The sequence below is a fragment of the Odontesthes bonariensis genome, chromosome 2 (assembly GCF_027942865.1).
Source record: "Odontesthes bonariensis isolate fOdoBon6 chromosome 2, fOdoBon6.hap1, whole genome shotgun sequence".
Lineage (NCBI taxonomy): Eukaryota > Metazoa > Chordata > Actinopteri > Atheriniformes > Atherinopsidae > Odontesthes > Odontesthes bonariensis.
In genome coordinates, this window is record NC_134507.1 from 6,335,864 (window position 1) to 6,471,333 (window position 135,470).

Below are 135,470 nucleotides of genomic sequence, written 5' to 3' on the forward strand. Positions count from 1 at the left end.
TTGTAGGTCTATCCAATTGAGCAAAGAGGCATTTTTTCTCCTGGTTCGGCTGAAACACGCCCCATACTCAAAACTCTATCCAGCGGTATCAGACTCACATTCTGACTAGAATCGTGAGTATGATGTAGTCAGGCTACTTGTTCACAAGAGGGGACAGAAGAAAGTAGGACATTGACAGACAGATTGAAGCAGTGTCAGCAATAATGCAGACTAAGGACCTGCAGGAGCAGTCGGCCTTCGCCAGGTTGTCTACGTCTCTAGCGCCACTGGGTCGCTCTCAGGGTGTCTCAGAGTGTCTCAGAGTTATGTTGCTTTGGATACTTACCTGCGTTTCCCTGTGCCTCTTAGTTCTCCCCTTTGATTCCTGAAAGCGACAATCCGTCCCGTGTTTCTGGTCCACCAGTCTCGTTCAGATCTGCAAACGACATTGAGTGGGATCCTCACCTCAGTTCCATACCTGCCTGCTCACTCTCCTATGGCTCAAGCACCTTCACCCAGTGCCTCCCCTCTAAAATCCCATCGGACCCCTGCTACAGTAAGAAGAAACATTTTTAATTCAATTCAACCTCTGGATTACTCTGTGGAAATTCCTCTAATCATAAATCAGGAAATAACCAACCTCTCTCCTCTCCCAGAGACTCTTACTTCCCGTTTGGACACATCCTCGGATTTTCAGACCACTTTCTCATCACCTGTTCAAATAAACCATTTTTCAAAAATTCTGCTAAGAGTCCGCTTTACTTTGGCTCAGCGAGGCATGACACAGATACAAGAGGAGAAAACAAGCTTCCTCTGAACGGTCGCTGAGCTCACCATTAGGGCTGGGTTGAGGTTAATCGTCCTAAAGGGGCTCAGTGCATTGATTTGCTGCTCCTCTGCATTCAGGGAGCCAGCTGAGGTAGACTGGGCATCTGGTCAGGTTGGGAAAGTGTTTTTGGATAAGTCCCACCAGCAGGAGGCCTCAGGGCTGACCAAGGGCCCGCTGGTGAAATGTCTTAGTTGGCTTGGACATGACTCAGTATCTCCTTAGAATAGGAGGCCGGGGAGGTCTAAAGATCTCTGCTTAGACTGTTGTACCCGTGACCTGTCACCAAATAAGTGGCATGAACGCATGCAGCGTGACTTTCACAGTTATGGGAAAAAGTAACATCAGTTTTTGTGTGTCTATCCAAGGGGACGGGAAGAGGCAGATAGTAATCCGAGTAAGCATTCTCTGCAGAGAGAGATGTTTTTTTAAGTTGATGAGTGTTCTTAATCGCAAGATAAGATTAGCTAGAATCACTCTTCGCGATAACTTCTCTTCACAGGAATTGCTTCTTCCAGGAAAAGAAGATAAGTCCAGACAGAAGACAGAAGCTTTTCTATCATGGAGAGTCTCTGTAAAACTATATAGAAAATAAAATTGTATTTTTTTGTGGTGGTTAATATAGACTGAATGTATAAAGACAGAGCTTATTAGCATCTCAAGTAAAGTAGCTTCAGCATAGCGTGGCAACACAGTGTCTCCTCTGCTCTGTGTTCACATACTTAATGTTTCTGTTGTAATATTACGAAACAACATTCAAACAGAGAATGAATATTAGTAAGTAAGTAATTTTTATTTATAGAGCACGTTTAAAACAGTTTCCACTGACCAAAGTGCTGTACATATGATATGGCTAAAAAAATAAATAAATAAAAAAAATAGAAAAATAAAAGCAAATCAGAACAAGCAAACACAAAGAGAGTAAGAAAGACAAATACAGAAATACAATTGACAAATAGACAGCACTAACAAATAAATAGCAACAGAACAGAAGACACTTGAATATAAAGAGAGGAGAGAGATGGAAAGCTAGGAAGCAGGGAAGGTCAGGGAGTATAGGTGGGTCTTGAGCCTTGATTTAAAGGTGGTCACAGAGGGAGACAGTCTAACATCTGGGGGAAGACAATTCCACAGACGTGGGGCTGCTACTGCAAAAGCTCTATCGCCTTTTTGCTTGAGGCGGGTGCGGGCCACAGAGAGAAGACCCTTGTCGGCAGATCTAAGGGACCTAGATGCTGAGAGGGGATGGAGGAGGTCTGAGATATATGAGGGACCCAACCCATGCAGTGCCTTATATACAATCAGCAGGACTTTAAAGTGGATCCTAAAGCTAATGGGGAGCCAGTGTAAGGAGGCCAATACAGGGGTGATGTATTGATATTTTTTGGTGCCAGTTAGCAGCCTTGCAGCTGCATTCTGTACCAATTGCAGACGAGAAAGTTGGGACTGGGGGAGACCAAGATAGAGGGAGTTGCAATAATCTAACCGGGATGTAACAAATGCATGAATTACTGTTTCTAAGTCCTTGGGAGACAGGGAGGGTTTGAGATGGGAAATAATTCTCAGCTGATGGAAGCTACTCTTGATAACAGAGCTAATCTGCCTTTTAAAACAGAGCTCTGAGTCAATGGTGACACCTAGATTTTTGGCATGTGGCTTGACAAAAGGGGAGAGGTGGGCTAATTGTCCTTCGATCAGGGGCCTAGCTTTAGGAGGGCCAAAAATGATGACCTCTGTCTTACCATCATTTAGCTGAAGGAAGTTACTACTCATCCAGCGCTTAATATCCTGGAGACAATCCAGAAGAGGCTGAATGGAGTTATCAGATTTTAGGGGCAGGTATAGCTGGGTGTCATCGGCATAAAAGTGAAAAGAGATGTCATAACGCCGGATGATGTCGCCAAGGGGGAGCATGTATAAACAAAACAGCAAAGGGCCCAAAATGGAGCCTTGCGGGACCCCATAAGAAACAGGAGCTGAGGAGGAAGAGGAGCAACCAAGGGATACAGAGAGGGTTCTGTGTCTGAGGTAGGAGCTGAACCAGAGTAATGCTGTCCCCTTTATGCCTACCCAGTCCTCAAGACGGGATAGGAGGGTGTTGTGGTCCACAGTATCAAACGCTGCACTGAGGTCCAAAAGAACCAGGATCGCATTTTGACCTGAATCTAAAGTGAGAAGCAGATCATTGGTGACTTTTAGCGGAGCCGATTCAGTACTGTGGAGTGTTCTAAAACCTGACTGGAAGGGCTCAAGGATGTTATGCTCAGTCAGGAAGGGAAGCAACTGGGCCAGCACTACTTTCTCCAGTACCTTGGAAAGGAAAGGAAGTTTAGAGATGGGACGGTAATTATTTAAAGAATTTGCATCCAGGTTGGGCTTTTTAAGCAGGGGTTGGACCACTGCATGCTTAAAGCAGGCAGGGACAGCGCCAGATGTCAGACAGGAGTTGACAACTAACTGTATGGAAGGGCCCAGCACATCAAAAGCATCTTTAAAAATAAAAGAGGGGACAACATCACCAGGGGAAGATGTGGGTTTCATACAGAGGACTATGTCCTTGAGATCTGCCAGCGATACATCAGCAAAGTGACTAAAAGTAAATAAAGGGCCTGAAGACACCTTAACTGCGGGGGAAGGCAGAGGAGGGGGAGAGAACAGTGCTCTGATGTTTTCAATTTTATCAATGAAAAATGTCTTAAATTTCTCACAAGCATCAGCATTTGTGAAGGGAGCTGGTGAGAGTGGAGGGTTGGTGATTTGATTAATAGTGTGACTAGCAACAACAATAATAGAGCAACAATATTATCTGGGCTGGATGAGACAGAAGAGGCTGAGGACATGGTAGTAGCAATGGACTCTTTGACAAAAAAGTCAGAGAACTGAGCTATTGACTGAGAATTTATACAGCGAGAGTAGCGGCCAGTAGCTTTAGCCGCCTGCACAGGGTTAGAGATGACAAAGTTAAATAAAACAGGTAGATGGTCAGAGAAGGACGTTTCCTCAACCATAATATTGTCTACAGAAAAACCATAAGATAAAACAAGATCAAGGGTATGACCTAATATGTGGGTGGCTTGATCAATATGTTGACTAAGACCAAATGCATTCATAGCATCACAGAACTCTTTTACCATTGGCTTATCTGGGCAGCATACATGAATATTAAAATCACCCAGTACTAGTAACCGGTCATGCAATGACACAAAATGAGAGAGGAAACCTGAAAATTCAGCAATAAAATCTTTATCTGGTTTAGGAGGTCTATAAATCAACACACACACCAGCGAGTGCGTTTTAGATTCCACTGTCATGCATTGAAGTTCGAAGGTACTGTAAATCTCTGTTGGAAGCGACCGGATTTTCACGGCATTTTTGTATACAAGAGCTACGCCACCACCTCTTCCAACACGTCTAGGGGTACTAACAAATGAATAGTTTGTGGGACACAGTTCACCGAAGGCAGCAGACTCACCAACTCTGGCAACAATCCAGGTCTCCGAATATTGGCCCATTAGGGATCGATCCATTAAGATCGGTCCTTTGCAAGACCTCTAATTCAAGCTTCAAGATCCTGATTTTTTTTCAAGCAAAACCATAATTTAACAAAACCACTATTAGCTTAAGTTGAAGAAAATGTCTGTGCTGTGATTATAAGTCAGAAATGACAGAATGCGTCTGCTGCTTCACTTCCTCCTCTCTGTGGTGCTGGTGGCACCGTAGCTGTTAGCTGGAGCCTGTCTGCTACCTCTCTCTAATTCGAATGCAAGGTCTCAACAAGGGCTCAGCAGACAACAACATTCTGACTTCCCGAGGGGAACGTTGCCAACACTCTTGTCAATGAAGTGGCCAAGATTTGTCCTAAGTGTCACTGGAGATGGTCTCAGCAGTACCAATAATCCTTTCAACAGCGCACACAAGAGTGCTTTCCAGGGTGCTCCAAAGAGTGCTTTCAGTTAATGTGGTCCAGATCTCTGCAATAAACTACCTGCTGATCTGAGGCACATTACAACTGCGTCTAAATTCAGAACTAACCTCCTCTTCTCACTACTCAAGACTACAATTAATAACGATGTGTGTGTGTGAGAGAGAGAGTGGATGGCAACCTGAGTAATTTTGTTATGTGTGCAGTTCTCTCACAGCTTTTGTTCACAACTTTGGGTTTACATGTAATAAAATGGGCTATATAAATAATACTGGCACTGTCTTTGTCAAAGTTAGTTCGTGTTACACCTTCTTACTTGGTAGAAGTAGTAGTTTTGAGGAGGAACTGCCTGTGAACATCTATGTGTAAAGCCAGACAGAACAGTGACTTTTATAATGTGCAAAACAATAAATGCTCAAACTTTACTGAGGAATCAGTCAAGCCAAGCCCTTCCATACATCAGAGCATTGCCCGGGCACCTGTAGTTTATCTTACAGATAAACATTATTTTAGCCGAGCCTAACTGAAATGTAGGTGGAGGCGGGGAACAGCTGTCTATGGGCAGGAAACACACATCCTAAATGTGCGTTCACACCGAATGGACTAACTTTAGTTGACAAGGAGCAGTAAAACAGCGCAAGAAGAACTGCAATCAAACAACAAAAAAAAGTTTTATAGTATGCATTGTGAATAAAGTTACAAAAACCCGATTGTGCAGTTTGATTAGTCTTGTGCCAAGAGTTACACGAGACAATAAAGAGTCCTCACAGTATGCATCACAATACCGCTTGCTATCAGCTAAATGTTTTGAGCAATGTTGGAATTGTTAACTTGTTAACTCACTCAACCATTAGCTATACACTGTCCGCTACATAATTAACTCATAAGGGAAAACTGACAGTTTCCAAATCTACAAAATCTGTGGAAAGAGCTGAAGACTGCTGTTCACAGACGCTCTCCATCCAACCTCACTGAGCTCGAGCTGTTTTGCAAGTCAGAATGGGCAAGAATTTTAGTCTCTCGATGTGCAAAACTGATAGAGACAGACCCCAAGCGACTTGCAGCTGTAATTGCAACAAAAGGCGGCGCTACAAAGTATTAACACAAGGGGGCCGAATAATATTGCACGCCCCACTTTTCAATTTTTTATTTGTTAAAAAAGTTTGACACATCCAATAAATTTCATTCCACTTCACGATTGTGTCCCACTTGTTGTTGATTCTTCACAAACAATTAAAATGTTATATCTTTATGTTTGAAGCCTGAAATGTGGCAAAATGTTGAAAAGTTCAAGGGGGCCGAATACTTTCGCAAAGCACTGTATTGCTCCCAAGCAGCAGGAAAACACACTAAGATGTGAACGTGCGTTTGCAGGCGCTGTGGTGGATACCTCTGTATAACTGAACCTAAGTTAGCTCAAAGTTTCAAGATGTTGATGTTGCGGGACAGAATAACACCTGTGAAAGCAAAGGTTTGCAAATGTTGGACAGTAAGTCGCTCAACGGTAAGAGACAGAAACACGTTTCCATATGAGCACAAGTGAATGTTCATGACCAAAAGGCTGCATATTCTCATACATTGTTCAAGCAAAACTGAGCAGTGGAAACAAGAAGCCATTCAATTAGTTTTTTCAACAGTTTCACTATTCTGGTTGTATTTTATGAATAATACTTATGGCCATATGGCATAGCAGTACATATACATAAAATAATGATATAAATGTTACAGTGTAAGAGCCAGAGTGAGCAGTTTTCATTCTAAAACATGTGAAAGAGTATTTGTAGCGTGTTTTAGTACTTTTGCTTCAGTAACACCTCCATAAAATACATCTTCCATCTCTGCAAAATTCTGAATTTGGAACTTAAAATTCTTTTAATGAGATTAACCTGCTGACTGATACTACCATTTCTAGCACAGACCTCCTGTAGAGCCTGTGGATTCTGCCCTTGCAACTAAAGCAAAATGTCTTTGTCATCGCTCAGAGAATGATTATAAATTCTTGATGATTCAAGGATGGCCTCCTTCAAGTTAACGTTCGCTGACAGCGAGGATGCTGCTTAAATATGGCGGTTATCACTGTAATCTCTCATCTGGAATGAACTCGCATAACTTTACAAAACAAGTGTCAGTCGACGGGACATGGATGCACAAGGATGTGCAAAACTGAATCTGAAAGGGGATGCAGTGATTGTGTTTTTGTGATTGCTTAACTGACATTTTGCTCCATGTTTGCAAAGATCACACCAACTGAAAGTAGACTGAGTAATGGAGCACAAAAAAATGTGGTGACTGAAATCATTTTCATTTTTGGACAGTGTTTGAACATCTTCTTCTTGCCACATTGTCACACCTTCACTAAACATAGCCACATAGTTCAAACCTCACCAAAATGAAGTACCTGAAAAACTACCTCTCCCTCTTCTCTTGCACATTCAGGAGGCCCTTAAAACCCTATGCGATGCCAATATTTACCCCAAGAGAACTCCATTCAGATTGAAAGTGGAGACAGAGCTGATTGGGTTTAGCTTTATTCTTTATCTCGCAAATTATTCCAAATGCTATTTCCTGGTCCTTTGCCCTCTTTCCCCTGGTTTCAGCTGCCCCATCTGTATAATAAATCTGCTGCGCAGTGAAGGGTGCTCTCTCTGACCTACTTACATACATACAGTGCAAATAAAGGTCAATCAGCATCCCCCTGCTGGTTAATGGTAATATTCGTAATGTTTAAGCAGTTTAGAAGTGAGTTTCAAAGCTGCTCTCAGAGGGCTGTTAGAGCCCATTCGTGAGCTATATGTGTGTGTGATACAGTATGTGTGTGTTAAGTCAAGTCACCTTGTCAAAGGGAGAAAAGACAAAAAAGTAAGTCAGAGACAGAAAGCAGTTTTTTTCTGAGAATTTGGGAACAAGGAAAGCCTCATCCGGCAAATTATTCTGAATGTCATCAGATAAAAAAATGAGCTGTCCAAGCATCATGAGCTGAAACAATTATTTTTGAAATGTTAGCGATAATCTGCCTTTTATTCGGAACCGTGCAGTGCTGTGTTGTCGCACGCATTTCAGACCTTCACGTAACATCGAGGTCGGCTCTAAAGCTTCCTCTTTCAGGTATGAACAGACTGCAGCTCGAGGTTCCCTGTGTGGCTTCGGAAAGGATGCTAAAATAGTGGCCGTGATACGGTCCACGCTGCAACGTTACAACGAGGACGTGTTGGACGTTAGGAGTGTCTGCTCATGTGGTCCTCTGTTGGTCATGCAGGTTTTATTTCAGTCAGGATGTCAGCTAATGGGTGGAAGTTGGTTCCAGTGTATAAAAATGTTTCAGCTGATGTTGAAACAGAAAGCTGCCTCATCACAAACACAGAGGGATGTTTTTGATTCACAACATTTTGGTTGAATCAGAATCAGAATGTGAAAAGAAAAAATTGATTTTAGAACAAAAGCAGGAGGGTGTGGGAAAAGTATTCTGATGCTAGGTCTTTACATCACTCTACCTCTACTCTGAGCCCAATTAGTTCATTTGATAAGATTTATGTAATGAGACGTATGCTCCTCTCGACGTGCTGGGCAGTTTGTTACATCCAACACATACTTTGTACATCCTGTTCCATTGTTGGGTGTTTTTGTGTAGTTGTGAACCTTTTTCTCAGACAGCCTAACATGCGGGGGTAGAATGTTATGCTTTAATTTAGCACCTCTCAAAAGCAGCTAAAGTAAAGTCCACACCACGAGATTTTAGGCCCAATTTTCACGTTGCAGGTAAAGGTCACAAACAAATGGGCTGGATCTCTATTCGGCGGTTATTTGCACATCGTTATGTGTGAATACTACACAGAGGCTTGCAGACCTAACCCAGTCCACAGCCGAATATGCGATGCGCATGATATTTTGGGGTTAGTCGAGGAAAGGGGAGCTTGCGGGCGAAGACCTGCAGCCACGAAACGTAAGGTCGGGGCAAAAAGCTGGAAAAAGAAAAAAACAACAAACGCACAACACTCACGACGGAGAGCATGGCGAGGGAAATATGCTTTGCTCAGGAAACTCTCTTTGAAAAAAAATCCAGGGAGTTTCTACTTTAAAATAAGCCGTTGTTGGCGGTAGCTGCAAAATTGCAAACTGTGTATATTTGAAAGCTGTAATAATCCGCTTCATTTACTCCAGGCACAAACGCAAATATGATTATTTCTTCAAGCCTCAATCTACTCACACTGTGACCTCTCCCCTAAGTGGCTTACACGCTCGCAGCTTTGTAAGAATAGAGCATCAAAGTCGTAGCGATGACTTCTTCCACTGTCTCTTCTAAATTTAGGCTAACTTAATTGGAGCACAGTAAATTACATTTATTGTGGCAACCTTTAAACATGTTTTTTTTTTCCTCAAAAAGGGTGCGTTTACCAGGGAGCAACATTGACTAAATCTACATGTGTTGGATAACCGTCCGATGAAGGCATTCTCTAAATGAACATTTGTCAGCACAATCATATTCATCCACAGCCCCATTTTCATGAAAGGATAAATTTAGCTTCTCTCAGCGGAAGTCGATAAAAGAGGGACCCAGTTGTTAACACACTGACACAGTTCGGCACACCGTGCAGAAAGGAGTGCCCTCAGTTTGTACGGTTGATATTTGAAGCTTTTTCTCGACAGTTGTTTTAAGTGATATTTGAAGATAACAGAGCAGGTGTTGTTTTGGTATTAAACAGCTTAAGTTAATCAACACTAAAGAACACGAGAAAACACGGAAATAACAGAAATTCCCTCACACCTGAGAGATGAAACTGCATCCGTACACTTGAAATAAATCAAAAAAATCATTGAAGCATTTATTTAAGGTGTAGAGGGCTTACAGTATATCAAGGGATGATTAAGTTTGGAAGGCCATAAAGAACGCAGTTGAAGGCTGATGGTGTGAGAGCAGCCTTGTATTGAACCTTATCTTCCTCTGAGGCAGTGAGGAGCGCTTGATCTGCAGAGAAAGTTGGAATTTAACATGTGAGACTTCATATATATTTAATTGTGCTTGTTATACACACGTTCTGTATTAGCTGGGTGGAGTCATAAAAAAAGGGTCAAACCAATAGTTTTCTACGTAAAGATATATAGGTGTAATACATGCGAATTGATTCCATTTACAAGCAGAAATGATATTTTGAGGCTGAGTACAAAGTACCATCTGATGCTGTGACCGCGGGATGCTGCATCTCTGAGCTGCCACCTGTTCTCAGGGCATGGACTGCCTGGCCACAGGTCTCTCTGACCCTTAGTATACCTGCAACGAATGATGACACACACACACACACACACACACACTGATTGTGCAATAAAACAAACAAACAAACAAACAAACAAAAAATTGAAGTGGAGATGCTGTAAAATAAAAATGCAAACAAAAAGCAATAATTATAAAAAGTTATACTACTTGCAAGCTGCAGAGTTTAGATAAAGACAACATATCAAATACTTCAACCGTTGGTCATGAAACTTCTGGCAGCATTCCTCTGTTGTCCTAAATGCAAATTAGTTTTTTCCATGATGGCTTTTATATTTCTGACACCTCTTCAGCCGTGCAAACTGTTTCTCTTACAAATGTGTCAGCTGATCTGCGTATTTCATAAGGAGAACCACCGAACCCATTTAATGTGTGAGAACCTGAAGAGGACAGCCCGAGTTATCACAGTAACATAACCATCGTTGTAGTACACATTATCACTGTGTAGAGCCAAATAACACGAGGAAAGGCTCGCTGTGTTCTCGCTTTGTTGCCAAACATGTCAAATGTTGTCAGAACGGCAGCTTCAAAAGCCCAATATATCGTGAAGCAACTACTTTACCTTTATAGATGTGTAAATGACTGACTTTTCCAATGTTTTTTCTATGCTTGGGAGAGTCAGAACTTGTGTCTCACTGCAGCTTTATTCATCACACGAATGCATTTAATCCAGTTCTGCCTGAGAATGTGACAACCACAGCAGGTACATATATAATCTTTTATTATTGTCCTGTGTCCCATCTCTGGGGATTTTTGGAATCTTTAACGCAACATGTCTATGTTTATGCATTCGGCCAACGCTTTAATCCACCCACATGAAAGGCGGCAACCTTACCACTACGCCATCCAGCCACATCACATGACATGTGCTGTAGATGACGCAGTCTTCAGAATTCAGTGCAATAACACGTTCAGACGCGTTCTTTTCTCGTGCAGTCTTTCACAGAGGGGTGAAACCCATCATCGTATTTGTCCCTGATGGTCTCTCTTCTCTCTTTTTTTGTTAAATCACCAAATATTGTCACTGACCTGCTGCAAATGAAACCTAATTAATGGGGAGCAGTTCTGCAATTCAGTCTCTTTTCTAGGGCTTTCCAATCAGTGTTATTGGAATCAAATTCAAAATGAGCCCATATTTTTTAAAGCACAGAAGAATTTCTTTGTCTGAACTTTTGATATGTTGTCTTTGTACTAAAATAAGACCTAAATACACAAATGATCACTTTTCCCGGCTTTGAACACAGGGCTGTGTTGTTCTAACCGCAGATAAATACCCTCAGGCATGTCGTAAGTTTCAGAATGCTTAATGACAACAGGTTGATGGTAACAGATTGTATAGATAGAAACAGAATTATTGCTTCAAGTGTTATGTTGAAAACCTACTGTCCAGCGCAGTGGTCAGATTCTGTGCATTCTGTTGAAGGCTGTTGTGCCACTGGTTGAGGACAACACATCCAACACCACCCAAACTCAGCAACAGAGCAGTCTCCGAGGGTTTCTCCAGCTCAAGTTGTTCCTCACTGGAGAGGAGAGAGACTGTGAGGTCATTGAAGACAGAAAGAGGGGAAGTCCTGTTTCTGTGAACTATCACATGAAACACTTTAATACTGGAAAAATAAAACACATTTCAGTAGTGTAAGTAAGCCCAGCAAAGCACTTTAAGTGGACAGAAAGTAGAAAATTTAGCGTCATTCAGTCCAGCTGCTTTGTTTACCTCTTTGACGTTTGGAGGTTTGACTGACGGAGAACGCTGGCTTTGTTCTGAACCCGGTCAAACAGCAGAACCATGCGGCACTCTGAGGAAAGCAAACGCAGCTCTCGTTATCTCACAAAAGAACAATTCCTGTTCTCCTAAACCCAATAAAGCAACCTTTTTCATGCTTTATTATAAAGCATTATTGATCTCATGTGTTCAAAGTCCCACTTTGGTAGTTATAAATTATCTAAAAACTCATCTGTGCATCTCCAAATGATAAACTTTTCAGTTTTGCCAGAAGTAAATCTTCTCTCATGCCTTTTGAAATTGCTCGAATATGACTTTATATCTTTTGCCTCTGTGATGGTCACACCTGCAGCCACACAGTTGCTTTGACTGGGCTGAAACGAAGCACTCCACTCCAATCCCAGATTGATTGGGTGATACTAACTAGAGGGGGGAAGACTATGGAGTCTTTTAATTTCTGCATTAGTTCTTTTTGCTTTTGTGATTTGTTAATTTTGTTAACTTGGTTTAGTTATTAGGCATTTAAGTTGATTCTTGAGCTAACTGTGTTTATTTACTTTTGTTAGTTAAATTTGTGTTGATGTTTCCCTTCCCTCTTCCTCAGTGTGTCATGGTCTGATCAGCCAACATTTAAGTCCCCTTTGTCTGTTGTGTGTGAGGTCAGTTATGTTTGTTTTTGAACTGTTAGCTTAAAGTTATGTTAAAATCTTGATTTTTGTCTTTGAATTTAGTTTCCTTATTTGACCTCTTTTAAGGGCCCTGTAACTATTGTTTAAAGTTTTGTTATTTTTTGGGAATAAACCCATTCTTTCTTGAAAATCATTTCTGTGTCCTCATGTTTGACCGGCTCGGTCCCTCACAGCCTCATTCGGTGAACTGGGATCTATGAATATGTTAAACTGGGCACTGTTGTAGGCATTAACAAAGATCCGGCCCCTAAAGTGGAATATTGAGAAATATTGGGACTCATGCAAGAATCGTTCGTACGCACAGATTTGTTCTTAAATCGTCCGTACGAGTGATTTAAGAGAATTTGCGCATTCACCAATCTTTTCGTACTTTACGTTTTCCTTCAGGTACGAACAGAATTTACGAGTGATCCAGAGCTGTCGTAGGAGTTTCGTAAAATAGTCTGCTGTTATTCAAATCAAGTTTGCTTGACTAATGGATTGTATATTTAATTACTTTGAAGAAAACATAAATAAATATACATTATACCCCATAATTATGCTGACATTATTCTGTTTGACGTAAATTGTGCACTAATTGAAGGTTCGTTTGAATCTGTAACGGGAAGCGCAGCGGCTGACTTTCTACTTTTGGATGCCTAAGTGCGTCAGGCTCTTGGAAGAGACTGTGTGGAGACAGATGAATGGCTGACATCGCAATTAAGATTGCCAAGGACTGTGCTGCTGCAAATATGCAGCTTGCTAGAGCCACAAATCCAGAGAGAACCACGCCGATCAAACCCAAGTCCACCACAGATCCAGGTCCTCAGCACCCTTGGATTTTTGGCCACTGGAATCTTTCAGAGTGAGACTGGAGACAGATCGGGGGTGTCTCAGTCCTCTGTTATATGCATCCAAACACACGTGCTGTCGGGAGCGCACTGAGCTGAAGGCCAGGTGGGTGGGTGTGTCTCGATACCTCGTTCATGGCGCAATATTGCCATGAACGAGGGTCTCCACCTGAACCAGCCCAGGCAGACAAGAAGGCGCGGTGCCAGAAGACCCCCCTCATGGACTACCCCATCAAAGTGCCATCATGATGGGGCAACAACTGATTGCATGGCTTTAGATGCAGTCATCGGGCGCCTACCAAGGGGGAGACTTTTTTTTTTAAGCCATTTTCATATCAAACCATTTATTTCTTTATTTCGGTGACATTACCAACTACAGGTGACACGGTATTAACAGCACTCGTAATTGCTTCCTATTTCTTCGCTTTAGCAGGTCCCGTAATTCCACTGCTGACACTGCTAAAAATGACAGATTTTCCTTTTTGGATCTCTGAAAGCAGGACTTCAGTCTCAGAGCCCATAAAGTTGTTCTTTTTGCACCTTGATGCTTTTCTCATGACTCAACACTCAACACTTCCAGGCACAGGAGCGAGGAAGCATAGCTCCTTATATGGTATAATTTTGGGCGTGGAGTATGCAAATCTACTATCCTCGTGCACGTGAACTTAGATACGCACAGGTGTGATTCATCATTTACGCAGGTCGTTTACACACTTTTCCCGAAGTTAAGAGCGTTTGTTGAATCTGACGTGGCGTGTTCGTACGAGACCTTCTTACGAAAAAAGTAAGAGAAATTTAGAATAAAAATACGAAAATGTTCTTGCATGAGGCCCATTGTTCTTATTCAACAGAAAGATGCAGGTTGACATAATTCTCAGTAAATATATGAGTGCAGGTGGTGCTGCCTGCACTGTGTGACACATGAATCTGCCATCACCTAATCATTTCCTGACGGCCAAATAAGCAGGAATGATCCTGTTTCCTGTGGGGAAAAAAAAACAGCTGGAATTCAGAGCATGGTGCCAGTCATACTATAGTTAGCAGCACTAAGAGCAGACTACCATGTGGCACATATGTCTGGCCTGGGGCAGCCCCAGGCTGACCTCACACTGCCAATCACATTGGATTAAGGGGCTCTGATTTACAGACTACCTTCTTTTGCTGCTGAGGGAATTTAAAGTCGCCATTAAGACGAGCTACATTTATTTAATTTTGTCTTTATGTCTCTTAAAGCGGATTTTTTTTCTTTTGGGGTGGAGGGGTATACAATTCATTCAAAGGGTGCTAAAGAAGCAAAAAGGCCTTCTAAAATAACTGAAAACAGAGCTAAAGTGTGGAGTCCTCCTCTAACTGTGAGGGAATTACAGCAGCAAGGAGGGCTCAAAAGAAAATATCTAAAAACGAGTTCATTTAGCAAAAAAAACCCCAGATGTTCTTGAACCTTTAATCGATGTACAACACCTTTTCTAATCAATACTTAAAATTAGAATCATTAAATCACATTACGTTTGCAGGCACTTAAAGTCCCCTTCTGCTAAAAACCTTGTTTGTATTTTCACATGGTGGTTTTTGTGTGTTGCAAGACATCTCACAAGCGAAATCAGCCATCAACACAATGGCTGAATCTGCAGAGCACCACTACTTGCATCCATAACCTTGCAGCGTGAGCCTGTGCTAGCTGGTTGGGACTCGGGCAAGTTAGAAGAGACAGCAGTACCAGCCATGTAGAGAAGTGAGTCGGTGTGTCTTCCTCTGGTTGCTATAATAGCTGACGTGACGTGTTTAGTTTCTGACTGTGACAGCATGAAATCAGATTCGGTAAGCCTTCGTGTCTTTAAGACATCAGGGTGTCCCGTCAAAAAAATACTAGAGGAGACACGGATCTGTGGTTTTCATTGTTCAGAAAGCTGTTTCAACAGTTTGAGCCAGAAGCAGCTCAGGTATGTCAATTCTGCCAGCCCTCTGACAGCCAATGTTCCATGCTGCACGCTCCCCTTCTGGCCGACTGGTGCAAAGAAAAGCAATGCGCTGAGAGAGCTCTCTCACATGGGGAGTGACTCCTCACTCCACCTCTATCAAATTTGACCCAAAAAAGTTAGGCCAATAAAATTGTTATGAAGACTGATGTCATTCCAGCCATTTATCTGGGTGACATTAGGGTAAGAGAGGGCATGTCTGTAAAAAAAAAACAGAGGGTTTTCTCTCTTTCCCACTCTCATGCACAATTCATCCCACCAGGGGAATAACCACAAGTAACACCGGCATCGGCCTGGCTTCAGGCCGGCTGTATTTCTCGGCTGTCTGCCGTTTCGTTGGGAAAACACACTGTGTCTGTGACACATGGTTTCCAAAGCCTATGGGGAGGCAGCTGCACACCGTGTTAGACTTCACACATGAGCACCTTAAGAGTGATGGGACTCTCTTTCCTGGGCCGACAAAACCCGTCTAACTGCATCAGGCTGTCTTTCTGCGTCTTATGTGGAGAGCCAAAGGTTCTGTTGCTCAGTGAGTGAGAGTCTGCACCCCTGATCATTAGCTCATCAGCATATTCATAGATCCCCACTCACAGAATGAGGAAGAAGTTGGAGTCATGACCCATGAGGATATTAAGCCACGAGAGGCTTTCTCTTTCTCGATCTATTTATTTTTTTAGTAAAACACATAGGGGATCAGGAGCTTCTGGAGTGGAACTTTAATAAAGTTGTGGAAATGTTATGGCAGGAATTCAATTGTGAAACCCCACTGATTGCTCACTGCAGCACAAAGAAAGTTCTATTTGCTCCTGTTAACGGAACAAAAGATCGATCTGTTTTGAAGAGATTCAAGCCTTCTGTCTCATTTAGTGATTACATGATTACCAAACTGCTCTGCTGCTAATTTAATCTATTTCTTCAGTGGAGACATCAGATGCTTTAAAGATCTGACCGATCCATCATTCTCCTCATTAAAACTTTTATTATATGATTTGTTTTTCCAATTCTTACTTTTGCTGACATCCATACGCAGTGATATTCATAGGGAGAGTTGCAAATACTGGCAACTTTTAATGCTGACGTCTCACAATTAATGAATTCTCATAGAAATGGCCTTACTTAAAATGGTCATACTAAAATGCTTGGAGGAGAACATTAGATGTGTAGTTGTACAGTACCAGACAGATTGAGGGCTGCTAGTTTGGCAGGCGGAATGTTGGCCATGAAGTGGTCCATCCCCAGGTAGATAAAGCCGCTGCATCGGCTCAGCACCTGCGCCACCTCAGACAGACTGCACGGATGAGGTGATATGTTAGCAGAACAGAAGTGACTGATGTGTTCCAATACAGTTTGTCAGAGTTTGCTATGCAAGAGACACAAACCTGGGTGTTTCTTTATTGCCCAGATGGGCAAAATGTTGGCTGTGGGTTTCCAAAGCTTCCTTCATTGCAATACTCAGACTGGTATCTCCTATACCATAAAGAGACGATGACAAACAGTCATATGAAAGAGACATTACGCCCCTATGAGGACATTTATAAAAAAAAAAAATCGTCTGGTCCTTTCCAGGTCTTGAAATTAGGTAAATGCAACCTGAAATGAACAACAACACATGACAAATTACTCTGTCACTGTGTACTTGATGATTAATGGATCATCAGCAAGTGTGAGCGCCTCTATAACAGCAGACGTTTTGACAGTTTGCTGAGGTGTGTGCAAGAGAAGCAGTTGTTGCTATCTATCAATCTGGCAGAGAGGTGGTGGGGGTGAAGATTTGAGCTTGTTCTGCAGCCACAGGACCTGGGCACCTTGCAGTCATCGAGTCCACCATGAATTCTGTATTCTGTATACCCAAGTATTCTAGAGTCATGTCGAGGCCATCTGTCCGGCAGCTGAAGCTTGGCTGAAATTTGGTTCATGAAACTGGACAATGATCCCAAACACAGCAGCAAATTTATAACAGAATGGCTGAAAAAGAAAAGAATCGAGGTGTTGCAATGGTCCAGTCTAAGTCCAGACCTGACTGAAATGCTGTGGTGGGACCTTAAGAGAGTTGTGCATAAACGAATGCCCGCAACTCAACTAAGGCAACATTGTAAAGAGGAGTGGGCCAAAATTCCTTCACAGGTTTTTGTTTTCATTATTACATCTTGACACATAAGTGCTTCGAAATGAAACCGTCTTTATTTTTTTTTACTGTAAACTTTGCATTTTTTTGTTTAAAGTCAGGGGACTGTAAAAAAGGACATAAAGAAAGTAGAGCGACTTGTTGTACAGTAGCAATTCTTGGCTGTGATACTGCAGAGAGAGAACATTAATCACAGCCGAGCTCGGCATCTTGAGGTTTAAAACTCCCAGCACGCCCCTTGGAGTTCACAGCACCCATACAGAATGTCAAATAAAACAGCCAGAACTCTACTTTCATTGAGATAAGTAAGCAATGTCATCGGTCCAAATCTGACAAATACACAAATGAGTGTATTCAGCGGAAAGATATCAGTGTAAAGATTTCATTGGTATAAATCGGTTCCATTTACTTACCAAAATGCCCTTCGTTGTAAGGGTCGACAATATCTTTCGAGGATGAGTTAAGAGTCGTGATTTATGAGAAGAGGTCGAACTGTATTCCCTGACCTTGCGGGCACCTCTGAGCCAACACAAAGTCATAGCATTCCACAGCTATTTGAAAGGAACAATGTGAGAAAAAAAAAAAGATACATCTGAACCTGTGCGTCCACTGGGAAAGTGTAAGAAGGCAGCACGTGATTGGCAGGTATCTGTGGAAACAATAAAGTTGGTATTATTGCATCTTAAAAGAAGAAAAACCCAGCTACAAATGTGAAATATATAAGGAGGAAGCAAATAACTTATATGAACACACACAAACACACACACACACACACATATATGTGCATGTTCTCTTTAGTATTATGCAGATACAGTGTAAGACTGAGGTGACAGTGAAGGAATTCCAAGCAAAACTGATTTGCTTGAAAAAAACAGAAGTGGTGCATGAGGATAAATGCTAAGCAGCTGGAAACAGGATCTTTATGAAAACACATTATGTAATTGATTGAAAAGCCACACTTAAAAGCGAGGCAGGAGCAACTGAAATAACTGCCAGTGCTGACGGCAGGTAAAAGTAATATTGCCGTCTGTATCTGGGAAGTCCAGATTAATTAAATGAACTCACCGCTTTGATGGCTTGGCTTTGATCTCCCTTCCCCTTAGTTCCCTTGCCACCTTTAGTCTCCTTTTTGTTGTCACTTTCAACTGCCGCAAACAGGAAGCAGAATTAATACACATACTTTTCTGCACTGTAGATCACATAACATTTGGACTCGTTAAAAAAAAAAAAAAAAACCTTCTCAGCATTTGCAAAGTCAGTGACATTTATCGGCGACTGCGGAACCCAAAACTTTGCTCCTGGCTGCGACCCAAGTCTTCTTCTGTGAATTAAATCATCATTTGGCGATTGGAAAATGCTCGTCAGTCTAATTATCACACGTTATTTGATTCAGGTCCTGGCTTTTATCAGCATCAAATGAAAGACCCTTCAAATGTATTCATTCATGAGACTCTTTTGTCTTTTAAGGGAGGCAAGCTGTAACAAGTCAATAAGTTGGGTGACTACCAGGGGGCCCTCAAGCAGGTCGTCATGAGAGGGAATTTTCCTGATGATAATGACCCTTATTTAAAAAAAAATAATAATTAAAGTTGGTATAAAGTACTTAGAAGCAAATCTTCCACCATCTACAAAAAACTTAAAAAATGTCATAGCTGATTCTCCAAGCTGAGAGCACTCTGACCGCCGTCTACTGAAAGTAAGACACAGACTACTCTTAAGAATCACACACAACCCTACTTTGATTCAACCAAGCTATCCCTTTAACATCTTTTTAAACCACTGTTAGGCTGCACTACAGATCCCACAGCATCCCTGACCACATATCTCTGTGTCATCCTTCCGTGTCTTTTCCTGACACAAGACATAAGGCTCCACTGTTCAGTGGGTCCCACTAATTCTGCAAGTTAAAACTTTCTTATATGAAGTGTGCAGATGGTCCAGCAGATATCAAATGTCATTTTCTTTGCACTACAACAGTCGAATGATAAGATGAGCTAGTGCAACTCTCAAAATTCGAGCAAAATTCAGAAGATCTTACTTGTTCTGTAAATACTTTTCAAATGGCGTTTTTAGGCACAATATCTCTGTGCAGATGTCATAACTGATGGCCCGCAAAAACAAACATACAACTTTGCCACGACCATGGCGAATTCATACGTTCACAGAAAGTACGTCACCTCCTCAGAGATGTTATGGACGTCCAGGTAACCCCAAGTACTCTGTTTTCAACAGACTACATCAGATAAGATTGACATGCGCAGGTGATGATGGGATGTTGCGTCAGTGGCACTTTCAGCGCACAGTGAGCGCAGCAGCAAAAGGAAGAGGAACAGCCCGTGGCTGGACAAACTGATCAGATGTGTTTCTGCCCTGCAGTGTGAATAGAGCAGGAGTCTGAGGTGGAGGTAGAGAGAAGAGAGCAATCTCTCAGAGGAGCAATTTTAGTAGGGGACTGAACTGTTCCACAGACAGCCCTCAGATTGCAGATTCCCACCATGCGGGGGAGGACTGCAGGGGTGGGGGAGAGGCGGCAGGGACAACACCAGCAATAAACTAATAATCTATCTATCTATCTATCTATCTATCTATCTATCTATCTATCTATCTATCTATCTATCTTCTGTCATATCTTTAGTTTTTGTCATTTTTTCCTCAGTTTCTTCTGCCCTGCTATCAGCTTCATCCACGTCAGATCCTTTGCCAGATCCTCACCGTCACTCATGCTATGTTTCAGGTTGGTTCTTGTTGTCTTGTCCATGTCAGATTTTTGTTTTGTCAAGTTTTTTTCATAGTCACATTTTAGGGTTTTTGTTAGTTTTTGTTTGTCTGGATTTAAATAAATCAAGTTTTTTTTGTTTTTTTTTTCCATTTGGAATATCTGCATTCAGGTGCTCCTACACCACCACGACGCACGTGGTGACACACGCGTGACAGTTTCATATTTCAAGTTCAGGGCTTTTGATAACATTTCAGGCATAAATGTCACTAATTAGCACCACTCTTATAAAGCCAGTGAATGCTCATTTTTAGAATATCTGAGTTAGTTTTGCCTTAACTTCTGTATTAACCAATGACTTTTGTTTAAACTTCCATGCATTTAATTACATTTCTAACCATTTCAGAAATGCTTTTTTAATTTTTTTAATTTTTTTTTTTATATTAAGTGAAACACTGTAGACATTTCAGTAAAATTGCTGCACTTTCAGTAGGCCAGAACAGAATCAGAGAGCCTCAATACTCTACTTGACTTCATGTTGAGTCAGTTTTGGTTACAGTTCTCGCTTTTAACTTTCAGTGCCACGCTTTGTCTTTTTTTTTTTAAATCTGTGTGAATGAGATGTCTCATTCCATAACAACAGTAATACTTTTCAGCAGCTGTAATGGTAGGATCCAGAGAAATGGCTACAAATCTCTCATCAGTGCTTGCCAATGTTTTAACATGGATTCATGTTTGTCTCTGGTACCTTTCTGTGGATCTTCTTTTTTTATCCGGCTGTAGAAAATCTGCAGGGAAAAGTCTCGTGATACAGAACTCAGCCCCTCTCTCTGCAGGATGGCCAAAGATTCCAGTGGCAACTCCAGCAAGCTCCTGTCTGCCAGAATCACCAGAAACTCCCCTGGTGCAACTGGGAAAGATCAGTTTTACATGGATTATGTACTTCATGACAGCACAAATAGTTTTCACCGTAAAATCTTTCAAATTCTTTGGACAACTTTCTTTTCTATTTATTTATCTTCTTTTTTATTTTATTTTTTTCCCTTTGGTTTATACTGGGGACATAACACTATCCATCTGTAAGACATACTGATCCATCATATGTGTGGACGCTAAAGGTTAAAGGAGAAGTTAGTTTTTTGTTTTTTTAAACCTGGACCTTATTTCTGGCAAAAAATACGTTCATCTACTCACCGATAACAGTTTGGTGAAAGTCGGTGTCCTTTGGAATATAGATTATTCAAGATCCACGTATATCCATATAACGGGAGAGAACAGGACATAGACAATACAGCCTCTAAATAAGGCATTATCTGTCTTTATTTCACCAATATTTTAAGACGAATGAATGAATGAATGCGTACTTTTGCACTGTTAGCTCAGAGCTGCCATGTTGTTGTTATCCGGGGCTATCAGGGGGCTCTCTACACACGCATCGACTTCATCGACGCGCGTTGATGCCAGAAATAAGGTCCAGGTTTAAAAAGAAAATAAAAAAATACAAAACAAAAAAACTTGCCCTTTAACTTTGTCAAGGTAAAAAGAAAAAAAAAGGTACAGCCCTTTGTCAAGTTTTTATGTATCGAGACATAAAAAAAAACCCTAATGAGGTCTGTACTAGGTTTTGAAATGAGGTAAATACACATGTTAAATTGGTAAATATATCCAAACACGACTGAATGATCATATCATACCGTCCAAACCCACTCTTACTGCTTCAAGAGGAATTAGGAGGCATTTACCATTAAAGTGCTGCTAATCAAACACACTTTAACAGGTTTTTCATTATGTCTTGATACGTTAAAATCTTAGATGTGAAAGAGGATGTACTGTGTTTTTCACATGAGTGTATCAAACCACATGAACAGCAACAACACTGGCCTGAGGGGAATGAGCTGTAGCCTGTTTGAAAAGAAACCTGCAGATTAGCTGCCAGATCACAGAGGATGCGGGTTTCACAACAGACTTCGGAATAGTAAATTCATGCGATATACTGCAAAGATAGCAACAACTCCCTCGGGGTATCAATGACACAAGTGACCTGACATCAAACACTCCAACTTTACCTGGGCTACCTTTTTCTTCTTTATCTTTGCTTTTGGTCATATCAGAGGTTGACAGAGATGCAGCCTGTGGCCTAATGGAAGGAGATGAGGACAGGCGAGGATCAATAAGACAGCATTATCTTGCTGTATGCTTGGAGCAAAACATCATCTACACACGCACAAAAAAAGAAAACATGGAGAACCTGCTTTGTACGGTGCCACTATAAAGCTTTCAGACTCCTTTAAGTTCTCTATATTGTGTTTTTTTTTTCAATCATGATTTTTTTTTCCTGGGCTGCACGGTGGTGTGGTGGTTAGCACCATCACCTCATAGCAAGAGGGTTCCAAGTTCAATTCCCAGCTGTGGCCTTTCTGTGTGGAGTTTTCAATGTGTATGAGTGGGTTCTGTCCAGATACTCTGGCTTCCTCCCACTGTCCAAAAGCATGCATGTTAGGTTAATTGGTGTCACTAAAAATTGTGTTTAGGAGTGAATGTGGTTTATTTGTCTGTGTGTGGCCCTGTGATGTATTGATGTACCCTGCCTCTCGCCCAAAGATGGCTGGGATGGGCTCCAACCCCCACCGCAACCCTACAGTTGGATTAAGCGAGTATAGAAAATGGATGGATTTTTTTCCCTTATCAGTTTCACCTTATCTGTGGTGACTGAAGTCCTTGCAAAGACATATTAGTGGAGCTACCAACAGGTGTCAAGGTAGATAAATGGGATCGTTCATGTTTCCAAAAGCACACAACATCATTCTGTGGGAATGTTTTCCTGTCACAGGAGTTGAGAGAAGGGGAAATGGATGCAGAACAATGTGGAGCGATCCTGTGTAAAAAACCTTTTCAAGAGGATTCAGTATGTCAGGCTGAGGAGAGGAACAGAAGAAGCTTCTACAGGAATGGTGTGGCCATCTTTTAGGATTATCACCACGACTTGAGGCAAAGTGAATGCTTTTATAGTTATGTAAATGTATTTGTTTTCCCTAACAAATTAACACAACTGTTTGTGCTTTGTAATTGTGGACAGCTGTGCATAGATGGATCGAAAACTGTTAAAACAAAAAAGTATTTAAATGTGAAAGGGTCTGAAAACTTTCCATTGGCACTATATGAGAACAAGGATGAAAAAAAACCCAACAACTTAAATTTGAGTAAATCCGTTGACTTGTAATTCACCTGATGCAAGAGAAGTCAAACTGCACGAGAAGTGGATTCAAATAGTCTTCCATATCACGTACTATTTCTCTGAAGCGAAGTGCTAATTTAGCCTTTCCTGTGGCGCTCTGTAACAGGGAACAAGAAAGAAAGCAAAGGCATTTTTGACCTGCTCTTTTCTAGTGCTCATTATTTCAGGCCACTGACTACTTTCCTAAATGCATTTTTTTTTTTTTTTTTTTACAGCTACACATAGCCTGGATGTGCAAATCAGCTGTCCCTTTTTAAATGAGATGATAATTGCACAGCAGTGAGCTCATTTATGAGGGCTGCAGTGCATACTGTTGGATTAACATAAAAGACCAGAGCAGAAACCTGATGCTCCACGGAGGCCTTCAGCCGGCCTTCCGCACTGTGCCCAGAGTCTTCCATGAGGAGAGAATATCTAGTCTCCTCGCCAAAGGCCAGAATCTGCTCCCTGAGTGCCAGAAGCGCCTGTGGATAGACTGGAACCTTGGCTACCCTTGAGCATGTCAGAGTACCTGCATCGAAAGAGCATACATACAATCAGACATGCATGTAAACAGCTTCAGGCTTCTTTTCAGAGATCTCCTTCTCTCTTTGTCCGTCTTATTTTTGTTCCTTACTGAGTTTGCTGTTTAATGAGCTTCTCTTCATTCTCAGGCCACGAGTTTTGATGCCGGTATACAGTATATGCCCTTTTTCTACTACTTCTGCAACTTATTATATCATGCATGTCCCAGAAAAGGTCAGGGAAACAGAGAACACCATTTGCTAGTGTAGTGGCTAACAAAGAAGTCAAAAAGGACTTCAGTTTTTCCTCCTGTTTGAGACTAAATGTTATAAAAAAAACAAAAAACAAAGTTATATAATAATTGTGTGGCCGTCCGAAAAGTCTGGCTTTTCCTTGTGTTGTCAACATTAATAAGGCCAGTGTGCTAGTACTTAATCTGTACCTTGAGTAGTCTTTACTTTTTGATTTTCTGGAGCTTTAGTTGTTTCATAAAAGCCCCCATAGAGTTCTGACCTAAACAAACATAAAACAGACGAAAAAAAAAACAATATTTAGAAGGATTTTTTAAATCCATTAACAGTATACTGTATGCACTACATGACATTATCTAAATTACATCCAGGCAAAATAGCAGCAGCCCCTTCTCTATTCATAAGAAATGATACAGCAGTTTCAGCCCTCCAGAGGCAGGTTCGCCACACAATAAGCTCCTCCTGCTTCATAAATGACTGCAGCCTAAATCGAATGTGACTGGTGGGACCTGCAGTGTTTTAGTCATGTACCGCGGCTCTGTGAGAGCCAGACAGAGGACACAATTAACCGCACAGCAAAGAATGGGGAATGAGGAGAGAATATGGTAGTTACCCGTCTTCAGAGTGCTGAAGCAGCAAGATCTTCAGTTTTGGCGGGAGTGCTGACAGGATGCTCAGGTGATTGGGACTGACGGTCAAGTGGCCGAAGGCCTGCAATTCAGACAGGTATTTAAAGATCACAAATAAAGCGATACGCTCTAAAAAAAAAAAAAAAAGAAAAAAAAAAAGAATCTGCTTTCATCTGAATAAAGGACATTTCTAAGGCATTAAAAGTAGGAGCTTGGTCACAGATGTTTGATTCCATAATAATACAAAATGGAATCTTCATACTAGTGGAGCAGAAGAACACTTTAAACATACTTTCAGGTAACGTGAAAATTCGAACAGGTTTCTGAGGTAATAAACTAAAACAATCAGCCTTTGAGACTACAGCTCGCGTGTAATTTGTTGAGATGTCATCTTTAAAAGGCTGCAGCTTCTGCTTTGATAAATCCCAAACCAGCTACTGGAAACAGTAGAATGACATGGAAATCTTTATGATTAAATATGTTTGCAGCTCCATTACTCTGTGCAATTTTAGAATCTTCTGTGCATTCGGAGCAAAGGCCATAACAGCACCAATATTATGCCACCCGTGACGGAAAATTTACTGGGCTGCCCATGACAGCATCCATAAATCACGACTTGGACTGTTTGGTGACCCCGTACTTTGGAGAGGCTACTGAGGGAGTCCTCCACTCCCTTCAGCATGCTGCTGGGTCTCTCCTCCCGAGAGAGGTGCAGATTCCTGCGGATGCAGAGGAGAGCCGAGAGCTGGGACTCTTTGGTGTCAGCGCAGGCAAAACTCAGGACCTCAGCCGCCATAGAAACAGTGCAGCAGCTCTGGGAATAAAGCAGAATATGGAAAATGGGTAATAGCTGCTGTTAATGGCAGGATTTACTCTAGGTAACAATATGATGTGTGAGGTCTAAGATTTAAGGGAATGCGTCGTGCTTGTAAATGCCATGCTTTCTGCAGACATTGCAGACTCAATTAATAACCACACAATGTCTACATACTGTATTCAAGTGGTGTAGTAAAGGATAAGCACACGTGACCTCATGCACCTCTGTACCTGAAACAGAGCGAGACATTGACCGGCCACTGCAGGGTCCGACTGGCCGTGACTCTCCAACATATTTAGCGAGGCATCAGCCAGGATAGAGGAGGACAAGCTGTGCTGGAGACACAGGCTGACGGCCTCAGAGAGTGCTTGACTGGCCTCGGCCAGCAGTTGCTGGGCTCTACGCCCGTTCTGTTACATAAAGAGACGGACACAAACAAAACTGTATGACTACAAAACATGACAACTTTTCCAACATCAACCACGCCTTTTAAGGCAAAACTGCAGCAAGTAAGAATGTGTAAATGAGGCGTATAGAAAGCCAAACATATGAGAGCTTGAAAGCCATAGCTCACATATAACCTCTGCATACAAGCACACCCAAAAATCAGAAGTAATTCCGTTGCCTCGTGCATTCTACAATTCGACTATACTATGGAATGCATGTACTGCCCCACAGCTTATATAGGAATGTAATTTAAAAAGGACCTGCTGGTATTCAAAGTAAATGTAGACAAGTGGAGCAAATACAAACTCTTTGTGATCTGATATTCCTTTACTGGGCTCTGGCTGCTATACTGTATATCATATGTATGGTGTATACTGTATATATATGACAGCAGGATTTTCACATACATTTATATTTGTTTATTATATTATATTTGATTAGATGAAATACTTATTTAGCATAGACTTTACAAGTATTTTAATCATCCATATCCTTAAATGTGAGCCATACAGTAGGTATGAGAGTATGTACTTTACTGCACATTATTCATTTGTCACAGCTAAAAGTAGTTCAAGTTAATTTCCTCTGTTACATTATCTGCTCCTGGGCTGGCACAAGTATGGAAAACACTGAATCTGTAATCATGTCTCCTCTAAAATGTTTTATTACAGCTTAGTCGCACTTTCAGAGAGCGACTAAATGATCAAGGGGAATAATAAAGGAATACTAAAAGCAGCAGTGTGTCTCCGAAATCATCTTGTTCTGTTGGGATTATCTCCGGTTGCTGGTTGTCTTTTCAATAGAGAAAGTGACTCTAATTATGTAATATGTTGTACTCCAATATAAAAGAATATCCTGTAGATCCCAGGACAAAAAAAAAAAAGCAGAATAACGGGATTGAAAAAATAAAAATAAACATAACAGAGAAATGAATGAATAAAGGCGCAATGCAACATATTCATATGATGGCCACTGTATGGTTTGGAAAACAAATGTTTCGGCTTCTGTAATCTAAAATAAATGTCGTAACGCAGCTCAAGAATTTCAAGAATAGTAGCCAACGTGTTAGCCACATTTACAGTGGAGCCAACATGTGGGCTATGCTATGGTTGGTTGTCAGTGGAGTCTGTAACTGCTTTAATTTATATGTTGAAGAAGATTCTCAGTCATCCAGGTCATGTTAATCATAAGAGCTGGAATTAAAAACTAGATGGTATCAGCTTATATACAGAGAGGGTCGTTACAGTCGCATGTGTCACTGAACCCCCTGATCAATGTTCGCATTAAGCTCCCACTTTACCTACTAAACTCACATAAAAACATGCCTTCCCTTAGGGAACATAATGACAAATATTATTACTACCGAAACAAGGGACAGTGAGAAATACATTGCCAGCTTGATTATATCCAGCGTATTTTACTTTTGAGGTTAAATATATCTGTGGTTATATTTCAGGATTAATTTCCTGCTTTCTTATCTTATACCACTATCACATCTAGCTAGCAGCTGCATGCTAACGTTAGATGATGTAAAAAAAAATTGGTTAGAATTTATCAGCTTTTAATTTATCAGGTTCATTCATGGTAACACATGCATATCCTCTGAAATTTGAACAGAATGAAGGACTTCAGGTTCTCAAATAATCCAGATGGGCTTGAATGCAGTCCTCCCAAAAGCTCACAGCAATGAGCCATCTGAGAAGGTGCTATGTCGCCTGCGAATACTGACTGGATGAAAGTTAGCCCGAGCAAGACCGGGGGACTATCACAAAAGATTTATTCACACAGATGACAAAGCAATAAAATCAATAAAGTATGAGGGAACATGGGTGCGAAGCTCAGACAAGAGCATCTGCACAGAGCTGCCATTTTCAATACTTTGGTTTCACTACTCCTGTTGCTCAGAGAATAGACTTTAAAACAGCTCTGCTTGTGTACAAGTCTCTTCATGGTTCAGCGCCAAAGTACATCTCTGACATGTTAGAGCCATATGAACCAACTGGGACTCTGAGAACCTCAGGGAGGGGTCTCCTGCTGGTGCCCAGAGTCAGGACTAAACAAGGTGAGGCTGCGTTTCAGTTTTATGCTCTTAAAATCTGGAACAGCCTTCCAGAAGATGTGAGACAGGCCTCAACTCTGACAATGTTTAAATCCAGACTGAAAACAGTTCTATTTAGCTGTGCATATGACACCTGAAAGTATTCGTCACTTTTAAATTAATGAATTAATGATTATTATTTATTTATTTATTTATTTTCTTTTTTTTAATGATTTTATTGCCTTCTTGTGATTTTATGTAGCTGTAAAGCACTTTGAATTACCTTGTGTACGAATTGTGCTCTATAAATAAAATTGCCTTGCCTACACCACAAAGCAGAACTTTGTTCACTCACACTTTCATCATTATTTAGCAGGGCTAAGCTAAAACACCGACAACTGACCGATACAAGCAAAGGTAGCCTATGCTTCAGACTGTTCCTTGCATTTTGTGTAGCAAGTGCACCTTTGTTCGTTTGGCATCAACGCAGAGCATACGTGCCGGCATGAAGAGGACTTCAGTCTGAACACGATGTCAGATTAAACTGAGCGATCAGACACAGGTTGTTGGAGAGACCCAGAGTGTCACAAGGGATGTTGTCTGAACATTACAACAAAATTAAAAAAATAATTCTTTGAGGCTCTAGGTCATAAGGAGCTGATAAAATAACTGAATTCATTTTGGGCTGAGTGGCAACTCAAGCGACCAATGGTTGAGCCCCACAACATCCAGAAAAAAGCAGCTTAAAGACTTTTCAGAAGACTATACAGTCTGCCATGTAGCACCAGACTCTAAGGTGCTGTTTACACATACCCGGGTATTTTGATAAACGAAGACCTTTCCCTTCGTTTGTGCCTTTCGTTTATACACAAACTGAGTTTTTTCCTCCGAAAACGAAGCTAAAAAAAAACTCCGGCAAAAGTGGAGATTTTTTAAAAACTCAGTTTAGCGTTTGTGTGTAAACTGGTTGAAAGAGACAAACACAGAGTTTTGGGAATGGAATGAGGCTTGGCATCAGGCTTGGCGTAATTTAACAGCTCTTGATAGCGTATTTATGCGGATCAATGTAGACGTGGTTTTTTAAAAAAACGGGGCTGTGTGCACCTAGTTTTTTTTGCAAACGAAGGTTAGAAAATATGCGTTTATCAAAATACCCGGGTATGTGTAAACAGCACCTAAATTAGATGGTAGCAGTAGTGTGACGTAACTGTTGACGACCTCCATGCAACCGAAGCACTGAGATGAACAATCGAGCCACAACACAAGACTTTTAAGACTGTTGAGTTCTCGGTCAACTCAACAACCACTCTGCCCCAGCATTCTTTCTTCAAGAAGAGGGTTTACGACAGTTTGTTCAGCAAGTTAATTTGCTCATAGGAGGGTAGCTGCCCACGAAATCCAATCCAATCTATTACAGCTACCAAAAAAAAAAGCAACTAAATATTTTCAGGCACACCTGAAAAATGTAAAATCAAACATTTCTTCTATGCTTGAAAGTCCCAGTGCAGTTTTCCCGCAGCAGTATAAAACATTTTCAAAAATGACATTACTCTTTCATAGCTCTAACCTCTTTCCGGGGTTCTGCATCTTTTAAGTAAGTCAGTAAAATTTATTTATATAGCACTTTTCTCAGACAGCAGTCACAAAGTGCTTCACAGGAAGGGCATCATTTAAAAATACATTACAGCAACATACAGACAGTATCAGTCCTGGCAGCCCTTGGGCTGGAATGCTATAAAAAAGAATGTCTTAAGTTGGTCCTTAAAAGCATCGACAGAGTCAAGTGATCGCACGAAAAGTGGTAATTCATTCCACATCCTTGGTCCAATGGCTTGTCTCCTCGGGTCCTAAAGCGAGTGCGAAGGACCATCAATGGATGTTGCTCAGAGGATCTCAAGCTATGAGCTGAAGTATGAGGCCGGATCAAATCACAGATGCAGGGAGGAGCCTGTCCATGCAATGCTCTGAATGTCAAAACCAAAATGTTATAGTTTATGTGGTAAAATACGGGGAGCCAGAGAAGAGATTTTAAAACGGGGGTAATGTGGGCTCGTCTGTCAATGCGCGTCAGGATCCTCGCAGCAGAGTTTTGTACATGCTGCAAACGAGTTAAATCCTTCTTTCTTAGACAGGTGAACAGGCTGTTACAGTAGCCTAGATGTGATGAAATAAATGCATATCAACATCTCAAGACTATTTCTAGAGGCGATACTTCTTAGTTCGGAGATGTTACGCAGCTGGAAAAAGCAGGTCTTTAGTAACTGTTTTGTGTGATGTTCTAGAGACCTGGCTTTGTCAAAAATGACTCCTAATGTCTGGCTGAGGCTGCCTAAGTGTTGTTTGATGGCAGGAATAGCACTATCTGGGGCAATAATGAGGGTCTCAGTTTTGTTTGAGTTTAACTATAGACAGTTATCACTCAACCATTGTGTTTTGTGATAAACAGTTGGTCAGGGAGCTCAATTTATGGGTCTCGGAGGTCTTCAAAGAACAATATAATTGGATGTCGTCCGCAAACAGATGATAAGAGACGTCAGCAAAGTTTACGGTCTAAGTGCACCTTTCCTGGCCACAGCACGCTGCATGAAGGATCTGTCAGCATTACTGTGAGGCCAACAGCCATGTTTACAGTTCCATCCCTCCATTTTCTATAGGCGGGTTATTACAGCTGTTTTGAAATTGGTCGAAAGGAATTCTTCAGAAAAAAAAAATGTCTGGCAGTTTTTCAAAGACAAAAGTGCAGTGGATGAGCTGATTGAAGCTGCCTGTAAAGGTGGTGATTTAATTCTGATAAAATTCCAACAGCTCTACGGTATTGGCAATCACACATAACTATAATTAATCTCGATGGAGACGTCCATGTCAAAATTCAATCTTATAACACTGCTTTATGTGTCAAAAGGCTGAAGCGTAAATTATACATTGCCCCCATTCTACTCCGCACCAAGTTTGATGTGGACAGATCTCTCTGCGCTCACTTTCAATAGGAATTATGCATAACGTCCATTTGTTTTTTTTTTTCTATCTGAGGGATTTGATGTGAGGAAAACTGCAGCATGTGGACCCAAGATAAGAGACACGCCAGGGGCGATGGGGTCACTTGTCAGGAGGTATGTACCTGCAGCTCAGCACTCCCAGCAGAGGTCATTCCCAGTTCTGTTCTGCCTACATCGCTGTCTTTTACAGAATACCCCTCCTCTGCGGGAACACCTTTAGGATCAGACCAGGCTTCTTTCTGCACAAAGTTATTTGAGGATAAAAACACTGATTTTGTAAGAATAAGATTCCACTGTGATCAAAGCATATGTGAATATTAGTGTCTACCTGCTTGTGTCTGTCCCAGACACCCCTCAGATACAGGGGCTCCTCGTGCACAGCCATCAGTCTCAGGTACTTTCCCCTCAGGCCCAGGCAGCGAGCTCTGATCTCCATATTGTCCAAGGTGTGAGAGCTCACTGCAGCCAGCTGGCTCACAGCCATCTGCCCCAAGGTTCTGCCCACAGTCATCCATTCCTGGACATGACACGAGTCAATTAAGGCCATGAGGAGATAGGTCATAACCGAAGCAATTATTGAGCTGAGGGCTTACAAGCGCGCATTTGTATACAAAAGCTTTTTCCACATTTGATGGATGGATTGGATGCAATCTTGGGGGTTTGGATGGCGATAAATTCCCGTTGGAAGCAAAGTGCTAACAAAGGTTTCATCCATTGTGGCAAGATTCCCTTTTTCTTGGAAATGCATTTGTAAAAGAACTACATTCAGAATGTATCACATAGTTTTGCACTGTAATCGTCAGGTCATTGGAGTTTTAGGGCAGTATAACATACATATCTGGAAATCAAAAGCTTGTTGCATATTGTGAGGTTTTGTTACACGGCACTTGTGCGTTAAGTGTAGTGTATTAAGTCAGAGTAATAACTTCATGCCATTTAGCTCTGTTTTATCGTGAGTACAGAAGAGTAATTGTATGCTACCTCTTGGCGGCTGGTCAAAAAATCTTATGCACACAAATGAATCAAACTGTCTCCAGGCAAAGCACTCAAGTGAGAAACTGTACATAAATATTCTAAACGAGGGGAAAACTCAGAAGGGGCTTCTTTGGGGGTGTTGGTAAGAACATAGAATGGTGTGTATATAAAGATGCATAGCCACAAGGCTACTAACTTCAGGCATGATACTTATTTCATATGATAGAGATAACTAACTATTAACTTGAACTAAAAGAAGTAGGAATGAGATACTAGGTCTTTGAAATAGGAGGTACCTGGTGCAAAGAAGAAAGGTAATCATTTATCAATATATTCATCAAGAAAAAAAGATTTTGTTTGATTTGTGATATACATATACATACATGACATTACTATATGTGAACCCCGAGTATCACTGATTTAACACGTAGCCAACCTCTGCTCAGACATCATCCAAGAGTAAGCTTGGTAGAGGTGCAGTATGCTAACTGTGCAGAGCTAGATAGAAACCTTAGTTGTTATCCGTCCTGTTCCCACAACACCGGGGACCACGAGGAATTGAAATTCCACATTGTTCCAGTCGTTGCTTCTTCATGATCCAGTTACTGTTATCTGGGATTGCAATATCTGTCACAACTCTCCATTTCTGCTTCTCGTCAACCACCATTTTGCCCAGTTGGCTGGGTAGCACCTTGCAGGTCTGGAACTTGAAGCCCCGCAGGGTTTTACCTCTTAAATCTTATTTGCTGTGAATGTTATGTCAGGATTTGAGGATCTCCAACCTTTCCTCCTCACAGAAGTTCCACAGACGTTTTACATAATGCAGCCAAGAGACAAAAGCGCTTCATAGGCTGTCTTTGCACAGCTTAGACCTTGAGTCCTATCTGCCTTGGTAGACCCATGCGTTTATGGATCCTGTTCTTGTGCTGCCATGATTAGAGCCTCTTTGATTTCCTTCCCATCAAACTTTTCTCGCCACTGGTAAGATTTCTCGGGGTAATCTTGTGGCTGTAATCATGGATTCTTCTTGTTTGATCCAGGATAGTTCTTCTCTGACACCCCTTTCTATAACAGTTGCGTCAGACCTCCACACTCTCTTGTAACGACATGAAGGCACCCATAGAGGATCTGTTTGTTTTGCTGTTGCATTACACAGCAACGCTCTTTTTTTTTTTTCCAGAAATGGCTCGCTCAATTTAAAAATAATTTGACATAGTCTGTTAATCTATTGAAATAACAGGGGCAATTAAAGAGGCAATACTAGTTTATGTCTTTATTATACCAAGAACGTGTGACCACATCTGAACAGACACATTTGTTCCGAGGTTTAAGAGTTTGCTCGCTGTCTTACCTCCTCTGTAGAGTCGGGCTCAGGTGTGCTGCGTGTGAACTCCTCCAGTGCTATTTCAGCAGAGGTTTTCTCTGTACGGACCAAAGCTTGACACATCTCTGCAGCACAGTGCTCCTCCAGAACAGCCAGACAAAAATCCGCCAGAGTTAGCCGCAGGCGCAGCAGCTTCCTCTCGGCTGCCAGCGACAGTTCATGACTCTGGTAAGAGCATCAGTGCAAAATGCTAAATTGAATATCAAGAAAAAGCTGACAAAACAAACTGTACTGCTGGTATTAAAGGTAACTATAACATCTTATGTCTGCAGTTAAAATGAATTTAAGGAACTTAAACAATACCAAAGCAGTTACTTTCCTCCGCCAACCACTTCCTCTTCATTCTAATGTAAATAATGACTCCCATTGTGAGGGTAATTGGAAATCATTCTCAAAAGGCTGGTTAGAGCACAAGAGCGAGCTTTGATGAGAGCGACCAAACAAAAACAATCCATACCAGACATTCATGCAGCGCAATGTGTACAATGCTAATTTGATAGTCGATAGAGGAGTCAAAGTAAAACAAGATCACATAGCAGAGTAAACTAGCCTGACTTCAGTGATTGCAGCTGATGTCTTTTGTGAAACCAGTGGGTATTTTGGCAGGTTGGATGCCAGAGCATGTACTGTGCTTGGCTGCAGCACCATCTGCTGAAAGTAAAGGGCAACAGGACTGGCTTCTTGCCTCCATGTCTCAGTCAAAGATCCACAAAGCGTCTAATCACAAACCCAATTGAACAAAGCTTTGCAGCCGCTGTGAGTATTGCTCGATCAATCTTTCTTTCATGATGCCATTAACATGTAAATTGAAGCTTCAGCCAGCGTTGTGCCGGCCCATCTCTGCAACAGAGGGCCCTCAGATAGACGCATGTCTGTGAGATCGTGTTTGGTGCCCGGATCAATTGGTGATCCCAACACCCATCTGTTGTTGACATGTAACGGTAATGGATGCGTTACAATGCTATGTGTCAGTCGTAAATAATAAAAAAAGGGATGAATTCAGTAACACACTCACACACATACAAAAACATTTAGCTACCATTTGATACGACCCAGAATTGAGTGACAGCGAATCGACAGCAGCAGCTTAATTGTGACGCTGTTAATTAAACTAATCTATTTTAAACGCAGGGAGCACAATCAAAGCCCGTCTTTCTATCATTTAGCCTTACAGGATTTTTCACAGGGGACAAACATGCTCAGAGGCTTCTCAAAATAGAATGATTATTTTTGCCATCTGCACATTTCCTTAATCAGCCAGCAATCCTCTCACTTTTCACTGACAGCGTAAGAGCCAAGCGAATGGACTTTCACAGCTGTTCAAAGCAAGTTCCTTGGGTGCATTTTATGCTGATGGAGTTCTCAAAAGTTAGCAGCGGTGACTGTTGCCAGCCACTGTTGCTTACATGCTTTCTGAGCCTACGAGCACGAGCTTGTCTATCCTGGAGACAACGACTGTGGTGGGAACTACAAACATGGCTGTTGGCAGAATTAATTTGAATGAATATGAATAGAATGAAGTATGTTGGCAGAGTTTAAATGTCTTTTAATCCCATCATGAAACTTTTTGTTGAGATTAAAATGGGTCTGAATATGGGTGTCCGACCGATGGGAACGAGAGCTCCGCGTGCTGAAGGGTGATGCGGTCTGATCCCATGCACGCAAAGTTTCTCAGAACATTTAAGAGATGGAGTGCCCGCCAGGGTTTCAGAGAGAGAGAGAACATCATCGCAGTGAAGGATGGATTTTTCAAGGAACACGCTTAATTTACCTCCTGGGGAGTAAGCAGGCTCCGAGCGTTCAGCATCACATGTTCCTGCAGTGTGACAGCAAGCTGCATTTGGGAAAGACTTTCAAGCAGGAATCGCTGCTTCTTTTCTCTGTCAGCGCTGTGAGTGGCGAGGAGTCTGCAGAGGAGTGAATGTGCAGGATAAGACATCACGAAGAATAAAGAAAAAAAAGGAGTGTGACACAGCATTTAAGCTTGAATGAGATAAGTATACAGGAGAACAGAGTAGACAATCAACAAAGACTCGCACGGTTGAGTTGAGCTTTGGTCACAGCTAGACTTTGCCAGTTAACTGAACAATCGTCCTTGTACCAGGATACATTTACAGGAGGAAAATAAATCAAGTTATAAACCAAAGTACAGTATGTCTAATGCTACAAAGCTGTGGACCCTGAGAACATGTTCAAAACGTTCTGCTGTTTCTACCTTTCTCTGTGGGAGATCATCGTAAATGTAAGTGTTGCCGACGTTTTCTTTAAGCTACTACAGTGGTAACTTTGTCAGATGAAGCTGTGGTTGTAAAATCAGGATTTTTTTTTGGAGCGGTGCAACAGTCTTAATAGACACTTTTCAGTCACAACTTCTTAAGCGTTTAGCCTAAAAATGATGTAAATGATAGCAGCTTCACTGAGAATTCGGCTGCATCCAAAAATACTGTTTTTACAAAAGAGCGAACTTTGAGACATGTGCAAAGCAGTCTAGTTGGGGATATTCATACAGGAGAAGTTTGACCATCAACTGCATGATCTGGGTGTGTTGGTCCGGTTTTGAAAAGCTTGACTAACATCTTCACATGGATTCTTAAATTCTGACTAACACAATAATTACTTTTTCTCTAGTGTGATGTAAACATGCTGAGCATGCAAGTCTGATGTATGCATTACTGTGGTATGAATTCATTCTGAAGTTTAATGCTCAAACTCATTTGCAGGCCGCAGTGCATTAAAAAGTTTACAAATACATTACATCTGGGATGGTTTTCCATATTTCCTCTTCTCATTCACTTAAAATTCTGGCGCTGTATAACAGCTGACTGACTGACCTCAGTCCGCGGGCGCACTCTGCATGTGTCTCTGCAGCCCGTTCTCTACAGCTGAGTTTGGTGAAACCACTTGCGCACTCTTTTAGTGTATCACAGGCAGCTTTCAGCCTCTGGAAAACCTCCGCGCTGAGCGTTTCTCCACGTTTAACACCAACAATGGCGTGAATACATTCCTCAGCACCTCTGAAACACAGAACAACAAATTAAATCGCATCAAATCAAATTCACGTGATCTAAATAAAGCGTATAACTCCTTATCGCAGTTTGTTTGGTTAAAGTTTTAACTATGACATTCAACAGATACACTATATTGCCAAAAGCATTCACTCTCCCATCCAAATAATTAAATTCAGGTGTTCCAATCACTTCCATGGCCACATGTGTATAAATTCAAGCACCTCGGCATGCAGACTGCTTCCACAAACATTTGTGAAAGGATGGGTCGCTCTCAGGAGCTCAGTGGATTCCAGCGTGGTACCGTGATAGGATGCCACCTTTGCAACAAGCCAGTGGTGAAATTTCCTCGCTACTAAATATTCCACAGTCAACCGTCAGTGGTATTATAACAAAGTGGAGGCGATTCGGAACGACAGCAAATCGGCCACAAAGTGGTGGGCCACGTAAAATGACAGCGGATGCCCCGCTCTTTCTGCAGAGTCAATCGCTACAGACCTCCAAACTTCATGTGGCCTTCAGATTAGCTCAAGAGTGTGTAGAGAGATTCAGGGAATGGGTTTCCATGGCAGAGCAGCTGCATCCAAGCCATACATCACCAAGTGCAATGCAAAGCGTCAGATGTAGTGGTGTAAAGCACGTCGCCACTGGACTGTAGAGCAGTGGAGATGCGTTCTCTGGAGTGACCAATTCAATTCAATTCAATTCAATTCATTTTTATTTATATAGCGCCAAATACAACAAATGTCATCTCAAGGCACTTAGATAGTAAGTCCAATTCAAGCCAATTGGAATTCAATTAATTAATAATAATCATAATTCATAAAATAATCCAATTCGTTCATATAGAGCCAATTCAAAAACAATTTCCTAGCTAAGAAAACCAACAGATTGCACTGAAAACTTTTTGTTTTTCGGTCCAATCTCCCGGCCTGAGCGGCGTGCCTGAGGCGACTGTGGAGAGAAACGACTCCCTTTTAACAGGAAGAAACCTCTGGCAGAACCAGACTCAGGAAGGGTGGCCATCCGCCTCGACCAGCTGGGGTTTGAGAAGACAGAAAAAGGGGGGGGGGAAGGGGGGGGAAAGGGGGGGGGGGAAGGGGGGGGGAAGGGGGGATGGGGAGGGGGGCAGGGGGCCACCGCGACGGCGGCACTGTAACACCATTCAAAGGATATCTGTTGGAACAGGGAAACACGAGTTAATGACCACAATAATATCACATATACATAAAGAGAGTAAAGTGAGGAAAGGTGTGTCAGATGAGGCCCCCCAGCAGTCTAGGCCTATAGCAGCTTAACTATGGGATGTTTCAGGATCACATGAGCCATCCCTATTCAAGGTAAACACAAGAAACTTGTGCTAACGAAAAAATAAATAATAAAATAAAGTAAAGGACCAGACTCAGTGAGTAATTCCCTATACTCCCTATATAGATCTGCTCCTCACACCACAACAACCATCTTTTTACAGCCACAAGCTACCTCAGCCTCTCACCAACTGCACACCAGTCACAGCGGGGTGGGGATGCAAACCCTGGTTCGGGTAGGGGGAGAAATAAAAGAGGTAAGAGAAGCGGGAATGGGATTCAAACCCTGGTTCGGGTAGGGGGTAATGAAAGTATAGAGGGTGCCAGAGGTGGAGGCAGAACAAGACACACTAGCAGACATACTATCAGATTCAACAGACCTAACTATAAGCTTTATAAAAAAGGAAAGTTTTAAGCCTGGTCTTAAAAGTGGAAAGGGTGTCTGCTTCCCGGACATTTACTGGCAGCTTATTCCACAATTGAGGGGCCTGATAACTGAAGGCTCTGCCTCCCATTCTACTTTTAGAAACTCTGGGAACCTCAAGTAAACCTGCAGTTTGGGAACGAAGTGCTCTGTTAGGAAAATATCTTACAATGAGATCTTTAAGATATGATGGAGCTCGGTCATTAAGAGTTTTATATGTAAGGAGAAGAATCTTAAAATCTATTCTGAATTTAACAGGGAGCCAATGAAGAGAAGCTAAAACTGGAGAAATATGATCTCTCCTGTTAGTTCTCGTCAAAACTCTGGCTGCAGCATTTTGGATCAACTGAAGGCTTTTCAGAGAATATGTAGGACAGCCCAATAATAAAGAATTACAGTAGTCCAATCTTGAAGTAACAAATGCATGAATTAGTTTTTCTGCATCACTCTGAGACAAGATGTTCCTGATTTTAACAATATTACGAAGGTGAAAGAAGGCAGTCCTAGAAACCTGTTTTATATGCGAGTCAAATGATAAGTTCTGGTCAAAAATAACTCCAAGGTTCCTCACTGTAGAACTAGAAGCCAAGGAAATACCATCTAGAGTAACTATATAGCTAGACAATTTCTCCCTGAAACGCTCAGGTCCAAAGATAACGACTTCAGTTTTGTCTGAATTTAGCAGCAGACAGTTCTGAGTCATCCAGGTCTTTATGTCTTTAAGACATGCTTGTAGTCTGACCAACCTATTGGTTTCATCTGGTTTTATAGATAAGTACAGCTGAGTATCATCAGCATAGCAATGGAAATTTATACCATGCTGTCTAATAATGTTACCTAATGGAAGCATGTATAAAGTAAAAAGAATCGGTCCAAGCACAGAACCCTGGGGAACTCCATGACTTACTCTGGTGTGTGAGGAAGATTCTTCATTTACAAGAACAAACTGAAATCTATCAGATAAATATGATTTAAACCAGCCTAATGCAGTTCCTTTAATCCCAATAACATGTTCAAGTCTGTGTAATAAGATACTGTGATCGACCGTATCAAATGCAGCACTGAGATCCAACAGGACAAGCACAGACACAAGTCCGCTATCAGAGGCTAAGAGGAGATCATTGGTAACTTTCAGCAGTGCTGTTTCTGTGCTATGATGCACTCTGAATCCTGACTGAAACTCTTCAAACAAATTATTTCTGTGTAAATGATCACAAAGCTGAGCTGCAACTATTTTTTCAAGAACTTTAGACATAAAAGGGAGATTGGATATAGGTCTATAATGAGCCAACACTTCTGAATCAAGAGTAGGTTTTTTAAGTAAAGGTTTAATTACAGCAACCTTAAAAGTCTGAGGTACATATCCTGTCAACAAAGACAGATTGATCAAATCCAATATGGAAGTGTCAATTAATGGGAAAACCTCCTTGAACAGTCTGGTTGGGATTGGGTCTAAAACACAAGTTGATGGTTTAGAAGAGACTATTGCTGTTGTTAGTTCAGAGAGATCAACTGGGCAGAAGCCGTCTAAATACAAATCAGGTTCTAAAGATACTTCTAAAGCTGCTGTACTTGATGATACATCACTAATAATAGTGGGAAGGACTCCATCAATCTTCTCTCTGATAGAAACAATTTTATTAATAAAGAAGCTCATGAAATCATCACTGCTGAGAGTTAAAGGAATAACTGGCTCAGCAGAGCTCGGACTCTTAGTCAGACTGGCTACAGTGCTGAAAAGAAACCTGGGATTGTTCTTATTCTCTTCTATCAATGATGAATAATAAGCAGTTCTAGCTTTACGAAGGGCTTTCTTATACATTGTTAAACTATCTTTCCAGACTAACTGAGACTCTTCTAAATTAGAGGAACGCCACTGTCTCTCCAGCTTTCTTGCAGTCTGCTTTAAAGCACGCAGCTGTGAATTATACCAAGGAGCCAACCTCTTCTGACTGATTACCTTCCTTTTCAGAGGGGCAACATTGTCCAGTGCTGTACGCATTGAAACTATAGTGCTGTCAACAAGAGAGTCAAGTGCTGCTGGAGTAAAGTTTATGTAGTCGTCCTCTGTCATATCTGCACATGGCAGTGAAGAAAAGGATGATGGAATTAATTCTTTAAATCTGGTTACAGCATCCTCTGATAGACACCTTCTATATGTAAATTTCTTCTCAGAAACTGTATAGTCAAGTAATGTAAACTCAAAGGTTATCAGAAAATGGTCAGATAAGACAGGGTTATGAGGGAACACTGTTAACTGTTCACTCTCAATGCCATAAGTCAGAACAAGATCAAGGGTGTGATTAAGGCAGTGAGTCGGTCCGTGAACACTCTGAGAAAATCCAATAGAGTCTAATATAGAATTAAAGTTCATATTCAGGCAGTCATTTTCAACATCTACATGAATATTAAAGTCACCCACTACAATGACTTTATCTGTACTCAGCACTAACTGGGATAAAAACTCTGAGAATTCAGACAGAAACTCAGAATAAGGGCCAGGTGGACGATACACAACAACAAACACAAGAGGTTTCTGTGATTTCCACTTTGCGTGGGAAAAACTGAGAATCAGATATTCAAAAGAGCTCAAACTAATCTTGGGTCTGGGACTGATGAGTAACCCTGATCTGAAAATAGCTGCCACTCCTCCTCCTCTGCCTGTGGTTCGAGGAACGTGAACATTTAAACAGTCAGAGGGAGTTGCTTCATTAATGCTAACATGATCCTCCTGCTGCAGCCAGGTTTCTGTAAGACTAAATATATCAATATGATGATCACAAATCAACTCATTCACTAACAGAGACTTCGAAAGGAGAGATCTGATATTCAGCAAACCACATTTAATAGTTTGATGTTTTTGTTCAGTTAAAGTTTTTGTTTTAATAATTTCTTTTTGCACAAGAGGATTTGCTCCTTTTGTGTTAATCGATTGGGTGGGTAGCAGCAGGTGGGAAGCTGCAGAGAAGTGTGTAAGACTACAACTCTGCATCCTGGTCTGAGCCCTGGGTTGTCATGTTTTAGGGTGGCAAATAAATTTGTCCATATTTCTAGAAATGAGAGTTGCTCCTTCCAAAGTGGGATGGATGCCATCTCTCCTCATCAGACCAGGTTTTCTCCAGAAAGATTGCCAATTATCTATGTAGCCCACGTTGTTTGCTGGACACCATCTAGACAACCAGCGATTGTAGGACGACATGCGGCTAAACATGTCATCACTGGTCAGATTTGGCAGGGGTCCAGAGAAAACTACGGAGTCCGACAATGTTTTGGCAAAATCACACACCGATGCAACATTAATTTTAGTGACCTCCGATTGGCGTAACCGGGTGTCATTAACGCCGACGTGAATAACTATTTTACCATATTTACGTTTATCCTTAGCCAGCAGTTTTAAATAGGATTCTATGTCGCCCGCTCTGGCCCCTGGAATGCATTTGACTATGGCCGCTGGTGTCTCTAATGCCACGTTTCTGACTATAGAGCTGCCAATTACCAGGGTTTTGTCCTCAGCGGGTGTGTCGCTGAGTGGGGAAAATCTGTTAGAAGCGTGGACAGGTCGATGGTGAACAACGGGCTTGACTTTAGAGCTATGCCTCTTCCTGACAGTCACCCAGCCACGATTTAATCCCGGCTGCTCGGGTTCTGCCTGGGGGCGGCTAATGGAGCTAGCTACGCTAGGTGGCTCCACACTGGCAAAAGGGGCCTGGCTCGCTATCGGTTGATTTTCAACAGTGCAGAGCCGAGCTTCCAATTCAGATAACCTCGCCTCCAAAACTACAAAAAGACTACATTTGTTACATGTACCATTATCGCTAAAGGAGGCAGAGGAGTAACTAAACATCTGACACACGGAGCAGGTGAAAGCAGGAGAAGGAGGAAGAGAACCGGTAGCCATGCTACGCTAGAGAACCAGACACACCGCTAAAAAGTGAGAATGAAGATTAAAGATCTGTAGGAGTGTGTTAGAACAGAACGGTAAGCTATAGAGTTTAACTATGCAAAATTGTGTAAGTTATAGATCGAATTAAAGTGATTATCAGTACTCCAAGCGGAGCAAGAAATTCCACAGTGCACAAGCAAGGTAACAGGAAGTGATGCAACACGTCTTACCGCAAAGCGTCAATCCGTGATCCAATCACGTCATCCAAAGCCAATCACGCTTCTCCATCTGGCAATCTGATGGACGAGTCTGGGTTTGGCGGTTGCCAGGGGAACGGTACTTGTTTGACTGCATTGTGCCAAGTGCAAAGTTTGGTGGAGGGGGGATTATGGTGTGGGGTTGTTTCTCAGGAGCTGAGCTTGGCTCCTTAGTTCCAGTGAAAGGAACTCTGAATGCTTCAGCATACCAAGAGATTTTGGACAATTTCATGCTCCCAACTTTGTGGAAACACTTTGGGGATGGCCCCTTCCTCTTCCAACATGACTGCGCACCAGTGCGCAAAGCAACGTCCATGAAGACATGGATGAAAGAGTTTGATGTGAAAGAACTCGACTGGCCTGCACAGAGTCCTGACCTCAACCCGATAAAACACCTTTGGGATGAATTAGAGCTGAGACAGAGCCAGGCCTTCTGGTCCAACATCAGTGTCTGACCTTAGAGATGCGCTTCTGGAAGAATGTTCACAAATTCCCATAAACACACTCCTAAACCTTGTGGAAAGCTTACCCAACAGAGTTGAAGCTGTTATAGCTGCAAAGGGTGGGCCGACGTCATATTAAACCTTATGGGTTAAGAACGGGATGCCACTTCACTTCATATGCGTGTAAAGGCAGATGAGCAAATACTTTTGGCAATACAGTGTAATTCATGCACAACTTGTGATGCAAAGCATGTATCGTAAGTAGAATGGGCCTCATGCAAGAACCGTTCGTACGCACAGATTTGTTCTTAAGTCGTGCGTACGAGTGATTTAAAAGAATTTGCGCATTCACCAATCTTTTCGTATTTTACGTTTTCTTTCAGGTACGAACAGAATATACGAGTGATCCAGACCTGTCGTAGGAGTTTCGTAAAATAGTCCGCTGTTATTATTCAAATCAAGTTTGCTTGACTAATGGATTGTATATTTAATTACTTTGAAAAAAACATAAATAAATATACATTATACCCCATAATTATGCTAACACTATTCTGTTTGACTGAAATTATGCACTAATTGAAGGTTAATTTGACTCTGTATATAACAAGGTCAATGGGAAGCGTAACCAGCGGCTGTCTTGCTATTTTTGGATGCCTTAGTGCGTCAGGCTCTTGGAAGAGACCGTGTGGAGACAGACGAATGGCTGACATCGCGATTAAGATTCCCAAGGACTGTTCTGCTGCAAATATGCAGCTTGCTGGAGCCACGACTCCAGAGAGAACCACGCCGATCAAACCCAGTTTCATCATACGTCCAGGTCCTCACCACCAGGGGCGTCTGTAGCGTGAACAAACATTCGGGGCTGTAGCCCAGACATGAAAATAATTTTTAACGGGGGTCCGGGGGTTTGTCCCCCAGGAAAAAAAAATTAAAAAAGGGGGTGTTAACTTAAAATGAAAATTTAACACACTTCATGACCAGCTGCTACACAATTAAGAGTTATCCTTGTCTCTACTAGGTATTTTATGTAGTGTCAGGCTGGACATTTCAGACGTGTGTTAGGCGAGTTTCTTTTAGCTATAGCCCTTATCCATCAGATTCTAAAGCGAATTAGCTTTGTTTTGTAGCGAAGTAAGGTGCGCCTTGTTGGGGTTTAATCAACAGGACGATTATAGCTAAATATTCTTTTACATTCATCATGACATATCAAATTGCTTTCTTTCTCCTTTTAAATTGGCATTAGGAAAACAAAACAACTTACCCTTAAATATATGTATATATATATATATATATATATATATATCGGCATAAAATAAAAGACTCAATACACACAAGTTCCAAAATATCACACCATTAACAACCTCAGTTCACTCTCATAGACTTTTATATCACCACAACTTTCTTTAGCACACCGAGAAACAACAGAAAAATAGCCTCAGAGCAGCTAAAAAGACAAGTTTCTCACTGTTGCTCTCTGTATTTCAAAGTACGCCGATATCGGAGCTTGCAGCGGCTCTACAGATGACAGGTGAGTGGTTAGCCTGTTAGCCACAGAGCTTGCAGCGGCTCTACAGGTAACAGGTGACAGGTGACGGGTGAGTGTTAGCCTGTTAGACACAGAGCTAGCATTAGCATGGACGACGCTAAGCGTTAACAAGCCTTTATTTTGATAACTGACTCGTCTTACCGACGTACTTGTCTCCGGACTTCCAATCGGTATGTGCTCTGACTTTCTTTCAGTGTAACTCGGGATTTTTCTCCTTTTTCTGTCCTTTTCACAAGTAGCTTCGCTTTGCTTCTCTGGTTAAGGTCAGAAAATAACGGAAAAATGGCGCGCCTGCAGTTCACCTCCGAGCTGAAAGGCTGAACGTGGCCTGCGTAGCCCCTGATTGGCTGTTGAGGCACACGAACTGTGCGGTGCATTCAAATGCAACAGGAACATTAAACTTTGCCGATGCAAACATAAAATAAATACTCGTTTTTTAAGACGTTTTTTTTTAAGCCATTTTCATATCAAACCATTTCTTTTTTATTTCGGTGACATTGCGAACTACTGGTGACACGGAATTAACAGCACTCGTAATTGCTTCCCATTTCTTCGCTTCAGCAGGTCCCGTAATTCCACTGCTGACACTGCTAAAAATGACAGATTTTCCTTTCTGGATCTCTGAAAGCAGAACTTCAGTCTCAGAGCCCCTAAAGTTGTTCTTTTTGCGCCTTGATGCCGTTTTCATTACTCAACACTCAACACTTCCTGGCACAGGAGCGAGGAAACACAGCCTTATATGGTATAATTTTGGGCGTGGAGTATGCAAATCTACTATCCTCGTGCACGTGCACTTAAATACGCACGGGTGGGATTCATAATTTACGCAGGTCGTTTACACACTTTTTCCGAAGTAAAGAGCGTTAGTTGAATCTGACGTGGCGTGTTCGTACGAGACCTTCTTACGAAAAAAGTAAGAGAAATTTAGAATAAAAATACGAAAATGTTCTTGCATGAGGCCCAATGTTGTTATCTCATGTATGTGCATGTTGCACAAGAAATGACTAATGATATATAAATAAAAGTCAGCTTAACTGACACACAAACATATTGGGAGTTACCTCTTCTCTAATGAGGTGATCATGAATGTGAGCTCTGGGCCTCTGTTCACTCGCTGCCTCAGAGCCAGCTGCAGAGCTTCATGGCCTTCTTTAATAATCTGATCAACCTGGAAAAGACAAAAAAAAAGAAGCTATTATGGGAAACATACTCTCTGCAAAGGTAGGTAATTACACTCCAGATGCTGTTTTTTTTTATCACCTTGGTTTGTGAATCTTGACCTCTCAGGCCTACGACAGCTGTGACCTTGGTCAGAGTGAAGTGGTACCAGAACTCATCCTCCCCACCCACGGTTTGAGCTCCGTCCAATAGGATCAAAGCCTGAGCGTAGTTCTGCTCCTCACAAGCCAGAGTGGCCAGACGGAGTAAACTTCTCGATATAGCTCTCTCATCTCCAAGCTCCTAAACAGATGGAATTTGAAAAACACGGTCATGATTATGTAATGGTCAAAAATGGTTGTCAAACGGGATGCTGGGGTATAAAACTGTGGCCTAAGACAATGAAATAATCCTGATGTTATTATTTTTTCTTTATATTTAATTCAGATGTGTCAACCGAGATTCTTTTTGTCCTGTACGTGACATATACTTGCTGTCTCTCATTATCCCTTAATGGGAGCATCGAATCGGATGATATAGAGGAGCTGCAGTGGTTTTAGTCGGGAATATTTGTGTTGTGGGTTTCACAAAAATGAGATTCACAAAAAAATAGCTTCTGAAATCCACATCTGTGTTCATATACTTATTAGCCATGAGCTAGTTACCATACATCGAGCCACTGTCACAGTTTTTCATTACACTAAGTTGTATCAACATTCTTTTTATCCAGACCCTAAGTTTTACCCTGCTCCCAAATGTTAGAACGTTTTGTGATATAGTTCCACGTTTCAGCTTCTTTACATCTATTTCCACGTGAGGACTGAAAACCAACATAATAACAGCTGGATGGAGACGGAGCAGCTGTTGTTTCGACTCACCGCAGCAACCATGCGAGCCTCTGCTAGGAGCCGTCTGGCCGACTGATGAAGCCCCATGCTGAGGCAAACATCGGCTTTGTCCAGCCAAATATCCTGAGCACTCACATTCTTATGCTGTCGCCAAGACGCAGCCTGTTCACCCCTCACAACTCTCTGAAAAATGAAAAATCAATAGAGCAGTAAAGCAGCGATTCAGCAATCAGCAGTTACTCACTGCGATATTATAAAAGGTGTCATGTCTGTGGGTTTTTTGCCACGTTTCTGTTTAAGATCTTAGTTTTGCCATGTTTTAGTTTTTCATCTCTTAGTTTAGTTAAGTTTTAGGTTCAGATCTTGTTTTTAGTTTTGCCATGCTATGCCACCTTTTTCCTCAGTCTTTCTACTGCTCTGCCATCAGCTTCACTTCCTTCCCCTGTGTTTTCCCCATCAGCTGCACTCACTCACCAATCACCCTCCTCAGTATTTAGGCTACGTGCCCACGACAACGGTAACGACAGATAAACGCAGAACATTTCGACAGATGTGCCTATCTTGCACACGGCGACGGCGTTTTTAGGAGTTCAAAACGGAGAAAACGCAAACGCCCTCCAGAGTGGAGATCTTGAAAACGATCCAACCTCTCGTCGCCGTAGGAACCGTTCAAAACGCAGAAGTGGGTTTTTTGCACACGTTAAGTGGGTAGTTCTCCATGAACGACTCCCATATCTCACTATATTTATTTTGGACACTCTCCCAATCCACATTATCCACTGCCTTCCTGGCTTTGTAGTTCAGTGATGTGTTCAGGAGCAACTGGACCTCATCATCTGTCCAAACAAAGTTTGAAGGCGTACTGTTGTTGCTGCCGCGCTTCGCCATTTTCTTCTAACTGACGCGGAGGAAGTAGCCACAAAACAGGCATTTCTCATATTTATTAATATGAGACAATATAAGTCATATAACAATACCAAAGGTATTGTTGCTACTGCCACCTATGTCCGGGGCGTGCATACTACATCGGCAAACTGCGAGTGTTATGAGTTTTATACGTTTTCCCTGTTCCCATGGATAGACAGATATCCACCCCCAAGCGCTCGTGAGAACGCAGATAAATTGTGGAGGGAAAAAACGGACATCTGCGTTTATACTTCAGAGCGTTGTCGTGGGCACATAGCCTTAGTTTCCAGATTTCCCCATGCAGTTGCTCAGATCCTTGCACCTTCACGACGCCAAGCCCAGTAAAGTTAAGTCCTCTCATGCAATACCAAGTCATGTTCTTTGTTTTGTTTTTTCTTAGCAATGTTTTCTTCACCACAGTCTAGTTTTGTCTTCCGGCTCAGCCGCGCTTTTTGTTAACCTTGTTTTTTTTTTTTTTTAAATAAATCATTTTGCGTTTACTTCTGAAGTCCGCATCCGTGTCCTTCTACGCCTCGCACCCACCCTCCTTGACAAAAGGATTCACAGCAACACGCTGTGAATTTGATCTATATTGTTAGACATGAGGCACTTCAAACCTGTTACAGCACTTATGCATGCGCCAAACAAACAAACAAACAAACAAACAAACAAATAGAAAAACAGAAAACTAATTTCTTTAGCGAGGAGCAGCTGACCTGGTTGTAATCTTTGTGAGGGCCTCTCCTCTCCTGAGAAAGAGCCATGGCTTCGTGGCACCTGCGGTCATGAAAACAATATCAAAGGTTACAAAAGATGTGCAGAACATGAAATTTCCACGACTGAGTTTCACGTACCCCATTTGCTCCGTTTCTCGGATTTCACTCAGACTCAGAAGCTTCTCCTGATATGGTGAATGGGACTCCAAGCCCAGTTGAGCACAGGTCTTCACTATTCTAATGAGGTGAGAAAAGGAGAGACAAGAACATAAAGTTAAATTAACGAATTCCTCAGACTAATGCTCATCTCTAATGTAGAAAAAAAAAGAAAAGACCTTTCTGCATCCCAGTGCTGTGAATCTGCCTACTAAATATTTAAAGAGTACGCCTCTGATTTATCACTTGTGGTAGAAGTGGTTAATGTTGCCTTGAGGCTCTAGCTTCAAGCGGAGAAGAGGCCACAGAGGCCCCTCTAAGTTCACCTTTAACTCCACACACTGGAGTTTTATAGTTGTACATTTTTAACCCAACCAGAAAGCAAGTCTAGAATCCCCGCTTGAGGCAAATGATCAGTTCCCACAGCTTCTCCCGGAGAGACAAAAACCCTAAAAACGTTTTTCACAGGCTCCAGCCAGGCTTTCATTCACTGGTGAGGGGATCTTTCGAGAAGCCCACCGAAAGGAAACGTGAATCGGATAGGCTGGGAAGGGTCACCAGAGGGTGGCGATGCTAGTGGTTGGAATTCAGGAGAAGTAGTTGCCCTGACTGGAAAGGACCGCAGTGGATATCCATGAGGGTTCTTCAGGAATCACTTTTATCTCTGGGAATATCTGGGACTGATGTAGCTCCTTTCAACTTGTGTTTTTACCTGAGCCTATAAAGGTCGGAGAGACTCCTCCTGTCGAGAAGGTCGTGAGCAATGGTCTCAGCCAGGTGCAGCACAGGCAGAGTCAGGTGGTCAAGCGAGAGGGAGTGTAGTTCTTTTTCCAGCAGGGTTAGAAAAAACAGGCTTTGAGTCTAAGGACACACAAACACGAAAAAAGAAGGACTCAAAAAAAATCCAAGTCTTCCAAAACAACCATTTTCTACCATCTAATGTTTGGTCCCTTTTCTAATGAATTGAATCCAATCTGGTCCTACTTCCATCACACTGCAGATGTAGTTCCTTAACTTGATGACAGCACATATCTAATACAGAATACTGGCATTTCATTTCTTCCCACATTCTTAATTCAATCTCCAAAGATCAATGGGCCTCATGCAAGAAGCGTTCGTACGCACAGATTTGTTCTTAAATCGTCCGTACGAGTGATTTAAGAGAATTTGCGCATTCAGCAATCTTTTCGTATTTTACGTTTTCTTTCAGGTACGAACAGAATTTACGAGTGATCCAGACCTGTCGTAGGAGTTTCGTAAAATAGTCCGCTGTTATTCAAATCAAGTTTGCTTGACTAATGGATTGTATATTTAATTACTTTGAAGAAAACATAAATAAATATATACATTATACCCAACAATGATGCTGACATTATTCTGTTTGACTTAAAGAATGCACTAATCGAAGGTTAATTTGAATCTGTATATAACGGGAAGCGTAACCAGCGGCTGACTTGCTACTTTTGGATGCCTTAGTGCGTCAGGCTCTTGGAAGAGACCGTGTGGAGACAGACTAATGGCTGAGATCGCGATTAAGATTCCCAAGGACTGTGCTGCTGCTAATATGCAGCTTGCTAGAGCCACAATTCCAGAGAAAAACACGCCGATCAAACCCAATTCCACCACACGTAAGGTCCTCACCACCCTTTGATTTTTGGCCCCTTGAAGCTTTCAGAGGGAGATTGGAGACAGATCGGGGGTGTCCCATTCCTCTGTGAGTCAGGGCGCTCCTCTTGGTCATCAAAGCGCTCATCAGTTTATCACCCATGGTACATCAAATACCCATACACCGCTGTCCAACAAGTACAAATTAAGAGGGACTTTCATCCCGTGGCTGGACTGCCAATCATAATTGGAGCACGAGACACATATACGCATCAAAACATCCGTGCCGTTGTGGAGCGCAATGCTGAAGGCCAGGTGAGTATGTCTCAATACAGCGGGGGGCAAATAGCCCAGAGAAGGCATGCCAGATTTGCGCAATATTGCCATGAACGAGGGTCTCCCACTACCTGAACCAGCCCAGGCAGACCAGAAGGCGTGATGCCAGAGGACCCCCCTCATAGACCACCCTATCAAAGTGCCATCATGATGAGGCAACAGCTGATTGCACGGCTTTAGTTGCAGTCATCGATCGCCTGCCCAGGGCGAGACGTTTTTTTTAAGCCATTTTCATATGAAACCATTTATTTTTTTATTTCGCTGACATGGTATTAACAGCACTCGTAATTGCTTCCCATTTCTTCACTTTAGCAGGTCCCGTAATTCCACTGCTGACACTGCTAAAAATGACAGATTTTCCTTTTTGGATCTCTGAAAGCAGAACTTTAATCTCAGAGCCCATATTCTCAGCACTCAACACTTCCTGGCCCAGCAGCGAGGAAGCACAGCCTTATATGGTATCATTTAGGGCGTGGAGTATGCAAATCTACTATCCTCGTGCACGTGAACTTAAGATACGCAGGAGTGTGATTCATCATTTACGCAGGTCGTTTACACACTTTTTCCGAAGTTAAGAGCGCTTGTTGAATCTGACGTGGCGTGTTCGTACGAGACCTTCTTACGAAAAAAGTGAGAGAAATTTAGAATAAAAATACGAAAATGTTCTTGCATGAGGCCCAATAAGTGCACTTATCTCTTGAACAACAAAAGGCAGCTTCTCAGAGCAACACTAACAACAGAATTGTTGCTGTTCCCGGCTAAGTCTTTGATTCTACATAGCCAGCAGACACAGCAATAAACAAATGAATAAATAAATACACTGAAAAAGAAAAAGAGACTGAGAAATGTGGGAGTGGGGTATACACACGTGCCTGCTTTGTAATGCTGCGTGTGTTGATACAGTGGGGGCTGCTGTTGGTTCTGAATATCTGCCTGGCCTGGTCAGGACAGACGTAAGCAGCCCAGTCCCTCGAGGTGGAAGGAGGTGTCTCATCCAACACAACTGGTTTATGTCTTTCCTCAGCAGGAGATGGCTGGTCAGACAGATGAGACACAGACAACTTGTCTTATTAGTACTGCGAAGTTAGCATATAAAAAAACACCAGTTACATTTTACATCTTTTAATCACTAGAAAACGAGTAGTGGTTGACAGCTGCTTGCTGTAAGTTGCACACGCTCGCTCCTGTGTGAGCCGTACGACTCACATCTTTCACTTTCTTGCCTTTGCCCTTGTCTTTGCCTTTTTTGGATCCAGCAGAGGGAGGAGACTGGGGTGGGTGACTCTTTCCCATCTCACTTGAAATCTCACAAGCCACTGCCATAGAAACCTGCAGTGAAAGATGGAGCAATTGTACAGCACATTCCTGGCTCAGCTGGAAAATAATTATCATGTGAGGTTTATTCCTCTCCCTCAAAGTTGGGTAGCAGTGGTGGCCGTGCAGTACCTGCCATGTTTGGAGTACAAAGGTGTACACTCGGAGCAGGTGGAGCTGATACTCGTGTGAGCTCTTGTCTGTCATGACGGCAAGTAGAATGTGCGCTTGTATCAAGTAGTCAAGGCGACGCACCTCCTTGAGACTGGACAGATTTCCTACCGAGGAGTTCCTCTCAGACTCGTGCTCTAAAAGAAAAAAAATCAGAAGAAAATATTCAAGAGGTTTTACTGAAGTGTGAATGTTGTCATTCACAGAATATTTACAAGGGCTCAACAACATCTGTGAGATGATTGTGGCAAAGCAACAAAGTAAAAAAACAAAATAAATCTGCACCCTATTCCCATAATGCCTTACCCGTCCCACATAATAACTAAAAAAGCTGGTTTGGTGAAGCCTTACCTGCTTGTTCGGGTCCCGGCTGTAGGAGGATGTCTATGGCCGACTGAACCTGGACTCGGGCATCTGCTTTGGGAAAGTTATTGCAGTACAGCCACTCAGCAAATTCGAGCAGAAGGCTGACTTTTTGCCACCGAGTCTCAGCGCTCTGTTGACAGCAATCAGTAAAAACACAGAAGCCATTAAAAATGTTTGTCTTTGGTTGTTTAACAAAACGCATCTACTTTAAACCGCTACAAGCTTCACGTATTCCCAGCTGACTAAAGGCCTTCTTTGGGTTACTACTCATGTAACTGTATCCACAGGCACTGAATTTGTAATGACATGCCGTCTCCACACGATGGTGCTAGAGCCCTTTCTAGAAATATTTCCCCATCTAAGAGCAACCACTTCAAGATAAGATCTTCTAATATGATTGAAAATAATAAAATGAACTATATCCATTCATTTTACGATGAACGGCTTTCAGTGAAGATGTTGAAATGATGCCAGAGTGGAGAGATTACCATAAGAGAGGCGATGGCTCTCTGATAGTAGGTTAGCTGCTGGTTTGGAGTGTCATTATACAGTGCCGCCTGGTGCCACATCAATGAGCAGCACTGCCCTCCTTCATCTTGTAATTTCTGCATGTCCAACATGATGCTTTCACCCAGGCGTGCTTTCAGCAGTATGCGATATTTGAGCAGAGGTCTGAGAAAACACCAGAAATAATTAAATCGGTCTTCTGTTTATGTGTCTCTCTAGTCCCCTCTCACATCTTCCCTCCTCAGTCTTCTGAATTTTATTAATTTTTTTTTACTCACAGCCGATGTCCGGTGCAAGGCATATCTTTTATAGCTTCATCCAGCAGCTGCAGAGCACTACCAAAGTCTGCTTTATCAATGTGGATGTGGAGCAACAAACCGTAAATGGCTGCTCTCAAGGTTAAGTTCTCTTCATCTTCTAGAAGAGGCACATACACAGACGTGTTATTATCATCTTATCACTACAGATAACGAATGAATTAGGCAAGTAGACCATGGAAATGTAAATGCAATGATATACTGTTTCCAGAAGGAGCAAATACGACCACGCAGCCATTGGTCACATTAAATATTTCACAGTTGAATGATATTCAGGTTTTTTTTAGCACTTACTTTTGGCTCCATGTGTAGAATTCCCACGAGGCAACGCCCTTAAGGTTAGTATTTTTTTCTCTTTGTCCTGTTTCTGACATAAATAGGAAAAGGATTAACACTTAAATGCCAACAGGAGTGAAAGTAGAGTGTTGGTAGTGTTGTAGGTGGGCGGCCACAGTGAAAGCTGGGCTCATACCGGCATCAGATATCAGCTGAGGATTGTTTGAGGTTCCGAATTGAGCAAAATTTCACATCAAACCCATTGTAAGAAAAGGCTCAAATGTACCGATTTGTGTCCTAAAAATAATTTAAGCTGTTTTTTGTTGTTTTTATTATGCTGTTTTTCTAAAAAAAAAAAAAAAAAGATTTCAGTGCATTATAACGAGGACTTTGAATTGCCTTTGTACACAAAATGTGTCATCCCAGTAAATCAAGTGCCAACAGTTGGAGCTTATGTCCGCAGCACTTCATGAACACTGTCAAATGCTGCTGAAAAGTGCAGCACAGATGAACATCATTCTGAATCCTCACATAAGCTGCCTTTAATTAGAAATTTCAAGTTATTTTGCGGCTGAATGACTATTTATCCCCCCGGCAGGGGAGATGTTTTTACATAATTGAACACACCCCCAAGTTCCCCTTGAAGCATACCGAGGAACATTTTTCAGCTATTTTAAACATTAATTAGTAAGTTTAGAAACTTTGACACCATTTTCTCAGCCAGCATAAACTTTATAAATAAAAGGTAAAACAAAGACTTGAAATGACGACTGAGAAAGATTTGGTTGGAAAGTAACTCGGATGCTTCCCACTGTACTGTTGGGGCTGTTGAGTTCTGGCTTCTTTCTTTTTTGTTGCTGTGCTGCTTAAGTGTAAAGTTTCAGCACGAACATAGCCAACTTTTGAAACCCAGGGTGGTAGTCGTGTGCAAATCGAAGCCCAGATATGTATTTGGGCAGAAACGGATCTGGTCAAACAAAGGAGTATCGCCATCTATCAAAGTTTGCAAAATGTACATGGGAAACGGTTTTGAAATATTCAAATGAGGCTTCATACATTTTCATGTTTGGTGGTGTGAACAAGGGCATTGAGGATCTTCTCCAGGTGCTCTTTGAGCTTCCCTCTTTCCTCTGGGCTCTGTGTCAGAGGCAGACAAGCATTCCAGTAATGCCCGGCAGCGGTGACACATAATTTTTGATTGCCAGCTTTCTCTGCAAAGCTGTGGACAAAAGAAGGAAGAAGTCAGATAAAAAGCTTAGCCTAAGGCATGAGTCAATAGATCAATATATTCTATAGAGTACCTGACACCCGACCGCAGGACCTTCAAAGCCTCTCTGTAAGCATCTAAATCTCCACTGGACCCATCGACTAAACTCAAACCCCTTAAACAGGCTGCACTGCTTAGCATCTCATTCACTGCTGCAGGGCCGTACCTTCACACACAAGAAAAATAATGAGCTGCAATCTAAGCAAACCGGGCAATTAAGAAAACAAAGACAACAAAACTTATTCAAACTGAGTGCAGTTCTCCTCAATATGCACAAGATGTCACCTTCTCCACAGAGGCACTCCTGTTATCCATCTACAGTGCTTTCCTTTACAAAGCACACACATTCTTATGTGTGAATATATTTGAGAAAAGAAATAAAAACAGAGATCCACTAAGGTATTTCCATAGTTATCTTCCTGTATAGACTCATTGTGACTGCACATACAGAACGCAGGGCGTGGTGTTGAGACTCTTCGCTGCTGCTTCTTCCAGCTGCAGAGCACTCTGAGTGCAGTGCAACACCAAGCTGTGGTCCTTGACATGGTGGCAGAAGGCAGCCAGCTGGCACCACACCTGCAACTCCACCACAGCGTCGGACCAGCTGCATTCAGACGCCATGCTCACCAGCTTCAGATGAGGAGAGAAAAGGGGGCAGGGAAGGAAAAGGGAGGCGTTGGGAGGGAAACAAGGGAGACAAGCAGGGAAGGGTGGAGATCAAGAATGGGGGACGGGTAGAGAAGGGGTTAAGTAGTGCAAGGGTAAAAGAGGAGAAAGGAAAAACACAAAGATGGTGACAATGGAGCAGAAAGAAGAAGAAAGAGATATGAGATTTAATTTTTTTCAAAAAGGGGTAGGGAGACGAGTAGAGTAAAAGCAGGGCATTGGAGGAACATGCAGGAAATGACAGTTTATAGGATAAAGCAGGAGGTAGAGCAAGGAGGCCAAGGAATGAAAAAGAAGGAAGCATGCAGAAAATGAAAGGCAAATTACAGAAAGAACAGGACAAATAAGGGGTAGGAGTGAGGTAGAGAGATGAGTGTGGGAGGGAAGGGAAAGAGGGTGAAAGGGGGTGACCCAGGGGAGACAGAAAGATGAGAGAGCATAGGGTGGTGGGAAAAAAACACCGAGTTAAACTGTGAGAGAGAGCAATTCTCCACGGACAAAAGTGCACAGCAAATTTCATGTAAAAGAAATGATGATCAAGGCAGTAACAGCATTTCTTCGTATATTGACACATGATGCAATGTAGACTCAATGCAATGGAGGCTCAGAGGGCTCAAAGGTCATCGTGGCATCTGTTGCTGCCAACTGAGCATCAGCTACAGTCGTAAACATCCACAGAGAGGAACATACTGCTGAGGGACTGGGGACAGAAAACTCCATATGGCCTGGGTTCCTGTTGGACTGGAGCATCTCTACTCCAACAAGCACGCGCATCATGGCAGACGCTTCTTCATTCTCATCCTGTAAACGAGAAAGAGAAGAATTCATGTGGGGAACATCAGTCCAGTCCTTTGGCTGAATACACAATAAAGTTTGACATCCAGTATTACAACCCAAATTCCAAAAATGCCAGGATACTGTGTAACATGTAGATAAAGAAAGAATGTGATTCACAAATCAGAGATGTTTTTTCCATTTCATGAAAAAGAATTGCTAATCTTGAATTTGATGGCAGCCACACCTCTAAAAAAGGTTGGATTGGGGGCAACAAAAGGCTGGAAAAGTGAGTAGTATTCAAAAGAAACAGCTGGAGGAACATGGCTGGTCATTTTAAATAAGCACCTTGAAGAGGCAGAGTCTCTGCAATCTCATCTACAAATTGTGGAGCAGTTTCACTTTAGAATGCTATTCCTCACAGTAAAATTGCCTTTAAATATTCAGTCGCCTACAGTACAGAATATCATTAAAAGAGTCAAAGAACGGGGTGAAAAAGTGAAGAAAGACCCAGGACTGTTGAGCAGATAGAGCAGATAGAATTCTAAACTCCTCCGGCAACTGGTCGCCTCAGGTCACAGACGTTTGCAGACTGTTGTTAAGAGAAGAGGGGATGCTAAACAAAGGTAAACATGGCCCTGTCCCAACCTTTTCCAGATGTGTTGCTGCCATCAAATACACAGTCAATATTCAGCATCACACAGCTTCTTTGGGAATTGGGGTTCCATGTGCCTGTAAATTAAGGATTAAGGACGCGAAGGCCATCGTGGTTCGTCCAAAACACTGCTAAGTTGGCCTCGTCGAACTTCAAACTGCATCTAAAAAACAAAATCACGACTGACTGAATGCGCCCGTTTTTATCAACGCTACATTGCTTAATTTCCCTGGCGAGAAACAAAACCACCTACGGTCGTGACTCAAAGCACATCAGGCCGAGGGCGCTAATGAAAGGCTGGAAAATCTTGGCTGACAAATAGTTGTAGGATTACTGTTTTTATTAAAAAAAAAATAATAATAAATTGTATCGGTGCTTTCAAGCCATATCTGTCCCACTGTAAAGCTGCACAAGCAGGAAATCCGGAGACGATCAAACACCACTGGATGAAATCCTGTAATTTGGACGGGGCTGACGTAACACCTACAGCGGCAGAAATATTGATACTAATGTCAGCAATCATGAGCCTACAGTATCATAAGCACATTAAAGAGGAACTACAAGAGGACCATAATCTGGGATACGTTTTAAATGACATGATTATGTTATTCCCCCTTTTTCAATTCACATATTTTGTTGAATAATAAAAAGCCTCTCAATTAGCTGCTTTTGTCTTCGTATGAATGTGAAAAGGCATGACAGCCCCTCGAAATGATGGAAGTAATTGCATAAGAGGGTTTGAGAGTAGCTTAACTGTACCTTCTATTCATCATTTCCACATCAGAAAAAAAAAGAAATGACTGAACACTGACGGTTTATACAGTTGGAGGTTGTTTTTTTTATCCACCTCTGCCAACTCAATCCCTTAACAGAAAATCCAATGTTACAGTCATCACAACTTCAAAGGCGTTCACCTAACTTCATAATATATTTACTCCTCACGCAATTCTTCAAGGCGGTATGCTGCGTCTTAGAAATGAAGTGAAACAACGGATGCTCAGCTCAGTGGACACTCTGGATACGTGGTGTTCCTCTTACTCAAGGAGGCAGACGGAATGCTAGGATGTGCGAATGTAAGGTGGGAATCATCTATGGAGCACTAACAAATTTTGTTACCATGTTGAATCATATTTTGTTATTGTAACGGAGGAGGGGATTGCTCTTATGACTGTTTGTGCACATTTACTACATGACTCTACTGAATATATAACTGCTGCATGCACGTGGGCTCAACCGCAACACACCGCTTGAAAGCCCCGGAATGTTGAGATTCATCTGACGCAAAACATTTAAAGATACAAACACCACAGCAAGTGCAATTAATATCGTCATCCTTCAAACGAGGCATCTAAATTTGAGTGTGAAGCCTCTAAAGCCCCTATCAGACAGGCACTGCCTTCCTTTGCTGCAGCAGCATGGTGCATTTCATGACTGTAGGAGGAGCCAAAGAAGCAAAACTTTGCCAAACTGTGACTTTTAATTTTAAGATTAAGATCAGATTTATTGTCATGTACAGACCAATACACGGAATTACTCCTCCGCATTTAACCCATCCAGGTTGCTACCTGTTGAACAGATACTCATGGTGCCATATACACTGGAGCGGTGGGCAGCCATTCCCAGCGCCTGGGGGGCATGGGGGGTACGGTGCCTTGCTCAAGGGCACCTCGGCCATGGCAAGGTGCACTGCCACCCCTCAAGCTGTCAGTTCACCAATCTTTTGAGTGGTGAGAGTGGGAATCGAAACAGTTATTGGACGACCCACTGAGCCCCGATAATGTATCATATGATAATGTATGAGCAATCAATGACAATGTATCAGGTTGCACGGCAACGGTTTGCTATTTAGATCGTTTTCTTCTTTATTTTTTTCCCTATGACAGTTCACTGCAGCACCTCACCGTCTACAGCGTCTGAGCCACATGAACCAGGAAAAAAAACTGCTTCAGGGTGTTTGAGCCGTAACTGACTATGTGGCATTATTTTCCACAGCTCCCATCCACGGACGTTTTTCTGCACAATGCGCATTACTGTGAGGCTTATATATGAAGTTTTTGTGGGAAAGTGACACGTTGTGAGAAGAAAAATTGAGCTATATGAAAACTTACAGAACTCTAGCTGAGCTGCAGCTTCACACGCAGCAGTGAATGTGGAGATAATGTCTTCAGGTTAAAGTACGCTGCTGCAGTCATGCAATTAAACCCTCCAGAGTAGGACACCAATCAGAGATTTTTGAATTTCTTTTTTTTTTACAAGACTGACTATTCAAAAAGTTTAAAAGCTGCACTTATGTTTTACGTTATCACAGAACTGGCAATATGACGTGAGGACAGTGTGACTATAAGCGTTTCTGAAGTGTACCTTATGTGATGGACAAAGTTTTGCTCAAATTAGCTGCAGCTAACATAAACATCACTGTTTTTCAGCAGGGTCTGAAAAGAGCCTCAAAGTCGGCACATCTAGTTGGTGACACTGTGATCAAACGGGGATTCCACTGAGCATGATCATGTATTGATTTGATGTTAAAGAGGGATGGAGCTGATGCAACATAAGTGAAAGAGAGAAAGGGGTGGGGGGGGCTGAGCTAAAGCGCTGCAGGTGGCCAACATTTGTGTGGAAACGTCTAAATGTATCGATCACGAAAGTGCAAGAAATAGTCGACACTTTGCTTTAAAATGTTAACTGCCGGTAGGCCAAGAAAAGTTTTAGTCGGCAGCATCCCCGTGAGGAATATCAACATTGATGTGATCAGTGTCCGAATGACTAAATGCAGTCAATTCAAAATGGTAATAAAACTATTAATATTAGGGTATCTCATATCTGAGTCCTACTTTCTCATGTCCAGTCCAAAAAAACAATATTCCGTCTGTTATTTCATAATAACAGTTGTGCCTTAGCTTCCATACCTACATTGTTATTACTTGGGAACCTGCTAATACTTGGATCAGCAACCTGATCTTCTGATTGACATCCAGTGTCCTTCATCATGTTTGGGACTTTGTCCCATTTTTCTTTGAGTTTTCCCACCTGCTCCTCAGTGTGCAATTTTAAATCAAACACTTCAGAGATTTAAGTGTACGTTCCAGACTTTAATTTAAAGTAATGTTCATATATTTCAGTTCCACCATGTAGCACACCTTCAATTCCTGCTTGGCCCTTAAAGTTTCTACTTCAACATATAGAAGGGACGCTCCGTTGGATTGAAATCAGGTGACTGGCTTGGCCATTCAAGAATTTTCCATTTTTTAGCTTTGAGAAACTCTCAAGTTGCCTTATCAGTATGTTTGAAGTGCCGCTCAACAAGTAAGCAGGCGTTTACTCTACTTTAAGATGTTTCTATACACCTCAGACTTCAATGATCATCAATCATCTATGAAGATAATTGTGCCAGTACCTGTGGCGGCCATACAAGCCAAAGCCAAAGCTTCCTTGACTTTCACTGGAACAGTTTCTGTCCTCGAGTTGAACAACAGCAACTGCAGACTCCAAATTGTAGAAGTAAGCCTAATTATCTTATCCCCACACTCATAAAGTAATGAAATACAGCTGAGTAATCACAAACAACTGGAAAGCCAATTGTCCGAAACATTACTGAGCCATGAAACGAGGGGCACTTTGTGTAGAAGGTGTTATAATTTCTACGTGGTGGAACTGAAAGGTATGAAAATTACTTTAAATCAAAGTCTTGAATGTACACTTTAATCGTGTGTGACTTGTTTGATTTAGAATTTTATACTGAGGAGCAGAGGGGTAACTCAAAGAAAAATGTGGCACTGCATGCCAGTAGGAGCTTCTATGTCTTTACAGCCAGCGTTAGTCTGCACTGAAAGTGCCTGCTCCTCTTCTTTCATGTAGACTGAGCCGGTTGCAGAGGATCTCACATACGACCGATGCACCAAATAGACATTTATGTTCTTATAAGAACAGCACGATATTTCTGTTTGAATAAAACCTTGTGTTCTTTACCGTGTAACCACTGTGAAATACTAACCAAGACGTTTTGCGTTTCTAATAAAGAAAAACGCGACTTAGTGAACCAGTATTCTTAAATTAATAGTAAAGAAGAACGTGAGATAAACCTGCAATGCAATTTATTATGACTGATTACATGGATGAGAAACCGGGGGGGTAACATATGACCCAAAAGAATAATACCTCATCTTTTAACGTGTCCATCTTTGAGCCAATCTGCTGTTGCAAAAGCCTCTTGATTTGCACCCACGTGGTTAACACTCGTTTCTTTACTGCGAGCGGGACAGGCTCCCCAGTGGTGTTGCAACTGGATATGCTGAGGGCGTAGTCACACAGCTGCCGAGACACAGTCGAGAACAATAAAGAGAGTTCCATCAGTGAGGTCTTCCAGCACAAACAGTCTGAGAAGCAAACATACTGAACACTAAATGACATAGACGTGGTCAGACATAAGCCTAAGAAACCATATACATAAAAATAACGTGTGACTCAACTTGTATATCACATAGAGCGCGATGTGACCCGTGACTTTCTCTGGCCAGAGGCCAGTTTCCAGCCACAGAGGATTCAGCACAGCTTTGTCTAAGTCACACTGTATCTGACCCTATGTTAGTTCTTACTTTTTCCGTCAAAAAGGAAGCGGACACCGATGAAATTGAGTTAATAATTCAATGATAAAGTCTCTTTCATCTTAAGTTAGAGCTGATATTCATGGTGGATCCTTGGAATAAAAAAGGAGAAAGGAAACAGGGTTTAATTGGCACAGAAGAAAGGAGGAGTCAGACTTCAGCAGCACGAGTCATGAAAGCTTCATGTGATCGTGTTTTCATGTATGGACGAGACGCAGGAAGCAGGATACAACATAATGTTTCCTAGGAGCGTTGTGATGCTTCGATTTCTGTCAAGATATCCTCCCGAATGAGCACCGATGCTTCCTGAAAGAGTTTGTCCTAAACACAGATCCACATACATGTGTTTAGACTGATAAGCCACAACATACATGCATTTGCTTACTTATTGTGCTTGTGTGCAGTTGGATAAAAAATCTCTCTGTCCTGCGTTAAACTGGGATTTGGAAAGTGAAATGTTGGCTTTGAAAGTCTAAAGTCAGGGTTTCGCATTCAGTGTTTGTTGTGTAATACGAGCACCAAAGATTAAAATGTCCTTATTCTGAACAGACCGCATTACGGGATCGTGCAAGCACTTCTACAACCGCTCCTTTCAACTCTTCAGAGGTTCCAAACAGTTCTTAAGCGCTCAGATCTGAGAGTTTAGATGCTGTTCTCAGAGCAGGAAGATCAGAAAGAAGAAGCTCAGAACACCACAGGGTCTGACAGGGAAGAGGCGGCCGGCCTGCTGTGTGCTCTCCCACAAAATCCATCCAAAAAACAACCCACATCTGCAAAGATTTCAAGTCAAACGTTAGTTTAATTATTCATGTGTCACGCATGTTGGCCCAGGTCGGGTTGTCCTGAATACATGTTACATCATGCATCATACATTGTGTTTCCAAACACAAAGGAGAGGATTCGACCTTCTTCTCTGAACTGTATCCACTGGTTTTGATTAAGAGAGGCTCTTATCCAGCTTTGGTCACCATTGTACAAAATAAACTGAGCAACTTTATTCAAAGATATTTCTAAATAATTGACAGATTTGAGCAACTTACAAAACAACATTACAAACTATTATTTGGAACTTTCTTATCATGTATATAGATATATATATTTTCGCACTATACAGACATTAACATAAACAAAGTGACGTACCTCTAATGCCTTGCGGGCATCCTGCAGGGCAGCAGGGTCTAACTGTACCCTGTGGGTGCTGGCTGCCTTCTCAGCTCTGTTTTTCCCCTTGTCTCCTGCTGAAGAAGGCTCAACGCTGTCACTTGCAAACAGAGGCTGGATCAACCCCCGGGCCACGGCGTCACACAGCAGCACACACAGGGCACGGTTCCTGAGGGCACGCAACACAAAGAAATGCTTCAAATTTACATTCTTAGGATAATAAACCAAAAAAAAAAATGGGAATGCCAAGGCTATAATCTGTGTTTTAGTTCTTCCATACTACAGATTTGAAAGGAGGTTAAGAAAAAAAAAAAAAGAAGTTTCTTTCGGCCAAATTGTCACACGTAATGATGCCGTGGCGTCTTGAACTTCACTCAGTTACAGTCGATGCCCGAGGATAATTTGATTTGTTTTCATGCGCATTCACTGCTTCTGAGGGCAAAAATAAGAGCAGAGCTTAAACTGTCCCATATTCTGAGGGAGCTGCACTGCCACAAAGAATAAGCTCACATGCATTTTCATGTCATGTCAAGTCAGCCCTGACTGTGCCTGAGATGCTTTCTCTGAGGTTAAATGCACATTGTGCTGCTGTTAACTGGAGAGTAATCATTTAAAATTCTATTTTCTTTTGTGTCGGAATTAATTGCAGCGGGGGGCAGATCAAATGACTGCTTGGCTGATGAAAGTCTTTCCAAACCCTCTGAATAATTTAAAATATGTGTAGTCATCAGTCTAAAAACAGCTGTGTTTCATGCTTCTCATATGCTGACAGCTTTTGAATAATAAACTCATGATGAGTGATCAAAGTTTGCATCAAAAGCAGGTACAAATTTAGTGGAATTCTTTGTTGGTGAAGGCGCTTAGTTGGCTTTTTTAGCGCTGGAAGAAGAAAAAAAACTTTTTGAAGACTCCAGGTCAAACAGCTGAGCTTCTTTGTTTAACGTGCCTTGTATGTTTCCTGTGAGAGAATGGAGTGGCGGAATCATTTAGAAACTCGTGTTACCCAGTGTCCTTTGTCCTTTGGAGCATTTCCACTAAACTCTGGAAGGTGGGACGCAGGAGTCGGTATTCCCCTGCCGACAGCAAGTGGTTATTATAGTTCCACAGGTAAATGGCTGCATTTGCTACCACCCACGGCTCCCCGATCTCTGCTCCGAGCTCTCCTGCCCGCAAGAAGTTGGAGGTGGCGTGGGCAGACAAAGCCTGGATCCAGTCTCTGGGTGAAAGAGTGGAGAGTTGGAGAGAGATAAACTAGTGTTTAAATGTGGGAGAGAAAGCGACTGTAGTGATAACTAAACACTCCCTCCACTACTACAGAACGAAACAATGTTAAAGGTACCTCTACCAAGTCTGAAAATGAATCAAACTACTGTTGATTATCTTTAAAGGCTTTTTTCACGTAAAAATATTGTAATTTCAGTTATTTACAGCCATTTTTTTTGCGTGAACGTGCTGCTTTTCCTTTCAATCATTTTGATCATTCGGAGAACTGAACCAGGCTTGTGATTTGGTCACTTTGAGCTGAATGTTATGATATAACTGTAGTTTGATAGTCCATTTGTCTGTAGTACTTTTGCTACTGTTTACTTAAAGTATTTAGTATACTTACTTTTGCTGAAGTTACACTTTCCTTGGATACTTTCATAACCACTGACTAACCAGAGGGGCTGTCTTTGAGTTTAAACTGAGCTTTTGAGAATTTCAATCAATTTACTCTTTGCTAAAAAAAAAGGAAAATTTTAAAGAGCTAATGTACTGTATATCATTATAATCTCTGTCATCTGATTGTTTGGAATAAGCCTAGCATAAACGAGGAGCAAACAGACACCCAACACTAATTCATGTCATACATTCATACATACCAAGTGGGTTACCTTTACGGTAATAAGGTAATATTCCTACAATTATAAATTATAAGCATTGGCATATATGTTCAAAGAGACAAAAGAATGTTGTGTGTGCAATAATGCTGGTTTAAAATTGTACTGTTCTCCTGTGTTTACATTGGCAGCCATTTTGGTTCTGCTGTGTTTTAACAAAGGGTACCGGCAGCAAAGCGACAGGTAGCCCTCCTCAGGAGAGGGTCATGGGAAAGAACAGCAGCTTCACTTCATGTAAAGATATACACTGACACACCGAATGAATAAAGGGATCCGAAAGAATTTACAATACACGCATGTGTGTGGGCATATTTTGTTTTCACCTGTAAGTAACCCAGTGGGGATCCTCTTCAGACACACCCACCCATCTCTCCGGTGGTGGGACAGCCGGGCTGTTGAGCTGAACCCCCTCTGCTAACAGCTTTTGGACAGTGGCCTGAGCGAGACACAATAGATTCTAATCTCAAAATCAAAGATGACTTGGGAGGTCTCATTCCTTTATGAAAACTTCATGATAAAAAGAGGAGAGTCCCCGCTGTGGGTAAGGCAGCTACTCCAGAAGCATTAAAGCTCGCTGTACAGCTCAAAGACAAAGGAAAAAATATGACTGATTAGCTTTTAACTGCAATGGCAGATAACTTAGGTAAGACTAGAGGAGCTGGTCTTCATCATCAGGTTGAGAGAAATGTAACCTCAAATTAATGATCTGTAGTCCAATTCACAAAAAGTATAACCATGTGTCACAGAACAAAGAGAGGTACATGAAAGGAGCAAGAGGAAAGGCTGCTGTGCGTGTCGGTTGTGGCAAGGTCATGCCGTTGCCGTGCGCAGTTGTCTTCGTTTTCTTCAAAGTGCTGTCAAGTTAGCATCTCTGTAGACCTAATAGAGACTTGAGGTAGCAGGCTTGATGGGATGTGGGATTACACAATAAGACAAGCTCATGAAACAAGCCCAACAATTTCTGACTCCGACCGATCTCCGACCGACCTCAGCAGCTCGTTAAAAGCCCCCCTTATGTTTCTGTACGTCAACTGCACAGTGCAGGGTTTGTTTGCTGATGTTATATTTATTTCAAAAGACCAACTGAAGTGGAAAAAAAACTTTGAGTATAAACCCAGTATACCAAACTTTGTAAATGATGTACGGATCATCATTAATAATGGCAAAGGGTCTCTTTCATTCTGAAAGAAATGTTTGAGTCAGACCTTATCATGTGCTTGATTATGTTATCATAAACATCACATTGACAGAAAATCCATGAAATAATCCTGCTGAAATGACAGAAGTTAGCTTGGACTGCCAAAGGGCTTGGTTTTTTGGTTGAAATTAAAAAAAGAAAGGCAGACATTAAACAGCACATCTCACTGCAGAAACTGTCAAAAATCAGTCAGTGTACGGATGATGCAGCTGCAGGGCAGAATAGTGTGTGGTGTGTTTTAGAAGACCTGAGCGTGTGAGAACACACCTCAGCGTTGATGAAGTGGATTTCAGCGAAAAGGTGCAGCATTTGCACACAAGTCTGGCTTCCGCTGCAGCCACTGACAGGCTGCTCACCACCTTCTTCCTCCAAGCATCCTAAAGAGAACAGACAAAATAATACTTTCATGATAAAAGCTATGATACGGTACACAATATTTCTACGGTTTTTATTTCAGTCTTTACCTCAGATGAACAACCCTACATGACAAATTACATATTTTACTTTATTTAGCAAAAACTAAATCAAAATGGAGAAGCAGTGTGCTCTACCAGCTTGTAGAACCACCAGTTGCAACAGTGACTCGATGCTATCCTTTACTGTAAGGTATTATCAGTGTCTCGCGTCATCGGAGGAGTTTTAGCCCACTCTACTGAACAAAGTTGCTTCAGTTCATTGAGGTTTGCAGGCATTCATTTCTACACAGCTGATATCTCACCGCAGCGTTTCAGTCAGGTGGAGGTCACACCGTGATTCTTTGCTTTTTCAGCCACTCTGTTGTAAATTTGCTTCTGTGTTTGGGATCACCGTCCTGTTGCATGAACCGATTTCAGCCAAGCTTTAGCCGCCTACAGTGGAGTTCATGGTCGTCTCAATGACCGCAAGGTGCCCACTTCTGTCGCTCGTCTGGCCGCAAAACAAGCCCAAATCATCAGCTCTCGTTCACCGTGCGCGACAGTTGGTATGAGGTGTTTGTGCTGATACGCTCTGTTTAGTTTTCTTCAGACGCGGTGCTGTGTGCTATGGCCACATATATCCACTTTGATCTAATCGGTTCCAGAAATCTGGTGGTTTGTTCAGACGCAACTTGCAAACACAACAAGGCGGCATCACCTTCTAGTCCTTCGCAGATTTTTGAGCAGCAACAATTGCTTCTGTAAGATCACTCCTGAGGTCTTTCCTCATTGGCATTGTGTTAATACACAGCTGAATGCTCCAGACCAGTAAACGGACAACATTTCTATAGAGATGATGATCAATTTGAAAAAGTGCATTGGATTAGCAGCACCTGGTTGCGTTATATCATGATCTTATTTCTTATTTCCTATGGAAGCATGAATAATGACAATGTGTAATATGTCATGTTGCGTTCACCTGAGGTTTTATTGACCTAATTCTAAGACCTGGTAATGACCAGATAATTAATCATCATTTCCTGATACTTAAAATCCTAGAATTGAACGGATGTACTTTTTTCTTTCCAATGGTGGTATTAATGGGTTTACCTCCTTTTAAGAATTGTCATATTAAGAACATTGCTGTTTCTTTATTGTCTCTCATCCCCTCCTCTTACTGTCAGCTTTGGAAATCTTCCATCTTCCGTCGTCGTAGAGCAAACAGAATCGACAGGCAGCTCGGCACACATCCCAGACTTCGCGTTTCCTGGCCGTCTTTGCTAGTGTTGCCCACAACTTTGCCCTGAAACAGTCAAGAAATAAAGAGGAGTTTCAGCTGATTCCTTTACAGAGGCGGAGGCCAGTGCCAAACCGCAGCTGCACACTGGAAATGACTGACGTGAACCGTTCATTTCCGGTGTTATGAATCATGAAAATTGTTCCCATCAGTCCTTAGACTTTCGCCCTCTTGACCGTCGAGCCTGCGATTTGTGATGTGCACACTGTAAAAGTAATCATAAGGGGAAACATGGGGGGGGGGACTCAATGACTGCACTTTGAATAAGAAGATGTAAAGTTTCGGGCCGCTTATTGCTGTAATCACACAACAACTTTAACTGCAGAGAAGACCAGTAGATCAAACATTCATTAGTATTTAATGTTCAGCAAAAGCACTGAGTGATAAATTAAACAAGCCATAAAAGTCTGATTATATAGGCAATTTTCAAGCTGGGTTCCAAGCGAGTGGGACGACAAATATAATCACTTTCCTGTCATTGATACCGATGCTTATAACTAGTCAGATATGATACATGGAAATGTACAAACACACACCTCTCTGTACTGTACTTTTCCCCGCCTTGTCTGGCCAGGTGTCCGCCCACCTTCTGCGCACACGTAGAGTGATGCTCGGCCTTAGCGGCGAGCTGAGCTGCTGGGTCAGATCCAAGACAGCCTACGGGAACCAGACAATGGTTGGAGGCGCTATATGCATAAGTCTCACTTTATTACTGGAAAAGCTTGAGTGTTGTCTATAAATAATGAATACAGATTCCAACTAAAGTCTAGTCAACTGCAGGCACAACTCTTTCTGCAGCTATGAGAACATACATATGCTCTGTAGGTGTATCAAATCCCTGTAAGCAAGAGGAAATGCAACGAAGAGGAAACAAGAGCATTCTTTCAAGCTGTGTGTGGGAAAATCCACACACTCTCATTGACAAACACATGAGGAGTAATACAAAACTGTGGCAACATTACATGCCACAAATAATTCATTAATTCCTCCAGTCTCAAAGGTTGCATCCTGTGCTGGCTTTGAAGCGCAGAGCACAATGATTAAGGAGGATGCTCGAGGTTTCATTGACAAAAAACAAGAGGTGCCTCTCAAGACCAGAGCTTTTAACCTGTGCCTGAGGAAGAAGCCCAGTGACAAGCTGTCAAAGGCCAGTTCTTCCCAGGGTCATTAGGACTGCTGAATGTTCATTTGATGCTGTGGACCAAGGAGCCTCGGATGAGTAAAAGACTTCTCCCAAAGCTCAGACCCTTCTGTTTCATGCTGAAACACCAAGCTGAAAGGGCTTCGTCGTGACTAACACTGAACAGCACTCTAAGATCAGTCTAAACTTACAAAAAAAAACAGTCAAATAAGTTTGATACTGTCACCAGATGCGGACTCTGAAGCTACAGGAAGCTCACTGCTCGCCAGCATTGATCTGTGGCAGCGCACTCATTGTGAGCGTAATGAGTGCCGTCTTTACCGGCACTGTAACTGGCTGATGCCGCTGCCCTCCAGGCGCATTCTACACGTAAACAAGGGCTCAGTCAGCACAGATCAGAAGGACTTATTTGACATCAACTCTCCAAGCACTAAAACACGATGCATATTTCACAGTTCGAAATTGGGCGTAAAGCTTGATTGCTTAAATAATTTATAATATCTAAAGATATGTAGAACATCTAATGTTAATAATGGATAAAAACTCATTAGATTAACTTCAAGAAAAAACACAAAAACACTGTGCGAAACACAGTGTAGGAAAACTGAAGGTGGAGTGTGGGCTAAAGCAGGAACAGACACAAGCGGTGGGTGGAAGAGAAGGTGTACACAGTAAATGCCCCATCAAGTTGACCCAACTTTAAATTTATCAGTATACAGAAAAGAGATTATTGCAAGGAGAGCATGGACTGGCCCTCAGTCAGCCCTCCCGTCCTAACTGAGGCTTTAAAGAGAAAACTGGAATAAATATTTCATCTTGATCTGTGTCTTAAGCTATTTCTACCAGAGAAGAACTTCATGGAAATCCTACGGTATGAACATGTTGAAGTATTTAAGTGGAAAGTGAAAGCCAGGAAGAAATATCTGTACTTCCAGAAGTGTCGTCCGCGTCCAGCACCATCTGAAAATCGTCAGGGGCCAAAAGGCGACCCACAGAGACCAGAATGGGACGATCGTCTGTATTATCTCGAGGCGGCATGTCCCTGGTCTGAGAGAGACATGAAAGGGTTGGATGTCAGAATCAATTTGCAGTCAGCCCCTTTTCTTACAGCCCTCTGGGTAGCTGCACTTGAGCACAGCGGAAGGAAATCTAAAATTTACTTATTAGAGCTGCCATTAACACGCGAAAATGTTTTTTTTGCCCTCTCTAACGTCTGAAACAGATGGGGAAGAAAACCTGCTGCATGAGCATAGCGGCCTTATCCTCGGCCCGGGTAGGTGTGGAGCAGACGCTCCGCCTGAGCTGCAGGAGATGAGAAGCTGATGACAGGTGCTCTCGTTGTGTCCCGTTATCCAGCAGCATGGCTTTCTGAAGGTGAGTCAAAGACGCCTCAAGACACCCCTCCTCCTCTTCAATTATTGCCAGCTCTGAGTGGACGTGACATCGCACCTCCAGCAACATACTGTAAGACACACACACACACTTCCAGTATGAGTTCATATCTTGTGAAAAGATGGAAAAATCTATTAGTTGGCTTGTGAAAAACTGATGTCTCCTTATGTCATCTGAAAAGTACCTGATGATTAGTTTTAAATTATGGAAACAACTGACTGCAGAAGGAGACACATGATGTTCACCATAATTCACTCTGATAATGCTCTCCTAGATTAAAACGTTACTCTTCTAAGTCTGAAAGGAGACTGTCAAACACTAAGTAAAATTCGGCGATTTAAAAAGATTGATGCCGAAATGAAGAAACTCAACTCCAATTCCAAAGATGTTGGGACGTTGTGTAAAATATGGGTAAGAAACAGAATGCAATGATTTGCAAATCTCCAAAATGAAACCAATCTTTCATTGACTATAGAATGTAGAAAAGAAACCAAATGCTGAAAAAGAGACATTGTACAACTTCTTAAAAGATACTAGCTCATCTTAAAATTGGACAGCAGCAACATGACTGAAAGAAGTTGGGACCGGAGGGAACAAACTGCTGGAAAAGTAAGAGGCAAAAAGCAGCTGGACGCATTTCATGCCACTAAATAGGTCAACTGGCTACAGGTCAGTGAAAGCAACCTTTGGTAGTTACTCGAAAGTCCATTTTGACGGAGGTTCAGCAGTCTGCAAAAAAGCCAATTGACAAATTGTGGAGCGATTTCAAAAGAATGTTTCTCAGCATAAAATTGCAAAAGACTTTGAATATTCCATCATGCCAGGGGAACACCTGCAAAAATAAGTACTGGATTGCATAATAAAAAAAAGGTTTTAAAAATTAAAGAAATAAATAAATACTGGATGCTCGGCATTAAAAATCCCTGCATGGGCTCCGGAACGCCTCCAGAAATCATTGTCTGTGAACACAGTTCACCGTGCTGCGGTTTTCACCACAACTGCAGGTTAAAGCTCCGTCGTGCCAAAGAAGAAGAAGCCATAGGCCAACACGATTCAGAAACGCCGCCGTCTCCTCTGGGACCCAGCAGAGTTTAAACGGACTGGGAACTAATTGGAAAACTATTTTCTGGTCAGACAAACAAAAATTTGAAACGGACATCATAGGCGCCACATAATAAATGGAAAACAGAAGGGGAACCATCCAGCTTCTTATTAGCACTTAGTTTTTCTGTTGAACTTTTTTCATTTCATTTCATGAACCTTCCAGTAAAGCGAGGGTTAAAATGAGACTCTGAGGCTCATGTAGGCAAATCAGCGTAGAGCTGCTGTTCACTTTGTATGACTGTGCCTCAAGTCAAAGGCAAAGAGTTGCCGTCTCACTGTGGCTCGACTGAGGCTTTCTAAGGCACTCAAAAGCATTTTAGGGAAACTGGATCAGTTTTCTCCAACTCATGATCATCAACAGAAGTGACCACACAAAGCTTCATTTATAGACACAAGAACTAGGGCTGGGCGAGTGAACTCGTTATTATTGCGTTAACTCATTAATTATTTAACACCGATAAATATTAACGCAGTTTTTTGCAGCAAGGACTATAGCCTTGTGTACATGGGGCGCCTGCTCAACCGACTACGCCACAAACCACCCCTGTTTTATTATTTGTTTTATTATTGTAAAAGTCTGTTGCTCACAGGCTTTTATTTTGTGAAAGTCTGCTGCTGTCTGCTGTGGAACCGGAAAAGAAAGTAATCGGCGGATCCACCAAACATGGAGAAGGGTACGGAACTTTTACTCGGACGTTTTCATTTTAAAGTTCTTCCAGACGGCGGAGTCGACAGAACCAAAGTCATCTGTAAACACTGCCAAGTTGAATTGTCTTCTCAGCGTAGTAGTTCCAGTCTAAAATATCACTTAAAGGCAAAACACACAACTGATAGCAGCAAGTCATTCAAGGAAACAGACAGTGGAGCGAGGCTTCTACAGAAAAACTACAGAAAGATGCTGATGTTAAAAGTGTGTTTGCACAACAAATGTTATGGCATTCATGTCGTTCATATGTCATTCATATGGCAGCACATTTAAAATAAAACTAAAGGCTATATACTACTTTATAATTAATTTTTGGATTTTACGTACAAATGCGATTAATCGTGATTAATCAGGGAAATCATGTGATTAATTAGATAAAAATTTTTAATTGTTGCCCAAGAACAGAAACTTAATCCCAGATACAAAATCTCCTGAGCAGAGATCACGCGAGTTAAGGTCCTCTCCAAAGAAGGACATTGTAAAGTTAGTGGTCTAAGAGGACGAGTAATGTCACTGAACAACGTTTCAAGTGTGAAACAAGGCCAGATGCTCCAGGTGGGCTACGGCATACCCAAAGGTTGCGGAGACTGATGGGAAAAGCTACTATTTGCTCATGAATCCTGTTGTGTTTGGTCTGAAAGAGACCGACATGCAGGAAACGCGGCAGGTGAAGCCAACAAAAGTGGGATTTAATGAATAAGTGGCTTAGAAAATCCAGGCAAAAAGAAGAAGAAGAAGAAACAACACAAGGAACACAGGCAAGCAAGGCAGGGATGAACACAGGCAAAGCTGACAACTGACTAAGCTATAAATACAAAGAGGTACAGAAAACAGGCTGATCTAATGAGGGCAGGGCGAGAAATCACAATGGAGGAAAAAAGACAGACTGCCAGTAAAACAAGGCAGGAAAGTGTTCTTTCAACGTGAAAATGAAACGCAATGAGTAAACAAATTTCAAAAGCCACGGCGAGATTCGAGCTGGAGATATCCTGTGGTGACAGAAGGGTGTGTGTGTGTGAAGAGACAAATAGTGAGACAAAATAAATGCATCACATCAAAAGCAAAAGAAGGTGGTGGAAAGAAGAAAAAAAAAGTCTAAAAAGTTTACAATTTCTCTAATCTAGGCCACAGTACACAGCCAAATACATATTCAGAGAAAAAGCACATGCAACAGAGCAAAAGAAAGAAAAAACATACATGACAAAGGATTTAAGGAAGAAGAAAAACCTTTGAATGTCCTCCAAAACTTGGGCCAGCTTGAGCAGAGGTGTTTTGATGCGTTTCCTCAGGTTGTGCTGAAGGAGGGGCAGACAGAGGCTCCACTGGGTAACACACACTGCCTGCACAGCCTGCGGGGGCCCCTCCCTCACTGCAGCCTGCAGCCATTGATCCAGCTTGTCTATGTCTTTCAGGCGGGCCTGTGGGGTAACAGCTGCAGACTGAGAATCTCTCCGGCAGCAACAACAGCGCAGCACCTTTATCGCTTGGCAGGTACACTTGGATTAAAATTAGGCTTGATATGTCACTTAAACCCGTTTCTTAATTCTGGCACTTTTACACAGTATGGTATGAAATATGATTACACGAAGACACGATCCTCCTCCCCCTCTGATTTGTTTACTTGTTGGAGGCGGGAAAAAAGGAAAACGCACAAGACTGATTTATCTGATAATTACAACTGATGTCGTCCCTCTGAGACGTCGAAGTGAAGTAGGATTTTACAATTTCTTATCAACAAACAAAGATTGCAGAAAACAGAGTATAGTTAACTGAGTCACAAGCCACATTTACCCATCTTGACGGGGCGTGTCAGTGGCTTGAAACGGGGTGACGGGCTGCTAAAGACATAACAAGTTCAGCGGCTCACCAGCTCATTTCTTTTTGCGCAGCGCCGTGTCGAAAATGCTACAAAAATTGGGCAGGGTGTACTTTTTGTCTGAGAAAACTGAAGCTTTGTCCATAACAAGCCTGAAAAAAATTAAAGAGCTAATACAAGGACACCAAAGTAAGCGACTCCTGGAGTGGTGTCCAAATGAAGAAATTGCAGCTCTGATTAGCAGAGAGACTGCCAGACTCACACAGCTGGGGAAGTTCAAATAATTCAACTGAAAATGTGTGCCCGAAGCTAATAAAACCACATCAGCCCCACAATGTGAACACGACAAAGGGGCCACTTGAGATAAAGCTGCTGCCCCTCAGTCAAAGTGTTGCCTGTTCATCCCCCAGCTTCCTCCAGTCTATATGTCAAAGTGTCCTCAGGCAGGATGCTGAACCCGTCCCTGCCCCCAAAGGTGTTCCCAGCTGTAAGTCACTTTGGATAAAAGCCTCTGTTAAATTAAAGTAATTTAATGTAATACATGCTGCGCAAGATCAAGCACCTCCACACTGGCTTTGGAGTAGTCGGCCATCTTGGCCTCGTTCTTCAGGAGGTTGATTTCACAGTTGACACATTCCGTTAAGATGCGTTGGCCAACATTCTAAAAAGATACAAGTGCAGTAACAGCAAAAGTCAGTGCTCACTGTAACACAAAGCATCGGATGACAAATCTGCTATTTACCATGAATATTCTTTTCGATTATCAAAGGAACTTGCATGCTGAACGTTGCTATTTATATACAAAAGACTCAGAGAACAAAGATCCTTCCTAATTAAATGTTGAAAACAAAAGTGCAGCGATCCCTTTAGCTCGTGATCAAAAGAATTCATGTAATCTTTTTTAAGTGCCCTCTTAATAGAAGATGTCACATATGCGTGTAATATGTACGCTTACAGCTGCTGCTTCTCCTGCTTTTTACGTTTTTGGAGAATAGTGGACACTCACCGCTTCTCCTGCCGACTTCAGCTCTTTCACACAGTCGGCAGCTACTTTCTGATGCTTCACTTGCAAGGCCAGCAGAGCCAGTTCCAGGAGGAAGGCAACTCTGCAAATCCCAGATAAAACATAATTTATACAATTCACATTACTTCAGGCAAAGTAATCCGAGCCGTGCACGGCTCCCGGGGGACGTGGGTTTACGGCAGTGTGAGGTTTAGGAAGAGAAGTAACAAAGGAGATTTGATCGGGACACTCTGGGTCACAAACCTGTCAGATGGCTGGATGAAGGTTGGACTCTGCGGAGGAGGAGAGTTCACAGGCATAGCAGGTGCTTTGGTACAATCCACCAGGAGAGAGAAAATCTCCTCAAGCTTCGCAGAATCCTCTTTGGTCGGCTTGTTTTTATTAATTTCTATCCACCTGACACAAACATCAGAAAAGTCTGTGTGTTGGCATTAATACACCCGAGTTTGAGCATGCATCTGTATTTTCCTTCACCTAATATATTCACACCAAACAGGCTATAAACCTAAGGCACAATGAAAAAACAAAACAAACAAACTATATGGTGATGAAGATGGCTGGGTCAGACTGAGTCCCACTGTCGACATTTATCGCTGGGATGAAGAACCGTAAGCAGCTCTGACATGTTGAGTACATGCCTGCAGAGAGGAGGTGGGGGCTGGATTTGCATCACAGCGCAGCACACTAGAGGACCCGCTACTATGCTGTCAATGTATGCAGTCAGCGAGTTAAACCTTCCCACCATGTGACGCCAAAGGCTGAGCTATGAGCTAGTGGATTGCTGACCTGTTTCATATGAACACGGCTTTCTAATACGATGAAGGAATAAAAGATTTGGAATCAAAATAACAGCAATATCATGCTGTGACTCCTGTTGCTTAAGAAAACATAAACACGACAAACATAAAATATACAGATTAAAACATCTGAGCCAGTTGTGACCTCAGTGAGACGGTTATTTATGCTATCATTGGTACAGTTTGTGGCTCAACTTGCTTCTGAGCTGAGATTCTAAAAACAGACAACATGCAAACAATAAGGGGGAAAAAACACTTTCAAACAGCCTTGCTTTATAAACTATTAAAAGCGTTTGAGGACAGCTACAGTACTTGTTTATCTTAGCTGCAGCCTGATGGAAAGGGCTTTCATGATGACAAAAAAACAACAACACAAGGCTGTGTGTAGAGCAAATTCTCCAACAGTTTCAAAGCAGGAGAAATAAACCTTTATGTAAGTATGCCACAGAATCTCTCCTTACTTTTTAAATCCCTGCATTTTGTAAATGACCGCTAACGTGGAACACTGCTTGCTTATTTCGAGAAGGACTCCCTCCTCTGACAGCTCGTGTCGTACCTGAAAGGACAGAAGTCACCAGGTACACATCTCACGAAAACAAAAGGTACACTGTATATGAGACCTGATTAATGGCACGAAAAGTAGCCTACATCTACATGTTAATAAAAAAGCTATGTTATCAGATAGAAACTGGACATTTAGAGATACGTGAATGTTACTGGAGACGACGTCGACATAAATCCATGGATTCAGCATGCCGTTTACCAATAATGCGTAGAGTTTTGGATACAGATGTGGAGAATGGGACTCGATGAATTGCTCTGTAACGTTGGCAAAAGTTGCAGCTTCCTCAACTTGCCTAGAGTCCACGAGACACGCGAGCAGGTGTCTGAACAGAAACAGAGCGAACGTATAGACATCAGTCGGTGAAAATGATACATCAAGCTTTCAAAACTGCTGCTTCACCCTTTGAGCCTGATGAATCCTGGCATTGTCATCTTGGAATATGCCCGTGTCACCAGAGAAGAAAAAGAATTCTTTGATGGATGAACCTGGTCATTAGATATTTTCAGGTCGTCAGGAATATAATGTTATCGAACCTAGACCTAGACCTAGACATGCTCTGACGCTGAGTGCAGTCCATCTGCTCCCTCGCAAATGGATAAGTGCTTTCCTTAAGGCGACACAGCTTTTAGCCCCAGTCCCTTAATTTGTCTCTGAACTTGTCAAACTGCCGCTACCTTCAACATTAAAACACTGCTGTGAGTTCTACTATTGATTTCCTTTCAATGTATTCCAGCAAGGGACCTCAGATGTTTGCCTGATGAAGAACAACAATTTGATCCTTCTGAAACTTCTCAGCCTTCCTTTTTTACAACCATTGGGTGTATTTTCCGACATGGCTTTTTTTTTAAAGGAATGAGAAGCTTCTTACAGCATCAGTTAGTGCTAATTAGCTTGCTGACAGCTGAAACATGTTATTCACTGCAGTACTTTTCCAGTGGGAAGCTCTTATTGCTTAGTTAAATTAAGATGGTGGTTTATGTCTTCATTTTCATTGGCGAAGCACTGTCTTTAACTTTAATATCTTAACAAAAGGAGTCTGAATTGGGGCATCTAACATTTTAATTTTTATTTTAAGCACTGGTGCCAATGTACAGAAATCTAAATATGCTAAATGTTTATATTTTAAAGACTATGATGTCTGTTTATCACTTGACTTGTCAGGTGACCTTTTTGGATTTGTAGTATTGTGAATATTTCTATGTCGGATGATGAGTTTTTGCACTCGAGTCATCACAGAGAAGGGGTAATTTAATAAATATTCCTAATGTGCACTTCTTTTTTCCCCACAGTAATATACAATAAGCCTCGTTGTGTTCCTCCCATTACGTGCACTGTGTTGCTGAGGCAGGTCAGGTCGGTTGAGTTTTTAAAGAAAACCCTGTTCCAGTGTCACTTGCATCATGAGCTCAGCCCTCCAGCCGTAGTCTTGGTCTGCCACCTCGGCCAGACTTTGCACCACCTGCTTCAAAGAGGGGACCAAGTGGCGGCAGCGCCCCGGCTGCAGGAGAGGACGCACCGCCTGGAAGTACAGCACTGAGGCGTTGAAGACCATGAAGTGGTATCTGCAAGGCGCAAACCCCGTGGGGAACAAAATAAACACAGACCACTGAATTATTCATCTGATACACAAGCCAGCCATTTCATCTCTTAGTACAGCTCAATTCAGACCAAGTGTCAGCTCTGTGTGTAGAAGTCCTGTGAATTGCAAATGTGAGCGTATTAACGATAGCCCAATGAGCAACAGAGGGACGGCCCCAACAGGCTTTTCTATGTGAAATAAGAGACATTTATGAATTCAAAGTGCTTTTCCGGAGAAAAATGTGTGAACTGAGTGTTTGAGTGCTTCTAATTTATTCACCAGAGAGTGTGCTGTGCATTAGCTGGAGCTGGATGTATTAGATATGTATTCCCTTTGGTGTTAATTGGGGATGCTCATTTAGCCCATTTATTGACAGGTTATGAGTTCATTAGCTAAGAGATTCAGAGGCGATTGCGTGCAAAGGGGTAAGCCAGCTTCTAGAAACACATCTTTCATTGCAAATAACAAGGGACCTTATCTTGAGCGAGTTCTTTTTTATTACATCCATATATTCCACTCTTTTCACCCTGCTCACAGATACCTCCAGTAACTTATTAAAGCAGAGAGGAATACATTAAAAATCCTCTTACACTGCACCAAGACAAATTAAGCCTTCATTTCTTCAGTTTGCACGTGCAGCAGACTTAACAAAACAATTGTTAGCTAAAATAACATTCCTTGTTAAGAATATGTCCCTCTTATTAAATGCTTTACAGGGGCAACTCAGTGCCATACGATAAAAGAGACGATCGTGAATTGGTCAACATTCCCGACACTGTGACGACAAAACGGAGCACATATCTGAAAGGTTGCATACCTTGGTTCTTTCACTGAAACTTCAATCGCTTTCAGAAAATATGTCACCGCCTCTTTGAAGTCTTCCTAAAACAGACACGGATCGGTTTAAAAGATTATCAATATAGACATTAAATGACACAAAAATGGTAAAGACAGAGACGGAATCAGAACGTTTAAAACCCCAAGAGCTTTTTTTTCTTTTTTTTTTTAAACCTGCTGAAGGACATCTGGTCCATTTTTCTGCGTATGTGCCTCACTTTCACGGTAAAAAACAAACAAACAAGACACCCTTCAGGAGATGTGTCCAATTCCTCACCACACTCCCAGTGGCCGGCGGACACTTCAGCTTGGCCTGGCAGAGGAGGGCCCGACACAGGAATTGCTTAGCCGGCGGATCCCCCTCAAAGTACATCTTTAGACACGCTGTGCTTATCTCCACATGCCCCTGCTGAAAACAGAGAGAGCGGCACAAAGGCCAGACACAGTACTTATTTCTACTTCACGTGCATTTATACTGCATGACTGCCGTTTTACTAAGATTGATGCACTGTTAAAACCGTCCACGAATGCTTCTGCAAGGCGAAGCTGAAAGGCACACTCAAACCTGTTTTCTGTTAGTTATCAAATGAATTCACACAGTTTCATTTTCTTTCATGGACTTGCAGTGCAGTCAAATGGGATCATTTGATATAAGAGATTTGAATTTATCTATGAATAATGAATGAGTAATGTGAAAATATCTTCACGGAAATGGAATGTTTGTCATTGGGGGATTGGTTTGTTTCGTTACAGGAATGATATCTAAACCCAGAGAAAGACTATTCAAGCAGATATCTGAAAAAACTACAAGCAACTCAGCACTGGAGCAAATTGCCAAACAATTAAGGTTCTGCTTTTTAACCCACTTATTCCTTTCTAAATTCACATGCCATTAATTATACAGGGACTTCAACAGAAGAAGATGCTTACATATCACAAAAGCAGGCAATAACTTATATAATTGAGCCTCGCTTCTCTCACAGTCACATTTCCATCTGTCTTTCAATCTTGGGTTGCTTGCAGCATACCGTCTCACGCAACATCTCAACAGACATATAAAAGTCAACATGAAAAAATACTCCTAACGGCTCCTGGAGAGCAAAGTTGCATTCGACTTTGGAGCATGTGTTTTCTCACTTTACACTTTTCATACAGAAGAGCATCAAAAGTCTCCCGCTGACTGTCTGAAGGTGGAAGCTGACTGCAGCCCAATGAGCACAGCTGCATTGGCTGCCCTAGCTGTGTATCAACACACACACACGCTCAGTACTTTTAGCAAATGTAATTAATTAGTTACAATGCAGATCCTGAAAAAATTTCATCCAACTGAAAGCACACAGTTGGTCATAGAGAATTCTCAGTGGGACTAATTAATTCTTTAACACAGAGTGCATCCATAACTGTAACTGTAAATAACATTTGCAAATAACAGTTTATGGAGTGCAGCTTTTCATAAAAGCTGCATGTTGGCAAACACCACAGTTTAAGAGGTAAACTGGAAGGCGCCACAGTCAGCGGCCTCCCTCACCTGCAGAGCTTCTTCTGCACAAGCGACGTACAACTCCAAGGAAATGCGTGGTGTTCGTCCGCTTGCCCCAGATGCTTCCGCAGCTTTAATTAAACTGTAGGCAGACTGCAGGGCATCAGAGTCTGCAAAGGAAAAACAACAACAACAAAAAAACAAACACCGTAAGCATACGTGTACAACTTTCCGCGCTTATACGTGTCAACGTGACAAACCTTTGTTCTCCTTTGCCTTTGCCAAATACTGATAAATTTCCAGCTCCATTTGTGGTGAAAGCCGACGCGCTAATTTAAGCTAGCGTCAGCTCAGTGGGAAACTCAAGCTTTTAAAGCTAACGTTGGCGCTACCCCTAATAAAACTGTTCAGTTGTTAACGGTTAGTCGACCAAAAAAAATACGAAACTTTTAGAAACAGTTAGGACCCGTCGTTAATTCAAATACTTTTCTTAACTACCACTTTATTTTCCTTAATAAACCACAAACTCAGTGTCTGCGATTTAATAACTAAACTGTCATCTAACCATTCGTTGTTAGTCCAAGCGTTACTAAGCAACCGGACTCCGGAGACGAAGCTGGAACTACGGAGGCGGGATGGGACAAAATGTTTCAAACACCATTTCGGTATTGTGTTAGGCATGCTTACTAAGTTTAATTATAAACGAGTGTAATTTCGTTTATTATTAACGTTGCTTAAAATCATTAACGATCACTGGTTGTGAGTTATTTTGGCTCACATCTACCCCTGTCCACCGCACCCATTTACGGCCAGAATGCTTTTAACTCAGACAGTCAATGCTACCACTCCGTGTCATCCACTCTTCCCCCTCGCCATACACAGATGATATTGATCACGGTGAAAAGTAACACTGTAATTTCTTTTTGTGCCACTTAGTATTTCCACCACTCTATACTTCAGCTGAAAACAACAAACCTTTTTTAGAAAAATGGCAAACTGGTTTGTGGAACAGAATTTTTGTTTTTCTTTTCTCCCTCATTGTCACATGTTATCTATCAAGTGTTTGTGTATGTGAAAATGTACTTTTTAAACTAGCTCCACCCTCGCTCCACTCCAGCTGTGTATAGCTCCAGAGGTGTGGGCTACAACACTAACATAATGCATCAATGTTGATAATCTAATATTGTCATACTGAATGATAAAATATCAGGACTTTAATAACGTATCCACAATATGCCGCTAATATTCATCCTTAGGACATATTGCTTTCTTTTACTTTTACTTGATGGCAAAGTGCGGTCTGTAATTGTGAAATACGTGCTCATTTTGCTGATCATGGTCAACATGCCACTACTGATAAAGATAGAGAAGTAGTACCTTTCAAGTAACTGAGACAGACATTAATTGAGACGGCTGGTAAAAGTCATCTAAATAGCACTTTATCAGGTCATTGTATACACACACACGGATTGAAAAAAAACCCATTTTCTGTGTGTGGGCTCATTGCTTTTTAACTTCGGAGAGTATCATTAGAAATCAGGCCGCTCACTTTGCAGATATAATTTGCCAGGTCCAGCCACATACTGCAGCTGATGTGACACGGGACAAGCCAGGCGCACTGCTGCTGCTCCCCCTATAATGGGACTTAGGTTTCCCAGTTTAAGGTCTAATTGACAGAATCTCAAATTACCTGACAGCATTTGAAAGAAGCATAGATTGCTCCTCATGTGGCTCTCATGCACATTTGTTTGGCAGTTCATTGTAAGATCAGTCTAAAAATACACACAAAGAGAATGCTCAACCTTTGGAATTGCTTCAAGTTTGAAATATTTAATTATTTTCTCGCAAATATTTCTCATCTATCATCTGACCCATTTGTTGTTTGATTTGTTTCTGTTCTTTTCCGTTGAAAATTTCATGAACATTATGCCATGCGGCACCATGATCATTATATAATGATTTATCTTGATTAATGAAACATGGCTCTACTGTCTTTTGAGAAAGAAGTGCTTCTTCTTTCATTTCTGTGGTTCTCTTAGAACTCTTGCATCATGTAAGACCTACCTCAGATGAATAAGAACACAGTGCATATAATAACGTGTGATTATTTATGTAACAAAAACAAAATGGAGTATGTACAAAATCTAAGCACAATGCCACCATAGGAATTAAGAGGGTGAGCAACATCCAAGTGCTGGTAATCAACAGCAAGCATGAGCACATCTGTAAAAGCAGAAGGTTTGTCAGTTTGCTGGTCTGGAGCATTCATGTGTGAGTTAAAACAACGTCAAGGAGGAAAGACATCAGCAATGATCTCAGAGAATCAATTATTACCCATTATTACCCCTCCCCATCAATCTGGAATGGGTCATAAAGTCAATTTCACACAAACTGAAGTCCATCATTCCACACTGAGAAAGAGTATTCACATCTCGAAAAATCTAAATGTAGTTGCCAATCTTCCCGGAAGCAGTTGATACGGCAAGTTCACGGTGGGACACGAAGAGAAATTGCTACTCTACTAATCGCCCGCTCTACAGAGATCAGTTGGCATATTGAACGTTAAAGTTCATGATAGTTCAATTACAGAAAAGACTGAACAAGTATGGCTTTTTTGGAAGTGTTGCCAGAACATAGCAGTGTGACTTGGGTTTACAAAGTTGCATCTGAACAAACTACGAAAAGTCGGAAACACATTCCCTTGCATAAGCGAGACCAAAATGGAGAGGTTTGGTATGTTTGTTATGCTGTGCTTGATTTCTTTGGTGGAAACCCATTCAATTCAAGTCAATCCTGAACTCCTCTTTAAACTAAAATATTCTGGAGTCAAATCCGAGGCCATCTGTTTGAGAGCTAAAGCTTGGCTGACTGGAAAAACTTGCTGTTAGTATGTATATCAAATCTCGGCACAAGATGGGATGATTGGCTTCATAGAGGCATTTACCTGGCAAACTGGTCCACACAGATGGTGCTATATGATGATGAATAGCATCATGAAATCATAAATGTGTTTGTGTCATCCACTGTGCTACATTACACCACCTATCCTACCATACAGGTAGCTTACAGATTTTCTGAGGTGTAATTTATACGTATCAATATATCATATTGGTTTAATCTCATAACATTCAACGAATATCTCTCAGTATTCAAAAAGAAACCCAGAAGAACTATTAAAAAAACAACAGTAATATAATGAATGAGGTAGGATTTGGGCTCTCCAACCAGGGCATTTTCACTGTGTACAATTCTTACTTTAATATCCTTTCACTGGAGCAGCTCCGGGAATGGCTCATACTCACAAAAAGGATAACGAGCCTGGACTCTTTTCAGAATTCTAATTTAAGAAATTGTTGAGTGAGTTGAAGTTCAAGTCAATGAATAAATTTTGGGCTCAGCTGCGAATGTTAGTTCTGTTCAGCTTCTGTTTGCACATCATTATAAATCCCCTTTTCCCCCGCTAATGTGGCATGTTTGTGTCTCACGTAAATTGAGAAAGGAAATTGAAATGCCACAAAGAGATGATCTATGAGCTGTGTCTGTGAGTTATCTTTGGACCAGTGCGCATATTCTAGTCACATTTAATGAGGACATAATCCCAACAGTGTCAGCGGGTCTGATGGGAGAAAAAAGATAAACAAATGCAGCACCAGTTGGGAACCAGTTGCAGCATTTTCTAAAGATTAGACACAAAAACCCAAACAGATGTAGTTTCTATCTTTTACACCAGGAGGGCCTTTGCATTCAAGCATTAGATGAACAAGATGAGCCAGAAGTGATTTGTTAGCTGTTTTAATGTGTTTTCATTTCAAGCACTTGGAGATTTATGATGAGTTTTATAAAAAGAGAGAATTAAGCAGAGCATGTTTATCCTGCTAATCCTCAACCATCCCATTTACAGCAGCTGCTTAGTACAGTATTCTGCCCAGTGTTTGGAAAGGCCATATTTGACCTGGCAAACGTTTGAAAGAGCTGTCACATATTCCACTGCTGTTAATTAAATCTCCACTCTCTGTGAATGGGTGTGCTTTTTACATTTACATGTCAGATCTTCTATTAGTTTGCATAAAGGTAGGCTTCCACACATGCCCATCACACCTCTCATTCATAATGAATCAAAGGCACTGTGTGCGGTAAACTCATGTGCATTATCACCCCCCCCCCCCGGTGGGATAACTGTGAGCATCCCTGAAAAATCCTCACAACCCCCGCATATGCTTAAGATGTTAAGTCAGCCGGATCCAATGAAATATTGATCATCCCTCAAATTGTCATCAATAATTAAACATTTCACTCGTGTGAGACCCACAAACACGAGATCAGCAGGAGCCAAACAGCGATTACATCAGCAGCGAATTATACAGCGTGGCTGTTTCTGTACATGCACCCAAGTCCCACTGTACTTTACAGCTTGGATCCACAAAGATCTACAAAATATCTTGTAGCTGGAGCCAAAACAGTTAACCAGCACATCAAAAAACAGCGACGTCTTTATCTTTAAGAAATACTTCAGGCTTGGATGAAAAGAACTGCACAAGTGAGCAGTGATTCAAAATAGGCTTCTGTAAAATGAGAGCGTTGGTATGAGAATAGTTATTCGCAAAATTACATCATTATTGTCAAGTAAGATGTGGTGTAACTTTGATTGCTCATTAAATGATCATCAACTTGTACAGAGGCTTAAAGTGGTGTCTATGGGAAAAGTATTAAAGTCTGTCTAAAAAACGGCACTGCTACCACACTGGAGAAACACATGAGAAATGTAAACTAGTCATAGAGAAAGCTGCACTCTGAGCTACATGCTAAAGTTCATGTTCCCTAATGTGTCTGTTCTTGTCACAGAGTGTGCAGAAGAGAAGCCAAATGCGGATTAAGAGTCAAGCAGAGAGCAGGTAAAGAAAACAGAAGTTCTTTTAAAAAAGTGCATTGGTGCCAAGCAGTCCAAAACAGAAAGCATCGAGCAGGCTGCGGCAGCAAGGAAACTGAGCTCGTTGAAAGAATATTACAACGGAAACCGAGGATCTGGCATTGAAAAAGGAAACCTGGTGGTATATATGCATCGGAATGCTGACTAATACAGAGCAGGTGTGTGGCTATCACTAAATGAAACCCAGTGTGAAACAAGGACGGGAATAAATGTGGATTTAAATGATTCACCATACAAGAAGAAATAAAGATAATACATGAAAGACAATACAAAGCTAAAAAAAATCTGACAAAAAGAACAAAGCAAAACCCAAAGACCATGACGGTTCTGGGGTGTACAGACTCTTACAGCATCCTTCCAACGTTAATAATAAAACTGTAATTTGGAGCCTCTTAAAGTATTGTAGAGCCTTTCATAAAACAACATGCCTTAGGAGACGTATGTATGCAGCAATGAATAGCAGTGGGATGGTATCGAACACAAAATGTGTCAGAGGCTTATTGTAAGGGCAGTTATTTGATGGCAATTTGTCCCAACTTTTTTTAACATTTCACCTAAATCCCAATTGGTGAACCTTTTTTGAAGGAAGTGTCAGTCATCCTCTGGAGATCATTTATTACAATTCATCCAACCCCTGTCAAGACGATCCCCAAAAAGACCCAAATTTCTACCAGCAGCTTCCCCCAATGGTGAAGTCAGAAGATAATCAGTCTCTCTAAACTTCATCCTCATGGAACGATACTCATCTCTGCCAAATTTCATTGCAGTAAATAGGTGCATGTGGTAGGATTGAACAAGACTTAAGTGTTGGACTGACTGACCAGCTGACTAAGACTGAGATTGCTTGACCTCGAATGCTCGCATGTCTATAAACATACACAAGTCCCCAATACATATGCATGAGCACAGAGTGTCTAAATCCGGTTCTGCTGGAGGGTTCCTTCTGCTTAAAGGGAGTTCTCTCCACTTGCCACCCCACGTACTTTCAGGATGCAGGGACTGAATTCAAATGAAGAGTTGATGCAATTTATTGGTTGTCTTTGCTAAACAACTGTTTTTGAATAGGCATTCTATGAATATAATTGATATAACTTGGATTTAACTGGATTAAAATGACTGAAACCAAGTTGAGTGTGTACCCTGACTCCATACCAGTAGCCGCTGGGATGGGCTCCAGCGCCCCTGTGACCCTGAGTTGGATAAAGTTTGGAAAAAGAAAGGATAAAGAAATGTTTGGATAAATGGATGGATTACAATGAACTGGATCGACCTGACAATTGTACTTAAAGTAGATCATATATATATATATATATATATATATATATAAATATATATACATACCGGTATATATACCGTATATACATATATACAACATAATGAGACAAACCACTGCTCTTGGAAAATCCCTGCGAAAAATTGCACCATTTTTGCACTAGATCCATGGAAATATATCTAAACTTCTCAAGTGCCTCGTTATTTTAGCCATACACTTTACTATTTTCAGTAGTGGAATTTTTAGATACTGTACACAAATCATCTGCACGTTCTGTACATATAGCTGAATTTCGTGTTTGACTTTGACTGAATTGGACTGTATCTAATTTGGACTTTGTTGAACATGTTGACTTTCTTTTTAAAGACTTCTGTTGTAATATGTCCTATATACAGAAATTTGTCTGGAAGGCCACATGAATGTAAGATTTTACTGTGTCTCAAGTGAATGCATCTAAAATTCCCTGTGTTTGCTCAACAAGCCTAAATTGGGCTGAATATAATTATTCAAGATCAAAAGCATTGTTTGTGTAACAATGTACAGCTACAAGTCATTGACTGGATACTCAGCCACAGGCTGAATTCTAAGTCTTCTTCAGGTTCCCACAGTCAGTTTGGGCAACTGACAGTTTAAAACAAAAATGTGATGAACATTTTTCACATAATTACCGATGTGAGTCTCGCTGTTGAAGATTTTCCATGCAGTGGTGAAGCCTCACAGGGTTTCCTGCATACCCAAGTAACGCTGAGTCAGTACGAGCTAAAAATCATTTGAAATGTCTCCGCTTGTACATTCGATCCCCTCAAGATTATTTTAATCCGATTTTTCTTTGCAGAATTTTGAATTTCCACGAATATGACCCTACCAGTTAATCTTAAGAGTCATGTTACTCTTCGAAAAGTGGAATGCACACTTTTTGGATGACTTAGATTCCGTAACTCAATCAGTGTGAGATTTTAAAATAATCCTCCCTGATAGAGGTGGACTATCAGACGCATAGTTGCTTATCTTCACGAGCATGTGTTTAAACAGCTAATGAGGGTAGAACTCGCTGCTCCTGTGTTGATTGAAGGTGACAGATGGGACTGATTTGTTTGAAAATCAGCAGTGTGCGGATTGGATCTGATGGCACCCTGGATGTGCAAAACTAATGTGATGCCCATTTCTTCACTGCATGTATTTACTCATTTAATTACACCTCCGTAAAGATTTGTCACTTATAATAAGATAAATGGACGCAAGGCATTACACTTCTGCATATATTCTACATGTATGGTGTAAGTTATATTTTAAAGGCAGTTTAAATGTAAGACATTTATGGGGCATGGCATCCATTCATCTATTCGTTATACCCACTTAAACATGTAGAGTGACGCAAGGGAGCTATCCTATCTGATCGAGCTGTCACTTTGCTTTAACATTTGTTTGATCGTGGGGAAACTGAAAATGTCAGTAAACCATTCAAATACCAAAATGAGTCTGTAAGTTTTGTTTCAGACCAGAGGCTGTATTGATGGATAAATCACACTGTGATGCTCACACTAGTGCCCACAGGCAATTTCAAATCAGCAGTTAACCTTGCATAAATGTCTTTGGACTGTTGGAGGAAACCGTGTCACCTGTACAAAATCTTAATCACAATAAGCACTGAAGAAAAAACGAGTTACCCCCCATCTCATTATCTTGTAACCTTTGCTAAACCACAGACTGGCTGATCCGTCAAAGTCCTTCTTGACAATTTAATTTGTTTTTGCTCAACACCTTAGAAAATATATCATGGAGCATCTACTGAGATGCAATCAATCAGATGTACCTGGGGTGTATGGAATATAATAATACTGTCCATACACCAGATTCATTTTTACTCATATTAGATGTGTGATTGTCTGAAATGATATTTCGGTGCCAGGCAGTCCATCTGTCAAATAAATGAGTAGTCTGTTCAAGATCAATACGTAAAAGACTGCCACCATAATTGGTCAAATAGTTATCCCAAAATAACAACATGCTCTGATCCTACTTGAATAATTCAAACTATTTTTATGTTTTGTACCAAAAAAATGATTTGTCAAACAAGCGTATAATACTAGTAATATCCCTACTATGTTGAACACATTAAAAAAAAAAACGCTGAAGCTAACTATTATGACAGTCTATTCTGCTGATGTAGCGTTAAGCCTGTGAAGCTGGCTGAGTGTAACGTCATCCAAACAGAAAGGCTGCTGTGACAGTGGATTTAGCACACATACATTCTGAAATGTGCAAATGAACATCCTCTGCCTCCCACACATCTTTTGCTTTTGGTTGGTTGAGAAACATGAACAGCCAGTTGCAAAGAAAACGGCTTTGCACCATCCTCAGATTAAATAGCAACACAGTGGAATTAAATGACGGTGTTTGGTATTTGAATTTCAGGATGATTCTGGGGACAGGTTTGGTGGTGAGGCTCATTTGTTCAGGGTTTGATTTGAGAGTATTATGGAGTTATGCCAACGTTATTACAGCATAGGCTGCCTAACCTATAAGAACCATTGGTACAATTTTGTGGTTCTCTATTTATTGAAGTAGGCAACTTGATGAATTACTTCTATTTAAAATTTGGCATATCTGAACAGACATATAGGAAATGCATTATGAAGACACATCTGGCCAAAAAAATGGATGAAACTAACATGCACTTCGATGCTCTTTCTCCATAATGCTTAATACAGTTTAATACATTGTATGTTTTCATTTATCATGGTAATAATGTTAAATGGAAAAAAACTAGCCCACGAAATACAGTATTCATGCAACTAAACACCAATTAAAAACATTGATTTATAAATCCTATGAAAATTCACTCAAAATTTGCTCTAATTTTGTTAGAAACTTGACTGTGGCATTGCCATTTTGGAGCTGTGGCATCCATGACATCAGATATATCCTCTCGACTTTGAATATCTAATCATCTAATAATCCAAGACTGGTAAAGATCGTTTTACATTTTTCATCTTCTCAGTTTTCTGACTGCTGTGCCTCAAAGCACTGCAGTATGTCTTTACACTTAATATTTGAGGACTAGCCTGATTGATCTTGTGAAGTTTTAACGCCGGCATCTCAAAGCCATCCTCTTAGCATAGAGACAGGGGTGTCCGCTGTCATTAGCCACACCCTGGCTTCGTGTTGACAGGCGTCAATAAACCACTTAAAGACACACTGGTCTCTCTTCTACCTCCCATCCTTTCAGCAACTACAGCTTGACCTAAACAAAGAACCATATCTCATATTCATAGGCACACCACTGCACCTTGAGACACTTCAGGAGATAATATTTCACACCCGCTGACATAAATGTTTTCTAGCTTTTACATTTTCTACCATGGAGAATAATCTCTTCTCATCACGATTCACTCTTTTTGAAGAGTTGTGTGCTTCTGAGCCTTGTGTTTTTCTCATGGTGGGGTAAAATCAGGGGCTTAATGTTGGGACTGACTTTTGTAATCAGCAAATTTCATTGTTAAGCTTTTAAATTAAACAGTGACACTGAATATTCCTGAGAGTGTTGTCGTCATAATCCAATTATGATGGAGCTTGGTCATCAAGAGCTTTATATGTGAGGAGAAGTATTTTAAATTCTCTTCTTAATTTAACTGGGAGCCAATAAAGAGAAGCTAAAACAAATATGATCTCTCCTCTGGCTGCAGCATTTTGGATCAGTTGGAGGCTTTTCAGAGAATTTGTGGAACAGCATAATAATAAAGATTCAAGGTAAACACAAGAAAATTGTGCTAAAGAAAAAATGGACCAGACTTTGTAAATAATTCCCTATAATCCCTATTTTGACCAGTGAAGAATTACAGTATCCCAATCTTGAAGTAACAAATGTTTTTCCAGTTTTTCTGCATCATTCTGAGACAGGATGTTCCTAATTTTGGCAATATTACGAAGGTGAAAGAAGGCAGTCCTAGAAACCTGTTTTATATGTGCATCAAATGATAAATTCTGGTAAAAAGTAACTGAGGTTCCTTACTGTAGTACGAGATACCAAGGAGCCAAGGAAATACCATCTAGAGGAATTATATAGCTGGACAGTTTCTCCCTGAAGCGCTCAGGTCCAAAGATAACGACTTCAGTTTAGTCTGAATTTAGAAGCAGACAGTTCTGAGTCATCCAGGTCTTTATGTCTTTAAGACATGCTTGTAGTCTGACCAACCTATTGGGTTAATCTGATTTTATAGATAAGTACTACTGAGTATCATCACCATTGCAATGGAAATTTATGCCATGCTGTCTAATAATGTTACCTATAATGCATAAAGTGAAAAGGATCGGTCCAAGCACAGAACCCTGATGAATTCCATGACTTACTCTGGTTTGTGAGGAAGATTCTTCATTTACAAGAACTAACTGAAATCTATCAGATAAATATGACTTAAACAAGCCTAATGCAGTTCTTTTAATCCCAATAACATGTTGAAGTCTCCCGCATAAAATGCTGTGATCGATCGTATCAAATGTAGCGCAGAGATCCAGAAGGACTGTACAGACACAAGTCTGCTATCAGAAGCTAAGACTAGGAGAACATTGGTAACTTTCACCAGTGCTGTTTCTGTGCTATTATGCACTCTGAATCCTGACTGAAACTCTTCAAACAGATTATTTCTGTGTAGATGATCACAAAGTTGAGCTGCAACTATTTTTTCAAGAACTTTAGACAAAAAAAGGAGATTGGATATAGGTCTATAATGAGCTAACACTTCTGAATCAAGAGTAGGTTTTTTAAGTAAAGGTTTAATTACAGCAACCTTAAAAGTCTGAGGTACATATCGTGTCAACAAAGACAGATTGATCAAATCCAATATGGAAGTGTCGATTAAAAGGAAAACCTCCTTGAACAGTCTGGTTGGGATTGGGTCTAAAACACAAGTTGATGGTTTAGAAGAGACTATTGTTAGCTCAGAGAGATCGATTAGACAGAAGCCATCTAAATTAAAGTTATAAATGTAAACTTCATATAAATATATATTTCTAAAAACTATATATATATGAATATTAACTAAATCTATGTTCTATGATGGTGACCAATAAATGCCCCCTCCACAGCATCCGGAGGCAGGACAGAGGAGCAGCTGCAGTGAGAGGCTCATCTTTATCCCCCCAGCCAAAAGGCTTTTTTAACCGACTGCTATCATGTTCTTCTCAAATTTATTTTATTTATTTATTAATTTATTATTACTATTACTTTTGTTCTAATATATAATCATTGTAAATATTTTAATAGAGCAATGGGACAATTTGAATTTCTCCCATGGTGGATGAATAAATTATTTTCTATTCTATTCTATTGTAAATCCAAATCAGGTTCTAAAGATACCGTACTTGATGATGCATCAGTGATTGTGGTGGGAAGAATTTCCATTAATCTTCTCTCTAATACAGGGGTGGCCAACCGCTCAGAGACTACGTGCCCACGACAACGATAACGACAGATAAACGCAGAACATTTCCACAGATGTGCCTATCTTTCACACGGCGACGGCGTTTTTAGGAGTTCAAAACGGAGAAAACGCAAACGCCCTCCAGAGTGGAGATCTTGAAAACGATCCAACCTCTCATCGCCGTATGAACAGTTCAAAACGCAGAAGTGCGTTTTTTGCACACGTTTCTTTCTGCACGCGCATCTGGAAGCAGAGCCGTTTAAACGGCTGATGCTGTCAGTTGCTGTCTGGAAGTAGCCAACTGACGTTTTAGCGACAAATTTGAGCCTGGTATACAATATGGATGAACGTTTAGCAGTAGCCACGTTAAATACCATGAATGAATCATGCCAACAAATGGCGAGACTCTTGACCGAGAGTCACTTAAATCATATGAGACGATATCAGCGTTTATTGGACATTATTAACGCACCGGAGGAGACCCGACGAAGTGAGAGACGAGTGTGGACGAGGCCAGGGAGAAGCTCCGAATGGTGGGATAACTTCGTGAATGATGTGGTGGACGAGCAAGCGTGGTACGAGAATTTCCGCATGACCAAAGACTCCCTTCATGCCCTGACTGACCTACTTCGTCCTCACATCGAGGGTCAATGGACAAATATGAGACAGCCAGTGCCGGCTCTGAAGAAGGTGGCATGTACATTGTACTACCTAAGCGATGAGGGGCGCCTCCGCAAAACCGCGAATTCATTTGGCCTGGGGAGATCTACAGTGTCAACAATCATAAGAGACACGTGCCGTGCAATTACGGTTCATCTCGGACCCAAATATATCAAGCTGCCATTCACTGTCCCGGATACTGAGGAGCTAGTGGCTGGGTTCCTAGAAGACCATGGGATGCCCCAGTGTCTGGGAGCAGTAGACGGGACACACATTGACATCAAACAGCCGTCTGTGAACGCCACTGATTACATCAACAGGAAGAGAAGACACTCGCTGAACGTCCAAGCTGTATGTGACCACAAGTACAGGTAAGGCTACAGGCAGTTTATTACTCCAAAGACATCAGCTATACACCACCATCACTCACTTGGGCACAGAGCAGTCTGTCCCATCCAATAGCCTTGTAACAAAAAATGTAACAGAATGTAGCCAATATACACCAATATACATGTAGTCTATATATTAATAGGCCTACAGTACCATATTGACACAACATTTAGCTATATTTACACACCCATTCATTAATCTATTTTTGTTAGAAATTTACAAGTTGTGTGGGTTTTCTGTTATAAAAAAAACTGAAGTCATGATGCTTCATTTGTGTTGCAGATTCATGGATGTGGTGGTGAAATTGCCAGGTAGTGTGCATGATGCCCGGATATTCGCCAACTCGAAAGTCAACAGTCATTTGAAGACTGGGAAGATTCCCTCACTGGAGAAGCAGATAGTGGAGGATGAGGAAGCCATCCCCATCTTCCTGTTGGGAGACCCGGCCTATCCCCTCCTCCCATACCTGATGAAGGAATATTCAAACGGAGGCGCAACCCCTTCAGAGCAGTACTTTGGCCTCTCCCTATGCAAGGCACGCATGGTCATAGAGTGTGCATTTGGTCGCCTCAAGGCCAGGTTCGCCTGCCTGAAGCGACAAATGGACATAAATCTCAGTGACCTGCCTACTGTGATTTATGCCTGTTTTGTCCTCAACAACTACTGTGAGGCTTGCCACGACACCGTAAATCACCATGCACAAGAGGAAGCCATGCAAAGGGAGCGGGACCAGCAACCTCCCACACAGAGAAACAATTATACCACAGACTGCAACGAGGCAGGTGGAAAGCGGGTGAGGAGAGTCCTCACCAAGTATCTGGACCCATAACATGTTCTTTTAAAATCAGCTTGTTTGCCAAAGTAAAACAGTTACTGGTGACACATGTGTTTATGTTTATGCACATTATTTTTTTGTGTTCATATAGTTTTGTGTTCATGACTTATGAACTGTGTTCAGTCTTCCAGAACTTGTCATGTTATGTTTTGCGTTTGTGTTCTGTGTTCATGACTTTATGTACTCATTCTCAGTAACAGGTAATGAATAAAACCCTTTTTTGTCAAAATAACCTGCATTCATTTACTATGATTATGATTACTATGTTTAGTGGTTCTGCAATATGACAACTGTTTAAACGTCATATCTCCTATTATTTCAGTTGTAACACTTTCTGTGTAACTACATAGAATTAGCAGACATGATGACAAATGAGGACCACAAGGGGGAGCAGTTAGTAACTGACTGTCCAGTAGATTTTCTTGACCTGTCAAAATGAGGTGTGTAAGACTTTTCTCAATAACACATGCAAATCAGGGGGGAAATAAAGTATTTTACTTTGTTTAAACATAAATACAGAAAACATAAATCCACAAAAAAAATGTATATAGTGCAAATGACAGTTTTACTAAAAAACCTTTTTATGTCAAATATTCAGGACATAAAGTGCATGTGAACATCATGCAAAGACAGCCATAAACCAAATATACAGTAACACTGTACAGAAATAGAAATAGAAATTGCACTCGAAAATCGGCCTGCATAGCCACATGAGGTGGCATCAACAGCAACAACGTTGAACACCCCCCCTCCCAGAACAAGTGTCATTTGACAGTATGTAAGCACGGCTAGGCTACTTACAATGAAAGAAGATCAACCTGGTCTTCTTCCTCGGTGGTTTCTGAAACCAGCTGGTGTGTGTAGGAGGCGGCCCTGGGTGGTTGTGGTAAGTATGGGTTACAGGAGGGCATGGGTGGTTCTTGTGGTATGTATTGGTAGGAGGAGGGCATGGCAGGTGGTAAGTATGAGCTTGAGGAGGCCATGGGCTGTGGGTATGTGGGCGCGTTGTGTGGGAAAGCCATGTTTGGTCGGTATGAGGGTGAGGTGAAATGTCTCACAAGAGTTTCAAAAGACTGGCTCATCCTGATTTGGGCAGTCACTAATGCATCCATCCTGGAACTGTGTTCCCTTTCCGCATTCTCCATGATGTCGGCAATCCTCTTTTTAATTTGGAGGTCTTCATGGTGTTCATCGCTCCGCACTTTCTTCTGCACCCTGGTTGTCTTGTAGCTGTTGAGTTTGGCCTACAAAATAACAGACCAAAGCAAACATTAGTGGACTTATAATCGTTCATCTGTCCTTGTCCTGTACAACATGCATGCACAATCCACCTTCATGACAATATTACAATATCTTAATGAAAATATTTCAATAATTCTGTGTCCGAAACAGAGCAATGTTCAAGTGCTAAGTTGTAGGTCTTGTATGCAATTTCGGTTGTGTGCAAAATATTGTCTTTATGCGTTTGCTCTCTCTCTCTCTCTGTGTGTGTGTGTGTGTGTGTGTGTGTGTGTGTGTGTGTGTGTTTCAAATATTGTGCCATTGTCAGTTACAGACCAATATGGATACCAATAAAGTGGGCTACACTTCACTTGAATTGTGTCAAAACGGTAGGACTGGAACATTGTGACATCCAAAACATTTCAACATCCAAACAATAACGAGTGTAATTGTGCATCTGGCAAACACAACTGTCCTTTGTAATTCGTGTAAACAATATTTTTACTCACTGTCATTATGAAAAAAAACACACACACACACACATTACCCGGAACAGGACAGGTGCCCCTTACATTGCCATGATGGTTGGGGCTAACACTAGCGTCAAACACATAGTTTTACCTGAAGTAAGTGTCTCCTCCTCGCAAGAGTTTCTCCGGCCGGCTCCGAAGATGAGGTGTCCTCCTGCACCGATTCTTCTGCTAGTTCTACACCGCCCGGCTCTGCTGCCCCATCATCATTTACTTCAGCCGTTTCGAGACCATGCTCCACCGTTGTGGAGGCAGGGGTGGTTCCCCAAATTTCATCACATAGTTCAAAAAACAAAGACACCACCCTCCCGTGCCCACTACGGCGCTGGGTGTCCACAGCCTGCCTATATTTAATCCGCACGGCTTTAATTTTCGTTGCGACATGAACTTTGCTAACCTGGTCCTTAGCATGAGGGTACTTTGGGTCGTTAAGTGGGTAGTTCTCCATGAACGACTCCCATATTTCACAATATTTGTTTTGAATACTCTCCCAATCGACATTCTCCACTGCCTTCCTGGTTTTGTAGTCCTGTGTCATGTTGAGGAGCAACTGGACCTCATCATCGGTCCAAACAAAGTTAGAAGGAGTGTTGTTGCCGCCGCGCTTTGCCATTTTCTTCCAACTGACGCGGTGCGTGCATACTACATCGGCAAACTGCCAGTTTTAAGAATTTTATACGTTTTCACTGTTCCCATGGATGGACAGATATCCAACCCCAAAACGCTCGTGAGAACGCAGATAAATTGTGGAGAAAAAAACGGACATCTGCGTTTATGCTTCAGAGCGTTGTCGTGGGCACGTAGCCTAAGAGCCGCATTTTTTACTTTGTTACCAGAAAGAGACACATTATTTTGAAAAATGACCGAATTCTCTCCGCTACATCCGTCTGTTCTTGACTTGCTCTCAGCCTTGAGGTGCCCCTGTGCTCAGTGTGGTGGTGCTGGAGGTGTTGTTTCCGATCCGGACTGACTGGGGTCTCCCCGTAAGAAAGTCCAGGATCCAGTTGCAGAGGGTAGTGTTCAGGCCAAGCAAGCTCAGCTTCCTAATCAGGTGCTGTGGGATGATAGTGTTGAATGCTGAACTGAAGTCTATGAACAGCATTCTGACGTAACTGTCTTTTTTGTCCAGGTGGGTGAGTGCTAGGTGGAGGGTGGTGTTGATGGCGTCGTCGGTGGAGCGGTTGGCTCGGAACGCGAACTGCAGGGGGTCTAGGGTGGGAGGCAGATGGTTCTTGATGTGCGTCAGGATCAGCCTCTCAAAGCACTTCATGATGGTAGGGGTGAGTGCGATGGGGCGGCGGTCATTGAGGCATGACACATGCGACTTCTTGGGCACAGGCGACTTCTTGGGCACAGGAACGATGGTGGTGGTTTTGAAGCACGATGGGACGATGGCACTGCTCAGGGAGATGTTGAAGATGTCCGTGAAGACATCTGCCAGTTGGTCTGCACATCCCCTGAGCACACTCCCGGGAATGTTGTCTGGGCCAGCAGCCTTACGTGGGTTGACTCTTTGCAGAGTCTTTCTCACTTCAGCTGTGGTCAGGCATAGCACTTGTTCGCCAGGAGGGGGGGGTGTTCTTCCTTGCCACCACGTCATTCTCTGCATCAAAACGACTGTAGAACACGTTCAGCGCATCGGGCAGGGAGGCATCACTGTCACAGGCCGGTGTTGTTGTCCTGAAGTTAGTGATGGCTTGGATTCCCTGCCACAGCTGCCGTGTGTCTCCACTGTCTCTGAAGTGGCCGTGGATTTTCCGGGCATGCGCTCGCTTTGCATCCCTGATAGCCTGGGCCAGTGTTGCCCGCGCTCTGCTCAGGAATTAAACCCATTAAACCCACGAACCGAGCAAAATGAGTCAAAAACAGATGTGTTTGGAAATCTTCTTCTGAGGAGGCAGAAGAAGAGGCTGTGACCACTAAGAAAAAGAAAGCTGCATTTTGAAGACATGTTTCAGTGTTACCATAGCGACCAGAGAGGATGTTATGTCAGGAGGACGCTGCTAATAAAGTTACATACAAGTACACAGTGGATTCAAGTTTTTATTATATTTACTAAATAGCACAGTGTCTGTGTTGGTTGTATCATTTTATTTTGTAGTATTTATCCGCCACACCTGAAAGGCCGGTCCGTGAAAATATTGTCTGACATTAAACCGGTCCATGGAGCAAAAAAGGTTGGAGACCGCTGCCGTATTGAACTCAAACGAAGCGAACCCGCACATAAAAAAACAACAACACAAACACAAATTTTGATATGAACGTAAGAGCCGCATGAAACCAGACAAAGAGCCACATGCGGCTCGGGAGCCGCGGGTTGGCCACCCCTGCTCTAATAGAAACAATCTTATTGGTAAAGAACCTCATGAAATCATCACGACAGAGTTAAAGGAATACATGGCTCTCAGATTCCTCGTCAATCTGGCTACAGTGCTGAAAAGAAACCTGGTATTATTTTTATTTTCTTCTATCAGTGATAGATAAGTGATAAGTGATAAGCAGTTGTAGCTTCATGAAGGGCTTTTTATACGTTATTAAACTGATTACCTTCCCTTTGAGAGGGGCAACATTGTCTGGTGTTGTACACATTGAAATTGTATTGCTGTCAACAAGAGAGTCTAGTTTTGCTCGAGGACAGTATTTGTGGCTGTCCTCTGTAATATTTGCATTGGGCAGTGAAGAAAATGATGATGGAATTCTTTCTTTAAATCTGGTTACAGCATCCTCTGATGGACACCTTCCAGATATTATAAGATGTAAATTCCGTCCTCAGAAGCTGTGTCGTCAAGAAATGTGAACTCATAGGTTCTCAAATCCAGAAGTGTAAGATGTAACGGTGAAATGGAAGAGGGAAGCCAAACATCAACGACATAGCACTAAAAAACTCAGTGTATCTCAGATAGGCAGTGAATCAGTGGACACGTTTTCTGTGGTGTGATGAGTCCATATCTCAATTGCTTTTGGAAAAAAAAAACTGCCTTTGGGTTCTTTGTGCCAAAGATAAGGAAAACCATCCAGGGTGTTATCAGCAAAAGGAGCAAAGCCAACATCTGTGATGGTATGCGGGTACATCAGTGTTCACGGTATGGATAACTTGCATATTTTTGGCATGTCAGTCTACTCAACTAATTAGAATGATTTGATTAATCTGATTTGATTCATCCTCAGATATGTTTAGTCAGGTGTGTGGACTACTTTTCTTAAACCTGTCGAGACAGATGCTTCTGTGAAGGTGACACCTTTTCCCATGAAGTCGATGGTTATTTCAGCAAGGTAATGCCAGACCTCGTTCTGCATGATATTTTGGCTTCATAGACACAGTGTGTGCTTGACTGGTCTGCCTGTAGTGCAGACCAGTCTACAGTTTGAAAATGCATGCTGCATCACTTCTCATCACAGACTGTTGAGATGAATGGACACATTCCTTTTTACAAAACTCCAACAATGAGTATACTTAGTTCCCAATGTATTAAAAATGAGCTGTAACACAGTGATAAATGTGACTCTATCTGAATATAAGTTTGTTGCTGGCATCAAATTATGTATTTATTCATATTTTTCTAAACACAAAGAAGTTGGTCGGTTAATAAACTAATCATTTTCATTGTCACGCTGCATGTTAAGGTTCTGGAGTCTGAAGGCTCTAGCATGGTTGCCGCATCTGCTCGCGCGAGCGGTGTTGATGACGTCACGAGTTCGTGCCCGCCATAGGACCCTATATAGTGGCGCAAGTCGTTGCGCGCCAGTAGTTGCAATTTTCTCCGTCACAGAGGTGGCGCTGCTACGTGAAGGTTACCGCTACTCTACAACCACGAAAGTGGAGAAGAAAACAATGCCGCTGTCAAGAGCAAGAATACTGTCCTTAATTATACTGCTGCAGTTTTCGGATCATTTTAATTTTTTAATTCAGTTAAAAGAGGTGAAGGTTTGAAGCCCCCGGCATCAACAGAGTCTCTGCCCTCTTCTTTGCCTTCACGTATCTGTCCCGTAGCTTCTTCCACACATTCTTACAGAACTCTCCCTCTTTCCCCAAAGTTCTGCCAATCTCTGTGCACCAGTTTTGGGAGTTTACGTGCTCCCTGTGCTGTTTCACTGCAGTTTCGTACAGCTGCCTGTACAAACGCACCTCCTCACTGAGCCGGTCTCACATCGGTCCATCCGGTTCGTTGTGGTCGGCGCCGCCAAGTTACAAAAATCGACTGGTGCATGACAACGCGCTGCGCCGTCTTTTCAAGGCAAGCGCCAGGCCTGAAACGTCATTTTGACGTCACGGTCCACCACCGCCGTGACAGACGCGGCAACCATGCTACCGCCTTAAGGCCTTTCAGAGACTTTGAGGCAGTTTGCAACACCTTGACATTTTCAAGTATTTCAACTAACTGTAAACATCTATGCAAGTGACACATATGGTTGTATTCTGAAAAGCCTAACAAAAAATAATATGAGAGTGAAGTGAATGTAATACAAACAAGTTTTATTTAAATTGAGGGTAAACAGAACTGTACAAAAAACAGGTTTTAGAGGTCTTCAAACAGTGCAAGAAAACATACCATAAATATATCTAGCCAAGACTTTTGAAGGTTGAACCTTGTAAACAAAAGTGTTGGCTGCATAAAAGTAAAAAGTGCAGTCAGAAATGTTTTGTTGTTTCCACACAAACTGTAAAAAAGTAATTGTAACTCAAGGCAGTGTCTCTGAGGCGCCGTTTACACATACCCGGGTATTTTGAAAAATGCATATTTTCTAACCTTCGTTTTCAAAAAAAAACCTGTGCACACAGCCCCGTTTTTTAAAAAAACCCCGTCTACATTGATCCGGAGAAATACGCTATCAGGAGCTGTTAAATTACGCCAAGCCTGACGGTGGCAATGTTAGAACAATGAGAATTCCACACAAGCCAATCAGAAGCCTAATAGAGAACCGCTGACAGGCAACTTTCTTCACAACATCAACAGAAGCGTGAGTACTCTCACCCTGGATGTTCGGGCGTAGCAGTTCTGCTAGGGAAAGGAGTGAAAATCGTGACATCCTGAAATTTTCCCTCCATTCCTCCGGGACAACAAAGCCATTTTCAAAATTTTCCCACCATAAAGCAGTCCGTCCGGGTCTAATCCAGAATCGCCGTCGCTGGCGGTGGTATGGCCGGGCTCTGTCTGCCAACAGAAGCTCCGCAATTGTTGCCCTCCGCGCCGTAATGCGCCTTTGTTGTTCAATACTTTGTAGGAGTGTAATTTTCAAAATCACACAAGCGAGTATAGCTCTCAACAAAATAAATGCTGTAGGTACCTCCATGCTTGCCAGATAAACAATGAATGGCGTTATCCTGCCACTATGGTGGATAGGGGCGGGGCTCTGTACTATGACGACAACTCCGCATTCCATTCTGAAAACTCCGTTTTCGTCTTTCAACCAGTTTACACACAAACGCTAAACGGAGTTTTTAAAAAATCTCCACTTTTGCCGGAGTTTTTTTTTAGCTTCGTTTTCGGAGGAAAAAACTCCGTTTGTGTGTAAACGAAAGGCACAAACGAAGGGAAAGGTCTTCGTTTTTCAAAATACCCGGGTATGTGTAAACGGCACCTGAGAGTTGAATACTAATTAGATGGGTGTGTAACACCCCTGATTGCCCCCACCCCCCTGTCACTCTCCATGATGATAATTCTCAGTCTTGGGCAGGACATTGCTGCCTTCCCCCACACTCTGGCTGAATGGGGCGTGTTCTCACCTGTGAATAGCCACTCAATCACCTGGTACTTTACATGTGACTAGCGATAGGTGTGGCCTAAAGGCTGCTGCAGTCAGAGAGTACAGAAAATCCAAAGATTTCTTTTCACTCTCTTTAAAAAGGGCCAGCTATATAATTTATTTTTATATATATATATATATATATATATATATATATTTGAAAAGTAGAAGTTTCAAGGTTTTTAATGGTGTCACGTATATGTTTGAATGACAAAAATTCCCAGAGTTACAGATGTGTTTTTGGAGAAGTGTCAAAAATCCCGCCGGCGAGATTTAGACTCCAGAGTGTTAAACAAGTGAAAAAAAAAATAGTATTTCTGAAAACTTTTACGTTTTCTTGAAATGTAATTTATAATTATACTTGCTGACAAGATGGCTTCTATCAGTTTTAATTCTTCCCTTTTTGTATGAAGTTTCCTGACAGAACTGCTGTTTGCTCATGATGCTATAAGTCTTTATCTGCATTTTCAGTTTGATGGGTTTGCTCTCATCTGATATCCACTGAAAAGCTTTTGCTTCAGCTGCTGCACCGTACCATTTAAATGTAACTGTTTGAAAGAATTTATGAAAGAATTTTAGCCTGGCTTTTGACACCACTCTGCCTGAGACATACAAGATATGTGTTTTCAAATGGTTAGTGTGAAAATGCGATTGATGATGACAGTTCTGTTGCGTGATGACAGATACAGCTTTCCACTTTCAGTGTCTTTCTTGTTGCAATGCCCCTTGTATAAGCAGACTTCTTTGTGTTACTTCTACTTTCATTCTTGTTATTTTTTGCTGGTATTCACAGGAATGCAAATCGCTCACTGCTGGAAATGTCAAACACATTAAATTTAAGTAGGGCAGGTAATGTTGAAATAAGATATGGTGTCATACACAGTTTCACAAAAAAAGGCATTTATCTGGACTCATGAATGCCTCAAAAGTAACCTGCCATTTATAGAAAATGAAAAACTGTATTTCTTCATGCTGTTATAAATCAAATGCTGTATTCGTTTGTGAGTGTGTTCACCTGTTTCTGTGTGTAGATGTCTCTCTCATCTCTGGGAGCTGATGTGTCTCTCCGACCGGGTGCTGGTCCTGCCAGGATGTGAAGGAGGAGCAGCCTGTGTCTGGATGAGCTGGATCAAAAGCAGAGAGACTCTCAGTGATATTTAATACTTCTGAAACATCGCCAATCTGAGGTACCATGGTAACCAGACAGAACTTTACCCCTTCCCTTCTCGTTTTATCTCAATGTTTTCTATTTCCCTGTTTTTATACTTGTTAAAAAAAATAATTTATTTCACGTGTGAAATAAATGGTCAATATGGCTGTGAGCAGCTTGTTATCATGTTGTAACAGGCTGATTTTACAGAACGCAGATTTGCCATATAGAACCGTTGAAACGCCATATAGATGACAGAGTTCACAGCCCGGTCACATTATGAAAGCAATTTCTGAGTGAGCCGCTCGCCTCCTCCCGTCCTCAGTCTCCGCAATGTTTCCCTTCGTCTCCTTTGATGATAAGCAACAGTAGCATGTGCTTGAAAAACATAATGCTGTACTGTCACAGCAGGATTAAAGAACAGATGTCAAAAAAATAAGTTTGGGTCAGACAAATTATATCTATATGTTTTTAAGAGAGACTTCTTTCTTTCTTTCTTTCTTTCTTTCTTTCTTCATTTATTGCATTATGTCTCTTAATACAGCCGTGTGCTCTGTTTTTTCTCAGTTGCTTCATGGCTGCTGGCCCAACAGATTGGCCCTAGCTTTGGGATACTCACGAAAATAAGGCATCCTACTGGCCCCCACGACACGGATTAGTCAAAACGGAGCAATTCAAAATATAAATAAACCTAAGCTGTCCCAATTCCATTTTAAGTAGAACGTAAACACTTAAATTCCCTCTTTATTCTTCGATAAAGATGAACATGGCAGTGTTTTTTTTTTAAACAACACTTATTTAGTCAGTAATGGTTTCATGAGCTCATAATGACTTTTATAGCTATACCCAGGTGCATGCAGCTCTGGCAAAATAATGATCAGCTCAGCTTTTGCTGCAGTACCTTGTCAGATGACGTCCATTATCTGCCAAATGCCTCACATGATCAAATATAACCCCTTGTGCCCTCTTGGTGAAATACTTTGTAGTCAAGCTGCAAATTCTGCTAGCTTTTCTTTATATCACAGTGTATCTACCGCCGAAAGCATCTGTGTTATCTTCTCGAGAGAAATGTTATTAAAACTGGATGAGTTTTTGGAAAAGAAAATGGGACAACCCCATTGGAGTACTTAATAATCCAGATGATGCGTTACAGTTAATATGGAGGAATATCTGCAATGCACAAAAATACAAATAAATGTAAACACAAGTTGTAAACATAATCTGATTGACTCAGTGCTATGCGTTTGAATGATCACCTATCAGGTTGAATGCACTCACGTATTTATCTTCTCAGTGTCAAAAGAGAAAAAAAGTGAAAAGTGAAATGATGTGCATCAGTCTCATATATATATATATATATATATATATATATATATATATATATATATATATATATATATATACATAAACATAACATCAACTATGAGACGTGGATTCCAAGTAACTGTCCTTTAGTAAAACTGTCATATGTCATAAAGTAATCGTTGCCATATGGCAACACAACGCAATAAAGCTCCAACCAGACTTGACTTAAACAGCTGATCATTTGCCAGCTCTTTTCCTTCAGACCAGTGTCAGTGTCACGGCACTGTGGACACATAGGGGCCACTGTAAGAAATACCACACTGTTTTACACTGCTATACAGCAGTGTACATCAGTAATGCATTTATGAGCTATTAGCTTATAAAGGCCTCTGGCTGGAAGAGAACTTCAAGCTCAATAGGCTTGAAGTCTCTGCTAAAAACAATAACATGACAATTTGCACAACTGCTCATTTTGCACTAATAACATTTGCACAAATATCATCATTGTACAATATAATGTAAATTATCCATATACCCTATATTTCTTATTGGTTCAGTCTGCTCAGTTGAATTTATTTACCTTTATTGTTAAATGTACAAATCTGTTTTTATTTAGTTTACTGATGTTTATTATTATTACTATTATTACTATCTACCCTACTCTTCATACTGTAGATTTTTTATATAGCTTATGTTTATTTCTCTGATGTTTATTCTATAGTGTAGATTTGTTTATAGCTGATGTTTATTTTCTATTTTTATTCTATTCTATTTGCTTTTTTTCCCCTTTAATTGTTTACATATCTTTATACTGTACGCTGTTGCAACACAATCATTTCCCAAATTGGGATGAATAAAGTATCTATCTATCTATCTATCTATCTATCTATCTAGCTACAGAGCAGTAACATAAAGCAGCTTGACAGATTTGTTCTCAGACCTGTCGAAAGGTGGGGGTGTTTTCAGAAGACACAAAGGCAGAGGTGACTTTACACCACCTCTACTCTGCATTTGAGAACCAGGCATTTTAAATTGTTACATGGTGGAAGTTGAGCTTGACATTGTGAAGCCACATGATGTTTCTGCTTTCAAGCACTCTCAATCTAAATGATGGCAGATTTCTATCAACAACCACTGACATCCATGTTTTCCAGCTATATTCAGGTGCTATAGTGTTTGTTACTTGAACCGATCAATTTTCTCCAGTAAATACTGGTGCCAAAACTTTGGAAAGGGCTCCGGTTCACGCAGCAACCTCTTCGATAATGAGAGGTATTATAGTTTCTCTGTTCACACAGAGAAAAAATACAACATGGTGGACAGCACTTTTTCCATCTTTTGTAAATCCAGTTAATGTGTGAAATGCCTCCGGCCCTGCAAGCAAAGCATCTGTGTTCCAGCAGGTAAACCCAATGTTTCATCATTTCCTTACTGTTGCCCTCTTGTTCTGCTCATATGCAGCAACTATATCTGTCAGCCCTGTAGCCAAAGCACATCACTTCATCTGCAGAAATTCGACCAACCCGCGATGCGAAAGGACAGCTGCTGTTTAAGAGATGTGTTGATCAAACTGTCAGTTCTGCTTCGTGTTTAGTGCTACAGATGACAAAAACTCAAACAGAAGGAGGGACGTATAATTTCTCCTTCACATATCCTTTAAGACAGCTTTTTTTTTACGGTTCACATGACTCATTACAAGACCTGACTGAATGGCACAGATGAGGGCATTTCCTACTCGATTCACAGTCACACAAGAGAGCACTGTGTTAGGACACACACAGACTGTTATGCTCCTGAAAATGTTTGCCATGTGAGGCAAGACATCTAGATCAACTTAATGCAGACTGTCCCGATGCACGCTCTTTCCTCACTGTCCGTCTCACTTTGTACTCAATTATCTGTCTCTTTTACATCCACATTCTTCATAATTCTGCCACTCAGTTTAATCTTTTGACTGGCCTGCAGGATGTGAGTGTTCTAATATATGCATGTATATATACTGTGTATATCACTGTAACGAATTGCTGTATATTCACGGTGGATTTACGACAGTATCCGACTGTATTTTACAATAATTGTAAAATACTGTTGAATATTCATCCCTCACATGTAAATTAACAGTTAAATCAGTCATTTAACAATACCAGTAGATAACTGTAATTTAACAGCATGAAACAGTATTTGTAATGAATTGATGTCCAAATCCAAAATACGTTATTTTACTGTTAAATAAATTACGGTAGACGTGCTGTAAAATTACTAAAACACAGTTTTCCTACCGTCATTATACTGTTTGATAAATAACAGTAGTTGCAGTGTAAAATAACTACAACACCTACCATTATTCTACGGTCATAAACTGTAATCCAAAAAACGGTAATATACTGTTAAAATAAATAACAGTAGTTGCACTGTAAAATAACAGTAAAATACTGGCGTCCCTGCTGCCAGTATTTTACTGTTATTTTAGAGGGAAATTCTTCACAGTGTATATACATATATATATATATACATACAGTGTAAACCGCTTATAATGGTCACGGATATAGTAATCAACCGCTTATATAGATCAAAAGGCTTGGGACAGAATCATTTCTATACAAATGCTGTTTAAATAATTTGTTTATAGTAATCAAGAAATCCGCTTATAATGTTCATTTTTGGCCATTTTATGAATGTAAACATGTGCAAAAATAATTTTAAAACTACGTGTAGCTATTTTATTTTTTACTCCCTTGATTCCTTTCTGGACGTCTGCTTCTGCCTCGCTAGCTAACGTATCGAGTTGACACCGGGCAGCAAGCGCGCGAATCATGGCTGGAAAAAGGAAGTCATTTTCTCTGAATGAAAAACGTAGTCTCCTCGAGGCGTATGACAAATTACCAAAAACGAGCCAACGAGATGCTGCGGCGAAGCTTGGCATTCCTCAGGCTACCTTGTGTAGTCTAATTAAGCAACGAGCCAGTCATGAATGCTAACGACAGAGAAAGAAAATGACGGCGGACTGCGCAGTAGCCTACTGTAATTAAACTTGCATGATAATAAAATTCAGTAAATGCTGAAGCTATCCGTTTCATTTAATTTTTCTCCTTGAAAAACGATACAAATGGCATTTAGATGATATTCTGCATAAAAAAATAAGTGAAATACCTGTACTGTACTGTAATACAAAGTCCACTCATGATCAATCAGTTTCTTTTCTTTGTCAGAGCAGACGACACACAAGCTCGATGGCAATCTACAAGCTGATACAGACAAAGACACACATTAGGTATGACTGACTTAAGTTGTGCTTTGCGAGAACAAATATTTCTTTGGGTTCTTTTCTTAAAACAAATAAATAGATAAACAGATCAAACGTTTAAGAATTCATGCAAACTAGTTTTTTCTTGCAGCTTTTTTTACTTTTTAAAAAAAATTGGTTCACATTCAGACTACAATGCCAAAAACACACCCAAACCTCAGAGATCCTGGGGGCTCGTGTCCCAGCTTGATGCTATATGATGCAGTGAGAAGATATTGCAGACACCTCCAGCGAACAGACAGGCTTCATGCTGCATATGGCAGATGCGGAGTCATCAAACTGAAAACACTGCTGGTGACAGCCTATCAAACTTACATCGTGGGCTTTTGTTTTTATATGTCGTACTTGGTGCTATTACAGTTTTCTATTTCACCCGCTGAGAAATAGGGTGTTTTTCTGCACAAACGCCGAAAGGACTGAGATTACAGGATTACCATGTAATCCAGTTGAGAAACTGTTCATTATACTGTAGGTACAGTGTGTATTTGTTCATTGCATTGTATTTGTCCTTTGATTCCTGATGTAGAAAAGTTTTCTAACCAGTTGTAATGCAGGACTTTGAACGAACAACCACCACCTAGTGTTTATACCAATGAATATTGAGAGCTTTGAAGCTTCATTAAACAGGTAACAGCTGAAAGAGCAATGCGCACTGGCAGAGTTGGAAGATTATGAGGTAGCTTTCTGTAAATCTGAATACATACAGTGTATTTTGACAGCACACAAGGCCTGGTTCAGTATAAGCGCAATTGGTAAAACAGATTAAGAAATCTGTGAGCATTAACTTATTCAGTCAGGATTTGCAGGGGGAGGATGTGGGGCAGATCAAAGCATTTACTGAGGTTCATCTCTGTATTTGCAGCGTCAAATTCGGTTCTTACTTATCATCGGACTGGTATACAGTTGCAATTAATGCCGGAAACCTGAGCTGCTCCAGAGCAGATTAGATTATGAGATAAGCGATCAACACATGTAAAAGCTGTGCCTCCTGACCAATCGGGTCTCTTCAAAAAATACATGGGTATATGGGCGATGAGTGTCTTGCACACTCTTAGTTATAGGCTGACGATGCTGTTTGTCTTTGGCTGTGGAACATCTTATGAAATCATAGGAGGCTGAAGAAAATGATTACATTGCCTAAAAAAATGCAGGGAAAGAGCTTTTAAACTTTTTTGGTTCATTTTTTTATTCACATTGTTTGCCATTTTCTTATGCAGTGTATAAGTACAGTATACAACATATACCACCGAAATAGAGAATGTGAAGTTCTTGTGACGGTTTGTTTAGATGCCAAATTGTATTCTTGGTTGCTCTCTGACTTTTGTATGCACACACCCTGAATTCTAACTCAGCAGCAGTAGTCCCAAACGGTAAAATCATCTTCTGAAATTGTATCTCAGTTCATCTGTAGTCGTCATAACAAAATGTGAAACACATTGATTCCCAGCACACTCGTTCCCTCACCAGCCCAGCTCCTGTACCTATCCAGCTCAGCATTCCAAAAACTAGCGCCTTCCACAATTAGCTCCCTAGCAAGCTCCCATCTTCCTTCCTAGGCTTGCTGCGTGATATGACTTCTTGCTTGGCATTTCTGCTCTGCTCTCTATACCAAGCCGCTAACTTCTCCTCCTGCTAGTTTCTCTTTTGTATGCAGTGTATGCAATACAAACAGTATTGGCTGGCCTCAAATAGTAGCACATAGCCTCCAGGCTGTCTGACTTCACCTTTCAGAGACTTTGAGTGCTACTACAGATAGAAGACAAAAATCCCATAGACCCTTGATTTCTCGCTCATATGTGTTGCAACACTTAAAAAAAATCATATGGTTATGATTAAAAGGTTAAAATCTTTAGCACAGGGTGATATTGGACCAGTCTCTAACATCCCCTACCCCCACATGTCCTTTCGCATGGGAACTGCCATAACGTGCAGGCACAATAATTGTTGGTCCAAAAGTGCTGCTCTTCTTTGATTCATTATAATTTGATTCATAATATGGTGGGACAACATGTGACATATATCTCATGATGGTACTGGTGTATCAGCTTTATAAGCTAGCCAAGTAAGAGGAAGTAGGAGGAAGGAAAACTTTGCAATCATCCTTCGTGTCGTCGACTATCTCAGTTACAGACTACGAGACGATCCCAAAGCGGACACAAGTTAAAATGGTCCGGTAAAAAAAGGCCCGACAACCAGGCAGGAATGAGTGGTTGAGAGCAGGAACAAAAGGCGGCGAGCAGGGCAGGAGGACACCTTAAAATCGGGCATGAGTGCATGAATGCAGGGTGGCAAAACATTTTGAAAGACAGTTCGAGACAGTGGCTAAAAGTCTAGTTACCAGCTGGTGACAAACAACAATCTGGTGTGGAGTGATGAGCAGACCTGGGAAGCATACTGCAGCTGATAAGGAGATGGAATGCGTGTGTTTGACCAGTCACCAGGGAGACGGGGCAATTTCCACAGCAGCCACACACAGGCAGGGAGCTTTCAGACCACAACAACCTCTGAGAGCACTTCCTCAAAACTTAATGGTTTTGTAAAGATAAAGTAGATAAAGTATAGATAGATTGATAGATAAAAAAAGATAGATGGATATATAGATAGTAGAAGATAAAGTATGTTAGTTATAGAGCCATAGTAACTTTTGTCGCATGTTATATCGTGACACATTCTACATGCAAATGATGTTGCACAAGTAAATGCTTCTACAACAGGGGAAATAAGTCCAGCAGTCCGTATTTCTGTAAACATATGAGCACAAAATCTTTGCTATGCAGCCCTGAGAAAATTTGATTCTCTCACTCTGTCTCTTCTCTCCCTCTCCACTCCACCCACTATCTCTGTCCTCCGACCACACGCAGCTCAAAATGATCAGTGAGTCTCAGTTCCTGCCCTTTACACTCGCATTTGTTCACATTGCATATTCCTCCTCCATGGTTTGCTCTCAGAGAATAACCCAAAAGCACACACACAATGCAACTCACTAACTAGTGCTTATATTCTGCTTTACAAATAAGAAGGCTGCAGGCTGGATGATATTAATGTATGCTGGTATGTGGCAGTTTGCAGTGCAAGACTCTCTCTCTAACCTTTCTTTCCTTGACATGTGGTGCATTTATGTGTTTGCACATTAAATCTGGTCATTAAAGTTGCTCCTGGCAAAAAACCCAACATTTTCTTCAGAAGAATTGTTGTATTCCATCTATTTATGTATATATCTGCTTAAAGTTTTTCCTTAAATGAACATTTTCTCCTGCATTCCGATAACAACCCCAGCAGAGTAAAAGTGCATCCCTGAGTAATTGCTGTGTATTTGGCTTCTATTTTAAATCTTTTTTTCTCTGCATCTTTCGCTCGAGTGTTCTCGCACTGGCACGACAATCCTCTGGGCTCTGTTTTCTGTCAGCCAGACAAAGCACACAAGAGAAAATGAAAAGCAAACAGCCTCTGTTAAACATACTGCTCTGTCACTAATTTAATTGAAACCTCTCCCGAAGAGGGGACGGCTGTGTGTGATGTCAAGGTAGGCTTGACAAGTCGAAGTTCAGCCGTCGTGCTCGGCTGATGTTGTTGCCCTAAAGCATCTCAGATGACCTGGACAGTAAAGCGCAAAAACATATCTTGTGAAGTAACAGTCAGCAGTTTTTTTGAAAGATGTAAAGTAGTTTAAAAGGTCCATGGATTAGCACTTAACTACGGTTGCCTCCTTCTTTGTGGCCAATTCAACACGAGTTAGACGTGGAGAGAGCAACTCATCCCATATGAACAGGTGTGGTGACATGGACATGCTGATGCATTGGAATTTAAACTGTGTTTGTATGGAGAACTGATTGACGAAAATGCAGCGATCTACTGCATGATCTGGATGATCCTCATACATGTCTGTACCCATTCATTTTTGATTAGGACCACTGAATCTGTTACTTTTGGTGAAAGTTAAGCCCTGATGAGGACAAGTCTGCCGGAAAAGGTTGATTTGCATTAATCAAACGACAACCAGGGTCATCTGCATATGCGGAATCACTCTTTAATTACCTCTGTGTTTATTTTACTTTATTACAGGCCAAAGCTGAGCCCACCAAGAGAACGACATATTAAGATTTCTATTTGCTTAGAGTTAGTTCACGGTTCAAGGCCACGTTAAAGTAGCATATTCAGTAGTCTTAATCAAATCGGTGGAGGTGATTAAATGAACCATTCTACACATTCCTGAGGCACAAGGCACTAATAATCCCAGTGTTTGCTTTATGTGTGAAAAGGTGACAGAAATGTGACTGTATCACAAATGAGATTGGGTTTAATAGTCATGCTCTGTCTGTATTCATATTGCTCGGCTCTCTTTGAACTGATCGCTGCACCTAACATACCTCAAGTCTTATACTTTAGAGATGACCTCACTGTCTCAGGAGTTCATTGTTCTATTTTCTCTTCCCAAATTAAATCGCATTCACTGCCACTATAACAACATAGCATCTTCCAGAAAAGCTAGATATACTTTGATTAATACATTTATTTCCCTCCTGTTCTTAAAAACTGCAACAGGGAGAGGAGTCCAATTAAACGACTGTGGATGGAAGCGTACTGTTTTCACCACTCATTTTCATTGCATATCTACTTCAGCGCAGCTACACTGGAAAGAGTATGAAGATGAGCTGCTCTGTTCAGCCCCTGCACCAGCATCTCATCGGAAATGCTATGCACAGACGTCACTGAAATCTTCTGAAATCTAAAAAAATCCGGCAGCAGCACCACCAGCTTTTTGTCCTAGCCCCAAACTATGGGCACAGTCATGCCAAAGAATTAAACAAACAGAATCCTGACGCTCACTGATCCACAGTCAGCCAATTTATTGTTAGAAAAGAAACGGACCAGTTTTGACTGTAAACTATATCGTCAGCTGTTTTTTTCAGAATAACTTTGTCATTCTCATTAAACAGGTACTGTTTACTCTGCCACCGGGTGTGTGGCCGGTACAGCAAACTCCAACTGTGAATACTTGGTACAATCTTTTTCCAAAAACCTGCTGAACTGTGTCAGTTTGCCCCTGTGGTGCATGTAGGTTTTTCGACACGGAGCAAGTGGGTGGCTGTATTTGCGCTGACAGAAGTCGGTGTGTGGGTGACGGGAGAGGGAGTGATTATTTCTGAGTGTCCGCTGGCATTTTGCCTTTCTCCACTTCTAACCAGTCCTCCAGCTTTACAGTGTATTCCTCCCTGTGACAGAGACCACACCTCTGCTTGCCAATTGCCTGGACTGCGTGATGCTGGAGGCAATCTGCACTTTTATTGGCATCTTTTTATGTTACACACATACAAATGCACTCTTCTACTAGCCCAGCTTTCTAAACATATCATCATTGAAGCTTGGGCTTTTCGTCCATTGGCTTTTTAATCAAACAACAATAAAATATGCATTTCAAACAGTAATTTCTTGAGAAAAAAGGTATGTAAATGACTGTTTTGTATTGTCTGCAGTGTGAGCCATTAAAATCCAGCATCTCAAAAGAGGAAAGTTGTTAATCCACATATAGTGGAGAGACAACACAGTGATGGGCAAAGCATCAGCCGGAAAAGAGTCTTCATGCCTTGTTAACTCGGAGAGTTTGTTTTTGTGGTGGAGGTGTAAGCTTTTTTTTTCTTTTTTTCTGTTTCTCACACCAGTTGATAAGCGTCCTTATTTGCAGTTTCACACCTCATCCCAGCATTTGAAATTCCTCTCTTTGTCGTGCTTGAAGTGATTTCTTTTTCCGCTTCAGTGGGTTGTGCTCAATAATCGCAGGTTAACGTGTACCTTCCTTCACAGGTTGAGAAAGATGGAGATAATCTGTCTTTATGTGCTTGTGCGAGAAAGTCAAACTCATCTCAATCTGGCTAATCATGTGTGTCGCAATTGTAACCAACCAGGGGCGTGGCTACGGAGGGGCTGGGGGGCATTGCCCCCCTGAGAAATGCCCTGTCCATCCAAAGAAAACTGGCCAGAAAAAAGGCCACGATTTATTATCTCTGTTTGTGTCTTGTATTGGTAGAATAAATGCAGGTGGTGATTTAAAAAAAATCATATATCTGCAAAGTTTATAGCTTTATTTATTTTTTTGTTATCATGTTTCCCCCCCTCCGTAACCTTAACCCCTTGCTGCTGAAAAAGAAAAGGCAATTTTCACATTTTCGGATGTTTTTGTTGTATATAATGATCTGAAATGTAGACTTAATGAAGGTAATAAAAAGCTGGAGTTGGCTGGATGTCTTGCCCAAAGTATCTACTTGAATTTAGACCCTTAATGAAGAATGTGGAGCATGTTAAACAAAAGCTATTGCATCCTAAAGTCCTGGTCTAAAAATCTCTCCAAAATAGGACATATTTGCAACATGGCGAAGGGATTAAGGGGCAGAACAATCGTCAAAACTGCTTTCCAGTTGGTTCGTTTGAATAGTATCATACAAGTTCTACATTTCTTTACAAAAAAAAATAAAAAATTCCATACTGTTAACAAAATTGACGGTCATGATTTATGCTAGTGTGACCATATTTTCATTACCGAATTGAATTATTACTATTATTATTATTATGCTTGAAGTTGTAGTCGTGGTTTTCCACCGATTTTTTTCAGGTATTGTTTTCTGCCCCCCCAGATGAGCTAACTGCCCATGTCTGTAACCAACTCTCTGAAACTGTTAAAGGAAAGACCACTGTTTGGATGACTGATAGCTGCTGTCTAATTGTGTGCTACAGCTCCAAGTTTTGTTGTAGAATGGGCAAAATGTCTTGTGGGATATGACACCCTCTTATTGGAGCACCACTTTTTACACAATATGTGTATGATTAGAACATTTTCAATGTGACATCTGCATGAAAATGATACATATATTCACGGTATTACTGTGATGGACTGGCGACCTGTTCAGGGTGTACCTGAGTTGGATTAAGCGGGTACAGAAAATGGATATCATGGTTTGAAACAATCCGACGCAGTGTTTGGCTCATTCAGTCACTTACTCACTTCTCTTTCCAGAGGGTTCAATAGTGAATAGGGCTGCTGATACATTTCAGAAACCAGTTGAATACAGCAGCGCTTCATAATTAATTATGCGTCTTTAACCCGTCTTTTTTAAAATTTTTTTTCTCTTTTCTCAATCCGCCTCTATAAAACCACTGAATGCAGCTGTAATTATATGATACACTTCAATATACGATCACACACTCTACTTACTGTGTATAAGTGCATGCAAAATCTTAAAATGTATCGTTTTCCTAAACCTAACCAAGTGATTGTTTGAATGTTACTAAATACCCTGTTAGCTAGCTAGCTAATGATAGCACTCCCACTTACCAAAATATGCTAATTACCCACAGAGCCTCCCAGGAGGTAAAGTATGTATGTAGAGGCCAAATGTATTAATAGCAGCCTGTGTAATAGGCTAATAACATCTGAATCAGTTTTCATCAAAAACTAGCAGCTCTCATAAACCAACTGTATCCTATCCCAGTGGTTCCCGAGCTGTTATTTCTGGAAACACCTCCATCCTTGCAACAAAATGTCCCTTGCTATTTATTTTTCCGTTCTCCTGGAACTATTTATTTGACAATGAATCAGCTTGATGGTTTCACGATTCATGATAAAACCAAAAAAGAGGACCCAATCGCGGGACTACTGGAAGAAGGAGGCTGGTAAAGTGGACAAAGCAAAACTCAAACATAACAAAGGAAGAATAAACTGACTAACTGACCGACCAACAGAGAAACCACAAGGAAGATGACAGAAAGCAAAGAAAAACCAGGAGAATATATTTTAAATGATAATTTGCGATTATCCTTTAAAATAGGATCTACCAAAATAAAACTGGGAATGATGAGACATGAATAAAGAAGAAGAAGCGATCACAGAAAAATTAAAGCGACCAAAAAAACATAGATCATGAAAGATGTGAATAAGTACATCATCTCAGTTGAGGAATTCCATGTCCTTGAGGCTGGAAATACTGAGGACCAACACTCATGATTCCCTCTCATAAGTATGCAGCAACATCAGTAAAACTAGATTTAATTTCCTTCCAAAGCACCACGAGAGATTCAGTGCACATTCTCCATACTTAACTGCACTTTGTTAGTTAACTGTGGGGATTATGTGACCTGACACAGAACCAGAAGGCATGCGATGTAAATGCAATGCTCTTACACTGATCGCATCTCTAGGTTTGTTCCCCTATATAGACTAATGCCCTACACTGTCCATTTAAAAAAAAAAGTGTAATTATGTAATATATATATGAGGGGATATTTTCGAAGATGACCCACAGCAAATGTAACAATGAGATATTATCAATAGAAACCAAGTCATCTGGGACACTGAAAACAGTGTGAATGTGCAAAAACTGAAACACAAAACGTCTCCACAAAGTCTCAGGAAGCAGCCAGGTGAATAAATCAGAGAGGACAGGCGAAAACAAAGAAGAGATTTTCTGGCAGATAGAGGAAACAGCACAAAGACAATCTGCAAACTGCATGAACAAACATACAGAGGGAGCTGATTAGGGAAAGCTGAACGTGAGAAGTGAGGTAAGGAGGGTCCGGTGATAAACGGGAGGAAAATGACGGGCAGCAGGGGCTGTGTCATCAGTGAGTGGACATTCAGCCAATCAAAATATATTAATGACATGATTAAAAACACATGACACATTTATCATATTGTGATATCTCATGCAGGTACACAGGAAGTCAGACAGCTGGTATACCCCTATTAATCAAGTCCTGGCAACTGTTTAGCAGCAGATTGCTCCGAGAGTTGCCAGTTTTTCTGCTATCGTGGATGTTCACGATCTGAGAAGTAATCGGTCACAGTCACCCTGTCAACGTGCTCGCGATGCTAATGCCGCCTCCTAAAGTGTCAGACCTGCAAAAGCAAGCAATGTATTTAGCAGTACTTTAGGCAGTGAACTGCATGAGATAAGGTTGATATTCTAATTTTATTCTGAAGCTATTTTAATCGGGCTGTTCATAGTTCCGAGTCTTCATTTAAATGCCTTTGCTCATGTTTAAGTGAAGCCGACAACCCGAGACATTTATCAATCATCAGTCAAACAAGGGGAACGAATTACTGCCCCTTCTGTGTAACACCCAAACTTTGTTTGGTAATTTTCAGATTTTTTTTTCAGATTTCTCAACCAACTTTAAAAAAAAAAAAAAAGATGCAAGAGGGAGACGTGGCATAATTGGCTGAACAAAAGTAGGTCACTCACTGAGCTTTGAAGAGTCAATTCATGGTGTTTTTGGATCTGTGAGAGGCATCATCTCCACAACAGTAACCTTCGAGATGTTCTCCCGCTCCCTCGTTTTCTTTGATGGGCCGCGTTTTGAGAGGAAAAAGGGTTGAACCGCATTTATTGCACAAATATATCTGGAAATGGACAAGAGGGATGCATATTAACTCGAGAAAGGTTGTGGGGAAATAGTGTGACTGTCTTCTGTGCGTCAATGATTTGCCCAATGCGTCTGGCAGCAAAAGAAAAAAAAAAAAGTCGTCTCCAGCAGTCTAATCTAAATCTGTCCTCTCCCTCCCACAGGAAGGATTTGTCTAATAACTGCTGCACCAGTGAGATGAGACTGAGAGACATTTGGTTCTGTACCATTTGCTGTCTCCACGTTATTCCCTTTTCCTTGAAATTACTAATCCACTGTAATCACTGCAGTTATATATGGTTCTTATATGTATAAAACCACAGCATTACAGAAAACACACATACAAAAAGAAGAGCTGCTGTGTCTTGCAGCTTAGTTTGTTCTTGACAGGGCTTCATAGACTCCCACACGTTTCTGGATAACATGGCAGACTTCCTAATCTGACGTCGTATGCACCTCTGCCACCTGATCAGCGGCAGAGCCCCGATGAGAAAGACACCATCTCAGTGTTAGGAGGACAGACAGTGGAAGAGAGACACAAAACATTTGAGGAGGGAGGGAAAATGTGGAATGAATCCCCAGACAGATGGTTCATACATGATGAATGAATGCAAGGCAATACATTTTACACTCGATGCAGGCTCGCAGAGAGAGTCAGACTTGTACTTTTCAAAAGAAGGATACACCATATGTTTATCTCCATTCTGAAGCCCTCATAAACACAGACTCTGCAGCTCACAAACAGGACATCTTACTTTAAAATTACAGGCTGGAGGAGAACATCATGGCATCTGAAGGCAGGAGTACAGCACAATAATTTGTATTTGTTGTATTTGGTGTTAGAGACACTGAGAAACTTTAAAGTGCCTGTCCAAAAAAAAAAAGGTTGCCTTGTTAGTTATCCCAAGCTAATGAAGAGAGCAGCGTCTCATTCCTTAAACAGTCATGCTAAAGGACACATCCTGTGGTTGTGGAAAAGATTTTACGCCGGATCAGAAGGGTCAAATTATCGGTCTGCATCAAGCAAGCAAAAGAACTGAAGAAAATGATTCCCAATACATTATTAAAACCTGGTAAAGCAATGAAAAGGCATTATCTTTGAGTAATAATTGTGGAAGAAACCTCTTAAAGGCATGGTTGGTAATCCTGTTCAGAAACACATTTTGTAATACTGGGTGAAATGGTCCGTCTGTCCTGAGAGAAATCTATACAAGATGTATTTAGAAAAAGGGACGAAAATAATCAGACCTCTGTGGCAGCTGCAGGACTGAGAAAAAGCTGACCAATCCGAGATCAGCGTCCCGCTGATCTCGGATTGGAGCGCCTACAAAAACCAATCAGATGCCTCTGCTTTCTGCCTACGCCCCCCTCTGTCGGCTCCCTGCTCCATGTGCGCATGCGGTTCTACCGGCTTTGGATGAAGCACTGACGGAATGGGGAGGGGGGGGTGGAGCTTAGAGGAGGGGACACTTTCGAATCTTGCTAGCTCTCTTGCTAGCTCTCTAGGATTACCTACCATAGCTTTAATGATTGAAATTGGAAATGTGAAGTCAAATCAAAGAAACCCAACAAAAGAACCCACAGCAATTTTTAATAGTAACTGTACGAACATTTCCACATGCATAATCTAAAATGAATTGGGTGTAAAAAGCTGTACAGGCCTAAGGGGAAGACTTCCATCATCTAGGAAGCATAAAGTTTGGACTCTATTTAGGATCACATGAGACATGTGTCACAGCCAGACGTGGCAATGAAAATGTGGACTCTTAAGCAAGACCCAACGCAGTCTTGCTAAAAATGTAACTGGTATATTTAGGTAATAGGATGGTCCAGGGAAACAACGAAATCCAGGAAATTGTCCAGCCACTGGGTCTGAGTCTCTGATGGAGAAAAGAGGAAAGTTAATCCAAGAATTGGTCCAGAAGTATTGCCGTTTTAAAATGGCACGGGCTTACTAGTTGAGATTGACGAGGGCGTCTCAAGAGGAGCCAATGGTTGTCCGTGGCCGAGGCTGGAGTCGTACACTCTCAGAAATAGGGTCACAGTACGAGTCCTTTTTTGTCCCCCGAGGTACAATCTATACTAATGTACCCTATAGGGTTAATTATTGGACCTAAGGGACATATATGTACCTTTTTTCTACATGCTGGGGTACAAAAATGTGTTAGGCTACCTCAGTATAAGGGTACAAAATTGCCACCTGAGGTACAAGATTGGTCTCTGTAAGGTACAAATCACAAGGGTACAAAACTATACCTTCTGAGGGTACTTCCCCAGTGACAGGCTATTGTACCCCTAAAGGTACAATTCTGTACTTTATTTTCTGAGAGTGTAGGAAGGTGGGCAGGTAGGAGAGTATAGCAGAGGTAAGTAGACCACAAGGCGTCTTCGACTGGAAATGACTCCAGCTAAGAAGACTGGTATGAAGCACAGGTAAGTGAGCCACTTCTCGGCCAGCAAGGAAGCCCTGGAAAAGTGCTTCTTTACCTGCAGCCAAATTTCAACAGGTCTGCTTTTTTTTTTGCAACTGGTAGCTTGTTCATCGTCAAACTGACTGAATCTGTATTCATAGATCAGAACAATGATAATAAATAACCAGCAAACTGATCAGAGCCTTTCCTGGAACGCAGCCTCGCACTAATGGCCAGATTACCCAATCTGTGCCCATGGTGATCGGAACAGCTGCAGGGAGAATGATAGCTCCAAACAGTACAGTCATGATTATGGCAACAATGATGCCCGTACAGCCCCAGCCAGGAGGCTACAACCGCAGCCAAAGATGTGACGACCACAAGCACTAGAAACTAACCAGTTTCTCAACACATCAAAAGGTAAAAGGCAAGGGACGTCCTTTGCAGCACGAACGGTTGTGCTTGATACTTTGACATGATACTGCTGTCGTAAGCTGTTCTGTAAATCTGCTTACCTGCTATTTTGCTCCTCTTTCACTGATTAAGATGATATGTTGGAGGGTAGGCTGCTATCTAAATGTGCTCGACGTACATAATATACTAAAGGTCAGTATAAGGGCATACATTTCCCCTTAAGAATCTGAATGCCTACAGGGTTTGTTTCTTTTTCCTCTGCCTATCAGATGCTTTTTGGCTCATTAAGCTGGTCTCCGAAGCTATGAGTATAGCATACAGAATGTTTTCTTTATCTCAGAAGACCCTTACAGCTGACACAAGGCAATGCCTTATGTATGGAAATGCAATCAGAGCACTGGATTAGAATTATAACATCTTGATGCCATACATAGCTATTAGCTATAATATCTGATATCCATGACCACTTTTTAAGCAAGGCAATCAACCTGTAAAGTTCTCTCTGTTATTCAGTGTAAAATTAATTTCCCATACACAGAGTAGCACAGCATAATAACTGTACAGCCATGGTGCATTTGATCCCCTTGAAGGAGTTTAATCTTTATATAAACTTCATGTAAAGCATTCGAATTGCATTTGCATTTGATTGAACTCCGACGATGTTTAACCACCATTCTTCCTCCACATCTAAACTCAGAGATGAGATGCAAAGGAAATGTGAGACAATCAATTACTCATGAGTGTACAGAGATGTAATCAGGTTCAAATTCTTAATCCCTGCCCACCGTTTCATTTGAAAATGTGCTGCGAAGATAATATCTGGTACAGGGAGGATTTTGCAACCACATAATTGAATTTATTGGACCATTAATTAAAGAATTACAAATATTTGGTCTTTGTTGTTTGACTCGAGAAGGTCAGCATAATCTTTTTTTTAATTCACTATGAGCAAAGCTCAGCCAGCTACAATCTGTGCATATACATTCTCACCAAACTGCTATTGTTTGCAAGAAACCAGTGTCTGTTTGTTTCATTTGCCACTAATCTAAGAAATTTTCTTATAATTGGTTGCTGGTGTAGTGTGGAATTCTCATTTGTTGAGGACTGCGCAGTCTTTTGTGTAATAAACTGGTGGAAACTGTACTAATCCTTGCTCTATCAGTACATCCACCACAAAATATCCTAAACAAAGACTTTCCTCCCTTATCTCATATACACATGTTATGAGTCGCACTTTGCAGACATATATCATCACAATTGTTTTCATAGGAATGTGTCCCTAAAGTTTTATACCATCGAAACTAAATGCTTACAAAAAGGAGGGACAATTACACAGTGACACCGCCACCTTGTTACTGTCACGATCTTGGTATTTTTGTGTTTTTTTTCTGCCTGGTTTCAGTTTTTTGTCGTTTCCCTGACCTTTTTCCTCAGTTCCCTCCTGCCTGGTCATCAGCTCTACTCCCCTCACCTGTGTCCACTTATCCTCAGCTACACTCATTCACTAATCACTCTCCCCACAGACTCCCGGTTTTCTTCACTCCTTGTCAGATCCTCTGTCGTTGTTCCCATGGGGTTTCACTGTCAGTCTTGGTCCTGCGCCTGTGTAATGTACAGTTTGTTATTGTTATTTCTTTGGTTGTTTCTGGTTTTTCTGGTTTAGCCTTTATGGGACCCCGTGTCTGCACCTGTGTCCTCCTTCCTCGCCTCCATCACTCCGAACCGTGACAGTTACAGCCAAGAGGCCTGACAACAAGTACTCAGTTGTTTACACGTACATTTTGAGCAAATAGCACAGACTTTCTATTCTATTTTACTTATCAGGACATAATAAAAAAATCTTAACAATTCTTAGCAGGTCATGAAATTCGGTGAATGCCATCTTAGACGAACAACCACAATTATTACACTATCACTATTAATGCAACAAAAACTAAGTCAAAATGCAGGAGCAGTGTATGCACCCTTATCCTATTTGATTTGAGTGAGTGAATGGCAGCACTTGGCTGCTAATCAAAGCACTTGTTTAAGTGATCACTGAGTGTGAGCACCTCTATAAAAGCATTCAGGTGTGTGTTAACACAATGCTAAGGAGGAAAAACACGAGCAATGATCTTGGAGAAGCAATTGTTGCTGCACATCAATCTGGGAAGGGTTATAAGGCCATTTCTAAACTATTTGGAGTGAGAAAGATTATTCACAAGCAGAAAGCATTCAAGACACCCAATCTTGTGTGGATGTCACAGCAAATTCTCATCATAGTCAGGCCGTGCAATGAACTGAGAAACTGCAAAAAACCTAAGAGCAACATCTTAAACTCTTCAGGCCTCAGTTAGCATGTTAAATGTTAAAGTTCATAACTGTACAATTAGAAAAAGACTGAACACTTGTTTGGAAAGGTTCCCAGGAGAAAGCATTTTCTCACTAAGAAGAACATGGCAGCACAGCTTAGGTTTGAAACGTTACATCTGAACAAAACACAAGACTTCAGGAACAATCTCCCTTGGACAGGTGAGACCAGAGCGGAGATGTCTGGTGATAATTCACAATCCTACATATGGTTGGTGTGGTTTAGGCTTGTTTTGCTGCCACAGGACTTGGACACCTTAAAAAGCACTGAGTTGACCAGCAAAAGCTTGGCATAAATTGGGTCATGCAACAGGACTGTTTTCCAAAGTACAGCAGCAAATTTACAACGGACTGACTGAAAAAGAAAAGAATCGGGTTGTTGTAATGCCTCAGACCAATGCTGTGGTGGGATATCAAGAGAGCTGTGCATAAATGAAGGCCTGCAAACCTCAACTGACACAACGTTCTAAAGATGGCATATTATGCCCCTTTTCTTTTTAACAATTTGATCCAATTTTCTGAGGTGTTATTGAGATGTATAAGATAGGCTTTGGTCAAAATACCTTTTGGCTTAAGCACAGTGCATCTTGTCTTTGTCGTATTTTAAGTCCTTATTTCTAACGGTCTGTTTTTGGGGTGTGAGGGGGAGTGAGGACAGGACCTTCTCCAGCTGCAGGTTCTGAATAACAGAACATAACTGTTTACGCTTTTGTTAACAAAGCGATGGCGTAGCAATTATGTTAATCTTTCAAAAAGTAACAGCAAAAACTTCTTAGAAGTCCTCCTCGGTCTCGCAGAGTGGATGCGTTTGGGCGGGGCTCAGAGGTCGAGCCTTAGGATGTGGGTTGGACTAATGGCGCTTTTCCACCAGCTCGCTTCGGCTCGGCACTATTGCGTGTTTCCACTAGCACGCAGTTCCTGCAACCGGGTAGATTTTCCGTATCACCTCAGCCCTGGTTCCAAGCGAGCCAAAGCGTTACTAAAACGTGACGTCAGCCGACTGCCTTCCACTGATTGGCCGATGAGTGTCGTCACTTTTCAATACTGTTTTGTCTGGCGGCCGGGAGTCTTCTCTGGCTCTCTTCTCTTGCCTTCTGTGCGACAAAAAGCCACAGGGTGAGCAGCAACACGAGCTTGTTGTTGTTCTGGTCACGCAGCCGTGTTACGACGATCCCGCCCACATCGAGGAGGCACAAAGTATACTCGGTTGTAAATGGAAACACAACCAAATCGAGCAGTGCCGTGCCGTGCCGTGCCGTGCCGTGCCGTGCCGAGCCGTGCCGAGCCGAGCTAGTGGAAAAGCGCCATTAGAGTGATGTCATTTTGGAATGAAAATCAGATTGGTCCGTTTGAAAAAGAGGTGAAATGTTAAAAAAAAAAAGCAAGGGTTGTAATTTTTGGGGAGCTTTTCACTTGCTGATGACCTCAGATGCCCTAATAAATGCTTCCAAGAAGAGGAAAAAGTTATTTCTTCTTCATAAGATGTCACCTTTAAACAAGAGTGGGCCAAAATATTTTCACAGCAATGTGAGAAACTGACAATGTGACACATAAAAAGCAATTACTTCTAATTATTTGGGTGTTTGGTGTTTTTACATGCACTGCTTCAACCTTTTGGCCTAGTTTCCTTAAACAATGTCCCAGTATAATCTGTTCATCTAAAACTGTATTAACCTCATATGTTAAAAAAAAGAGGATTTTTTTTTAGGGGGGTTCATTTCCGTTCACATGATCTTATTTTTACCTTTTCACAAACTAATTTTAGGTGTCTTTGAACATTTTTAGTTGCTTTGAAAAGCAACTTCTAATGAAAACCACAGCGTTTGTAGACTTTAACTGGTACAGTTTGGAGAAGGAGAGTCATACTGGGAAACTTAAGGTTGGAAGCCAATTATTTGTACTCTCGTCAAACCTCAGTAAGTCATTTCTGACATATTCGAAACGTCCAGAATTATTCATGGGGACAAAATCCCTGACAGAATGTACACCAAATCCGGCATACAGTCCTGCTGCATATTCCACATGACTTTAATTGCATATGAATACTTGTGTACGCCGCTGCCCTAAATCTGTGTGTTTTGGCTTCCTCTCTGCCTCGTGATGCATTTATGTTGACAGCTCAGTGACAGAGACAGTGTGATGAATTCTCCCTCACGGTGACACGATGCAAAACTGTGTCCTAATTACAGCCCGTGAAAAAATGTGGAGCACCGAATCCCCTAACGCAGGAGAGACAGACTGGAGAGGCATGTAAATAATTCTAGTTTAGCTGCAACATCATTCATCATCTATCAGTCAGTGCCAGTCTAGTAGCAGATCGCACCCAGATTATGTCATTCTTTTTGTGTCAGTAGTGTAATGCTTTATTGATTTCTTAGCCACTTGCCTGGCCCACAGTCTCCTTAAAACATGGACAGCTCACTTGTTCCTCACAGTAGTACCAGTAGAGATGGGCACTTAATAATATTTGCACTCACGATAATTTAGTATCCACCTCACTTGATTTGTATGGGAAAAACATGCTTTTTTGCGACTGACAAAGTTCAACAGTGATCGCGAGTGACAGTTGGGTATGATGTCATTAGATTGAGCAGTATTCCTAAAGTACACCGTAAAATATAGCGATAGTTGATAACATTAGCCAAGGCTGCGCTGAACGTTGCTGTGGTGGTTAGCGCTGTCGCCTCACAGCCAGAAGCTTCTAGAAGAAGTCTTTTTTACAATGACTGAATTTTCATTCAAAGGGAACTATAAATGAAATCTTAATTTACATTAAAGACCTTTCAGTAATACTTTCTGTGTGTGTGTGTGTGTGTGTGTGTGTGTGTGTGTGTGTGTCCTCCAGGATCACCAGACAATTACTGGCAATTTGGAGGGGGATTCTGATTTCTCTGCTTCTTCTGCTGTGTTGCACTTCTGTTACAGATTCATTGACCTTTTGTGGTATGTTTTGATTTTACTTTATAATAAATACACTTAGGATTCTTAATTAAAAGACTGTAATGCTTGTCCACAAATGTTATCAAAACTACCTCATATAGAGCCCCCAAGGGTTAGGAGAATATTGTGGAAACAATATAAAAGTAACACATTACACACATGGAGAAATACCTTTTTCAGTTCCTCCTGGGGAGCTCTAAAGAATCGTTTGTGAATAATTGGTTGACATTGTAAATTTACATCTGAATACATTAAATAAAAGGGTTTTAGAATCAATAGTGGTGTCTACTTTATTTGTAATTAATTTCCCACAACATTTAGCATTGTACCTTTATTGAAGGTGATTGATCATGATTATTTGGGGGAAAAAAATCTGTAAAATAACGGTATTTTCCTGTACATTTTCAATGAAATTTTCTTTAAATGTAATGTTTTTGCACATTATTTGAAATTCCAGTTACTTTAATTTTACGGTGTTTCTTTGGCAGCCGTAGCTGCCAGTCATTTACCGTTTAAAAAAAAAAAAAATTCTTACAGTGTAGAGTTGTCAGTGTCCTCCCAGTGCTCGCATTCTCTCTGGGTACTTCATCTTCCAACATGCCCGTTAGATTAATTGGTGATTCCAAATTGACCCTAGAAGCGAGTGTGAGCAAGCATGGCTGTTTGTGTCCGTGTTGGACCTGTGATGGACAGGTGACCTGTCCAGAGAGCCCCCCCCCCCTTGCCCGATGGCAGCTGGGACTGCCTCCACCCCTGGTTCCACTGGCCTGAGCAGGCATCGCCCAGCATTTTACAGTAGCTCTGCATATAAGCTCTGAATTCCAGAGCATATTCTATGGAGCGGAAAAGTACACAGCCTCAAGAACAGGATGAGTCATTATCATTTTTTTTTTTAGCTTCATTCCAGGAAATACTAAAGTCTATAAACTGTATCATTAAAAATATCTAGATTACCTTTTTTTTTTTTTTTTGTCATTGGGTCTGATACTGGCGTATAGAAGATGTATATTTCAAAACATTTCAAAGACAAAGACTTGAAGATCAAGCCTTATTTCATGGGGATTTTAATGTACCATACCCTTGAGACAGTGGCGGTTCTAGGATTTTTCTGAAACAGGGGCCACCATGGGGCCAAATGTAACCTTCAGGGGCCAACAGTGTCACCACCATCTGATATCCAGTGATGATGCTGCTTAAATAAACATCAATTGGCGACAAGGCAATACACGCATTATCCAGCAGGCGGTGAGAAAACATCATAGTCTTACTAAATTAATTTACCAATCATAGCCTCATGGTAAATAGGCTACCAACCTGATTTGGATATTTTGTTTAGTGTATTGCATACTGTAATACATCATACCTACATATTGCAATTTTTTTTAAACTTACTCTTCTACAGTATACTGACAGTAAAGAACATCTACTTCTAGTCTACTATCCAAAAACAAAAAGGAATAATTCAGTATCCCTTTTGAAACTGAAATAAAAAATCATGAATCAGTAATGTTTGTAATAATTCTTTTTTTTAATTCAGTGTGCATTAAGGGCACTGAAACACACAAAACATAACAGCTTTTAACTGTATATACAACAACATATTCAATCTCATTCTCCCTCCCTCCCTCCCTCCCTCCCACACACACACACACACACACACACACACACACACACACCTTACTATATTTGTGAGCACCTTCCATTGACTCCAATGCATTTTAATAGCATTCAAAATTAGTGAATGCTGAACTGTGCCCTGACCAAAACAATCCCTAACCCTAACCTGTCAGTAAACAAATGTTTTTGCACTTTTAGTACTTTCATCAACAACAAAACATATTTATAGCAGCTTTTCCTTCTTAGGAAGGAAGGTCTGCTGCTATCTCTGCCAAAATCTTAATATTACACAAAACACAAAATCACATATCTTAAAGGCGGAGTAGGGGATCTTTTTCTGGAACATTTTTTTACATATTGCTTGAAATACTCTTCACACCCCCATTGCAACCAATTAATTAAAAGTTTTGACACAAATATGAAAAGTTTTAGTGGCCTCTAGAACGTACAGTCTAGGAAAAACAGTATCCAATCATACTGAACGGACCGTTCACAATGATTGGATTCTGATGCCGTCTATCAAACTGCAATCTGCTCCTCCCTCCCCCTCCTCTCCCCTGTGCACGTACCCTGCTCAGTGAACGAATTACGTGTCCAGAAGCTTGGCAGGAAGCTAAACTAGAGCCAGCTTGGCTAGCACCTAGCATTATTAAACATATAGTTAGCATAAACTAAATACTAAATACGGCAACGATCGATGCTTGCTGTCAGAACAGCGCTCGTGCACCTTCGTGCTCGTGCGCGTTCATGTACTCTAGAGGTGTGCCTTCGGGGGGAAAGTGAAGAAAAGGGTTGGGACTTTTTACCTGTGTATTTTCAAAATGCAGCTTCGCTGGACTCAAAATCCAGGATCTCCTACCCTACCTTTAATGTTAAGCATTGAACAAGCAGGTCAAAGCTATTGCTATCCTACCAACAAAATAGCAATTTATGACACAAGTGCAGTGGATAACAAGTTTAGAAGCCAACCGTTTTATGTAGTCACAGTTTAGTTTAATATAAACCTAAACTTAACAACAAACAAGAAGATTTGACTCACCAAATAACAAAGTCACCTTCTTAAGCTTCCAGCTCGAATTCAAGTAATTAATATGCCATGCACACTAAAACATTAACACTGAAGTAAAGTGCACCATTTGAGATTTAGTACTTTTCTTCTTCTATTCAGTTGTATTGACACAACCAGCGCACTGCCACCCACAATTTGGGGGTGGAACTGCAGCAGTGATCATTTAATTCTTCACTTGTTTTTACTCTCTTGGGCACTTCAGGGGCCAATAAAATTAGAGGCGGGGCCTCGGCCCCTCTGGCCCCGCCTCTAGATCCGCCGGTGCCTTGTGCCTTGAGATATATATATATATATATATATACATACACATCTATCCCTCTTGGGTGTCTGAAACGATTGAAGCATTCAACTAGAGATGTCAAAAACTCCCACGCAACCATTTTGTGGCACATGAAAGAAAATCTCTTTTTCTTTCTTCTTCTTTGACAGAATGGCTTCCTAATGCATGGTGAAGAATGTCTGAAACCGATTAACCAATGATGGCTTTTGGAGACACAAAGTCTAGCCTTTGAGGGTTAAAGTCTGAATCATAAATATCCAATCAGCAAGCAAATAACATCCTCCCTCTGTGTGTTTTATTTTTGTGTAGAAGGTGTAAAAAATAAAAATTTAAATGAGGATTTTTTTTTAACCATCGTTAAAGATGCAGATAAATTGATTTACTTTCAATAACAAATTTCTGTGCATAGTTATACATGATCAAGCATAATTACAGGTATGGCACAGTATCATGCACTGCCTTGCTAGCTGTCCACTTCAGCACAGCACAAGAGCAATGTCTGTACAATTCACTTTTGGGTCTTCATTGATGAGGCAAATTGAATTGTGATGTGAAATGAAAAATTTAGAGGATTCAACACCACACTGATCACTGCAGGCGGGCTTTTGCAGGCCTTAGTTTGAATAATGCAACAGATGAGCACATCATTGCATGATGCAGTTCAAACCAAAAAAAGCTGTATTGGTTGTATAACTTTGGCCTTTGCCTTCTTTGCTACATGAGATTGTACTGTATTGTACCGCTGAATGGCACAGGCAGACCCACCACCAAATACCGAACACCAAATATACAAATAAACCTGCCTTGCCTTAAATTACTCCTCATGAGGACTTTGTGCCTTATTAAAGTCTGCACTTGAAAATGATGCTTGCTACGATTCTGCAGGGTATAAACAACGTTCTGCACCCATCACGACCACCTGCTTACTATGGAGTGCTCTTCTTATCCTGCCAGAAGAGCTCTGGCCAGTCAAGATGTGGACGAAGAACATCTGCCGTGGCTCAGTGGTTAGAGTGGGTCGTCCAATAACCGGAAGGATTCCCACTCTCTCCACTCAAGGATTGGTTAACTGACAGCTGGAGGGGTGGCAGTCCACCTCCTTGCCACGGCCGAGGTGCCCTGGAGCAAGGCACCGTACCCCCATGCTCCCCGGGCGCTGTGAATGGCTGCCCACCGCTCCAGTGTTTGGTATCTGTCTCCATGAGTGTGTGACCATGTGCGTGCGTGTGTTCAACAGGTGCCAACCTGGATGGGTTAAATGCGGAGGAGAAATTTTGTGTATTTCTCTGTACATGACAATAAATCTCATCTTAATCTTAATCTGAAGGTGTCCTGGATTGTCCTGGACATCTGGCCATGTGGGTTGCGGGGAGGGTCTTCGTTTATTGGGGCTTGCTTCCCACAGATACTATCAGATCCCATCAGATTGATATGTAGCAAGTTTAAATGTCAGGGGAATACCACAAGCTCTTTGACATGTTTTTCAGCCCTTCCTATGCTGTTTTTGCAAGTCTCAGTGCTGTCCCTCTGTGGAAAGCAGCCTGTTTGGGTAGTGGGTAGTGGTGTCATACTGTACGGCTGTGGGGGGTGACTGATCTGTAGAAATGTTTAGGTAGGTGTCAAAGTGAAATCCATGTGCTAACTTTACCGTTCAGAGGTTTTAGTGTTATGATGGACGATATATATTGTCATTTAGATCTGAGATGCGATACATCTCTTGCCAGCTGTAGGTGTCCTAGTTTTAAAAGACACTTCTATGGGTTGCATAGTAACAGAATGAAAAAATGACCTATAAGGAGATCTAGTTTGGAGGCTTACTTATTTTTAAAAAAAAGTTGTTAAAGTAGAAGTAGAAGTTGTTGCTATTTTATGATCAGTGGAAATGGAGAATTCTGCATATGGATGGAATCAAGACGGTGAAGCACTACCAGGCTTTCTGCATCATTTCAAATCATCAGCTGGACAATTCTCCACATTTGGACACAACTTGGTGTTCAAACAGAAACATGACCAAAGACCTGCATCAAAGCAGGTTATACTATATACAGTACAGTATATATATATATATATATATATATACATATATACTGTACTTAAAATCAGGTGTGTGCCAAGGAATCAACTCTACCAGGTTTGTGTTAGCTTTCAGTACACTCACAATAACACTCGGGCTGGGAGTGGTCCCAAACCAGTGTGTGACTGCCGTTTGAACATGTTTCCCCGTATCATCGTGTTGTTTTTTACATGCTGCGAAATGTCACAGAAAACTGAAGCAGCAGCAGAAAACTTTTGTGAGCACCAGAAGCCATTCGAAAAAGTTTTCTTTGTCCCAGGAGATCGTTTCACCGAACCTTTTCTATGTCAGCCAGCAGTGATAGAGATTCAGTATTCACGGAGCCCGTTTGAATCTGTGCATTAAATTCAGCTGCAGCTCTCAGTCTCTAAGAAAATTAATCTACACTTGAACCCTGAGCAGGTCTGTTTGGCTTAAATAATTTTTTTCAGCTTAGAAATGTTCAACTGTTTTAACAGATGGACAATGAGGTGATTTTAAAATATATATATATATATATATTTCTAATATTTTCGTTTGCATCACATTATTTACTCAGAAGTACTTAATTCCCAGTTGAGTGGAGACAATATGTGGTTGAGCTGCAGCCTGTCTCGAAGCTCTAAGCATATGGTGTTTTTTCCAGAGTAACCTAAAAGGTGGAGGAACTAACTATTCAGGAGCAGGGAGAGTAGGTGAGAAGCGGGAGAAAAGTGACAGATTTGGAGGAAGTAAGCAATGCAAACAAAAGAAGTGTCAGGCAGTTCTCACTCTGTCGCACAGCTGCTATGTACCTAAAATTTGTCCAAATGCTAATGGTGTCCCAACAACGGTCCAGGTACAACAAACCGAAGCAATCCTGTGGCGCTGATGCTGCACCTTCCCAAAGCTTTTTCTCTGTCAGCCGGCACAGAATGTTGACACCTAAACCTCAGCCCGTTTAACACCTCAGCTCGGCAATGTTGTTTTCCAACACCTGAGCATCCTCCTCACCATTATCCTCGTAGACGCAAATGTGCAGAATATTTAGAATGTCGCCATGGATACAAAGCACGTTGTACACCATCCAAAAGCACTGTACATTTGGCTGAGTAAATTATAGTGTTTAGTTGGTCTATTTGTCAAACAAAACAAGCCTGTTGGCAGCGCACTTAATGTTGTACAAGTAAACAGATTTTTTTTTTTTTTTACTGGAAGAATAACATGAACCCAGTGATGGTGATAATAAGGGTGTAGAACTGGGAAGATAGATAAATAGATAGGCCTACTAGTCTTACCAGTAAAAGTGTAACACATACATTGGTTTATATGTAGTCTCACAATCCATGCTTATAAATGTTGAGATGTCTGTTGTTTTCTCTCAGGGAGAGTTCATGTGTCACGATTGGAATTGTTAGTGGAAGGACAACAGAAAATTTGAGATGATCAGGTCTCGACCTAGCAATTACCTGAACACAAATTCAGAAAATTCAATGACTGGTGCCTCCCCCGTCCCCCTGCAAAGACTTTACAAGAGTTTGTGGCCAAGTGAACTGTGGCAAGATGTGGAAAGTGGACAACTTCTCCCACTTCTCTCGCAGAAAGGACATTGGCATGCTGATGAATCGAAACCTAAGCTGTAGCTGTGCAGGGAGTTCTGTCGGTAAAATGTAGAAATTGTACAATTTATGAGCCGTTATTGTAATCCAAGTTACACATTTCACAATCTGTCTTGAGATTGGATTTGATCAGACTGATTTTCAGTTAATTAGAGAGAGAGAGATGCAAAGTGGAAATCTCAAACGGTCGCCATGAAGGCGTTTCACAGGCGCATTTACAAAATGTGCTTTTAAAGGAGTGTCAAGAACAACATTTTATCAGTGCACCCAGATTGTCTCTTGCAGCATCTCCCCAGGTTCTCTGGCGTCCTGCTGTGATGATGGATTTTACAGCAGTTTTTGCACTCAGCAGCTTTTTTGCCAAGAAATAGTAACAGCAGGTTCGACATCCTCCTTTCTGTCTTGATGCAATGCTATACTCATTGCCTTCAGGCTCAATCTTCCTGTAGCACCGGCAATATCAGGGTTTGAATGCTCTTATCTATCAAGACAGCAGGTAAATGCCATTTCCCACAGAAACAACCATCCAAAATGCACGTCAGTTTTAAGAAAGGAATTCCTGGCTTGTGGTGAGCAGGCGGTATAAATATAACATTGACATAACATAGGGAAGGTAGATAATGTACGTAAAGCTTGGAAATGAGAAAATAAAACATGAGCACACCATGGCCACATCTGAACATCCCACCGTTTTCCGCGCTTTCCTCTGAAACCTTAAGTGGAACTGCAGCAACTGGAATTACATTTGTCCTGGCATGTGAACAGTAACACATCTCTTACCTAAGAGGAACAGGGAAATGTGGTGGTTCTTGCCGAACCAATTCAGCAATAGTTTAGAAAAGTATTTAAGTTGTGACAACTCTAGGTGGAATGATTGGTCTCTATCAGTGGGGTTACATGGCACTGAAAGGATCAGATAATTGGCTAAATTACAATAAGAATGAGTTGAGCAAGGGTAATTATCCTTGGATATATGGCGGTGAATGAATCGAATCAAACTCAGGCATTCGAGAAAATGGCGAATGAAGAGCAAGATGAAGGTACATCCCTCTACATTTCATCTGTGATGAGCTGCTTATGGCACAAACGCGATGCACAACGGCGCACTCTCCATCGCGTTGTTTGTTTCTTTCTGACGGCGACAACAATTGTAATATGTCTCTTCCGAATTATGGTTTAAGTCTAATTCACCACGTGCTTCACCCGTCTGCAAACACGTTTAAAGGGATAGTTCGCCTCTTTTGACATGAAGCTGTATGACATCCCATATTAGCAACATCATTTATGAACATCTTCTTACCCCCCGCTGCGTCCTGTGAGCCGAGTTCCAGCTGAGTTTTGGCGTTGACGAAGGTAGTCCGGCTAGTTGTCTGGGGCTAGAAAAATAAAGCGTCTTGCTTCTCAAAACAATATGCGTTCAAAAGAGTAATACATTTGCATCACAAAATCATTCTCCAGGAAAAAGTCAGACCTCACAATCGCTTGGCCCAATTTTTGCCTCCCTTGATATGCTGTACCCCTGAAGGCTATTTTGACAGTTAATTACTTAAAAAAAAGAAAGCTACTTTTAAAAGTTAAAGGACCCCTCTGCAGAGATGTGTTTATTGGCAGCAAATCCTCGTACGTTGGTGCCTGCACGGCCTGATTATGCCTGGATACTCTTTCTGCCCACGGTTTCTCTCTGTGTGTGCGAGTAAAACAGAGTTGGAGAGGAAGAAAGGGTTAACAGCAAAGCTAGAGAACAGGGCTGAATGAGCAAGGGATCAAATGAGGACATGTTTGCAAAGAGGGGTGAGAGATGAAGGATGTCACAGGAAGGGAACAGGAAAATGTGTTGGGTCAACCAATTATACATTTCGCACCTCTATCTGTTCGAACGCTTAAATTAGTAGTGGCTTTTACTCGGATGATCAGATTCTCCTTTACAAAGGGTTGCCACAACTACTTTTAATGGCCTAACAGCCCTTCCAGCAATGCAAAATACCCAAAATTAATAGAGTAACAAGACTTTGAAACTATTTTTTGTCTCCATAATTACTTTCTCTGCTAATGACACCATTGCAACATGCACGAGGTGATTAACCAATGACCCAGTGAGGCTGGTCTTAGACACGGGGTTATTCCGGTCTACGGAAAAGTGTGAGAAACACTCCTCACAAAAACAGCTTGATATGAACAAACCGGAACCTCGAAAGGATAGAATCTTAGGTGCAATGACAAGCAGCCGCGCTCCCTCTGACATCTGTTCCTGTAGAAGGAAAGCAAGAGGGCCCCTAACACTTTACCCCAGATACCAGGGTCCCCTCTGGCAGCAGCATCTGTCTAATGAGGGTGCTCGGCAGCTCCTGCGACTCCAGACACAACGGCTTTGATATCATGAGAATTCTCGAGAAATGCAAAAGCGTAATGAGGATGAACGAGCTTGAGTGATAAAATTTAAGACATTCTGTGGAGGATATGTTCAAAATCCAATTCTGCCATTCTTTATCGGGATGCATCATCCCTTATTTCTTGCGTCTACCACACTGTGTTTGAGCAAAAAAACCAAAAATAATCAGGACTTTGTGCTTGTTGTCACACTACTTTGTTGACATGGTTGAAAAGTCAAAACAAAGAATGGGCATGTAATCAGTTTCCCTTTAGGGATAAATAAAGTATTACTGAATAGAATTAAAAGTGAATTAAACACGAATTAGTACATATTTAAAGAAAATAAAAGGTAGCTATGATAAAGTTATCTACCTCACCCCCTGCCATTGATAACAATTCACATGATTGTGTTATGAAGATGATTTTTATCATCATTATTGTTTCTGTTAATGTTGTTTCATTGTTATTGGCATTGTATTCCTTATGATAATCAATTATTTTGAAAAAAAACAATATTTATCTTTTACAAACTATCAAATGTTTTTGTCATCCTCAACTTAACTAGTTGCATTGTCTATTTGTTTCTCGCTTATATTCCGTCTGGCTAAAAAAAAGTCAGTCACTTGAATATTTTGTTGGACCACTTTTAGCTTTGATTCCAGCACTTTTTCCACTGTGGCATCATTTCGATACACTTGCGCTATATCTCAACATTTATTTCCAGCCAGAGTTGTATTAATCTCTCACCACGACCTTGTATTGATGATGGGAGAGTTAGACGATGGAGTAGAGTTTTGTCGAGCACAATCCAAAGATTCGGACTCGGCGGTGGCCGATCCTGGACTGGCTAAGGGGTGAGGAGATTAACAATGAATGATGGCCTGGTGAGAAAAAAAAAGACAATGTACTTGTACAGATAAATAATCAAGGCAAATCATTTAAAAAAAAAATAAAAATAACAGCTTAGAACGGTGCAAAAAGTCTTTGGTAAATTGAAAACCTGGCTGGAAGAAGAGTGGGCTGCAGCCAATGTCAGAGGAAAAGCTGACAAAAAAGCAACCATCACTGTGGATGTGTAATCCATACGCTGATCAACATCAGTGTCATGTCATTAAAGTGCCAGTAAAGCGGAATGATTTGCGACCGTGCATTCTAAATCAAATTGAATTCATATTGATGTATTCTTCAAGTATTTGAGAAAGTTTCAGTCTTATTCTGCCAGATATAACCACGGCTGTTCTAAATTCTCTTTGCAGCAAATAGGCCAGAAGAACAAAAATGAAAGCAATTTGAAACAGTCAGCGGCTTTTTGTAATTGTCAAAGCTCATTATCTGTTATCTAGGCTCTAAAATGCTGAACAAAAGGGTTTTTAGTTGTAGAATGATTTGAATGCACTTTTAAACACTTGTGAATATGAATATGAACAGACGGACATCAGTTGATGCAATTTGGCAACTCTGACACACTGCACACTCATCATGTATGAGAAAAGGCAAGGAAATCTTTTATATTTCAGTGAATATTTTGATTATTAAGTCATAAAAGGTCATTCTAGATCTTTCAAAGTCAGCAGAAACAAGTTTTTGAGTAATCAATTCCCATTTTTGGCGACATGAACATTCTCTTAAGCTGACATCTCTAATAACAATGCTTCTGAGTCAAAACCAAACGGCCTAATTGGTCTTCTCATCACTTCTCACTCTCTCGTTGTTGACACAATGACTTTTTCTTTCATTTTTTTTAAGAGAAGCGATCACTTGGGAGGCAGTGCTTTTACGAGTGTTGATCTCTCATCTCTAGCCTGTAAGTCACCATGGTGATACAACCTGGTAGGAAGGGAACCAGCTTCATAATAGTGAAACTCCAGAGCTCAACCTGAAGTTACCTCGCCACTAATTCTACACCAGAACCCGGGCCCCTGGACTCCCAAGAAGACCCTAAACACACAGCTGCAGCCCACACACTGCCACACAGCCCATTCAAACCAGTTGCAGGGGCTCTCCAAACACTCTGCTCCTCATTAGCAGAGTACAGACACCTGTGCCCAATCACCTCCTGCAGGTGCGGCGAAGGAAAGCACCTGTTGAGCACAGCAGAGAGAGACATTTCTATGTCCCACCAATCGTATTTTTTTCGGCTTCATTTTCTGTAAGGGAAAATCCAACTTCCAGAACAAAATATCAATAATATAAAACAGTGTGTGTTTCAATTTCAAAAGGGCCAGTAATGTCTGCCAACTGATGTATATTTCATGCTCTACTGGAGTCCCTGATTTCCACTTGAAAACAGAAACTTTTCCTTCTCAGTACTGAAGAGCAAGTGTTTGGCTCCTCGGTTATTGTTGGTTTAGCAGTATCATACCTTAATGGAAAATAAATTGTAGCAGTAATGGATAAATATTAGATCCTCATCTTTCCAAGTCAGGGGCTGATTGCTTTGTCGACAACAGAGATATAGCTCTGTGAAGCACATACTCCGGCGCTTGTGCCATAAATTGTGAATGAGTGATCTCGGAAATGTTCTACATAAATCCGGCCCCCTGTTGGGAAGAGCACATTTACCTTGCAACTGACTGAAACTCATTTTATAAACACATGATTTTGAATACAAATAAAGCATTCATCCCAGTGTTGCCCTAAGCATGGCCATACTAATATTGCATTAACAGAAGTCTTGCAATATCCACCAGCTTTGTGGTCAAATAGGGCATGGATGTTGAAAAAAAGTCCTCTGCTATGTTTGAGTAGCAGCTGAGCCCGTCTAGCAGCCAGGAACAAAAATACAAGAGGAAAAATGTGAACGTCTTCATCAGATCTACATACACACTCACTTTTATCTCCATTAGAATGAGTAATGGATTCCACGTTTCACCATTTAAGAGTTCAAGATTGCTGGACAAAGCCTGGCCTTTGTTAGCCTGGTCTATTATGATGGAACTCTGCACTCATAAATCATGCATAAAACATGCACACGGTCACCTAACCCTGACCTAAATCGTTCCGTTGAAAGCA

At 41.4% G+C, this 135,470-nt stretch overlaps 1 protein-coding gene across 1 annotated transcript; it reads right to left on the bottom strand.

Moving 5' to 3' along the window:
* Positions 1–9,550: 9,550 nt before the first annotated feature.
* Positions 9,551–79,764, bottom strand: cfap46 (cilia and flagella associated protein 46). The gene is given in 60 exon segments (XM_075474659.1): positions 9,551–9,690; positions 9,895–9,993; positions 11,377–11,513; positions 11,708–11,789; positions 16,387–16,499; positions 16,591–16,678; positions 17,750–17,782; positions 17,927–17,940; positions 17,942–17,985; positions 18,402–18,481; positions 20,801–20,962; positions 22,119–22,189; positions 23,278–23,384; positions 23,632–23,798; positions 24,234–24,304; positions 24,656–24,753; positions 25,312–25,485; positions 25,719–25,898; positions 31,092–31,208; positions 31,298–31,486; positions 33,296–33,493; positions 35,100–35,235; positions 36,160–36,342; positions 45,255–45,361; positions 45,454–45,654; positions 46,230–46,382; positions 47,822–47,882; positions 47,960–48,058; positions 48,690–48,838; positions 50,791–50,952; positions 51,125–51,247; positions 51,365–51,540; positions 51,755–51,899; positions 52,258–52,441; positions 52,555–52,693; positions 52,888–52,960; positions 53,926–54,088; positions 54,171–54,302; positions 54,585–54,766; positions 55,493–55,603; positions 60,387–60,539; positions 61,973–62,162; positions 62,997–63,209; positions 64,197–64,309; positions 65,339–65,448; positions 66,645–66,769; positions 67,300–67,420; positions 68,834–68,951; positions 69,141–69,366; positions 72,334–72,524; positions 73,485–73,583; positions 73,929–74,028; positions 74,190–74,342; positions 75,205–75,299; positions 75,507–75,630; positions 76,706–76,870; positions 77,705–77,769; positions 78,002–78,133; positions 79,253–79,374; positions 79,465–79,764. Coding segments are annotated over 60 exon segments (7,680 nt in total). The 5' UTR covers positions 79,514–79,764; the 3' UTR covers positions 9,551–9,577.
* Between the last annotated feature and the right edge of the window lie 55,706 nt (positions 79,765–135,470).